We start from the raw sequence: 121,896 nt of genomic DNA on the forward strand, positions 1-121,896 counted from the left end.
AACATTCCTAGTTACTTATTGACATAGACATAGACATAGACTTTATTTATTAGTAATAAGGCATTACAAGCCATAATTTTCAAACATATTTCTATACATCTTACATCTATTATTTACACCATATTATTGTATTACACTATACCTATGTATTACACTTGTGTATTACACTACTCTTTATAATCTAAAAAATCTTTAAAACTATAAAAGCTTTGCTTGACTAGCCAGTTTTTAAGCCTTGTTTTAAAGGAACTTAGCGTTACCGCGTCTGTGTTGGAGACTGGCAGCTTGTTGTCTACCGGACCAGCAACATGCATAGTCTTTCCGTTTTTTTTTTTAATTTATGGGAAATTGTTTTTAACAAGTGCGCGTTTCGGGTGGCCCAAGCAGATCCATCGCCTCGCCTGCCGTACTGCGACATGTTTCTCTAGCAAATACTAATACTGCAAAAGACTCTTCACGCTTGTTTCTTTGTAGATACACCCGTGTTCCTGAACCTTGATGACTTTAACCTTATCTAACCCGGCAAAACAAAAACGCCTCCAAAAATAGCATTCGTATTAGCGATATCGAAAACAAAGGTCATTATGAAGGTCTAGACCAATAGCCTTTAACATTATTTTTAAAAACAAAGTCTTAAGTACACCTAGATTAGAGCTACATAATGCGTTTTACCTTTAAGAGTTTATAGTTTCCGTATTTATTTTTAATACTTTCCTCAAACGAAGGTTAATGTATGGGTAGATAGGGTAATGTGGATGTCACTGTTAAAGAGGCATGTGGCAATAAATAATGGTGCTACTTTATTTTATTACTTTATTTAAATAAGGCACGGCTGAGATAACATAGTAAAGGCATCCATTTGATGACTTTCAGGCTTAGCGTCCCCCTGGTCTATTACACTGGTAAAGTAACAGGTGTAAAAATACTAATGGTAACAAAATGGATGTACTATTAATTTAAATTTATTCCAATTGCTAGGCACATTTACACCGTTTACACGGGTACCTGTCGACCCTAGTCTGTAAATTTCTATAATATTACTTTCCAATTTTATCACTGCACGTCAAGTTGTAACGTATTATCATTATATTTCAAAGGTTCCCAAATTGTAGTTAGGGAGGCGAGGTAGCTAAATGGCGTAATTCAACGGCGCCGTCGAGACCTATCAAAATCGAAAGATAAAATAATTTCGAAAAGAAAAGCTCGTATGGCAAAAACCATTTTAGCGGTGGGTTTGGCGTGTACGGTTTTTCAAAAATGTTAAAAAAAACAGTTACTTGGGCATTCTCGAGCGCGTCAGATATTCATACTACGTATGCCCCGAGTGCCTCTGATAACAACGGTATACTAATCTGCCGGTTTGCGTGGTGGGGGTAGGCATATAAAGTAGTCAAAAATGCAAAAAAAAAAAAATTTACTCGAGCGCGTCAGATTTTTGGAAGGGGTGTTAAGTAGGCCCCAAGGAAGCTTCCTTTAAAAAAACTGACGATTTCGGCGTGACGATAAGTTACGATGAATTTTTGAAAATGCAAAAAAAAAAAGTTTTTTTGAAATACTCGAGCGCGTCAGATTTTCATAGGGGAGGTTTATCTCGGTATCCTGAAAGCATATTTTTTTAATCTGACAAAAATGTTGGTGGGTTCTCTTAATCTGACCGAAAAAGGTTTTTTGGTTTCTTTTTTTTCCTTTCTTTCTCCTTGATAAAACGGGGAATTTAAGAATGACAATAAAATTACCTTTTTTGTTTATTTAAACTTTTTTTTTGTAAAATGTATCGTTCGCGACTTATATGCCGCAACGCGTTCTTAGGAAGACGAAATGGCTCCTCCACACTTCCGGTCATGCGGAAACCGGCAGATTTTGTATTTTTAGTAAGTTTTAGATTATATTCTTCAAAATAAAAAATAAAAAAATCGCGCTCGAGAATGCCGGATTAACGTTTTTTTTTTACAAGTTCGCGACCCTATAACTCGGCGGCGTCAAGGACTTATCGTCAGATTAGTTAAATTTAGTCTTTAAACACTAAAATCAACCCCCAATATCTTAATCTGAGGCGCTCGAGTATTTCAGACTATCCATTTTTTTTTACTAATCTGATCGTCTATCCTAGGCGCGCGTCACTACATATAGAGCTAAATACTTTACAAGGTTGTTCTATTAGGTCTAAGGTATCTCTCATATCTTAAACTGCCACGCTCGAGTATTGCCGAAAATTCCCCTATTCGCCTCCCTAACTATTGTGCGTAGCTAATAGGCCAATTCGAATTTTACTTATTCAATCTGTTTCCGTAATACTGATCTGTCAGTGCCAAAAGTGACATTTCTTCAACCAAAAACGTTAATATCGGAAACACATCGAATAACTAAAACTCGAATTGGCCTGTAAGACGATTGGGAAGTTAAATAGGCCCCCAGGCTATGTGATATATAATAGGTGGTGTATGTACATAAAAGGAGATACGTGTCAAAAAACCCGTCAGTTGAATCATGAGCATAACAAAGTATTTTAGCCGATGTCCTACGGATCGCATGGCCATTATCCTCAAAACCACAAATGCATAGGTCATAGAACACAGCGGAATACGAGTAGTCACGCACAGTGCATCCGACATTGTCCCAATTCCTCGCCCTTAGCCGTGACAGTGTAACACATCGTGTCCGCAGCACAATTATTGTAAACAATACACTGACTTGAAAAAGACGCCTGTGCACGTGCCATCTCGTAGTCATCTCTCTCTATTACCTACTCTTCCACACTAGTGCGACAGTGACAGTTGCGTTTCGTACGTTAAGGAGCGTAACAATTGCACGTTGGCTATTGGATACGCACCCAGTCTATATCCATCCTATCTTATAGCGGAATAGTCACTGTGCGTTCTATGTTATTACAACGTAAGTACCTACCCTGAAGTGAATCGACTTTATTACCGGCTTGGTAAAAATAGTGCACTGCGTATTTATAGACACATAGGTACTTGAAATGTTTTATAGATACAAAAAACATACTTACAAAATTGATAAAAGTTAATTTAATATTGTGCAAAAGTTAAATCAAGATCGATTTACATAGGGACCTACAGTTACATCATGGGTTATTGCCGTCATGGGACACTGTATTGGTTAGTATGAAGTATTAATAATTAAAGGGCTATGTATGATTTTTTGCCAAATAAAGCAAGCATAACAAAACAAGCACGGTTTACATTAAGTCTAAGTACTGACTATATTTTATGTATAGCTATGTAATAACGTTCAGTCTTGTCACGTATTTGTACGTGTGTGTTCTTACTTCTTATATAATCTGTATTGATATGTTATCAATACAATAAGTAGGCTACTAAGCCTACTTATAAATAAATAATATAAGTAATATAAATATAAATATTATAGGACATTGTTTTACGCAAATTGACTAAGCTCCACGGTTAGCTCAAGAAGGCTTGTGTTGTGGGTACTCAGACAATGATGACGATGTGTTATTAATAATAAATTTCATTTCATTTCATTTCATTTCATTGATGTATATAATATATAAATACTTAAATACATAGAAAACAACCATGACTCAGGAACAAATATCTGTATTATCATAGGCATCAGCTTCATAAGCAGGGTCACTACCCACTAGGCCAGACCAGTCGTCTACTTGGTATTATACAGTGTGTCTTACCTGGGATAGCTTACGGGGAATTCGGAAATTATTGACAACACAAGAAAATTACCAACACATTCAAGTTTTTGGTGAAACAAATTTTGGTGTAAGTAAGTATATTACGCTCAAGACATAAAAGTTGATTAAAACAAAGTTTAAAACTTCGAGTTTTTTTTTCGTTGGTAAATAAAGTGAAAAATGCAGCAAAGAAAGAAATATAATAAATTCAATAGAAAATGGAAGAGGAGTACTAATTGGTCATCTGCTACGACACGATATGTTTCTGAAGAACATCATAGAAGGAAAAATAGAGGGAAAGAGAAGAAGAGGAAGACTAAGAATAAATTATTACAACCAAATAAAAGAAAAGGTTCAGGTCGGGTCATACCAGAAGGTTAAGGAGTTGGCAGAGGACCGGACGAGTTAGAGATTTCTCCACCAGTTAAATATAAAGAAGAAGAAAAATGTAATTGGGTGAAAGAACATTTTCTTGTCACTAGTTGCCATGGATACGGTCTCCTAAATCACTCTTAAAATACTAGTTATTTCGTATTTAAATGAACCAAACTTGAATTTTTTGGTATTTATTAAAGGGACATCTACTAAGCACGTTTGTAGAACATGGTACAGCAGCTTTTCTAAGAAACTATGCTACTATTGTCTCCTGGCTGATGGGACAGAATAACAACAAGAAATAGTTGATCGACCCAATTATCAAATCTGTTTGAAAACAGTATCAAAATACATCACCGAGCCTGATCACAAATTTGCGTCATTCCGCCATCTTCTTTCCGGTCACCTCTTACATAAATATCAACGACGTTAGGGCCGTATTCGACGTTGTTGTTGAACAGATCGTGACATTGCAAACAGACATACCGAGTAAAGGATGACTCAAGTTAGACCAGGCCGTGTCCGGGCCGGAGCTTCCGGCGCTTACTTTTCTATGATAATATGACAGGCAATCACGTGATGCTTTCCATAGAAACAATGCGCCGGAAGATCCGGCCTGGTCTAACGTGAGTCATCCTTAACGCGGATGGTGCGAATGATAACTGAATTTTATGAAAATAATTTAATTTGTCCTAATCCTAATACTTCTAATAGTATTTTTTGTTAATTAAATATTTTATAGAATGAGCTTGTTAAATAAAGAATGTTTTATGAAAATACGTAGGAATCATAGAAATCATAATTTTGTCACACGTTGTTTCTAAAAAGCATTTTTGTCAATTATTTTCAGTGAAATATTATGTTAGATCTGTTCGTCATATCACGAACTATAATTAAAAAAAGTCAAATCTACCACCATATCCAAAACGATTGATGTTTTAAAATGTGTGCCTATTATGCGGGATCCACCTGCCAATAATGTTTCTTCGTCATGAATTCGATTCTGAAGAAATGCTCATTTTAACGTACAAATCGGGACAACGATATTACACGCATATCTTTACCGTTTGAAAACCAAAAGCCATCGAATTACAATCCTTATCTCGTAAAAAATATAGCACAAATTTGTTTTTAAAGTGTGTTTTTCAAGTTGGTAAATTTATAACACAGACGGATAACCATCCTCGATTCTGGAAAAGCCGAAACGGAATTAAAATTTCAAATAGCGCTGTTGGCAACGGTGTTTGCAAAAAATGGACCAGGCAATTGGGGGACCTGATTTTAGGGGTCGCGGGACCCACGAGGCAGCGATAGAACCTTCTCACATGGAAGTAAATTTCGGTCAATCACATTAATTTTTCGGTGAACGTGGAAACCTATTTCTAGTGCTCCAGAAGGCGTTAGTTATTCGTATAAATCGGTACGAAATCATAAACTGAAAAATAATCCTTTGAATTTTCGACCGACAAGAAATTGTAGAAAATAAACGAGGGCGCCACTTCCTAACTAACTTACGTAACTGTCACATTTTTGAGGTAAAATGCTTAAACATGGCAACAATTTAGTTTGGTTGTTTTTTTTGAGTTAGACCAAGAAAAGTCTGCAGCGATTTTGATAGCCCACGTAGGGAAAGTGTCATTTATACGTCATAATTTCATTGAAGTTTGACGTTTAAAATGACACTTGCGCTGCGTGGGCTATCAAAATCGATGCATACTTTTCTTGGTCTAACTCTAGTTCCATTCATACTATTTTATGTCGCACAATAAATACCGCACAAGTACTAGTGCTGTAAAGTAGCACCATATTTACCATGGTATAATAATATACTCCGCCTGGTACTCCATTCCGAGATTCGCGTATGACCTAACTGACACGCGCCTACGTCATCATGCTGTTTACAGGTTCTCAAACTTTGAAATGTGGGAGAATTTTAACCAACGGTGAAAATTATTTTAACTGCATTAATTTTAAGTTATTCATGTAGAAACATAGTAAAATAAAACAAATCTAATGTATTAAATTAAACTTTATTTATCTATACAAGACAAACGTTTAAAAAACTAATTCACAGTTAGTTACACATTAATTACCAAGCTTACGACGTGAAAAGTTTGGAAAACACTGCGACTGCTGACACTGAGCGAGAAGGAAATAACAATTAACACGCGTTCGACAAGGATGGCGGTCAGGGCATGAAGTTATCTAGATCCGAATTGTCAAATGTGCACAGCGCTATCCTGTGTTGCCAGTAGTATAAACAGAATTACCCGAAAGTCTGAAATTTCTTTCGTGAATCGGAAGATATTGCTAACGAGTAATTAAAAATGACGTGTTATTGTAAAATTTAAGCTAAAATACATATAAATGAAAATTATAAAATTATAAAGAAATATTTTAACTTATTAACCATAGGTATAATGTACCCATGTAACATGTTATGTTGAAATAAAGTGGCAATGTTATTGTGACGTAGGCCCGTGTCACTCTGGGAATGGAAGACCATGTTTTATTAGACCATGATATTTACTGTAATAGTTCATTACGATACAAGTGCGAAAAATAGGAAATCCGCAAGGGAGTGTTTTAAATCGACACGCGTTGCAAATTACCTATTCGCACATGTATCGTACAATATTTGACAGTAGGGGAGCGGGGGGTTTGTTGTAACAGTTTTAGGAAAAAGGCCTGTATTGTCTAAAATAATGTATAATTTTATGATTCTGAGTATGAGGGTTTGTAATTTAAGCACTAATTCCGATTACAAAATAATTTTAAATGTTTACGCATCTTTTACACCAGACACTTTTTTCAATACCTGGTCGAAACAGAGGTAGTATGCACATCCACAGGCAAATGGCGGTGTTTACGTTATTCCTCGAGTTATAAGATATTCATTCAGCAAAAAAAAATTAAAATGTTTTTAAATCCCCGTCAAAATTGCGCGTTACTACTGTTACATTAAGCCCCCGGCTCCCCTACGTATGGCTCTTTAAATTTTCGACATAGTTACTACATAATGTGCTAATTATCGCACGAGTGCGGTAGGTAGGTAGGTAGGTAGGTAGGTAGGTAGGTAGGTGCGGTAGGTATATGTACCTACTGTAAAGAAAATAAAATTGTGATAATTATTGTACGGAACCAAAGACTTTTACAAAATTAAGGTAAATGCGTAAACAAGCCGTGTACAGTAAAGTAAAAAAAGTAGTAAGTAGTTTTTACTAAAAAGGAGCTACATATTAATACAGTGAAATATAAGCAATTTGATATTTAATTACACAAACGGGTCTACCGCGATATAATTTCATTGTTTTTACCTTTAATTCCGACGTTTCAGCTGAGTTGCACCAGCTGTGGTCACGGAAAGACTGACGTCCCAACAAATGTCAACGGAGATATTAATAAAACACCACTAAACTACCCGAAATTAGCAATTTGATGTAGTTCCCTTTTAGTAAAAAATACTTACTACTTTTTAACTACGATATAAATAATAATTTAAACAATTAAAAAAGTCACGCATGAGGCTAATTGCTTTGTACTCTTTTGCTTTATGTTTTTAATAAAATTGCTTTATGTTTTTAATTCTTGAGTGGGACTGGGCGGGTCACGTCTTCCGAATGCATCCGGATAGGTGGACTAGTATAGCTACCAAGTGGATGCCGCAAAAGAAGCGCGGACGTGGCAGGCCCAGACGGAGATGGCGGGACGACTTAGACACCTTCATCAGTAACTGGCCGGAAAAAGCTCAACAACGGGATTCGTGGAGGTCAAAGGGAGGGCCTTTGCCCAACAGTGGGACACTATACATATATATATATATATGTCGGAGAATGGCTGAAATGTGCCATCTATCGCCTTCAAGAGGCGTTTTGTCATGCAAACCTTGACAAATAGAGCAAACTAGGGTGTTACGTACACTTGAGTGGCGTTCGACGCAGTTCCGCCAAGACGTCATAGAGTGCGCTCTTAAAACAATTGAAGTCCAGAACAATTGAAGTTATGCTGTCAATCATTCTTCAGAAGGAGCACGATGAGAACGAACGGGAGAAGATGACGTCTGTGGCGGCTCCTGGGTCTAATCCACTGGTTTGCTTAAGATAAGAAACGTAACGCGTGCTGTGATTTGTAATGACTGTAATGAGTCTTGTGCAGTAAAGATTGTGAGTTGAACATCGTATTTCATTGAAGGCCCTCGTCATCCACGATTGAAGGTTCTGATGTGCTGCCGATAGTATGATACGCCCACAATTCCCGACATCAGAAGTGTGGCCGAACACACGGAATTCGCTACGGAATTCCTCTTGAAAGCTCAAATTTGCCAAATGAAGGTGGACTGAAGGTCCCAAAAATCTACCCTGATTTTGAAAATCCCTGGCATTCCTTAATTCAAGAGATTTAAAGGCCTTAGAAAATGAAGAAATCTCATGCTATCGCTGGTGGAAAATAAAGAAGTATCGTGATGGAAAATATTTGAAGTGAAATGACAGTTGACATATTTGATATTTTATAAATTGTGATCCAGTTTTTGCACTGCTTTTTATGTTATGTTGTGTGAAATTTTCGTGAATGTTGTTAATGTTGTAACTCTAAGTAATACGTTTACAGTCCTTTGCACCGTGAAGAATGAAGATAGTTGCTGCGAGATCTCCCGTCTCGCACGGGTTGGAGCTGCGGTTGCAGAAACGTGGGTGCCTTAGTTTGTTTACAGAAGCTGAGAGGAGCTGCATATTTACTGGTTGCCAGACTGTCGCTGGAAGTTGGAAATCGCGTGAGTTGCGTCCATTGTTTTATGATTTGTAACTGTGTTGAGTGTACCTCACAAAGCCGGCGTGATGAGTTCTAGTTAGGAAAATATGAGAATAGATACCTACGAGATATCTACTCTAGCCTTTAATGGTCAGAATCAGAATGTATGTAAAAAAACTTTTGGTACGTGGACTTGTAATCTGCTGTTAAGACGATGTAAGGCTGTTTAACGATTTTCTGAGCACTATGGCATGTAATACCGTCACAACTTGAATAGCTTCTAGCAAAATGCACCTTAATTTTTTTGTGTGGAGACGTACTATTTCAAATTGTGTCGTGGACCAAATAATATTATCGTGAGAAGCTTCACGAGTGGTTGATGCCATTTTTCGATCACACTGTGCATATAAAATTCTCACCTTTAAGTATGATTTCTATTTTGCTAGCTTGTGCCTATGATGGTGGTAAGTATGTGCGTGATATTTTTTTTTGATATGAAAAGTAAACCGAGAACTTAGTGGTAAAGTTCATGACCGTTGACGGATAGTTCTGACTTAGTTTGAATCATGTGCAATTGTGCATTCCTTTGATTACTTAAAATGACTTCACATCCAAAATTAACTAGTCAAAACGAAACGTAAACGTAATGAGTGAAAATTGTGTGTTCCTATTTGAAGAACCTAAATGGTGATTATTTTAACCGCATCGAAGCCGAAGGAATCCTTTTGTGGTCATTTTTGCAGTCAGATTTTAGAGTTTACAGTACCTACAGAACAATTTTAAATTTAAACCCGACATTTAATTTTTCAATAATTCTGTGATTCAGTGATATGTTGTTTGCGATGTGTATCTGTCAAAGGGCCATTATGATTATCAAATTGAATTTGATGAACAATGATAAAATAATTTAAAATAAATTGATTAACTTTGGATTCGATTTGACACTTGATTTGACTTACTTATCACTCAATGGGTTAAGATAATTTTGCATATTGCATGAATAATAATAGCTGAGTAAGCAGTTTGAGAAGGATATTATTCATTGATTTATTAAAACACTACCTATTTAAAGGGACACATTTTGGGATTAGATTTCTCTACGTAGGTATACCACTTTCCGCGTTGGTTTTATGACATTGTCGTAAGAAACGAAACGTGAAGTTCATGCCTCTTTGAGGATAGTTTATTTGAGAGGTTCATCACTTGAGTTGGCGGTCGCAACCGGAACCTGAGTTGTCCAGAGGGCGTTTGAGGGCTGGGTGCTGGAGGGCACAGTCCTATTCGTAACTGCAATTCATGGGGGTTTCGGACCGGGCGATGAGGCTAGCTGTGTGTTGGAACCAAGCTGTTGTAAAGCCAAGGTGTTGGCACTGGTATTTGGAAGTTGGTGTTGACTTGTAGGCATTGGTTGATGTATGTGAAAAGAAAGTATTAATGATTAATTATGTGTGTATGCCAAAGAAAAAAAAAACGTGTCAATGATTATGTGCAGATAGACACATTTTTAGTTTTTCGCTCGACACTCAAAGCTGTGCGCAAGTGCGTCCATTAGGGACAAAACACACTCAACGTGATTTAAAACAAATTTTAAAATTCCTCATATTATGGTTAAAATTATTGTTCCCCTTAAATGTGAAGGCAAATGACAGAACGGTTTTGGCATGCTATTTTAGTATTTTTCGGTAGAAGGCAGCAAAAATGAGACTTGAAAAAAAAAGGGAAAATAACGCTTTGTGTATTACACTTATTATCCAAAATTATTAAAGTATGTTACTACGTACGCTATTACGCACGTTATGGAACTAGTACAAAAGTTGTTCGTACTCCTTACAGTAATTATAATGTTCCTTATGATCTTTTACGAAACTAGTTGTCGATGTTTAGCGAATAGAGTCGAACGCATTTATTTTCTGTTTGATCGATAAAGAAGTTAGCAAAATTTGAGTACCTAACAGCGGTTTGATTTAGAATAGAAATTCTGCCACTAATACTTGTTACGCTAGATCGTTCGTTGTAAAACGAGTTGTGAACTTCTTTATTTATTTCATGCATGTTCAACCTTTTTGAACCTCTTTGAGAGCTATTTGGTTTTTGAAGTATTGTGTCAGTCAGCTAAAGACAAGTCGTGTCAGTGTGTAAATATCACATAATGATCAAGTTTTCTTGCCTTTTTCTTAATAAAAATTATGAAAGCGATAAAAAAAATACAATTTGGTTTTCGTAGAAAGTATAATATAATACTGGACTTACCTGATAATATATCAAGTTTTGAAAATTTCTCAAGCTGTCTTGTAAATGTGTTGTCCGTACAGAAGGAATAAAATAGAGAAGTCGGTTTAAACTGAACTGAACGCAATTTTGGTACGTGTTTAAACTATTTAATATGAGAATCGAATAAGTAAACTGTCGTAGTCCTATTCCGAAACTTAAAATTACGTGTCGATTAATTACAATATGCTTCTTTTTGTTTATGGAATTAATGATTGTGTTTAGGAATACACAAATAATTAATGGTGCCAAAATTTAATCAAAATATTCAGGGTATGGTAGAAAGCTGGTTTGAAATCAATTGACCTGGCTCAATCTTTTTATACTTAGGCGGGTGATCGAACGAGCGAGCGAAGCGAAGTGAAATTCTTACATTCAACTTGGAACACACGGCTGGCTAGGGGCACGTCCCGGCATTTCGATGTTTTTAAGCTGAGCTATCAGAGGATAGTTTGATACACAATAACTTAAGTAAATTTGTTCTAATTTAAATGAAATTGGGTAAACGTGTAGTTGAGGGCATTGTATTTTAGTCATTAAATTATGAGCAGGCTCGATCAAGGTGTTATTGAGTTAGAAGAGCTTAAAAGGCTAGAAAGCTATTTGTGAGGGGTCTTGCTTTTCTGGTCATCTTATTTGTAAGAAAGTATGGTCGAGTTTGGTATCAAATGAAAGTGCTAGGCTTGTATAATATTGTTTTTAAGTTTACCATTTTTAAATAATTAACAAGATAAAAATAAACATAATATAGGTATTTGACATTTGACAAGAAAGATAACGGCTTACCACAGATACAGTTTATTTTAATCTCTATGGTGTTGTGATGGGCTCCGCAGACCTTGCAATAAATCACATGCGGTTTTCGATCCTTTGCCGACTAAGTAGTAGGTTCATTAAATTGATCTAACTTTTTGGCGAACCGCGAGTTCTCAGTTCGGGGCGAACTACTAGTTTAAATCAAACTTACTAAACATTTTAACCATGAGATAACGGAGATGATACACGCGTCTTGGGTGAGAGGCCATTGTGTGCGTGCGGCCAAGTATCTTTCAAACGGATAAACTAATTTCATCGCTGTTTTCTGTGATCCTAGCTAACATTTTGAGGTAATGATTAAAATCTGGATCAAAGTATCAATGAAATCAAATAAGAAAATCTATTAGTGGGAATACTAAACGTTTAAGTAAAGAATAGGTGCGCAGATAATGTTCATAAAATCAGTTAAATATGGAAAACCATTTATTTTCGAGAACTCAATACAAGATGTGTTTCAACTGAGGGGAATCTCTGTGGTGAGGTTCATTTAAAAGCTAGTTTGTATTGTATCTTTATGGTGATATTATTTTCACGCTGTTTGGATTATGGTGATATTATTTTCACGCTGTTGCATTTTAAGTCTCTTAATGAATTGTTCGAAATGTATCTCTACCCCATTTCCGTTGAAATATGGCCTGATTGAATATCGTGACGCTACTGATGCTGAACTTGTTCATTCACAACAATGATCTATGTGCGTGTTATTAAAAGAGTTGAGTTGAGTTGCCTGTCAGTATCCAAAAGTTATGGAGGAACTTACTTTGGTCAGGTAGGCCGAGCAATGAGCTTAGATACCTCAGATTGTTGTATTCTGTCCGCAGATGTATGCAGTGATGCATACAATGTCAGGATGCCGTGGTGGTGCAGATGATCTGCGCTCTACAGTCTCTTTTGGGAGAAGAAGATCTCATCTTCGCTCTAGTCTACCAGTGAAAATCATAAAGGGGGATGGATAACGTACGGAGGGACCCGTACAATGTCAGGTTGGCCGTGTCGGAGAATGGCTGAAATGTGCCATCTATCGCCTTCAAGAGGCGTTTTGTCATGCAAACCTTGACAAATAGAGCAAACTAGGGTGTTACGTACACTTGAGTGGCGTTCGACGCAGTTCCGCCAAGACGTCATAGAGTGCGCTCTTAAAACAATTGAAGTCCAGAACAATTGAAGTTATGCTGTCAATCATTCTTCAGAAGGAGCACGATGAGAACGAACGGGAGAAGATGACGTCTGTGGCGGCTCCTGGGTCTAATCCACTGGTTTGCTTAAGATAAGAAACGTAACGCGTGCTGTGATTTGTAATGACTGTAATGAGTCTTGTGCAGTAAAGATTGTGAGTTGAACATCGTATTTCATTGAAGGCCCTCGTCATCCACGATTGAAGGTTCTGATGTGCTGCCGATAGTATGATACGCCCACAATTCCCGACGGATTGCGGACAGAATACAACAATCTGAGGTATCTAAGCTCATTGCTCGGCCTACCTGACCAAAGTAAGTTCCTCCATAACTTTTGGATACTGACAGGCAACTCAATTGCTATGTCGCAGACCGTCTATAATGAATGTATGACGGCTGCGTTTGATGGAATGTCAAGTATTGAAATAGTCTATGCTTGAGTGTGTTTGACTGCGATACAGTGACTTTTATTTGAATGAGCCGAACAGCTTCTTTAATGGATTGGTTCCTGGCTGATTCTGAGGACAGCCCGAAATGAGATGACATCCTGAGTGGAACCGTCAGTCAGATTTGAATTGGAAAAGTGTCGCAGTCAACCTCGCTGCATTCCTATATGGAGTATCTTTAATTTATGTACTCCCCGTCATATATATACCTACATGGAACTATTTTTTTCATACTATTCTGAACTGTCACCATATACATGAGAATAACAGCGCCCTCTTGACAATGATCATATATTACTGGTCAGGCTTTACTAACATGTGTATTCCCATGTTTATTACTATAATACATACTATTATAATTTAACGACGGACATGACTCGTATGTACCTGAACTACCTATTTACAAAATTATTTCAATTTTTCAACTGACCTAATGATAGTTTAGCTTAAGTCTTAATTAATGATGATCTTGCCGACCTTAATGATACAGCTACAGATGATTATTTCAATGATCATTATTTTGTTTGCTCAACTGGAGTAAACGACGTTTTAAATATAGTTGCAACAAAGTTGCAACACATTTACATTAATTTAAATTGAGTATAATGATGTAGAGTTAATAGCTTTGCCTGTAGGGGAGAGTGGGATACTTTGGATCATAGGCCACAGTGGATCTTTTGCAATAACTTTGCTCGTTTTACGTGTATGCTGATAAGCGCTCGTGAAGTTACCACTTTTATGCCCCCCCCACGGACCAAAGTAATTCCGGCTTCAGAATAAAATGCAGTAGTGAGTAATAATATTAATGTACCATCGGCGGCGACCATGTACCTAGCTGTGCCTATCTTTTTTATTAATAAAAAAGCTCATTTAGTTATGGCTTGTATTTTAGTGATTCTTACATTTTTCATTATTTTAAGTAGGTATTTAAAAAATCTTTATTATAAGTGTTTATTGTTTATTGTTTATTGTCATTTATTGCATACATGTACATTGATGCATAGAAATACATGATGTTAAATACAATGTTAGGAAGCGTACATGTTACCCTGTGAGGGTGTCACAATATGATTGTAGCTGTCTTACATTTACTTAAACACTTAATTTTTACTTAATTCTCTAATATCTTAATTTAATTACATTTATAATAGTTTATTCGAATAAAATACATTTATGTCCTTACATCGATAAAACTAGTGCTACTTACTACTCTATCTTACGCTTTTAAACTTAATTACATATACATTTTGTGTATTTTTTTAACGACTCCTATCAATGGGGAAGAGTGGGTCAATGAAAATCGCTCTTGAGTCATGACATGGCTATTTGCTTAACAATTAACAGTAAAACATTTTTTTTACTCTATCCTATCTCAATTCTTAACTGCCTCACACCTATTTTTGTAAATAATATACACAGGTACTCTATTAGAACACCATACAAATTGAAGTGGCAATGGCAGCACTTACAATTAGTGATCCATTCTACCCCACTCTCCTCTACTCACTCTTAATGTTACTTTTAATGCTTACAATATAAGTATGACTCAAAAGCGACCTCCTGTCTACTATACGATAGGGATTTATAGTTGTAAAGTTTTAAGGCAAGTGCGTCTTCTTTAAAAGACATTTTTAAACCCCATTTTAAATAGGTAAAGTTTTATCACTTTCGCCTTTTTTTGCCTATTTTATTACATTAAAAAAGTTAAATCTTATCTACTTATCCGCCATTTGCTTATCGGCAAAGATAAAACATGTATCAACCTGACACTTATTGACTGTGTAAGTGTAAGCGAGAAGGCAATAAATGTGGCGATAAAAAAGACAATCATAGGCAAACAAACACGTAAAGAGATTTAATTTTATAAGAACTCTTTATGTCGGGATGCAAAGATGGCCGATGCTAATATTTATCTTAATGCGCGGGCCCAATAAAACAACAAGTTGGTTAGTGACGGGACATTCAGAGCGTGGGAATATTGCCAGGTAATATTGCTGGCAATAAAAAAGGTTATCTTTACATTGTGTTTTTTATCAATTTTACCTTTTTATTTAACGCTCATAATATGCCTGTTGAGTTGACAACGCAATTGTACCGAAAGCCGACTAATAAAAATCAGTACTAAACGTCTAAATTGCCAATAAAATGTCCATGCACCGTAGTGGCAAATTATTAATAGAATTGCGTAAAAATAGCTACTTATAAACTTTAAAAATTCAATATTCTAAAATAACCTAACTTCGCCACCCGTCCCCAACTTCGGACAAAAGTTTTTTACTAAAACTTATTCCTAAAAGTTAAATGAGCCTGATACAAGTTATAGTGTAATTAAAGAGAATCCTTGTTAAGGCGAAGTTATACATATACCTAATTACCTACATACTGAAAACGAATACAGGGTACGTATTTTTGCCAACCCTTATTTTCAATGAACTTCAACATTGATACTATTCACTATTCACTATTCACTATTGATAACGGGGTTGGATTATAATACATTATGTGTTAAGCTAGTGTAACGGTTTACCGTTATTTCCAATTAAAATTCTACAAAATAAGAAATAAACTTAAACCTAAATATAACTATAAACTACTATAATACACATTTCATACTTATTATCTAAAAAAATATACACAAAAACCTTGAAAACTAATATATACAAAATAAATCTACGAACAAACAGAATTGACGACTGCATTTGCTATTAGGTAAAACTAGATGCGAATACAAAGGACTACGTCACCCGGCTCGCGATAAGCGATGTGAACCGGCCAGCTAATGAGACACATACGCGTCCGAGACATTGCTACCACGGCTTTGACAGCGAGAGGTCAAATCGACTAAATTCAAAGATACAATTTTACAGTCATGATGTGACAAATTTTTAATATGGTGTAAAATTTATTCTAATATTAAATGTGTTAAGTTCCAGTATTTCCCCAAATAGGGTGAGTGTTTTGAATATTTTGTAGTTTTAAGAGAAAGGTAACTTTCATAGTAGTAAATTAAGGAATCATTTTCTTCTTGCCATCACATTTTCATTTAGTTCTTTCTGGGTACATTTGGCTATCACTATCTGCTTATTAACTGTAATTTTCCTATAAAAATAACGCTGGAAATAACAAGCTTCTCGAACCTTCTGGAAATATGAGTCTACCCACTTTATAAAAATCTTGTAGATTATAATCAAAGTTAGGCTTAATTCTAATTAAAATGTATAAAATTACATGCCAAATTGTAGTTGACATGCATTAATAAAGCTTTTAGTTGTAGAAGTACATTTAGTAAATTTAACTTCACTTTCTTCTTTGTTTTAAATTTAAAATGATGATTCTACTTGTGACTGCCACATCATTGATCACCTTTTAATTCTTTGGGGTTCACTACACCAGCCTACTTTCTCATTAGCGCATTAATTTGGCCTAAAATCCGGATGTCGCAGTCACTTGTACAAAATTGGACTTTTCTTGAAATGGCCATTTTTACCGGAATTCCAGGGACCAAGTCTGGGGTTGGAGTCGGAACCTACCAACCTGAATTCGCATGCTCCGCTTCGTTCCGGAAGGTTGCCGTGCTGGATCCGGAACCCTTTTTTTTGAAGACGGCCACCTCCAAGTTCGACGTTCTGCGACGTAGTGCAGGGAAGTGACCCCTATCAAGGACTCGTTTCACCACTGTTAATTGCCAGCTCAGAAAAGATCCACGACCTTGTCTTTCCTTTAGTTTTTTTTATTTTTTTAAAATTATATTTCGTAAAATTTACTCTGGTTAGTTTTCTTTCGTCTCATTTTGCAATCTACCTACTTCATGCGACGCTAAACGTCACACTAGGACAGCGCGAATGTATTTGTGTATGGCCATATTTCGAGAATTTCACCTGTTTGTAAGTGCTTACCACATCTGTAATTTCTTCATGCAACTGTTTTTAAAGCTTTTTGTTTTTTAACCTTTTGAACGTCACTCCTATCGTGCATGGCACTTCATCGTGAACCTTGTCGGAATGCACGAAGGTTGATATTGTAATGCAGCCGCGCGTCAGTTGACGTATTTGGCGGTCAAAAGGTTAAGTATATTCTGCTACCCTAAGGTTGTCTGGAAGAGATCGCTTACAGCGATAAGACCGCTAATTGTTACTACCTTTTTATCTATTGTTAAATTTTTCTTTTGTGGTGCAATAAAGTATATTTTACTTTTTATTTTACCACATCGGCAATATTGCCGCTGGCATTGCCGGCAATGGGTAACACAGGCGGCCCAGCACTAGCGTTGCGTGAGACGATTTAATGGTATTTCGAATGGCTATCAGATGTCGGAGGCTATAGCCAATATTAAATAAATTCCGGAGCAGATAATAGCGCAGTCTTAGGTAAATGTGTGTTTTTGTCTAGACTTCAATGCGTTCACTTTATTTTGAAATGCGTGGAGGGGTGAGTAAGGAGTCCAGACGGGATGATCAAATCGACCGATCACAATACAATACAATACAAATCTTACAATCTACAATATAATACAATACATCAATACCAATCACCAATTACCAATTAATTATTTAATCACCAATTTTAGATATATGGTGATATTTGAGCACGCTAAGTTAAAAAAAATCCCCCAAACGAAAATACTACTAATACGTCACAAATTGGTATTCTTGCGTCCGCACCGGTATTTTATCGGTAATATCGGTCATAATCGGCGGTCGAAATGCCTGATTTGATCTAACAATTTAGTCAGATTAGCGAAAAATTGTCCCGTCTGGACAGGGCTTAAGAAGTTGTTATGGTTAGCGCTGGTTAAAGAAGCTCATTTGTATTTTGTTAAATAAGTAAAAATTATATATATAAACTAGTTTTAGTCCCAAAACTCAGCTACCAAAGAGCGTACTTCAATGTAGGGTACCTCCTCTACACGTAAAGTTGAATGTTTTTTTTTCGCTTCGACGTATGGTGTGGGGTATCGTTGACACGAAATGCTCTTGGCCGGTTTTTTTTCTAGCCCTATACCCGTTCTTAATCTTTGGATTGTGCTTATTTTCATTCGGTTAAAAATAAACAGATACTTACAAAACGTAAACTCCTGGACCCTAATCGAGTTAGAGACCCCACGCCCTAAGCGTCTCATGCTCATAAAACTTAATGACACGCCGATCGCTCGCGACGCGAACGAAACGCAATTTTTGCGATCCGCGCCTTCGACGCTATATAAGTTTTAGGTGGGGTTTCCGATGGGGCGATTGTCGTGAGGCTATTTAGTCCCCAGACTACTACGAGAAGAAAGTCCCAGACTGACTGCCGTATTCGGACTTCAAGATATTCACAAGAGACAACACGTACTAGATCCATTCTAGATACGTTAAAGTTTAGATATCAACTAGTTCTCTTTTACAGCGCAATTCGGGCAACCAATGTCACTTTTACGTTAGTAAGAGTAAGATATCTATTAGATGTGAATTGGATCTTTAAGTCATATCCTGTGGAAATCGTTCAACAGTATCTCCAGAATCGCGCAAATGTCAAATTTGACAGGTTAGATCTTAAACATATCGTTATCGTATCTTGGTGATGTCTAAATGTCTATTTCAAAATCCGAATTGGGCCCTGATACTAGGCCATCTGGACGGCTACTACGAGAAGAAAGTCTTTGTCCATTATAATCACTCTTGCTAATTTTATCGACAATGCGACAGGGACACAGATAAATAAATAAGTGAACCCGATAGTGCTTATACCTGTGGTGGTGGATTGCGGCACAACACGCGGAATTATCGTTACACCCAGGGTGGCCGGCATCGTTGCCGGGTTGTTTGGACTATCCGGTGTAATGTGTGTGCTTAGAGGCGTCTGTACAATTGTTGGTGCGGGCGGTAAACAACAAAGGGACTCGTCAGTACCTATATCCTCACGTGCCCCCTGAGTTTGGGTAATTATGTCGTCAACACAGTGCATTTTAACGATCGGACGTGGCGTTCTACGAGTACGTGGAGACAAATCCTCACAAGTACGTGGCGTTCTACGAGGAGAAGATTCCCCACAGGTAGCATTCTTATACAGTTCTACCGTTTTTTGACAGATACTCAACTCCCTTTTTAATGTGGTATTTTCCTCTTTTAATTCCTCAATTTCCATATGTGCTCCATCCAGCTCCAGCGTTAACTGGTCCAATTTTAGAGTCGTTTCAATTAACTTTGCATTGAGCTCGTAGAAGGATGAATTTTGGGAGCCATTTGTGGTAGAATAATCACTGGCATTGGCATCACTGCCAGTAGATAAGTTTACATTTGATTCCTGCATCGATTCCGCACTGGATCTGCAAACTGTATCATTTTGTGCCATTTTATTTTTTATATTTTGTCATCTGTTTACACATAAAGATCAGTCTAGGAAATTTGAAAAAACCCGTAACGAATTTTTACTTCACACCGAAAAAACACTTATTTAACCATGTTACCTATCAAAGATAACACTCCATACTGTTCCTTCTAATCACCGTTATCAAAATATATCACTTTATTGAGGTTTTACTGGTTATTTATAATAAAACACGAATATTTTCTATCAGCTGTTTGGGACAACAACAGTTAGCGATGCGCGCCCTCTAGCGTCAATCAAATGAATATGAAATCAATTTAGATAATTTTTTTATAAGAGTCCAGTATTTTGAAACCTTAACTGACAAGATCCCTCTTATGCGGAATGTACACACTCGTCGAGGCAGGCCGAGAACACGCTGTTCCCTTTTCGTCTCGCTCTGTGTGACGTCGAGTGTGTACTGTACAGCCGACATTAAGTTTATGATGATGTGTTTCACTGAAGTTTACACCAGCTACACAATCAACCTCACATCGAAGATGAATGACTTCCCCACACTGTGGGGAGCGACCCGCAACAGCCGTCGCAGCCGGAAGGTGGAAACGGCCTCTCATACCTCCCTTAAGGGAGTTATCGCATGAAACTCAAGCAAGCACTGAAGTCGCGGCAACGGAACCAGACGCTAACTAAATTATCCTGTAATTATTTTAAACGCTTTAACTTAATATTTAAGGCGAAACAGCGGATGTATATTTTTATCGTTATTGCAACTTGTATTATAATATAATAGACCTTAAGTTACGGAAGGTGTAAGATTTAACGGTAATATGATTATAATTAATGGACCAATTTGCTTGTCAGCTGCCTGGCTTGATTGGGTTGCCATATAATAAGGGAAAAAAGGTACTTTATAACATATTAATCAGCGTCGTTTTTATTAAAATTGGCCGTCGTCGAGTCTGGGCTTTTCTTTTTTTTTTAATATTATGCGGTTGGCTTTATTATTCAGACAATTTACGCTCCATAGTTGATATGGTAAACGTATCTCAGGCATCATATTTGAGTACCTACATTTGATTTTTTTTTTTAAGAAAAAATCATTTATTTACATACTTACAAGATATGTACAAGATATATACTACTAAACGAAATTAATAACTAGCTTAAGGGTAACATTCCATTTCTGACCGCAGCTGCACTACTAGTACGAACGCGTCGGTGTTATTGTTAATTTCCATAGTAAAATGAATAGTAGTGCTATCGGTGGAAATGGACTGTCACCTTAAATCTAAAATAGGCTCTTGAGGCATTGTACCAAGGATGCTGGCGGCATTTCCTCGCTGTATCGCAATGCTGATATGTTGTGCGAGGTAGCCGCCAGCTCTTCGGTCACCAGTTACGTCAACCAGACGCTTCGCGATTTCTGCGAACAATTTGTGCGCGCTGGGACCCCATGGACCCATGGAGTTTGAACTCCAAATGGTACAAAATGGTACTCTCTACCGAGGCTCTTATATTTACTACGTTGGTAAAATTGGTTCTAATTTGTACTTGAGTAGGTATATAAATTTGGTCCCAAGCATGTTCAACACATCAAAATTACTAGAATAAGCTTGCCTATTTATAATGATTTACATACTTATTTTATAAATATTTTTTTGTTTTACTCCAAATATATAGGCATCGGAAATGATATTTTTTTAAGTTATAGGATGACTCGGTGACTTATAGAAAACGAAGTGTCGGGCGCCTTGGCCCGGGCCCGGACCGGTCTAGCGTGACTCGTCATTAGGCTGCGTTCCGACAAGAGATGTGCGAGGATGCGTCGTGAGGGATGTTTTTAAAACCAATAGGATCACTGCACGCTGAGCGAGGAAAACAAATCATCATCCTCATCAGCCTACTCTCGTCCACTGCTGGAGGCCTCCCCTATTGCACGCCATTGAGTACGATTTGCGGCAACTCTGATCCAGCTCTTGCCAGCCGCCTTGCGAAGGTCATCGCTCCATTTAGTCTTAGGGCGTCCTACGCTACGTTTGCCGATGCGCGGTCTCCACTCCACTCGAGAACTCGTCTACCCCAAAGGTTATCGGTTCTACGAAAACAAATGAAGTGATTCTATTGGTTCTTAACAAACACATCCCTCGCAATGCATCCTCGCACATCTCTGGTCGAAACGCAGCCAAGGGCTCATTTAGACGATGCGAGAACTCGCATGCGAGTTTCATTACATTGCGGGTTTTGATCGGTCGGTTGAATTGGACGTAACAGTCCGCAATGTAACTAAAATCGCATGCGAGTTCGCCGCGCGCCGTCTAAATCAGCCCTTAAACTTGTCTAAAGATCTTTTTGATTTACTCCAAATATATTATTGGCATCGTAAATTCATTCGGATTCGGAATGTGGAATCAGATCCGTAAAGTTCGAACGCGTCTATCTGCACGCGATTCACCCCGCGTGTAAAGAAGCGCAGGCGCCTTCAATTTGCCGCCTTTTGCGCGCACCGCCAGTTATTACTAACCAACTTAAACAAACACTATTACATCCAACTTTTAGCTTTATTCCCTTGATATACAGTCGACGTGGGCTGCTTAATAACTTGGCAAATTATAACGAGGTACTTGTAAAGTTGAAATGACTACTTGTGCCGATCTTCGTGTGTTTTATCGCTTAGTTGAAATTGTATGGGTGTAGAAATTAAACATTCAAAGTGTTATGCGAATGTTAAGGTATTTACTATGCAGTTTTGTGAGTTTATTTAAGTGTAAAATTGTAAATAGGGGTTGTAAGTTAACTGCTTTTCTGTTTAGCTAACGCTTAAACACAAGATTTATGTCGTAAATGGTCAGGCCAAACTTCTCGTAAAGCCATGGAATAGTTTTTTTTAACATCATTTTGTGTAATTAATTAGTTTAGTTTAATTTAATTGTATACCTAAGTACATTATGTTACATAGGGAAGAGCGGTGTTACCCAACACGGGCATATTTTTACTTACAGGGTAGCTCCATCTCTTGCATCATGAATATGTGTATTTTTTTGAAATATAGAATTTTATATTTTTGTATTTGTAATATTATCTTCATGATCTAGCTGTTTTCGACCACAGCGACTGCTTTCCACCGCTGAGAGTGTCCCTGGTGCGCTCTCAGGTGACTGACGTAGCCAATCTTTGCAGCGAATGTGCGGCCACAGATATAAAAGGCAAACAAACAGACGAATCGCCTGATGGTAAGCAATTCCATCGCTTATGGACACCTGGTGTTGCAAGTATCCAATAGACATCGGTTACACGCTAATTCTGGCGTCAGTTCAGTCCATCAGTCTGGTCAGACTGGCGGGAGAATTATCGTGTAACACGCGGACTGATGGACTGATGGTCTGGACTGATGAAAATTTAAATTATTAGATAATATTCGTCAGTCCATTTTGAATGACAGAAAACTGATAGGAGACTGATCGTGTAACTGTTTCTGTCATTGTGTTGTGTCATTCTCGCGTCAGTCACCATATTAGACAAGACTAAATGACTGTGTTGCGTTCTGTGTCCAAACGGCGACTGTGTCGTAATTTTATCAGTCTGTTGTCAGTCTGGATTGATCGTCTAACCGTGTCCATTTTCCATCATCCTGGCATCAGTCAAAACCCGAATGGACTGATGCACTGAACTGACGCCAGAATTAGCGTGTAACCGATGTCTTAGGGTTGCAAGGTCGTTTATGTAATAAGAAGATAGGGTACGAGAGCCACCTAAGCGCGCACCAGAGAGTGGATCAGCTACACTCTAATAACACTTAAAAATTGCCTACTCCAGAGCACACAGTCGCTGTGGCCGAAATCGAGGAGAGCATCATCATTATCATCATCAAGAAAATTATGTAGGTACCGATTTGTAAATTGATTTCCATTCATGAAACTTCTCGGTAATTTACGTTTTTATAACAAGTGGAAGTCACATCTTTTATTTATTAATCTATCAATTCAATTTCAATTTCAATTTATTTATTTTGCTTGAACATACACAGTTGTCATAACGCCTATAGTTATCTATGAATAGTAGTAGTGTGTGTAGTGTGGTAGTTGTCTATGAATGACTTATCGATGTTTCTTTATCTCGAACACTCGTTTTTGCCACGAAAAGTTCGGTCTGATCATAACAAAAGCGGGCATGCGCTGACCAACGATTAAAAAGGGTTCGACCGGCGCTAATAAAATAATTTCACATATAATTTAACACTGTTTAAGACGTCAAATTTTAAATTGGATGCGTGAAATGGGTCGCTCTTAAAAATAATTGATCGTTTAGTTACACAGTTAAACTTTGGAGGAGTACAGTAACTTTGGGCTTTTGTTGCCTCTGACTTCATGTATTATGTTATGTATGTCTCTCTGTAAATGTTTTATTGAGGTTGTGCAATAAAGAGGATTTGTATTGTATTTGTATTCAATTGTAACTAACTTAGGGAACAATTCAAATTATGTTATTGGATACATAGGTATATTTAAATATAAATGCATATTTACTAATAGGGCATTCAAAAACTAAAATGATTTATTGTTATTCATATTTCATTTAAGTTAAATAAGTTATAAACTGAAAAAGATGTCATATACTTATTACACAGTGGCACAGAATAAATAACCGGGTATTTTTAAATTATTTGTACTTAAAATCACGAGCTCCTTCGATTCTGATAAGATAAAAAAATTACTATAGATTTTTCCATTCCGTTCCCATTTTTAACGGTAACGAAGCGGAAAGAACGAAAAATGTACGGTAATTTTGAGAAACTTTTTTCTCCTTTTAAGTGGATCGAAAGAAAAAAACAGCTCGTGATTCTGAGTAGAAATAACATAAAAGTTTCCAAATAAAAAATGGACTGTATAACTAAAACTTTATAATTATATAATATACGCGATATTGTTATACTATAGGTAATGCATTTTACATCATAGAAGTTAAAATACTGAAGACAATATTCCTGTCATGGTTTCCTTGAAGGTGTCTTCGCGTGCCAATCGATTACTCACTTCTTCAACCTCGCATTTTACACATTATTCAACCATAAAAGCAACTCTATCACAAACAAAATAGGGTCTACATTCCAAAACATTAGTTATCCTGCTAAATGAATGTGTAATAAGCGATCGAAATCGACTCTTTGAGAATCGCATATTGATGTTATGTTGAAATTGGAGTATGAGCTTAAATGTGTTTACATTAAGGTTAATTTTTCAATGTATAATAATATCGATATAAGAGTAATTGGTATAAGTGTTAAATTACCTATTGTTAAACCGTTCTGAGCTTCTTGTTTTCGGATATAACTTTAGTTTTGAAGTTGTGAATGAAATATGACTCTCTTTTGTTTTGATCTTAGGAAGTTCATTTAAACGTGTTGTTAAGTTCCATTTTTATTTATGAGAAAAGTTTTACTGAAAATGTGCTTATTGGTAACTATTTTATTTAAAAAAAAAGCACGACAGTTATTAAATACAGAATAATCATGTTATTTAAAAGTGGAAAAATTACTGTCTTGGGTGAGACTTGAACTCACGGCTCAGATGGCAGGGCTCTTGAGTATCGACCCAGAGGCCGTGAGTTCAAGTCTCACCCAAGACAGTAATTTTTCCACTTTTAAATTTATTCTAAGCTTAGTAGCATCGTTAGCAGACGTTTCTGCTTGTAAAAAATTGTGATTATGTTATGTCTGATTATACTCTGATGGATAAATGTAGGTAGAGTCAGTCCATGAAAAGTCTGCAGCGGATTTGATAGCCCATGCAGTGCACGTGTTATTTTGAACGTCAAACTTCTATGAAACTATGACGTATAAATGACACTTGCACTGCGTGGGCTATCAAATCCGCTGCAGACTTTTCTTGGTCAGACTCTACAAAGGAAACAATGACATTATGATTCGCTGAAAAATTCGGTTTTTCAGGGATGACACACAGTACAATTTGTTCATTTTGACCTGCATATTAACCCCTCAAGGTTTGGCCAGACAATATAACAAATCAGACTTTATTTCATTGGTTGCGAAGGTAAGCAAGGAAGGTTTTGGTTATAGTTCCCAGCTGAATCCTTCTAACTACTGGTTTAATAAATATAATTTAGTCAAATTCATATTTAATATATCTTTATAGGAATTCGATTAAATGATAATAAAGTAACTTTTAAACAGTGAATATATTTCTACACGTTTTTCCCTAGTCATAAATTTGCATGATTCAATGTTACCACAGTAAAACTATAAAGCCAGTAAACTATCACCGATTTTTTTTTTTCACCGTGGATTCAATGACTGCTCTTCTCTACTCCAGTTCTTCCAGGGTTGTTCATGGTTTTTCGGGGGGTATAACATTGTATGTAATACAATATATTTAGTAAGTAACAACTGTCCGTCAAACGTTTAGTAAAGGCTGTAAAAGTCTGAGTAAACGTTTGCTCAGCTGTTATTCAAGCAATTAGAGGCACATTATTAAATATTAGAATGATAGAAATATAATGTCCTAGGCAGGTATATCGACCCTGTCGTTAGGGTTCCGTACCCAAAGGGTAAAACGGGACCCTATTACTAAGACTCCGCTGTACGCCCGTCTGTCACCAGGCTGTATCTCGTGATCTGTGATAACTAGACAGCTGAAATTTTCACAGATAATGTATTTCTTTTGCCGCTATAATAACAAATACTAAAAACAGAATAAAATAAAGATTTAAGTGGGGCTCCCATACAACAAACGTGATTTTTGACCGAAGTTAAGCAAAGTCGGGCGGGATCAGTACTTGGATGGGTGACCGTTTTTATAGATAATGGTACGGAACCCTTCGTGTGCGAGTCCGACTCGCACTTGGCCGGTTTTTTTTATCTGTTGTATTTTTGCGCATGTGCATGCGTGTAACTTTGTTTGAAGATAAACTACTGTATATAAATCTACTCTGATATTACGAAGAAAAATGCACAGATTAAGAATTAGATCCATAAATCAATAATTTATTATATTATTAACTGTCGCCGGTATCTATATATTCATAAAAAAATATAAACAAAGGTCCGTGTTTAAAAAAAAAAACTTTTTTTGAAAACCTACTAAATATTTAGCCCACTGCTCTTTACTGCTTACTTTTTGTAGATTTTAATAAGTGTGTATGTATGTGTTTTCTCTTTTTCTCTCAATCGCATCGGTATTATTACAAGCGCCCAAGCAAGATCTAGATTTTTGCTCTCTTTCTAGAGCCACATATGGCCCGATTCGAACTTAAAGATACGTCAATCTACACACGATATGGATTAGATATGTCAGTGTCAAATATGACGTTTCTTCAAACAAAAACGTCACTTTTGATAAGGGACGTGACGTACGCGTTTTCGTTAAGTGTAATTTTCAACTCAAAATCCCATACAAAATGTCACGGTTCATGAGATACAGCCTGGTGACAGACAGACGGACACTCGAACAGCGAATTCTTAGTAATAGGGTCCGGTTTTGACCCTTTGGGTACGGGTACGGAACCCTAAAAAAGAATATAGAAAAATTTGAAATATCTTAAGAAGATTATCGCCCGTCCGACAATAATAATACAGAAAATGATCTTCAAAACAAATTTTATCGATAATACCATTAATAATAATATAAAAACTTGTCATCTAGCCATCTTAAACCTTATTTCAAAGGTATAAGGTTCTCCGATGGTCAATTAAGAGTTTTATTAATAGGTGGTTACTTCATTAAGTTGTCGTAATGTTCTCGAAGAATTAGCAACATTGTAAGAGCCACCTCGGTGGTACAAAAAAGGCGATTGATAACCTGCTGGAATGGTTCCGTATGACCTAAAAATGCCTGTTCAGTTTATAAAACTATACCGACTTGTTCTATAGAAATTTCTTTTTCGAAAGCGGGTTAATATTAATAAATAAATAAAAAAAATAATATCATGGGACAATCTTGTACAAATCGACATAGCCCCACAGTAAGCTCAATAAGGCTTGTGTTGTGTGTACCAGATGACGATATAATATAATAGATCGATAAAATCCATTACTCATGAACAAATATCTGTAATAAACATACAAATGCCCTTCTCAAGATTTGAACCCAGGACCTCCTTCGTAGGCAATCAGGAGCTATAAATTAAACGGTAGGCTGGATTCCTCAAACTGACCAACATTTGTTCTACAACTTTTAAAACTAACTTGTGTTTTGATTTTAGTACATTAAATCTAAGACGCAATCTAATTGCGAATTTTGTGTTTAAAGCGTGACAAGGAACGTCGAATGATGATAGCGTCCATTGAAGGTAATATTTCTTTTGTATGAAAAATAGGAAGTCTAATGACTTAATATTTTTTAGAAGTTATTGAATAAAGTGTCATAGTTTGAGGAGTACAATCTATGTTTAAATTATTTGCTTGTGTTACAGGCCTCACCCGGTACCTATATAGCAGATTCCATGAAAATTTTAATTGGAGATAATTGTACACGGAACCCTAGAAAACGAGTCCCGTGCGTCTGCGATTGGAACTATTTAAAAGGTATTGATGACTTACAGCAGTTTTATGAGATAGTCGGCATGTATCTTGGGTTGTTTTTATACAGTAATTAATTTTACGGTTATACGGATTAATGTGGGATAGTAAAGACATACTTTTAAGGTTCTGTAATTGAAGGGTGATCATTTGATCATGGATAGCCCATTCCGATCCGTCTATCTGTCAGAGCTTTAAACCTATCAGCTTTTATAAAGGTATTCACTTTTTCATATCAATATGTTTGTGACTCACTTGGCATATTTAGGCCCGAGGCAAATAATATATATATTTGACTCTACATAATGTATTTTAACAACTACACATCCTTAGTTTTCATACAAAGCTTTTCGGTGACTTTGCCCGTCGTTTATTTGGACACTTTATTTAGTTTTAACAGTTAATACTTTTAAAAGAAAAAATATATAACCTTACATATAATAAATTCATTATTTTAATATACAACGCTCCCGCGAGGTTAAGGCATGTTAAATAAATTAAAACATAATTATGTTATTTTCTAAAATTAGGCAAAGCATGGTAAAATAAAGTAGGTAGCTAAAATATTGTGAAAGTAGATTCGCCAAAAATATCCCCATTAAAGTATCAACCATTCACTAGTTTGCTACCAATATGTTTTTAAAACGTGCCCACCACGTATTGCTACACGTCGCTATTCAATTAAATGGTCGTATAAGAGCTATTCTTAATCCCTTCGGCCGCGTACGCAACTGGAGCTTCGTAACCAGTTGCGATCGAAAACTTTTTCGGTCTTGTACGGAACCGGTTGCGATCAAAAACTATTTTCTTCTCATACGTAACCAGTAACGATCGAACATTTTTTGTTTTTGTACGAAACCTCTCGACCGTTCATGAAACCAGCAAAGACTTTCTTATTATAAACTTTAATGTACTAATAATGCACACGTTATACAGGTAATTAAGCCCGTTTAAGCTAACTCTGCACCGTGTTTGATAGCATATATTATGGAAGTATTATTTAAAACGTCATCATTGCATAGAAATTAAAAAAATCGCATCTTTATTATCTTACGTAAGAACTATGAAAACCCCCTCCCTCCCCCTTGTAAGAAAAAATGCGATTTTTCGACCCCCTTCCCCCCTAAATCGTCTTACGTAATAAATGAATGGCGCTCAAGTAGCTACTTCCGAGCCTCGCCCAACAATAACGTACTATTACCGATTTTTGGTCTAGGTAAATGTAAACATAATTGGTTATGTAAATATAAAAAGTTACATATGTCTAAAATTAATCTAGTATAAAGGTTAGTTTATGTGAAACATCGTCAAACACGGTGCAGAGTTAGCTTAAACGGGCTTAATTACCTGTATAACGTGTGCATTATTAGTACATTAAAATTTATAATAAGAAAGTCTTTGCTGGTTTTACGAACGGTCGAGAGGTTTCGTACAAAAACAAAAAATGTTCGATCGTAACTGGTTACGTATGAGAAGAAAATAGTTTTTGATCGCAATCGGTTTCGTACAAGACCGAAAAAGTATTCGATCGCAACTGGTTACGAAGCTCCGGTTGCGTACGCGGCCGAAGGGTTCTTAATTGAGTCAGGTGATGGACTATCCATTATTAACAGATATATTTAAAACGGAACGCATACCTATTATAAGCCAGAAAAAAAACATCTACTCCATAATATAGTACATCAAAAACATATACATATAATACAAAAATATAGGACGCTAAAATAGGATCCGTCAATCCTAGCAATCTGTGTCGCTGATTTTCAGTGCAAAAAAACAGACAACAAAAGAAAAAACCGGGCAAGTGCGAGTCGGACTCGCGCACGAAGGGTTCCGTCCATAATGCAAAAAAAGGCAAAAAAAAACGGTCACCCATCCAAGTACTGACCCCGCCCGACGTTGCTTAACTTCGGTCAAAAATCACGTTTGTTGTATGGGAGCCCCACTTAAATCTTTATTTTATTCTGTTTTTAGTATTTGTTGTTATAGCGACAACAGAAATACATCATCTGTGAAAATTTCAACTGTCTAGCTATCACGGTTCGTGAGATACAGCCTGGTGACAGACGGACGGACGGACGGACGGACGGACGGACGGACGGACGGACGGACGGACAGCGGAGTCTTAGTAATAGGGTCCCGTTTTACCCTTTGGGTACGGAACCCTAAAAATATCAATAATGTAATAAAATATTAAACAATAAAAAAAAACATAAATTTAAATGATTATTTGTTTTTTTCTACTACTGCCCGCGCCTACGTTCCTTTGTTAATTTATCGAATTTAAACTGCACACAACACAACATGTCGCGCGAGTGACTAAAAACAAGTGAGTCTAAACCGTAAAATTATTCAATGTTTGTTAATTTAATTGAGAGGGTATTTGAAATTACCTTAACAGGCTGAGGTTAAAACTTACCATTGGATTTTTTAAACGTGTCTTCTACCTAGTGTAATAAGCCGCTATACAACTAAATGGTCGTATAAAAGCTATCCTTGATTTAGCCCTGTGACGGACTGTGCATAACATTGTCACGGAGTATATGTAAAACCGAATGCATTCCTTTTTCAAATGTCCATAATAGGCTGAGGTTAAAACTTACCAGCAGGTTTTAGAAAATATGTTCTCTACCTAGTGTAATAAGCCGCTATACAGCTTAATGGTCGTATATGAGCTATCCTTGATTTAGCCTGGTGACTGCTTACCATTGTCACCGGCTATATATAAAACTGAACGCATTCCTTTTTCAAATGTGGTTAAAACTTACCAGTGGATTTTAAAACACATGTACTCTACGTAGTGTAATAAGCCGCCATACAGCTTAATGGTCGTATAAGAGCTATCCTTGATTTAGCCCGGTGACGGACTGTCCATTGTCACAGGCTATATTTAAAATCGAACGCATTCTATTTTCAAATGTCCATAATAGGCTGAGGTTAAAACACCAGCGGGTTTTTAAAAACATGTCCTTTACCTAGTGTAATAAGCCGCTATACAGCTTAATGGTCGTATAAGAGCTATCCTTGATTTAGCCCGGTGACGGACTGTCCATTGTCACCGGCTATATATAAAACTGAACGCATTCCGTGCATTCTGCGCGTGCGCCCAACGTTTTAACCGTCGTATTCCATTTACAAACTCAATTTTACTTGACCAACTTTCTACGAACTTTGGTAATTTAAATTAACCTAATAAAAAATATATATATTCACGGATTTCATGAACCGGGTTAGTAAATATTAATTTTAATATCAAACCTTCAACCTGTAAAAAAACCGGTGAATAAGTAGTCTGTTGTTTTAATTATACACCATACTTTTTTATGCAATAAACAAATGAACGTTCCATACTATTTTCAAAGTGTAAAATTAAAAAAACGTAATAACAGACTCTAAGGGTCTGCTGTCGCAATGAAAGTTTCGTGCAAATATTTAAATTTGTACATACATAGTTACAAATCAAACAATAGGTAAGAACATATTTGCTGCGTTTTCTCTCTTTGGCTTACTAACAGAATGAGTTTAATAATTGAAAATGCATAATAATATTAATAATTGAAGATGGTACTAAAAGAAAAAAAGTTATTACGTTTAATTATTTACAATTTTGTTTGAAACCCTTTATCACATGTGTGATATCTCTTAGATAGTTTAAAAATCATAAAGTAGCTGAAGTAGGCAATAACATATTTAATTTATTTCAAAAAAAAATCGTATCATTAAACTAATAAGCGTATACTAGTACATTACCACTACGAAAGTAATTAAAATTGCAATTGCAATTAAAAACAGCTATAAATTTCTCGAAATCCCAATAACATTATCCACTGGTAAATTAAGCATCCCTACAAACAGTTTAATACTGCACTGTAAATTATTTAAGTCTCAATAGTTCGCATTTAATTAATAAGCATATTACCGTTACAGAAACAATTAAAATCGCAATCGCAAAAGCGCAATAAAAAATCGGCTATCAATTTCGTGAAATCACAATAAAATTGCAGTCGAGTTGAGCAGTTGAGCACCCCTTTGCAGTTTTTGTTTATTTGATAGTCGATGCATCGCACAGACTGCATCGCTAGCTTAGCACGCATGAACCAGTCGGTCGGCGCGTGCGACACGCACTCGACTGCACCGCGATTACATCGATTAAACGAGTGTGAAACCGCCTTAACGACGAAAAGTTCCAAATTTGAAAGTGTCATAGTTTGATTCGAATGTGTGACATTTTAAAAATTAGCGGTTTGGGTTTTTGTGTGTTTTGGAATTAGATTAAAAACTAAGCTTAATAAGCTTAAAATACAAATTTACATTGATTTTCTTGATTCTGAAGGTGCTCTATTTAAAAATTTTTGAAATCTTTGTGTGGTTTCCAGTGATTTGCAGTTCAAAGCAAGTTCGAAATTATAACGTTTTCTTAAACAGTATAATTTTTTGGGGTCGGGTTTAATTTGTTCAAATTATTTGAGTAGCTATTGTCAAACTAAGCTTTATAAGTTATAACTGAATGACGTTCTAAGACCGATTGTATTTTTAAGCTGAACGGTTATATTTTTTGTTTGAAGTGATTTGAATAACGATCGATCAAATGCACAGATCCTAGAGGAATATAAAATGTGTTTTTCATTTTAATAAGGCCTTGTATCCACTTGCGGTGCATAATTTTGTTCTACACGAGTCCTCTTGATTCTGTAACAAATACGGATCATTTTTCACTATCACATTGAATTTCAAATATGTCTTTATAAGCGGGGGCTATGTTGTTTTGTGGACTATTTTAAAACTACCGTCTGTGGAAGTGGTTTAGTGCTTTGAAAAAGGAACCTGGAGCCCAAAAATGAGGTAAAATTATTACTAAGTATTTTCTTTTATTTAAGATAAAACATACCTGTATACGTAAGTAATTATTTTTATTATCAAGTTGAGATTTATAAAGATACTAGCGACCCGCCCCGGCTTCGCACGACAAATTATACCTACACCTAAACCTTTCTTAAGCAAAAATCGCTCTATTGATAGGTGAAAACCGCACGAAAATTCGTTCAGTAGTTTTTGAGTTTATCGCGAACAAAAAACAGAAAGACGCGGCTGCGGACTTTGTTTTATAAGGTGTAGTGACTAGTGATCACTAGGGTTAATTTTTAACAAAAAAAATGCAAGTACTTTATGTCACACAATATTAAACAAAAAATATTTTCTGCTAAAAATATAGGTATGCTCAAATATTGCAAAAAATCTTCATACCGTCGGCTCATTTTACCTTACGAAAAAAAAAAGTAACTAACTTGACCAGCAAGTTCGCTCCTTTATCTACACCGTGTTTTTATTGAATACCGTTAACTTCGGGGTATAGTTAAGTACGTTTATAAGAACTAAATGGCATAGTTAATTTTCAAAAAAAAAAGATTTTTTTTGTTTTCTTTTTTGTTTTTTTTTTGTTTAAAAAGTAATTAAATGTAGCATATAGCGTTGTTGTAACACGGGCATTACATTTAACTCAACCAAACAATTGAAATCTGTGACATATCAATGTCATTTCGTACATCAATCGACCGAGATTGTACTTAAGTTTAGTAGCAAATGTATGAACTCATTCTAATCACTAATCAATATGTAAGCCGGCCCTAAGGCAAGTGTACACGCTTGTAGAGGATTTATAGGAAAAAAATAAATTATGGATTATCTCCGAAATGGAGTTAATTAGAACATCGGTGTCTTTGAGAAAGTTACTTGATTTAAGCTCAGGAATGCACCCTTGAAATTAACGGAAATCAAAAAAAACACGGTGTATAACACAATAACTTATATTTTAAAATAATAGATAAATTCATGTTCACCACACCAGCTGGTAAAGGCTCTTTTGATTGTTCAAAAACTGATAAGAAAGTTGCATTTTATTCATATGTGAGGCAAAGTAATCAAATGCAAATTTTGAGTGGTTTTCTTATGTTTTCTGGTAGAATTGACTTTTAAATAATGTTTTTCAATTAAATATTTATTTCAGAATATTAGTATAGAATCGATTTGCTTTGATTTTGTTTGGTATTTTACAGTTACAGTTTATTTTCCTTGTGGTGGTGAAAAATTTTGTATTTCACTCGGTGGCAAAATTTGTTTAACCCCAATTTAAGAGGGCAAAGTTGTAAAAAAATAGTTATATATTTACTCACAACACAACTCTTTCGCTTGCTCGGGTATCAATATTGGCACGAGAAGTTAAACAACAACTTTGCCCCCTTATTAAGCAAATAACTATTTTTTTACAACTATGTCCTCTTAAATTAATAGGTGCTTTAAGGTTTATAATACGGTAAAACTATGCCATGCTTTGCTGAAAGAATCTTGACCATAAAGTACCTACATGTTAAAAGTTATGAAACTTCATGCACTAGAACAGCGGTCGGCAACCTTTTAGCAGCCAAGGGATAGCAGTTAACGAAGTGGACGCGGGCCGCACTTTGTCAATATTTATGACTTTATCAGACATTGTCAATTGTGAATATTACATACAAAATAGACAGGGGAGGCTCGCGGGCCGCCAGTGAGAGGTTCGCGGGCCGCATGCGGCCCGCGGGCCGCTGGTTGCCGACCGCTGCACTAGAATATACCTACTTGTTATATCTTAGGAACCTCGTTTACCAACTAAGCCTTGCTAAACCTGCATGAAACAATAAAAACGTCTTCTAGAATTGAATAAGTAGGGTGTTATTATATCGCGGGTTAGCAAAGAAATATTATTCTATGAATTTATATGGATGTCCACAAGTTATGCCTGACTCAATAAATTTAAATAAAGGTGGGCAAAGTTAACAATTACGGCACTGCCTAAGTATACCTACCTATGTAGTTTTCCCGAAATTAAAAATAAAATTAATTTGTGTCGAAGTAAATTTATTACAATGACCTTCGGCTCGATTCGGAAAATGAATTAGATTTCTACTAGACTTCAACAAGTTACGATACGGATAATTTAAAGATATTTGTAAGATAAATATGTCAAATTTGACATTTCCGCGATTCTGGAGGTCCTCTTGAACGATTTCGACTAGTTATGACTTAGATATCCATGTCACATCTAGTCGATATCTAATGTAGATCTTGTGATTATCTCGAAATCCGAATAGGCCTGCTTATCAAAGGGCGAACATGAAAAGCATACCATTGAAATTCTCTGTTCCTAATTATAATTAGTTCTAGTACTACATCCGCTTAGCTGATCATTGGTAGATCTTATGTCGTAACAATAAGGCGTATTATTGTTTAATGAATTGTGTCCACGGTTACTGTCAATCGTCACCGTTCTACTGGCGGGTGATGATTGACGGATTGAAGGAAGTTTAATTATTTTTAACTGACATTATACATACAGGGTGACCTTAGCCATTGGACAAACCCTGAAATCCCACGTAAGGTTACTTCTCAGAAATGCTCTAACGGTAATATTTTTTAATTAGTACAAAAGATAAAAAAATAAATTATCAAACAAAAGTTATTTCCAATAATCGACAACAAAAAGAAACATACTGTATTATTATTATTTTTTTAAACAAACAGTCATACATGGATTATGAACAATTTTCCTAAGACAATAAGAATAGACCTATATTTTCATAACATAAAAACATATAAATAGGTTCGTGGCTATTAACTACATAAGAGAAAGACTTAATTTGTATTATTACAATTACTATATACTAGAAATTTGTAAATCTATGATTTGATACTACTGTCAAAATTACATTTTAAGTGCGTTAAGCAAGTTATAAATTTAGTTTAATTCAATATTGTACTAATCATTGGCAGTGCTTTTGACAATTTGTTTGAAAATGTGCGGCAATGATGACATTTGTCAAAAGTCAGAATCTTATTAATGTCATAAATAAAAAAGATAAGCATAACGGTCGAAGAAGGTTTCATTATATTTATTACCTCAGGAGCTAGGTTTATACAGATTTCTCCAAAATAAAAAAATCGTAATTTGTTAATTTCTTCGTAACCGCTACACCGGCCGATTGTTATGATATTTTGTATACTGGTTCTAAATACTCTAAAATGCATATTATGTACATTTCGGCTTTGTCCAATGGCTCTAGGGACACCCTGTATATCTGTATTTATATAATTAATAAAAATATATACAGGGTGTCCCAGAAATCGACGTCAAGCCGTAAACGGATGACATACCAAGTCATAACAGTTATCATAAAAATACAAAAAAAAATCCATCTCATGTTCTTTAAAAATTATGGTCACTTTAAAAATTCACAAAAAAATCCACACCCTGTAATGGTTCTTTAAGTCTTGTTACTACAAATTCCATAATTTATTCTAATTTTTTTATTATTATGTAATCTTGAATAATGCTTCTGTAGATTTTTGCCTAAAATTTAAAGCCAACTGCTATTACTTGGAAGAAAATTACACTTTTTCAAAACCAAATTATTTAAATTTACTGTTTCGCCCAACTTTAACTGACTGTACTGAAAAAAAAAGTACTACGCTAGTTTGGCAAATAACGTTAAAAACTGGCGCGTTTAATAAGGATTTCAAAATGGTATAACACTTGCTAGATTACGTTTTAAATAATTGGTAAATTTCTTTTTTGTAAAAATCCCCATTATTTCACAAAATGTCCATACTTCCTTAAAATGTCCATACTTTAGCTTACCTAAAGCTTTGCTCAACGCCGTTTCTTAGTTTGATAGAGACGGGAAGAGTCATTTTGGAGTATGAGCGAGATAAGAAATCAAATTTCCACGTAATTTAAGAGCAAGGTTATGATATTGACTCAATCTTTTTACTTTAATTTAAGACCAGTTTTCTCATAAGAAAAAAATATAAATAAAAAACAAATTATCAGATTTGAATTAATTTTTTTACAATAAATGTTGAAACTGCCTTCCTTCAGCGGCAATGCACGCACGACATCAATTTAATTAAAATTTAATTAAAATTAGAATAAATTATGGAATTTGCAGTAACAAGAGTTAAAGAACCATTACATGGTGTGGATTTTTTAGTGAATTTTTAAAGTGACCATAATTTTTTAAAGAACATGAGTTGGATTTTTTTTTTATGATAACTGTTATGACTTGGTCTATCATCCGTTTACGGCTTGACTTCGATTTCTGGGACACCCTGTATAATTATGACAGTTACTAAATGATTATTCTACGAATGGTAAATATGCGTATCAATGTTCTGATTGACTACTCTCGCAAACGACTATTATGCGTAATGAGATTCGGCCAATCGTTACTCTGCCAAACAACCCGTCTGCGAATCGTTGTCGGCGAAACAAACTTCGGCGTAATTTTTCTCGGAATATCAATAGGGCACCAAGTATTATACGTAAGTACTCGTCCATACAAAAGGTCCACCACCTTAACGTAATTAAACAAACTCATTATCATTGTGATTAGACCCGGGAGATCAAGAGACGCAGCTTAAGTTACAAAAACCCTCGCATTCTTGTTCCGACACTGAGAATCCAAGGGGAAAAAACTGCAGTTCGACTGTCTACAAAATTGGCGAGTTCCTCACATAAAACTATTACCTACTTGACACTAGGGCATACTGCCGGTGCTGATTTTATATGAAAGAATCGGAAATTTCTCGGTTCCGGCCATACGAAATCGGTACGGAGAGCAAGGTGGTGGTTGGTGCTCGACGCGGTCCCAGTACATGTCATCTTGAAACGTAAGTCATTGTCAATAGAGATGACAGCAGGGTGTCATCTATTGGGCATTAGCATGTCGAACACTAGTACCACCACCTTACTGAATACGGGAAGCAAAAATACTCACAGGGAAGATTTTTGTAGCATGGCTTTTTTCAGCACACATATATTAAGTATGATGCAATTTATTACAAACACAAATACAAATTATTTATTGTTTGAATGTGAGTGGTTATAAATGGTGGTAGGGTTAGTATTTGGTTACATCACAATCAGCCAGAATTTGGCGTACAATACTCTGACTCTCAATATGCATGTCATTAAAACCAATTAAAAATAAAATTATAGTAATGTCAGACTAAACAATAACGATTAATAATAATATAAAAATAACAATAACAGGTCAATGTCATGCATATAGAAAAGTGGCAAACACAAGATTTTAACAATAATTCATAATATTTAGATGGCAAAGTAATACAGTAGGTACTTACCTACAAAGTAATTATAATAATAAAATATAATAACAAATTTATTAGGCATTAACTTTTATTAGATACAAAGTGTTCATTAACCGAGTAGAACATTTTTTGTAAACACCACTTAAATAATTTGGTTTTAAAACCTTGACAATCCAAGGATTTTAGGTTATTAAGCAACGATAATGAATGTACCTTTAAACAATGAAAGTCAGAACAAGATTACACCTCAATCAATGTGTTGAAAGATGAATCTAATGAGCGGCCGATGTAAACAAAACAAGCATGAGTAATCGAACTGAGTCAGTCAGTGTAAATTTCATTATATAGCGACGTCAGAACCCCTAGTGTAAATTTCATTCAATAGCGGGACGTGCGTGTTTGCGTTAAGTGTCATTTTGTATGGGATTTTGAGTTTCCATAACGTCCCGCTTGGCGTGCTGTTCAAAATCCCATACAAAAATAGACAACGCAAACGCAAATGCTCGTCACGTTATAGAATGAAATTTACACTAGGAGTTTAGTAGTTTCCTTCGATCTGGATCCATCATGTTAAGCTGTCTTTCCACTGAGGCAGAGATGAGAGAATACGTGCGAGAATCAACCAGTAGCATTGACTCAACTGTACTGTGCGCATGTTGACAACGTCAAATATTGTAATGTCGAGCAAGAGTTTTGCTATTTTACAATAATGTAATTGACTGTATTTAAAATAAATTATTTTACACCATGCATGAAATAAAGCACCAGGAGATTAATAGAGACACGTAGACAGCAGTTCTATTTTGACGTAATTTATATTTTAAAACCCGTATAAAACTATAAAGAGTAGGTAATTTGTTAATGACGTCACATGCTAGTGTTTCATATAAATTCCATAATAGCAAAATCGTTTTGACAGTTCGAAAAAAGAAACTGATTTGACTACATAGTAGTCAAATACCCTATTGCATTTTAGCTAATCACAACTTTTTTTAATAGCGGGAAATGGTGTATTGAGTATTCTGCGGGCGGGGTATATATACCTATTTATGGCGAAGCTTAGAAGGGATAACATTCAGTGATAATGATATACCCCGGCTTCGCACGGGTAAACCTTAACAAACTATACCTGAACCTTCCTCAAGAATCACTCTATTGATAGGTGAAAACCGCATGAAAATCCGTTCAGTAGTTTTTAAGTTTATCGCGAACATACAAACAGATAGACGCGGCGGGGGACTTAGTTTTATAAGATGTAGTGATAAACAGTCATCGTAAATTTTATAGCATCTTTGGTGCACCGGAGTGGTGTTAACGGAATTGGTATATATGTCGTAGTCAGATCGTATAATCCGCCGTATTACATTACGGCTAGCCGTTATCAAAAACAGGGGCGTTTTGAAATGCGGCGGTTCGACGATTAGCCGGATTGTCATTGCGATACGTTCTTCAATAAGGCGGCCAACGTTTAGCCGCATCGTACTACTATTTTAGATTGTAGAGTGACCAGTTCTTTCGGTCGCCTACGTAACCGGAGTTTGACAATGTTTGCAATTTAATTTATTTTTACCATGGTCCCACCGCACTACATGTGTTTATTTTCCAAAACATTTCCTTCGCAACTTAAATAGACGGAGCCCCGCAAGCGGGGCTCCTATTTCTGGGCGGTTTGCCCTTCGGGCATCTGAAGCTACCTAACGAACCTAACCTACTTACCTACCTACGCTTTTTTCCCCAAAGTGTAATGTTTTCACGGACGTCTCACTAAATCAATAAGTAGGTAGGTTAGGTTCGTTAGGTAGCTTCAGATGCCCGAAGGGCAAACCGCTCAGAAATAGGAGCCCCGCGAAGCGGGGCTCCGTCTAGTTAAGTTGCGAAAGAAATGTTTTTTGAAAAGAAACAGTCCGACGAACTCCAGATTTGATGGACACCCCAGCGTTTGTCAGGCAGCGCCACGGGTGTTAAAAATGGGAACTAAAAATTGTCAAAGCGGCGGCTAATGACTCGCTGTATTACATTACGGCTAGCCGTGTTGAAGAACGTATGGCGCCGAATACATTCCGGCGGATTCTCATTCAGCCGCATTCAAGGCGGCTAATCGTTAAACCGCCGCATTTCAAAACGCCCCTGTTTTTGAAAACGGCTAGCCGTAATGTAATACGGCGGATTATACGATCCGACTGCGACATATATAATTCCAACTGAAATGGTAAACTAAGGTTAATAGTAACGTAATTAACGCTAATTAATCATTAGGGTTGAAATTGTTTATACCAATTCCTTTAACACCACTCCGCTGCACTGAAAATGCTATAAAATTTACGATCTTCTTCTTCTTCAAGTGCCATCTCCGTCCAGGAGGTCGGCGACCATATGTCTATATAGGATGACTCACGTTAGACCGGGCCGTGTCCGGGCCGGAGCTTCCGGCGCATCGTTTTCTATGGAAAGCATCACGTGATCGCCTGTCATGTCATAGAAAAGTAAGCGCCGGAAGCTCCGGCCCGGACGCGACCCGGTCTAACATGAGTCATCCTTATGTCTCTCTATGTTCAGTCATGCGAATTAGTCCATCTATGCTCTTCACTTTTAACCAGTCTCTTATATTTTCAGTCCATGATGTGCGCCTTCTACCACGGCCACGCTTCCCTTCAATTTTTCCTTCAATTATTAATTTCAATAGGTTGTATTTATTGTTTCTATATATATGTCCAAAATATGCTGCTTTTTTCTTCTTTATTGTTGATACTACCTCTAAGCCTTTTTTCATGATTTCCAAAACTCTGACATTAGTTATTCTATCAGTCCATTTAATTTTGAGCATCCTTCGATAAATCCACATTTCAAAAGCCCTTAGTTTGTTGACCAAATTCTTTTTCAGGGTCCAGCTTTCGGAACCATACATAAGAATTGGGATGATGTAACATTTAACCATGCGCCACCTCAGTTTTAGGTTTATTTTCCTGTTAGTTAGAAGTTTCCTCATTTTCTGAAAGGTGTTTCTGGCTATTTCAATTCTCGTCCGTATTTCCTTCTCTGATTCCCAGTCCTCATTTAACCAACAACCCAGGTACTTATAACTTTTTACTCTGTCTATTATTTTATTATTTAAGGATAGTGGTCTAAGTGTTTCTGAAAATTTACGATGTATGGTGATAAATCAGTCATATGGACCGTTTATTAGGTATTATTATATTTCGTCGCTACTCTAAACTATCTGAACAGCTAAGAGCCACCCTACACTAGCGGCTCCCGAGCGTCAGGCTCTACTCAACTCTATGGCTACTACTCGACGCAACATTGGCGCAACTGCGCAGCGACGGCATTTTTCATACCGCTGACTAGACTACGACGCTGAAAAGACGCTAGTGTGAGGTGACTTTAAGCTGTTTAGGTACTTGTGTAGGTATGAGTAGGTTAGTACCCTTTTACAAAGCGTTTTGCACTTGGCCCTCGGTAACTTGATGAGTGGAAGCCATCCATCGCGTGTAATGTAACACGTTGGAGTGAACTCGTGGGTTGATGTTATACGGAGCTTTCGTTGCGAAAATATATTTTTAAACATTGAGTAGGCTAAATATAACGGATCAGACTACGTGTCAAAAGTAACTACCATTATCTAATAACTTAACAAAAAGAGATATGTCTCATGTATGTAGCCCAATACACAGTTACAGACATTTTTGAGCGTCCCCGGGACAGTTTTACACAAATCGACCTAGTCCCAAACCAAACAAAGCTTGTACCTACTATGGGTACTAGGCGACGATATACATACGTAGTCGTATATATGTCGTAGTCAGATCGTATAATCCGCCGTATTACATTACGGCTAGCCGTTATCAAAAACAGGGGCGTTTTGAAATGCGGCGGTTCGACGATTAGCCGGATTGTCATTGCGATACGTTCTTCAATAAGGCGGCCAACGTTTAGCCGCATCGTACTACTATTTTAGATTGTAGAGTGACCAGTTCTTTCGGTCGCCCACGTAACCGGAGTTTGACAATGTTTGCAATTTAATTTATTTTTACCATGGTCCCACCGCACTACATGTGTTTCTTTTCCAAAACATTTCCTTCACAACTTAAATAGACGGAGCCCCGCAAGCGGGGCTCCTATTTCTGGGCGGTTTGCCCTTCGGGCATCTGAAGCTACCTAACGAACCTAACCTACTTACCTACCTACGCTTTTTTCCCCAAAGTGTAATGTTTTCACGGACGTCTCACTAAATCAATAGGTAGGTAGGTTAGGTTCGTTAGGTAGCTTCAGATGCCCGAAGGGCAAACCGCTCAGAAATAGGAGCCCCGCGAAGCGGGGCTCCGTCTAGTTAAGTTGCGAAAGAAATGTTTTTTGAAAAGAAACAGTCCGACGAACTCCATTTTTGATGGACACCCCAGCGTTTGTCAGGCAGCGCCACGGGTGTTAAAAATGGGAACTAAAAACTGTCAAAACGGCGGCTAATGACTCGCTGTATTACATTACGGCTAGCCGTGTTGAAGAACGTATGGCGCCGAATACATTCCGGCGGATTCTCATTCAGCCGCATTCAATCCGGCTAATCGTTAAACCGCCGCATTTCAAAACGCCCCTGTTTTTGAAAACGGCTAGCCGTAATGTAATACGGCGGATTATACGATCCGACTGCGACATATACACGGTGGCTAAAAAATAACTGCATTTCCGTTGCCAGGGAGGTTTTACAGAGCAACTTTTACTATGGGATCAACCCCAAAATTGCGAAAAAAAAAGCACTCAGAACACGAGGTAAACTCGCACTTGACTGATTTTATAACAATTCTCTCATAATGCCAATGTTTTACAACTTACGAAACAATACAAAACAATTCCTTCTAAATTAACCTGCTCTCTAAACAATTTCTGAACTAAACTTACTATTATTGGCACATTTACCTACAAAAAGCTTATCACACCAACGCTTTTCATAGCAATACGGACTTTATTTAATACATAGTAAAGTTTATTTTAGTGTATCACAGACCAACATGGGAGAAAACGTTTTGTATGGGGTTCAAACATAAACATGTTTAAAGGATTAGCGGGATTACAACGTCCTGTTTACGAAGCTGGACTAATGTATGATTGTATGGATGTGTAATTATATCCTGAAACAATGTAACGAATGAGTAATCTGAGTCCATTCAAGCGGATACTTTACGCCATACAGGCGGCCTTATTCGAACTTTAAGATACGTCAAAAATTTGCTAAAGATACGATATGGATCGGATATGTTAGTGTCATAAGTGACGTTTTTGTTTGAAGGAACGTCACCTTTTTAATTGGCGACAAGAGTTTCTTGCTGCGTCACCTGTAGCCTTACCACGACATATTCGCTAACGCCTGCGTCACTTACTTTCTATAGGCTTATTATTAACCGGGCAACTAAAATATTTAACAGGATCTTTCACTGGGCATATAACTAGTGGCTCTGTGAGCTGTAGACCTCGCGAGCAGAGCTTGAAATAACATGGTGCTAAGAGCTTTAAATACACCGTGTTTTTTTTGATTTCCGTTAATTTCAAGGGTGCATTCCTGAGCTTAAATCAAGTAACTTTCTCAAAGACACCGATGTTCTAATTAAGTCCATTTCGGAGATAATCCATAATTTATTTTTTTACTATAAGGCCTCTACAAGCGTGTACACTTGCCTTAGGGCCGGCTTACATATTGATTAGTGTTTAGAATGAGTTCATACATTTGCTACTAAACTTAAGTACAATCTCGGTCGATTGATGTACGAAATGACATTGATATGTCACAGATTTCAATTGTTTGGTTGAGTTAAATGTAATGCCCGTGTTACAACAACGCTATATGCTACATTTAATTACTTTTTAAACAAAAAAAAAAAAACAAAAAAGAAAACAAAAAAAATTTTTTTTTTTGAAAATTAACTATGCCATTTAGTTCTTATAAACGTACTTAACTATACCCCGAAGTTAACGGAATTCAATAAAAACACGGTGTATAGTAAATTAAAGAAAAACAATACGAAATTTATGTGTAAAAAAATACAAAAAGTTATAATATCCCAGCATACAATTACTGGGGATCGAACCCAGACCCTCTGTGCAAACAGAAAAAGCGAACGTTTACAAACTGAGCCAAATAGTTCTTAAATGGGTTGACGAAATTTAGCTACTCCTTCTCAAATTTAAATTAGTTAAAATTGAATATCTAAATACCGCCTAAACCAGCGATAATTTTTTTCTGCATTTTTTGCTATTAACTCTGTAAACATGTTTCAAAAAGAAAAAAGTCTTATGATATCGATACGACTATTTGTTTAGGCGCCAGGTATCACGACTCCGCCATTTTTAAAAATTTCCAAAAACCGGATTGACAAAAAAATTTTATTTAGTCATAAAATTCGGTCACAAAATTTCACGAGAATCGGTTAAGAATTGCGACCTGTAGAGGAGAACATCCGGACATACGAAAGCAAAATGCCCGAGTCAAAACGTAGACCTTCGCTTCGCTTCGGTCAATAATATAATTTGGCTGTGCATTAATATTTTAGCGCCAAAAAATATATATTAGCCTCAAATATAAGCATCGTATTATTAAAAAAACTGGCAGCAATATCAAGCCACCCAAAAAATATATAGGGAACATAAAGTGATAGGTTGGCGACTAAAATAATAAATTGGCAACTAATATTGTAAAGCGATCATAAAATTTAGTTGTCATCTAGTTGTTCACATCTAAGTAATCAACTATAGTCATAACTGAGCATGTCGTTTCAGCTAGGTAGTATTTTAACACGAAAGCAGTTAAATTTAATGAATATTGGTCACTTTTTACACAAAACACCTCAAATGAATTTACCAATACGTAATGGTCAGTATATTTATAGTCGAAATACGCCTAATGGCCATTATACTATTAGATCTTAAAAATTTTAATTACTAATTTCAATAGTTACCACTGTGTTCTGCTAGAGTCAACAGATAGGTGCGACGACGAGCAAAGCGAGGAGGAGCGTTTTAGGTTGACCGTGTAATGACCAAACAAAATATTTTAAAAGAACTTCATTTTTGAATTAATAGATAGCCGTTTTCTTTTTAAAATGTGCTTCATAAATGGTCTCCAATATAATAATTCAGTTTCCAAATAAATACTTGGTACCTGCCTAAAAATAATCAAAAGCTGTAACGGCATTAAAATACATCTCATATTGATATATTTTAAGGCTCCGTTTTTGTGGCCAAAATATTAATTTTAGTACCCATTTCAATTTTTTTTAACTACCCAAATTCGATTAATTAGTTCTCCGGTTAAATACGTGCCCTTTCTATACATCTTGCTCGCACTAATATGCGAGTACGAGCGAGATGCATACATGTATAGAAAGTAAGTTACACACACGATAACGTGCTAGTGAATCAGCTGTTCTTAGTGTAGGATTCGGCAGACTCCCACGGAACCACCGATATACCACACCTTACAATTCTCTACAATTTCTTTAAAGGGAGCCCCACGCCAATGACCTTCGATCTGAATCCATTAGTTTTCTAATGTTTTTTGTAGCTTATCATACTAACAGCAAACGGCTTTATTAAGCAGTATCAATATTTACTTCAAAGTTCATTGTCTTCGAGATATTTGGCATCAAATTTGAACAATTTTAGGGCAAACAACTGGTTTTCTGGCCATAACTTTTGTGTTAATCAGTGTAAAATTAAAATCCTAGACACGTTTTTCGAGACGCCAAAGACGAACTTAAATACATATGTAGATTTCGTATATGTAAGATCCTTCACAGCAATCTAGTTACGAAAAAAGTGTTTTTAGTTAATGTTTAAAAAAATCATAAAAAATAAGTATACATTTCTTTCAAAATCCGGTGGACAAAAATAGATATAAAAGATTGAAGAACCGATAGACGTTTGTCTTATAATTCTATCTGTATTAATGTAATGTAATGTAAGTATGTAAGTAATGTGTGTGTGACACTAGAATTGTAAACATCTCTGTGATTGACCCCAGTGTATTTTTATATGAAAAAATAGGAAAATCAAGTGTAAACTTACATAGAACCCGTAAGACGAAGAGCACTATTCACAACCAAATAACGAAGACCAAAAAAGGCACTATGGTGAGCTGATTTTTTATGTAAAACTGATAAAATTGAATCGGTCTCAAACACTTACACACTCACACACGTAAAGATTCAAAATAACAGCCAAATTTGGATTTATAATATACTAAAATAAAGGGTTATCAAACAAACAGCTGTTTGAGCGGTCTGATAGTGACATTGACATTTCAATTTGACAAGCAAACTGTCACTGCGCACGTTTCCGTTCAAAAACGCTTAAAGTGCGTTCCAATTCACGCAGATTGAAATACGAAATTCTCTTTTCATCACAAAACATGACGTCCCGTCAAGTACGAAGCAAGTGTATGAAATGCAGTTTAAAAGTAACGAATAAAGAATTCTTAACCTGTTGTCAGTGTGATTGCACTTACCATCTTAACTGCACTACCAATGTTACTCTAACCAGATTTTTAAGTATGGACAAAAAACATAAAGAATCATGGAAATGCGCCAAGTGCCATAGGCTTGGATCTAAACTTGACAGATCCGGACCCTCTACCTCTGAACAACAACTATTAGTACTCAAAACCCAGAGAGAATCACCCCGTGTAAATGTTAAGGAAAATATTAATAAGCCTGAAGAGAGATGCACCAGTCTCTCTCCCGTTGAGGCAATAGAAACCTCATTCGAATCGGAATCATCAAAACCTAGTACCTCCGCATGTTCAACTCCTGGAAATAGCAGTGTCAAAAGTTTACCAAATATAATTGATACAGCTCAAATTACAGACTTAAAAGATGAGATCACTACACTAACAGTACAACTAAACAGCGCACATGAAGAAATAATAAATCTTAACTCAGAATTAAGCAAGCTAAAAAAAGAATACGCCGAATTAGAGAGGCAAATTATAGTACTTAAAAACTTACTTAAAGAAAACAACTGCGCTTCTGTAAAGAAAGGAACGCCTAAACAAGTCAAACGAAAGAAACTAGGCACCACTCCAAATTATATTGAGATGAAAACGATTACACAGAATATATGTTGCTTAACTGAACAACAACCTAATTCGAATGCCTACGACAGCAGTAAAACAATTAAATCACAACAATGTACTATTCAAGAAGTAAACGATCTAAATGTAAGCGGCCAAACTTACCGAAAACATACTATATTCGTATTCGGCGGCCAGCAGTGCGTGGGACTTGCATCAAAACTAATTTACATGCGTCATAATATTTTTTCCAAGGAATACGACGTCCGATCATTCATAAAGCCGGGAGCATCCACAGAGTATATTCTGGAAGCACTTAGACATTGCTACTTTACGGAAAATGACAAAATTGTTCTTTCGGTTGGGGAACATGACACTAATATCGTAGACATTGTCAATAGTCTAGACTCGGCACTAGGAATTGTTAAAGCTGGTTCAATTATTGTAACAGCTATCAGTGATAATAAAAATATTGATGTTAATGTTCTTAACTATATGCTGCAACAGTATTGTACAAATAAAAATATTAATTTTGTGAACATAGGAAATCCAACATTTTATAGGTATAAGGTGTTCTCAAGAGACTTGTGCAAAAGAGTTAACTTAAAAATAGAACAATTAGACTATAAAACAGAGTATTACAACTTTGGAAAAAATATAAATGGCCAAGATATCCCTAAAACTAAACCCTCAAAAGGCACAATCCCGTATTTGTTCGAGAAAATGAGACGGCAATCAGAGTTCAACAACTTTACCATTCAAGCTCCTCAAGCTCCACAAGCAGAAAATAAAAACACTATAATGTATTATTTTAAAAAAGTTAACAAGCAAAGTAACAATATAATTGACGAAAACTCCAAAAGCGTTTGTGAAGTCACGAATGCAGTCGAAACGTTTAACACTGAACTTAGTACGCCAAGATTAAATACATCTAACATACCCAAGAAATCTCTTTTTCGTCCCCAAAACGAATAAGTCATTCATAGTTTTTCATCAAAATATTGCTGGAGCCCTCCACAAAAAGGATATTCTTGAGTGTGTTTTACAAGAATTTAGAGAGGAACAGAATATTGATATTGATGTTATATGTCTTACTGAAACCTTTCTTATGTCAGGCACTGAACACTATCTAAATCTTGCAAATTATAATGTGGCCGATTTCTACTCACGACAAAACAAAAAAAGGGGAGGAAGTTGTATTCTTATAAAGAATGGCATTGACTACAAAACCATTACAACTAAATCAAAACTGGCCTCTTCATTTAACTTTGAGATGTGTGGTGTAGAAATAATTGAACAAAAACTTATTATTATATGCATATACAGAACCCCTAACTCAGATTTAGATGTTTTCTATGACAACCTCAATAAGCTTTTGTTAGATATTACCAGTAGGCGGAACAAAAAAATAATCATCTGTGGCGATTGGAACATAGACATGCTAAAAATCAATCGGTATTCCAATGAACTAAACGCTATTCTCGATAACTACGGTATGCGTAACCACATTAGTGTACCTACTCGACAGGCATCTTGCCTGGATTTAATTACAAGTAATATTTTGAAAGCAGAATCGGAAGTACATGAGCTTGCTTTATCGGACCATAACACTGGTCAGTTGCTTTATGTTCCGATAAAAAAATCCAATTCAAATAAGATTAAATACTGGCATGAGTACAAAAGAGACATGAGCCAAGAAAATCTGGTAAAGTTCTATAGCTGCATTTCTGCTCTATCCTTTTCTGACGTCTACCTGGAAAGCGATACTGATCGAGCATTTGATTCATTTCACGACACTCTTGTTTTGTTTTTTAATTTATGTTTCCCAGTAATAAGAATTAAAGTCACAAATAAACCCGTTAAAAATCGATGGCTCACAAAAGGGTTAAAAAAAAGCCTTAAACAAAAACGAAACCTATTCTTGCGATGCAATATGAGTACAGATAGTAAAACCAGCAATAGATTAATATATAAACAATATAGTAAAATTTTAAAGAAATGCATGTTGAGTGCTCAGAAACTTAACAATAGGCGCTATATACAGAAATCGGAAAATAAGTGTAAAGCAACATGGGAAGTTATTAAAGAAACGATTAAATCAAAAAGCAGTATTAGCTGTACGGACACAATTATTGTTAATGATATGATTTATGATAATCCAAGTGACATATGCAACATATTTAATGATTTCTTCGTGGATGTTGCAGGAAAAAAGACAGATACTCAAGTCGCTAGTAGCAATGATGTGAATATGGGAAGCTCAATAAAAAATATCACAAATAGTATGTACTTGACACCCATCTCTGAAGAATTCACCAGAAAGATTATACTAAATCTCAGAAACACAAAATCAGCTGGTTACGATGAAATTAATACTCAAATAATTAAAATGTGCGTTGATGCTCTAACGCCCTCGCTTACTTTCATTATAAATTTATCTATGGAACAGGGAAAATTTCCAGACAAATTGAAGTTTTCTGTAGTGAAACCTTTATTGAAGAAGGGACCCAAAACTAGTTTAGATAATTATAGACCTATCACGTTAATACCAGTTTTATCAAAAGTTTTTGAAAAGGTGATGCTGATAAAAATAAATGACTTCTTCAATAAATATAATGTACTAAGCACTGCTCAGTATGGTTTTCGAAAGAACAGCTCTACTTCCTTAGCAGCATTTTCACTTATAAAATTAATAACCGAGAGCCTGAATGATAAAATCCCCATAGCAGTATTATTTTTAGACATGACTAAGGCTTTCGACCTTGTTTGTCATGAAAACCTTCTATACAAATTAGAAAAATATGGAATTAGAGGCAATGCATATACTTGGATAGAAAGTTATTTAAAAAATAGGGAGCAATGCACAGAAATTACTTCACTGAATAAAGGTGAAAAAAAGGTTTATAGGTCACATTTCCGTACAAACATCAGTGGGGTACCTCAAGGGAGTATATTAGGCCCAATTCTATTTCTAGCTTATATTAACGATCTTCCACAATGCATCAGCCATCCATGCTTACTATTTGCTGACGATACAACAATTGCAATACAATGTCAAAAGTGTATTCGAATATTGAGTCAAGTTGGATACCTAGAACCATGTAAGCCATTATTTATTAGATTAAGAATATTACCATTGCCATGTATATATATTAAGGAATGTTGTCTATTAGTAAAACAGCACCCTCAATTCTTTAAAACCAGAGAGGAGGCCTATGGTTCAAATTCCAGATGGAAGCACAAGTTAACTCTGCCAAAATCCAACTTGGTATTATTTCAAAAAAATGTTTACTTTATGGCAATAAAGGTATATAATAAGTTACCTGATGATCTAAAAAACAAACCAACCACATTGTTCAAACATTATTTAGATTCTTACCTACTTAAGCATTGTTTTTATAGTGTAAAAGAGTTTCTGGATCAAACTGATTAGCTTCATAGTTTAGCTGTTTGATTGTACCTAGTTATATTTTAATATATTGTGTAAACCAAAGATATATATGTAAGAATTAGATATAAGTAAAAATATTTGTACACCGACTTCACGGTAGAATATGATGGAACTTGCATTCATTCTAATTTAAGATCACATCAATGTACCATATTCTGACAAATAAATACATTTCATTTCATTTCATTTCATTTCATTTCATGTAGTGCTAAAGTAGGAGATACGATTCAAGACTTGTCTGCAGAAAATAAGTTTTTAAACAATAAATAAAACAAACACACTGAAAAAAAACCTGGTACTGGTAACCAGAATCTGGTTAGCTGTACTATATTGTCTTGTTGTATATGTGACGACAGGACACTTTGTAAACATAACCAGACCATTCTTGTTAAATTAAATTTAACAAGTTATGTTAAATTAAAGTATAGTAGTGGGTATAAGACTTTTAGTAAACCCAACTAGCCGGTCTGTTAATGGTTACTAAATAATACAGTAACATATACGTTCCTGTCCTGTTGTTATAACAAGGTATTCAGTATATGTAACTGAACGATTTGTGCGGTGTACTGGTTTTATATTGTTCACGTTACCAGAACGCACTGTGCTAATGGGGCTTCTAAGCGAGCCATATGTTCACTGCAATATGTGGCCGGCAACTATTGGTGTCCTCTTACTCACATGTTAGAGAGGGACACTAATAGTTGCCGGCCACATATTGCAGTGAACATATGGCCCGTTTAGAAGTCCCTTCAGCACAGTGGGTTCTGGTTACGTGAACAATATATAACCAGTACACTGCTCTTCTAGTAAATACAGACAAGTGTTTAAGCACACTTATTTTATTTTATTTTATTGATCAAATAAGTAACACAGCATTACAGTAAAACCAAGGCACTGTGACACTACAAAAGAAAAAAACATTTTGTCTCCACAAAGAAAACAATAGACACAAAAATGACATACAAATTAAACATTGGATTTGGGCGACAACGTAACAGCGTGGCTCCGTAGCGTCGTCTGACTCGGCGTAGGATTCGGCAGGTTGCCCCGGAACCGCCGAAACACCACACCCTTCGGCCAGAAGTCCGCGCTTGCGATGGTGTCCTGCAGAGGCCGCGGCACGCGCACTATAAATGAACTGAAGTGCACATAGTGACGCGACTGTAGCTGGTGCACCCTCAGCGTGTAGCCAGTCTTCCGGCGGACGTACTCCACCACCTCGTCGGCCCCGGCGGAGTAATGCAGGCGAGACACGTAGAGCGCCTTACTCGTTGTCGCAACTCGTAGGCCAGAATTAACCGGCTCCGCAGTGCCACACAGAGTTTTACGAGTGCGCCCTGCGCGCCTTGCGTTTCCTTTCCACCAGTGTGAATCCCTCCTTATCCACATCGGTGCGGGAGGACTTTTCCTTAATCGGAGCCCGCACATTTCACTGTGTCAGCAACACGCAAACAACACGCACTTATACTATACACTTGTACTAGTTTACAATAAAATTATGGACAGGATCTACGTAAATAAAACATCGACCGGCCGGAACGTAAGACGCTGGCGTAATGGCTGCCGTTCTGTGACTTGCGCAATTCCTTTCTCCGCCCCCCGCCACCCGCGCATACACCGTGGTGTTGGCACAACTGTTTGATTCGTTCAGACTACAATGCATTATAGTAACCACAACATAATAACTTGTAACGTGTACACTCGTATCTTTATTTTTACATATCAATAGTTAGTGTTACGATGCATATATTAAACGAGACAAACGTTTAATATTTACAACACTTGCATCTTTACATATACAACGAAATTGTAAGCAGTACTAAATTGCATTTAACTAGAATCAAACAGTGATGTTTAAAAAACAAGTTTTACACGATACAACATTTTTTGTTATTACTACCGGATTTTAGTAGGTATAACTATATTTTTAATTACTATACGTTCTGGTAGTATTGTAGAAAATTATTTTTTTCGGTGCATGTACCCAAACAGCGCTCTCAAAACATCAAACCGACAAGTCCACAGCATGGTAACAGTTTAAGAAAACATTTCCCCTGTGTTGACTTAAAAAATAAATTAATAATGCATGGCCCGGCAATTCCAAAAGAGTTTTTAACCCAAAACTCGTGGAACAAACTTACAGGTCCGTATAAATACATACGGAAGAAGATTTTGTTTTATTTTTATTGCTTTAAATCCCATTGTTTCGAACTCGAAAATAGTAATTTGGAAAGTTGTTCTTCATTTTGGGAGTGTAAAACATGAGGCAGGCTGTTGTCCCGTTATGTTTGCATTTAAAAAAAGATTCATTTTTTGTTTCATTTGCTTGTCGATTTTCGAACTCTTAAATATTGCTATGTAAAATGCGCACAAAATTCGATGTCTTCAATGTTATGTTTTAAGTAAATATAGTTGGTCAAACCAATTTGTCAGTCAGTAAGAACCCGGAAAACTATAGTCATCCTTTGCTTTTGGGTGCTAGTACTATAGTTCGTTTTTTTAGCATTAGAAAAAAGGTAAACAATCTTGATGTGTCTTTTAATTGAAAAACACGTTTTAAAAATAAGTCACGGCAAATATGTAACAATTATGAATCTAATACGATCATTTATATTCTTCTGCTTTCATAAGTAATAGTTATTGATTTTTAAAAGGCGTTTTTCAATTAAAAGACATGTCAAGATCACTTACTTAGTTCTTTCTAATGCTAAAAAAAACGAACTATAGTGTCAGACAAAGATAGTATGATTCTCTATGTCTATGATTGAAATGAGACAGTCCTTTAACAAACTATAATATAAGGAGGGTTGTACAGAAAGTAATGTAGAACCGTATTGCTCAAATATTATTAAAAAACTAAAAGAACTGAAAATAATATAAATTAAATTATTATAGTAAATAGTAATAATGATCCCTAATATTTTGTTACGTTATGTGTCAATATTATAATTATATTTAGAATCCACCAGACAAGCCGACTAGTGTTGTCATTGTGATTCGCTTTTAGATCCATTATTTCAATTTCTTGTTGAACTGCACTAGAGATTTCTTCATTAACAAATTGCGTCTTAAATCTTATTGAAACAAAAGTGATAGACACCCAGACATAATAATCCCCTCTAACGGACCTTGGTTTATTAATACACGAATACGGGAATAAAGTGAAACACGTCAGACGGAAACAAAACATCCAGACGGGCTGGTAGACTTGTTTATTATTAGATTTTTGTCCCGCGTTAAAGACTACTCACTGTACGATTCGCGACGCACTGCTGTCAAATACAACACCCAATAGTGTCATTGGATTAAAAAAAAAGTTATTTAAGTACCTTTTTTTGTGCTGTAAATTTTAATGTCAATCACGAGGTCGGGTTCAAAAATGCTTTCGGAATAAAAGTCAAAGCTTTTTTTTCCATATTGACAAGGTTCCCATATGCAAATCTTTTAAATATCTTTCGTTAACCTAGAATGAAAAAGATCAAAAGGATAAGAAATTGCGTAAAAAAATATCCAAAATATCCAAGTCCATATAAAAAGTGGAGGTACAGTTTTTAAGTCCGATTATGATACGTCGGCTTGCACAAATAAAAGGATAATGAAGAAGTTTAGTGTGACCACTTTATTACCAGCTCGCTCATTTCACTTGCGTTAGGATCTCTCCAAATCATATTTTTCACACAGATGTTAAGAGGCCGTATACTATTTTAGTCGCAAAAATGTAAAACTGATAGATTTTGACGAAGAAATTCTACACTGCTACCAGATAGAAATAACAAGTACTGGTTTCTATTAGCACGTCTTCTTATCTTGTACTTTTTCAGATCATTTTTTTGAAAACAGACTCACTAAATTAGTAATGTTTTTTTTTTCTGATGGACGTTTAGGTAAACGCCCGTAAAACACAGATTTTAAAGCTCTTATTTGTAAATTTCGACTGCCAAAAATGGTAATTTTGTATTACACATATCCTGTACTTGTACTTTATCGGACTACATTTTTGATATTATGACTTTGAGGTAGTGTAAATGAAAGATAGACGAAATCAATTTTCTCCAGAAATTACTTCAAAACAAGTGACAATTTCTTTGAAACTCGACTTCATTTCAACGTAATTTTGATACTTAAACAATCGACAACATTTCCTGAAACTGTTCTTATACATCATTTAGTATAATTTAATTACTACCATAATTTTTTGATGAATTTTTAAAAACTGCCCCTTCTCGTCATGTATTACCGGAGACGCACGCTCGCGACCTCATTATTAAAAGCCAAGATGAGAAGACGTGCTAATAGAAACCAATACTTGCTATTTAGATATTACGTAACAAAGGGTGTACAATTTCAACGACGAAATCCATCAATTTCACATTTCTGCTCTAAAATCGTACACGGCCTCTTAAGCAACTACATAAATATTTTGTTAATGAAATTTGAAGTCACTGACTTTGATGTAGATGACATATAATATAATATAATTAATTATCCAAAAGGGTGATGGGCACTTTTGCGTCGGGGGCAGCCCAGGACGGGCTTCAGTAGGCAATCTATTTTATACTTATTTAGTTTATATTTATATTTAAGTTTAGTTTTTAATTAGTTTTATGTTTAGTTTCTGTATTTTTTTAATTATGAAATAAATTCCATTACCCAAATATATGGGTCAAACAGATCACTGTGTTATGTCTTTCCTGTAGACAACTGTAAACTAGTGTGTTATCGCGAACAGTACATTTTTCTCTCCTGTGGGCAATAGTTAACAGCTTGTGGGCATGTAAGCAATGATTTTATCATAGTTCTCTAAATAAAAGGAGGAGCTTTTCACGTGGATAAGGGTTAAATAAGAAAATTAACCTTTATAGCCCTTAACTCTTGTGTATGTCTACAGGAAAGACATAACACAGTGATCTGTTTGACCCATATTGTATTATCATATCTTTTCGCAAATTCCTAGTAAATTCCGCTTTATTAGCATTTCATTTATGGTGACTGTGTAACCAGTGCCGAGGTCCATCTATAAGTCTATATAACCAAAACAGCTAAACGGAATCTCTTGGGAATTTGCAAATAGGATAGCCAGACCCCTTTTTTCTGTTTATTATATTCCACCTATATTCTACTTATACACTTCCAACTTTTATTTGTGTAACTAAATCTTTTTTTATCTAACTATAAACATGGAAATCAAAGTTCACATAGTGTCAATGTCTTAAAGTTCAGATATACGGTTAGGTATTTATTCTAGTTCCTAGGTCATTATCGATGGCACCTGCTTACCATTGACGTCATCAACTTATTTCCTCTGCTTCACTGTATATTTGTAGCTACCTGTTATTGACTTGATAATGAAAACTTTACTTTATACTGTTTCTAAAAACTACACACATATTTGTTTGTGTTTGCTTATGAATAAAAATGGTATTCTTTTTTAAAAGATACGTTAAGAGAAAACTAAATTTTTTTAGTTTTTCAACACCACAAAGTTTGCAGAAGCGGGGGAGGGATGAGTGAAAAATGATTTCTTATTGATGTACACACTGTTAACTGTACATCGGTGGACGTTATTCCTTTTGTAATAAGGTCCACCGATGTACATTCGACGTCAAAGATATGTTTACACTTTTGCACCTTACTCCTTTGTAATAAGGCGAAAAATGTAAACATATCTTTGACGTCAACTCTACAGTTAGGAGTGTTGCTGTTTGTACAATGCAAATACTAAAATAAATTAATAACTAGCTTAAATCTAAAATAGGCTTGAGGCATTGGACTATAAGGACGCTGACGGCATTTCCTCGCTGTATCGCAATGCTGATACGTTGTGCGAGGAAGCCGCCAGCTCTTCGGTCACCAGTCACATCAACCAAACGCTTCGCGATTTCTGCAAAAAACTTTTGCGCGCTGGACCTAGAGTTTCAACTCCAAATGGTACAAAATGGTACTCTACCGAGGCTTATATATTTACGTTACATAATTTCGGCACTTTCCGCCGCCGCTCCGCCCGCTTGTACATACCACCCTTTAATTTATACCACTATGAAAATTATAATCGACCTGCCAACCCTTTTCCCATGATTAATCTAGTAATTGGCAAAGTTTCGAATTAAATTACAGTCAAATAAGGAAACTCGGATTTCAACGCTAACTTCCTGAAATTGTGATTATTAACGAAGATTGTTCAATTATTCACCCTGAGAAATGCTACCTTTATTAGAGGAGCAGCGGTAATACGTTCTATTGTATATGTATGTACTTTTTTGTACATAGAAATAAAAACACGAGAAACACAGTTACAGGGTGAATTAAATACAACAAAGGCGAACTTATCCCTGTATGGGATCTCTTCCAGTTAACCTTTGAGGAAATGAGTAGGACAGAAGTAACGATGAATGATAAACAAAAGCAAAAATGTACGATCCATAAAATTTATGAAATGCAAGTTTTGAATACACATTACTACAAATATACATAGGTATATATTGTAGTAGGTAACGCCGTTGGTTTTCGATTGGTTCTAATGATCCTTGGCTTAATTTATGTAATCTGAGCTACGACCACAGATTATAATACCTAATAGTTCCAAGAAAATAATGTCACGAAAGCTGAAAATTGCAACTTTGTCTTAATATTTGTGTCTTTTTCAATTTCTTAAAAACCGTAAAGTTAAAGTTAATTAGTGTTAGTTATTGTTTAAGTCCTTAAGGTTGTGAACCGTAGAATGCAGATGTCGCTAGTGACGTTGTCACAGTTGCAATGACTAAATTCACGTTGATTGACGGATGGTCAGCTGGCGGAATTGGTAACGCATTGGATCGGCAATCCAAGGATGTGGGTTCGTTGGCCAGAGTTGATCAGATTTTTTCATTGTGATTGACATCTGTATATACAATTTATAGATTATTAAAATAACTAAAAGTACATGAAACAATATGGTACCAAAAAAAAACAATGTTTCAAATCACGTAACTTCACACACACAAACACTTTCGAGAGTAAAGTTATGGTAATTATGATTAATTGTCAGTTCAATTTGTGTTTTCTTTTTAGTATCCTTTGTTCCAAGGTTCGAAGGATCAATAAGCTCGCATTATTACTAAATGACCGTATGTTTACGCATAAAGGGCGTAAGTTACCTTATTCCCTCGTTAAGGCCAAGTAAAAAAAATTAGGTAGATACGTGAAATTTAATTCACACGAACTTACTATCTGATTCGAACTTTAAGATACGTCAAATATTAAGATTTATAGACCGACCGCTTAACTCAGTCCTCGCCTGAGCGGTACGGGGGCGACGGGGCGGGATGACTACGGGTGGCGGGGAAGGTGCGAGCGGCAGGCTTACGGCGCCCGCACCTTCCCCGCCACCCTTAGTCGTCCCGCCCCGTCGCCCCCGCACCGCGCAGGCGCGGACTGAGTTAAACGGTCGGCCTACAGATACGGTATGGATCGGATATGTCAGTGTCAAAAGTGACGTTTTTGTTTGAAGAAACGTCACTTTTGACACCGACATATCCGATCCAAATCGTAGTCCAAAGTTTCAGCCAATGAAAACTATTGATAAAATATTTAGTTTTCCTAATTAAATATGCCTATAGTATAAATATTATTTTTGGATGAATAAAACCTTATAAATAGCCTTATCTATAACAAAACAGTTCATAAGAAATGCATTTCTCTTCTCAATAACTTAATTATTTTGCGTTCAAGATTGTTTTTTACGGTTCCGTACCAAAGGGTAAAAACGGGACCCTATTACTAAGACTCCACTGTCCGTCTGTCCCTCGGCCTGTCAGTCTGTCCGTTCATTTGTCTGTATGTCACAGTTGAAATTTTCACAGATGATGTATTTCTGTTGCCGCTATAACAACAAATACTAAAAAACCGGGCAAGTACGAGTCGGACTCGCGCACGAAGGGTTCCGTACCATAATGCAAAAAAAAAAAACAAACGAAAAAAATACAAAAAAAAACGGTCACCCATCCAAGTACTGACCACTCCCGACGTTGCTTAACTTTGGTCAAAAATCACGTTTGTTGTATGGGAGCCCCATTTAAATCTTTATTTTATTCTGTTTTTAGTATTTGTTGTTATAGCGGCAACAGAAATACATCATCTGTGAAAATTTCAACTGTCTAGCTATCACGGTTCGTGAGATACAGCCTGGTGACAGACGGACGGACGGACGGACGGACGGACGGACGGACAGCGAAGTCTTAGTAATAGGAATAATGAATATATATGATAAGTAATGGAAATAATGATGATGGATAATAATTATAATATATTGTATATCGAGGACATAAATTAATTAGTATGTGAGTTATTATTGTTCTATAACTTTTTATATGTATATACTTAGTTATAGTACCTAGTTAATAAGGAAAGTTTGCATGCTTCTTTAAGTAAATGTACGCACTTAAATCACCTACTGTCCAACTATGTTTACCACTACATTTTTGCAAATAAATATCTTTATCTTTTATCTTTATCTTTAGGGTCCCGTTTTACCCTTTGGGTACGGAACCCTAAAAACAAAATAAAATAAATATTTAAGATTAAACGTGATATTTTTGCCGTTTTCTGCGTAATGGTACGGAATCCTTAGTCCGTGAGTCCGACTCTTACTTAGCCGGTTTTTTAGTTTCGCGCAGTAAAAACCATCAACATGCAAGTATTTTACGATGTGCCGAATGTGTGATGTGGAGAATTTTCGTGGCGTGGCGAAAGGATCAGTTTCCTCTCCTTATTAAAGGGATTTAGGAATAAACCTGCCCTTAATTGGCGTTTAGCACGAGTTAAACCTAAAGACTGAACTCAACACGGTCTCGTGTTACCGAGCCCATAATCCCATAAATCACGTTTTTATGCCCCAATAATAATAAATTTACAAGATTTACTCCTTAGGCCTTTCAAACGTTCGAGAGTTGTTTTCAGTAATCATATTAACAAGTTTGCGTATTGGGTGCGGTATTCGACCTTATACTTTAATCGCTCGAAATATTGCAAATTCGCTCTTATGTCTTGAAATATATTTAACAACACACAATTTTTTTTTCTAGTTAGCTAAGCTGGAGGGAATTAAAGACCCTAGGGAGTTATAGCTTTTTTTTTTCACAATCCGTAAATCCCTTTGTCCTTTGTCCTTCAGTACACCTGCATGAAATAAGATCTTTTTCAAGCAAGTGTGATGAAAACCAGTTTTCTATCTAATTAAAAATACGTCTTATGATCCATAGCTAACCTATAATGACATTTTATTAATGTCCGAGATATACTCATACAAAAAGCTCGTCATTACATATCATCATTAATTTTTACGCTTATAGTACTTGTAAAATTAGCAATATCGTTTTATAGCTTCACTTTAAGTAACCATTAATACCATAAAAATACCGTCAAAGGAACTGCTTACTTAAGTGTTTACTTTAATCAGACCTCCTTACGGGCTATTAGTTATAGTCCAGGAGTAAACTAGATACAGGAAGAGACCATAGAAATTAATTAATATATGTGTGTTCTTATTAACAACTTTTTATATGTATGTACTTAGTTATAGTACCTAGTTAATGAGGAAAGTTTGCATGCTTCTTTAAGTAAATAAATGTACCTAGGCACTGAAATTACCTACTGTCCAACTATGTTTACCACTACATTTTTGCAAATAAATATTTTTATCTTTATCTCAAATAATAATGAACGCGCGAACGTGCAATGTAGAGGATTTGTGTTATTACAAAGGAAAACTTGTAATAAGAAACCCTTTGGAATTAAATTAAACAAAGTATATAAAAAAGGTATCCCGACAGTTTGTTCACAGTGAGAAATGGTTGCTGGTTCTTAGAACTGAAAAAATATCAAAGAACTCTTAAACTGAGTCCCTATAAATAAAAACCCACTCGACATAGTAATTTTATTTAATATTTTTTTCTTTTTACAAGATTATGATATTGGATGACTTTTAAATTTATTCTAAGCTTAGTTGCATCGTTAACAGACGTTTCTGCTTGTTAAAAATTAAAATCGTTTATTTTATTTTTTATTGTTATGTCTATGTTGATACGCAGAGAATTAAGACACATCGATGGACGTAAAAAACATTCATACGGTCTCTACGGCGTGTTTTTTTGGGTTCCTTTAAATTAATATTTCTATTGCATTTTGTTAGTTAAACATAAAGTTAAGATCAACCAATAAAAATCCCTAAAGTAAGGGACCTTGCGTTACAATTATTAGGGAAATTGTGTTAAATAACGAACATGAATTTACCTGCATGGCTCTCGTACTACAGAAGCGACGGGCAGCTATTTATATGAATGTTTTTTCTCTTTAAGTTTTCATGGCTCTTTACTGATAAAGCCGTTTTCCTCATGAACTGTTTAACTGACATATAATTAGTGGAATAAGACCGTCAACTGGGGTGAATAGGGATAGCTGGGGTGAATAGAGACAAAACTTAAAGTGTGATTTACCTGACAATTTCTTTAAAAAAAGCAAATAAATTGTATCATTCGATTGAAAATAACAGTAGATTTTGTATGATACAATTTGTGTGGGTATTTTTAAAGAAATAGTCAGGTAAATCACACTTTAAGTTTTGTCCTTATTCACCCCAGCTATCCCTATTCACTCCGGTTGACGGTACTTCTTTTACTGCAGGCTATGAGTTCAATAAAGGCATGTCGAAAATAAAATCGGAGGTTTCAAAATAATCGATTAGGAGATTTTATAAAAACCTGTATAAAAAGTCGATATGTTTTGAAAAATATCGATAATTGATTATTGACGCGGTATTATCGTACCGATATGACCTTCAAACCTTCAAGAAAAGAGCGTACCTCTCTGGTGTTGCAAGTGTCCATGGGCTACGGAAATTGCTTACCATCAGACGATTCGTCTGCTCGTTTGCCTTGTATCTTCTTGTATATTTATTTATATATGTTTATATATACTTCGGGGTTCCCGAAACGGCTCTAATGATTTCGATGAAATTTGCTACCTATATGGGGGTCGGGGGCGAAAAATCGATCTAGCTAGGTCTTATCTCTGGAAAAAAGCGCATTTTTGAGTTTTTATACGTTTTCCGAGCAAAGCTCGGTCTCCCAGATATTATCATAAAAATAAAGTAATTTGTTAAAAATTATTAGCAGAAAAATGGTTTAAGAAACAACCAAGTGGATTCCTACTGAAATATTCGCAGTGAGATAGCATAAATTCCTTTCCGTGCATTTTACCTGCTTGTTATTTAAATGCACATACTTAGTTTACCAAAATATTAAATTTATTCCACAAAGCGAGTGCACTATGCAGCTGCTGTATGAATCCAAATCCTTGAGACTTCCCACGGGCCAATTCCAGTTTTAGTTATTATATAGTCTGTATCTTTAGGTATTTAAATAAAAGTAAACAAACAATATGTAAATTTTCGGGTAGTTATAACATTTATTGGTTAACCAACCAAATACAAAACCGCATGGATCAGTCACTGAACGACCTGACTTTAACCTACATTATTTGATCATGTAATGTCCTCGTCTACCCTCAACTGGCTTAAGGAACCATTTGAGGGTAGATTTTGTTTACTCTTTTTAAATACCTAAAGATGCAGAGTATAGATCTGTTTCCGATATGATACTGCCCAACTAACAATTTGAGGCAAAATTTAGGTTTATACGACCAAATTTTATGGTCGTATAAACGTCGTATATACGTTTATACGACGCGATTTGGGCGCAGCTTATTCAACGTAAAGTCGTAAAAAATTTGAATAATGGTCGTTTTAATACCTATTTCGTTGCATAGTCGTCGTATATGCGTCGCCTATTCGACACTTCGTCGTATAAATAGTAACTACTACGACGCTTAATCGACTTAAGGAAGAGTAGTGGTGAGAAATACGATATTTATACGACTTTAAGTTGAGTTATTGCCGCTTGAAGGTCGTATAAATAACTTATTTCATCAACGCAAGTTCCGCTTCGGCTTGTGTCAAAAATGACATCAATATTAACAGCAAGTGGTGTGGAATTGTATCTTTGAAAGAAGATATAAGTAGCCATTTTTTTTAAGTTGGTGGTTTATTATATAGGAGACAAAAGTGTATATTATATCTGTAAACTACTGCGCAGTTAAATTTACTGATGTTTTTGCTATATAAGTTTATAACTAATTGTTGATGCGCTTTTAAAATTCTTACTTATTTAATTATTTTAATTAACTAATTATTAAGCAGATGCCTTATAGGACAGTTATACAACTTGAGGTTGTATAATCTATACGTTTGATTTGGAATAGTCGCCATAGCTTTTCAAAAGTTGTATAAAAGTTTATTTTACCACATCTATTCGACTGTTGATTGAATAGCGGTACTTAGTATAATAGCACTTTTGCTACTTAAATACGGATAGGGGTCGCCATTGTAACAGTTAGTCGACTGTTCTATAAAGAACACTTTTACGACGTGTATGCAACTATTAGTAGTTTAAAAGTCGCATAATGGTTATTCATACCACAAAATTGTCGTGAATACGACATTATTACGACCGTAAAAATGAGGACCTCTATGCGACCAACTGTCGTGTAAGAAAGTTCTATAGGAGTCGTAGTGATACCTACTATACGACTGTCGTATAAAATGGTAGAATAAACGTTTATTCGACCTTGCTATACGACAATAAGTTTACCGACTATTAGTCGTATAAAATGGTAGAATAAACGTTTATTCGACCTTGCTATACGACAATAAGTTTACCGACTATTAGTCGTATAAAATGGTAGATAAACGTTTATTCGACCTTGCTATACGACTACAAGTTTCACCGACTATTTAGTTGTATAAAATGGTAGAATAAACATTTATTCGACCTTGCTACACGACAATAAGTTTATCCGACTATTTAGTTGCATAATGCACCATTAGTCAAAATGACGACCGTTATGCCACCCTTATAATACTTCAAGTCGTATAGCTACTTGATATACGACCAAATTGTTTGTTGGGTGATATGTCAGTGTCAAAAGTGACGTTTCTGGTTGAAGAAATTGCATTTCTTGATTCCATTGACATTGGGAAATAAAAGCAAACTTAAGGTCAGAGCATGGTATAATAATATACTCCGCCTGGTAGTCTCTTCCGACCACGTGACTGATACAAGCCTACGTCATCATGAGACAGCGCTATATGATAATATGCAACAGCGCTATACAAAGTGGCAATGTTATTGTGACGTAGGCTTGTGTCACTCTGGGAAGAGAAGACCATGTTTTATTAGACTATGGGTCAGAGCATGTGCTAAAATGTTGGAGACGTGCACGCACACGTCACGCAAGCGGTGTGCCGTCTCTCACAAGGATCTGTATATTACAACGCGCACATGCACGTCTGCGCACACGCATCCGGTGTGCACAGGCCTTTGGCAGTCACAGCAGACACCATCTATCGTGCTAAATAAAATCTCAACAAAAGCAGGATTACGGGATAAAGCGATATAAGCAGGCTAACCCTGACGAGGGTCGAATACGACGCGTGGCGAATGACGAACGTCACACGGCATCATTTGTTGAAGGATTAAAGTCGCGTGTGGTCATATCATGTATTATACGTATTATGTGACGTTCCACGGGAAAAGATACCATGTGTCGGTCCTATACTAATGAGCTTCGGCGCTTCGTTTTCTATGGAAAGCACCATGTGATCACCGATTAGTCGTTATAGAAAATGACATGTCGGACGCCTCGGCCCGGGCACGGCCCGGTCTAGCGTGATTCGTCCTTTATTATACCTATACTTTTCAAGCCTTGTAATCTCATAGGTAGTATATTATTTCTTTAATATTACTTTCTCGCAAATAAAATCTTCTTCATTGGGAACAAATCAAAAGAACACGCCGCTTTTTAATCATTCACACAGATTTCATACAAACTAGATGAGGAAAACGCGATGCCTCGCCGTCAACATATACACGGTGGCTAAAAAATTACCTGCATTACCGTTGCCAGGGAGGTTTTGGGATTATACTGAGCAACTTTTACAATGGGACCAAAACCGAAATCGCGAAAAAACAATTTGGCTGTTTCATACATTTTGGCTGGTCCATTTTCTATGGGAGGCTAATCCTTTTTGTATTGTATTTATTATAAGAGTTTGCCCAGCAGTGGGATACCGTGGGCTCTGAATAATAATTTAGTAAAATAAATATTGCCTATGAATAGTGACCGCGATACTTCCTAGGTAAATATAATTATTCTTCATAATGAGGAGTAGCTAGGTATGTAAGACGTAGTAGTCTATGTTTCTATCATATTTTATTCACACACCCCAGAAAAGGCTTCCTCATTTGCAATTAAAGCAGGCACAAAAGAAAACCTTTTGTTCTGTATTTTGCAGGAAATTCGTCACGTCCCTAACGCACGATCCGGGTCTTTCCTGCCTCGCGCGAATGTGGCGAATTGAAGCATTGTTAAAATTTGTTTCAATTTTGTATGTAGATTGATTTTTTGGCCAGTATTTGTTTCGTGTTAAGCTGGGTACCTACACACCAGCCTCTTTTTGAAGTGAAAACTTCTTTAGCGGCGCTGGGCACTTTTTGAGGTGGGGAAAAAATTATAAACTCGAGACAGCGTAACGCGTAACGCGATCACGTGACCGTAACGTTTACATGGCCACTCATTTAAATGGCATTTAAATCAATAAAAAAAAACTCAATGATCTTGTACGGGTTGAAATACGAGGATCTCACAGTTACATTCTAACTTTATATCACTCAAATATAATTCAATAAAGCTACATCTTGATGAAATCGCTAATAAAAGTGAACTCTAGTACTAGTAGTACAGGTGAATAAAACTCAAAATATCATGACCAAATATACCGTAAAACGGGGTGAAAAGACACGATTTTCAACTTCAAGGACGATTTTCGCCAATAATCCAAATTATCAAAGTATCTTGTTCTTGTATGTTCTAGTATCTTGGTTAGTTCTTCAATTTTGCATTTGTGAAATAATTTTTTACCGACCCAATTCAGAGAAAATCAAAGAAAACCACCTGTTTTCTCCATATCCTTAAAACGGGGTCGATAGACACAAGAAAGGGGTGAGTAGAAATATTAAGTTTTAGTTGTCATAGGCATTGAATTTGATAATTATTATGCTGATACTCTATTGGCAAATGGTATATATATCTGTTAAACAGCTATTTCACACAAAATATATTTTTCGTGTCTTTTAACCCCCAAGGCGTGTCTTTACACCCCTTTGTTGTATCTAATCACCCCCTATGGCGTAACTATTCACCCCATATGCGTGTCCACTGACCCCTTTATGACGTAAAATTGCTTGTTATTAGTTTTTTGCAAAAAAACGCTTCTTGTAGAGAAAATTAGTAATATTATGAATTATTTAGGTACTACAGATACTTTATTACCAGGTTAGCTAACTTTTACTTAGTTAATGTCAAAACATTTACTGCTGGAACAAAGTTCAGACAGGCTTCATTTCTTACCTCGGCGAGACCTTACTTTAGAGTCAAAAAAATCTAACTTTTAGGCAGTTGTATTAAGTTATTTTGGTATCAATGGAGAGAATAAATAGTCTACTACATTCCAAAAAATCTAATTTTAGAGATGTACGTTTTTAGGGTTCCGTATCCAAAGGGTAAAAACGGGACCCTATTACTAAGACTCCGCTGTCCGTCCGTCCGTCCGTCCGTCCGTCCGTCCGTCCGTCCGTCCGTCCGTCCGTCCGTCCGTCCGTCTGTCTGTCACCAGGCTGTATCTCATGAACCGGGATAGCTAGGCAGTTGAAATTTTCACAGATGATGTATTTCTGTTGCCGCTATAACAACAAATACTAAAAACAGAATAAAATAAAGATTTAAGTGGGGCTCCCATACAACAAACGTGATTTTTGACCGAAGTTAAGCAACGTCGGGCGGGGTCAGTACTTGGATGGGTGGCCGTTTTTATAGATATTGGTACGGACACGGAACCCTTCGTGTGTGTGCGAGTCCGACTCGCACTTGGCCGGTTTTTAAATACAACTTGAAAGAAAAAGTTCAAAATTTCCCTATTCACCCCGCGATTTCTGTTGACCCCGTTTTACGGTAATTATTTAGATGCGAGGTCTGCAAGGTAACTTTACAATTTCTATTCGAATTTTAAACAATTAACGCTACAAATTTGAATTTCGATTTTTAAACAAACTCACTGACCAGCATTCAGCAATTTCGGAACTAAAGTTTTTCAATAGAAAGGAGGATGGGTCAATTATACATAGTGCTGCAGACATTTTGGACTAGTCATTGAGTTTTCACTTCTGTCGGCACTCCCGGAGTGCAACCCGATGTTTTTTTTTCTATATTTGGATGCGATTCCAGGAAGTAGGTAATGCAGAAAACTTTTTTCCACGACTTCTTACTAAGAAGTTTAAGAACAGCAAAAATTGTTTTTATCGTTTTGAACGTTTTTATCATTCTATGACTAAACGACACAAATCTTTTATTTCATAGCTTGAGATTATTTTATTTATCAATAATTAAAAACAAATTTCGGTATCCTTTTTCTATATCTAATACCTTTAAACCTCTAAGGATTTCGATGAAATTTGCTATACTTATGGGGGTTTTCGGGGGCCATAAATTGATCTAGCTAGGTCTTATTTCTGAAAAAAAACGCGCATTTTTGAGTTTGTGTATGTTTTCCGAGCAAAGCTCGGTCTCCCAGATATTTCTTCATTATTCTATATAATATTTCTGCCCTTTTGTATGTACACAGCCTAACGATAATTTTTCCGTCGACAGAATTTATTGTCGTTATCTACCGCTTCGTTGCTTCATAAATAATGTATGTAAGATATCGCACTTGTGAAATCAATATGATTGACAGGAGAAAATATAGACGTCTGGTTTCAATGGCGAAAACTATGTTAGGAAGCTTTAAAAGCGGTCTGACTTCAATAGGTTGTTAACTTGTTACAAGCAATTCTTAGTAGGTATGTAGTTATGTACAGTCACCTGCAATAATATGTGACTCTTCGAAGGCCGCAAAAATATGTGACACGCTCTTAATGGCTCTACAAATACTTATTATATGTGAGAACTTTTATAATATGAATATGAATTTGTTCTAAATGAAACCAGAAATTTGGTACCTGTCAATACCTACATTGGTAGTACCTACTAAATTCTTAAGGTTAAAACGGTGTGATTATAACCAAAGGAATTATTTAATTAAATAATTTGAGTAGAAGTAAAATTAATTAGTTATGTGGTACCTTTTGCTTAAAATTGACACATTTAAACAATCAAATTGCACGATTTTTGTGTTAAGTTTCGGTATCATATTATTATTTTTAATTTACTATATATGCGTTTTTTATTGCAAAATGAAACCAAACCATAGTTACGCTTATTGTTCATTTAAATTATATTTCAATAAATAAGACAAAAATGTTCTCATTTTTCAGCACAATCGGAATTAAAAATTAAATTAATTTGTTCCAGAAACTTCAGTATATTCACAGCGCGGTTGGCAACCCTACTGGTATTACACACGGGAGGCGCAGGGCTGGCCTCACCCACGGTAGTGACCCGGCCTTCAAGTGCACAGTGGCTGCCTACAGATAACCAAACTGTCTATACGTTACCTCCGGGAGAACTTCAAAGGTAAGAGAGAATTTAGTCATTCTCGTATTATGCCCAGACAAATCCTATTAGTATTGCACAAGGGAGGTGCGGGGCTGGCCTCACCCACGGTAGTGACTCGGCCTTGCGAGTGCACAGTGGGTCCCCACAGATAACCAAACTGTCTATTAGTATAGTTGTAAGTAGTCTTACAAAGCTAACAGAGAATACAGAGTTGTTACCCATACTCGTAAAAAGCCCAGAGAAATCTTACTGGTAGTATACAGAGGTGGAGGGATGGCATCGCCCACGGTAGTGACTCCTATACGTGTACTGTGGCTCCCCTTCAGATAACCAAACTGTTTATACTTTGCGTGCTGGAGAATTACAAAGGTTAGAACAGTGCTGTTAACCAGCCCCTACAACTAAATCCTACTGGTAGTATACAGAGGTGTAGGGATGGCATCACCCACGGTAGACTCCTGGTAAGTGTACTGTGGCTCCCCTTCAGATAACCAAACTGTTTATAATTTGCCTGCTAGGAATGACGAAGGTAAGAAAGAAATAATTTTAGAATCTCTTCCCCCAAGTCCGAATGACTGATGATTAATGATTATCTAAGCGCGTGACGAATTAAGCTTAATGGAAGAAGGACTTGGACCTTTATAGTATTTTAAGGCACTTAAAAAGGATAACCTTTGACTAAGAATAATTCTTTTTGTATGACGGTTTAGGTTAAGTAGTTAAAGCTTAAATACAAAATAGTTTTCTCTGCATAGTTTAGCTAAATATTTAGAAACATTAGAATTGCACTATGCATTTGTAGAATCATAATCGTCCTGAACTCCTAGTCAATAAAGTAATATAACCATCGGAATGTCTTAAGCCTTACTAATGTTTTTATTAAATTATGCTATAGTATAGCTATAAAGATTTAATCCCCTAGGCGAGAGCTTAGTACGAAATTGATGTGCACTATAAATTCAGAGGTGCCACAAGTCAGGACCTTTCTGGATAAGGATACACCATTCCATACCCGACATCTCTTGTTGTTATCTAACGACTGGGTAGTTATTATTCTAACCTCCTGAGGCCCCTCGTACAAATTTTGGTACAAATTCCACAATCAATTTTGAACTTTTATTGTTTAACTAAAGGTTCCAAATTCAACAACCAAAAAACTGCTTCCGAGTCTCAGGAGGCTAAATTTGAAAAAAAAATAACCAATTGATTACAGGGAAATTAAGAAAAGTCAAGCGTAAATCGTTTTAAGGAAAAAAAATGTAGATAATTTAGGAAGTAATGTTTCTTATCTTTCCCCTGACGACATTAACAAACGCCAATCAAGTTTGAATAGGTAAAATAATATAAATATTTAAGCGGGGCTCCCATACAACAAACGTTTTTTTTGCCGTTTCGTGCGTAATGGTACGGAACCCTTCGTGCGCGAGTCCGACTCGCACTTGGCCGGTTTTTAAGTATGACACGCAACAAATATTGGTCGACAGATGACAGCATTTTTCGTAGCGAAGTTGTTTTGTTCCCTGATAATGGACCGTAAACATCTTCATTTCCAGCTTTTAGTCAATCCATTAATAATCCGAATCGTTGGCTTGATATAAATAAACCCGTATTGATTCCAAGTTCCAACTCTTATTCTTGCTGTTGAATTTCGGCATGATTAAAACGGCCTGATTCGAACGTCAAATATTACGACTATAGGTATACGATATCGATTAGATATGTCAGTGTCAAAAGTGACGTTTTTGTTTGATGAAACGTCACTTTTGACGCTGACATATTATCTAATCCATATCGTATCTAGATCTAGTCGTAATATTTGACGTAGAAGAAATGTAAAGTTTCGCACGCTTCTATTAAGCTTCGGTAGCTCAGTTGGTTATGAGCGATCAGACTGGTGTTCCGAAATATTACAAGAAGCGGTGAAATTTACGTTTAATATCGTTCATTTTCCTTTTCCAGTTTGGAGTTGAACACCTCATCGATATCAGCCCCCGTGTACGTCACAGTGAGCCCGTGTACGACGGACGTACGCTGGGCCCTTTTTAGGGGCCACATCGGAAATATTGATGGTATGTTTATACAATTTGACCCTAGAACCTGATGGGAGCTCTTCAGTTTGCCGTGTAGATTAGTTGTACTATTAGAAGTATTAGAACAAATTAAATTATTTTCAGAATATATTTTAATTTGTTTTTATTTCAAGTATTAACACTAATACTATATAAATTATAAACTATATTAAATGTCATATACTAAGAAAAAATTACCAAGGCCTCCAGTGCCCCAGGCTGGAATCGAACCAGTGTCCTCTGCTATCATACACAGGCACCTGCCGCGATAGCAGATGACGCTGGTTCGATTCCAGCCTGGGGCACTGGAGGCCTTGGTCACTTTTTCTTAGTATATGACATTTATTTCAGTTTATAGATAAATTGTAGGTAAAAACCCGTAGTAAAATTCTAAAATAGGCTAGTAAATAAACTGTTTACGACTGAAGTGCGTTGGATCCTCGCATTCTCTACTTTTGATGTTAATTCTACCATGTACAGTACATACAGTCACCTGCAATAATAAGTCACCCTTCGAAGGCCTTAAAAATATGTGACACGCTCTTATGACTCTACAAATAAGATCGTGTCAGATATTTTTGCAGCCTTCGAAGAGTACCGTATTATTGCCGGTGACAGTACCATGACAACAGTTTTTTTTTTTCAGATCAACTGACATTTGTGAAAGAATATATTGGTCGACAGATGACGACACTATCAATAAGCGTATCGCAGAACGAGAGATACGTATTACAGGTAAGACATTGTAACTTTGTTTACTTGTTAACCAAAAGTAATATTTGCTGTAATCTTCTTCTGCAACCTAGCGTTTCCCCGTCTTGGGGTCAGGGTCCGCTTTCCTGCTCAATCTTCTCCACTTTGCCCGGTCTTCGCAAAAATCGGTCTGCCGGCGGCCTGGCGGTCTGGTTTATATTTGCTGTTAAGCTGGAATAATAATATAAAATACGAAATCCAATATTATCCTTCTGTTAGAACTTTTTAGTTTGTAGGAACTCGTGGAGGTAAATATCAAGTTTAGTTTAATATTATAATTAATTAAGTCTGCAATCAATTGTAGCTATTAAAAAAAAAAACAAAGTTAAAAAAAAAGGACCGGGGTCAGTGGCGAGCAGTCGTGTTGGAGGCCAAGACACACTTTGGGTCGCTGCGCCAGAGGAGTAAGTAAGTAAGTAAAAAAAGTCCTACCTACTTCCTATTAAACTTGAATTATGAGATTTTAGACAGCCGCAGGCTGGAGGGAGTTAAAGACTCGAGTTTACAATATGCTTACCCCCGGAGTTACACACAATGTTTTTCATCACACTTGCGAAGAAAAAATACAAAAATTATAATTAAAAGAAAATATTTGTAATCGTTACGTACCAATTCTAAACTTGCGAAGTACTCTGAATATATAATGTGGTTGACTGTATCTAAATATCAGACAAGAAAAAATAATTGTCAAAATGTTTGGAAAAGAAAGGAAAGTTTGTTGCTAATGGCTAATTCAAAAGTTTGGTCAATATTGAGTAGTTTTTTGTTCTTGCAAAATTATTTTTTAAGTACCTACTCTTATTTATTTTGAAGAAGGAAATCGTGTTTTTTAAAATTTAACATTGACAGTATTGTGACCCGTGAAAACCTAAAATTATAAATTATGCTGATATTTTACACAGTTTAGCATTTTTTGGGTACATAACCTTAAAAACGGTTGAAATTTTAGGCCGCACACGTCCTTTGTACTCTATATTTTCCAATAACTCTCTACAGCTTGCGAACGTCACTTTTGGATTTTAAAAATAGGATACCAATTTGTTTATCTCAGTGTGTTTCGCTCGCACCAATATATTCTGCCGCACTGCACATAAAAACCGTATAACAGCCATTAGAAATTCAGCTTTAAATATTTTTTAAACTGCTATAATTTTCGATTCGATTGTCGGTCATTAACTAAATGAATTTTCAAAGGACCCCGGAGCAAACATAGGGAAAAAGTGGTTTCAGTCAAATCTCACGAAATTCTAGTGTGATGTAGATTAGATAATGGTTCTTGATTATTTTTTATATGGACACTTTCTCAGAAGTATACTTTCAGAAATAATCAATTTAGTTGTTTCATACAAAATATATGTAGAATCTGGCTAGCCAAATTTTGTTGAGAGATATTTCCTTGTTGTATCACCAATTGTCTGTGATTTAAAAAAAAGTTAAAAGTCATTCATTCAAATTGTTCGCGGTTTATAACGTGTTTATTTCAAATAATATTAATAATGACTATACCGAGTGAGGTCCACAAACTATTATTTAAGCTCGTAAATAATTACGACAATGTGCGAAGTCGAAATGAAGCGTGGTATAATGAAAAACTGCAATGTTTACAAGTCGTAAACAATTTAGTAGGTTGGTGATCTATATATATTTTGATACTTTAAGTACTAGTTCTAACATTTGCCTATAACTTTGATTAAGTAGGTGAATTTATGAATACCTTAATCTCATAAATAGGACAAGTGTGTAAAGAAACGGATAAACTAGAAGTTCTGGAAAATATCAATAATATCAAAACATTGGAACGTAAACATGTGTGTTTGTCCTAGACTGTATTTTACGTAGTGGTAGAAATTATGTGCGCTGACTTTGAGTGCACGTCAACATATGTTTAATTTATTTCCTTAAGTACCTTACGTGTGCACAGAAAATCAAAAATATTTTCTAGTATCAAAACTATAATTCCTACTACACAAAGTGTGACCAGCCCAATTTTTTTTTAAATTCCCGCCAAAACTTTGTGTAATATTTCAGTAGCCAGACTCTAGCATACCTAGTTTTCATAAATCCTAACATCAGCAACTGTTAGTGTGTGTCACAAGGTATCGATTATAGGAAAGACATCACAGAAATAGAGCAATAAAAACCTAATTATTTCTGAAAGTATACTTCTGAGAGAGTTGCGCCCTTATAAAAAATAATCAGGAAACTTTAATCTACATCATACTAAAATTTCGTGAGATTTAACTGAAACCACCTTTTCCCTAAGTTTGCTGCGGGGTGTCGGAAGGAAACATCGAAATCAAGATCGTATTTAAAAAAAATCTGAATAATCCTCTAGGCATCGACACACATGATATAAAACCTTTGGAACATTGTCAAAAGGGATCGCACGAGATTTACATATTATCGTGAGTGTAGTTTCATGTTTGAATACTTTGAATGGTTTGAGGATCATGCCTCGCATATAAACGTTTTAAAAATGAATAGAAAATATCCACTAATGGAGTGCATACATTTATTTTATGAATAGCCTGAACTTTACATCAGAAATATTTGGTTTTAATTTCATTTTGAATAGTTCAAGAACTTAGAACAATGCTCGAAAAGATGGCGCCTTAGCTCGAAAAGATGGCGCCATACCTTTGGCCTGTGCTCGTGTAGATGGCGAAACTTTTAGACATTTAACATATTTAACACATTTGGTGAAAGAACAAGGATCAAAGTCAAATGGCGTTCTAAAAGTTTTAATCATCTGTCGAAAGATGGCCGTAAAAATGGCTACAAAATTATTTGACAATCCGCCTCTTTAGGCCCCGTGCACGAACTATAGGGGGCAGCAAATGTGTCGTTTATGCTTCCGATGTAGCCCACAAGATGGCAGAACCTACCATGCACAAGGAAACATACCGACGAGAACGCTAGATGGTAGCACTTGTTTTAGCAATGCACATGTGCACTTGTTTCCGATTCAGGCCACAAGATGGCAGACCCTCCAACGCGCACGGATACTAAATTATCTTTGGTTTTATATATACGGGGCTAAAACATTACATTGATTGATTGTGGATGGTCAGTGCCTACAAGCTGGAAAACTGTTTTGGGTACTACGTCGGTGGACAGTGTGGACGAACCATTAGCGAATGACGTAGTGAGTGTTGTGTGCAACCCATCATTTGACAATAATGCCATAAATGAGGGTAGTTTCTCGCCCCCCCTGCCGCCACCGGCGCCTGCGCCGAGTTATCGGGCGCGAAGGGCTGCGGCCCGCAGTCTGCGCCGGTCCGTCACCGTAAACGCAAACTCCTGATGACACTTCTCGGTACGGAGTGAAACATGTCGAGCGTTTATCGACTTAAAATACGTGAGTGACCCGTTTTTAATATATTTAATATAAAACATAACATTGTTTTCAGCTATCTTCAGAGGCCGGAGGAGCGGCGGCGGTCAGCGTGCGTGGTGAGGCGCCGCGCACCGTGCGTTTAAGACTGCGCGTGCGATCCAGACGGAGACTCTCTGCCAACTGGGACCCTAGGTGTGTAGCATTTTTCATATAGGTACTCTGTCAAGTAAAGTATGTCAGTAGCGATGTACTGCAAAGTGACAAAGTGAAGTAGGGCAACACTCAAAGAGCAGGATTATTGTGCTAAGAAAAGCAGCAATGTACGTCACACCAAAACATGTAGGTATTTACTTACGATCAACGAGCTGATTGTACATTGTAGGCACCTTGACTTTGCTTAAGTTCATGCACAATCTTACTCAATATTTAATGGTGACAGCAGAAATTTCTCTTGAAATAGCAACGATTCAGAATGTAAACATAAACAAGATGGCTGTCATTCACGATCCACATTCTACAGATAAAACACAGATGACACGCGATTTTGGAATTATTCGAAAATAATTTTCAAATTTGCCGCCTTTTACTACTGACAAGATTTGCTTGACCAAGTATATTCATCATATCAGCCCTTTATCGCCCACTGCTGAGCATAGGCATCTCTTCTAATACGCCACTTGTCTAGACCTAATCTCATTCAGAAGTGACCCGCAATCTTCTGAACGTTGAAGAATTGGGTTGAGGTTTCTGAAGGTGGACGTAGGTGAGTCGGTGAGGAGAAGTGCCGCGCTTTGTGCGATTAAAAGAACCGGAAAAGTGCGGGTACCGTACTTTTATAGTATTTGTTGCTATAGCGGCAACAGAAATACATCATCTGTGAAAATTTCAAATGTTTCAAATGTTCAAATGTCACGGTTCATGAGACAGCCTGGTGACAGACAGACGGACAGACGGACAGCGGAGTCTTAGTAATTGGGTCCCGTTTTCATCCTTTGGGTACGGAACCCTACAAATCTCTGCTATCTGGGACCATAGAGCTGGTAAGGTATAACCTGATCTATGGTCCCAGACAGCTGGACAGGGAATGCGTATAAAATGTGTATAACCCATTGAACTTTCAACCAACCTTATGATTGAAATACGTCTTAAATGCCAATCTCACAAACCGCGAAAGCCTTAAATCATGCTCTTGCGCACAGAAATCAATAAAAACCTTCACCGTTACCCATACCACCCGACAATAAATCTGGTACGTGTGTCCGATTGCCACTTACAAGTCTAGGAACTAAACAGCCCTAACTCACAGATCTAGAACCATATAGACTTAACACACTTGCAACTTAAGACAGAAGAATTAACCCAAAATGTACCTTATCTTGTTAAAATAACGTACATAATAGAATGCTTTACTAGAACCATGTGTTTAAGAAAGGCATTCTGTGATTGATTTTTCAATAGATTTTCTTTAAGGTTTGTTCAATACAAGTTCTACTTGAAAATGTATTGTAAACTAGCTCATACGCCTTTGAAATAAGATTACTCAGTTATTGCAATAATAACAGTATGAGTGATGTATTAGATGAATTATTATCCAAGCCATATATGGTGCGTGCGTGATATGACCAGGTTTTCTGGAAAAAGGTAGACCGTTACTTTGGACCGTGGTTTTTAAAACTTTATTAAGGTTCTAGACTTAACTGTAAATACAAGGACTTAAAAAAAAAGTGTATGTTGGATTACGCACTGAGTTTAGTATCGAAAAGCGTCAAAACAAAATAAAATATCTTTACGTCACTTGAGTCCTTTCATAAAAAGGAGAAAATAATTTGTACCGGTTGAAAACAGACACACTTTAAATCTTTTGCCTATAAGTAGACTTGACATTTGGCCTTTTTAAGCACCAAACCAATTTTTACCCTTGTACCACTTTAGCTGTATTTTTCTTCCGAAAAAGGCCGAAGAATTGTGCGAACACTTGTGTTTTTTCAACCCTTTCAAGACCCTCAGACTCACTTGGAAAAAAATATTTTCCGTCGTTATATCGTCAAGTGATTATCCGAGCATTTCAAGGAGCAGTTAAATATGCCTGGGGATTCAGGGAAATTATGAATGACTGGCATTTTTGCACTTTTCCAGCTCAGAATTTCTTGTAAATCTCTTTAAAGGGGCCCACTGATTAACAGTCCGCCGGACGGTATCGGCCTGTCAGTTGTTCGGAACTGTCAAAATTTTGTTCTAACTGACAGGCCGATACCGTCCGCCGGACTGTTAAACAGTGGGCCCCTTAAGAATGAAATCGGTGTTAAAACGTCGGCATTGAAGCAGTGACATTTAGTAAGCACATATTAATACTGTCTGTTCACGCTTGAACCGCTGAATTGATTAAGATGAAATTGGAGGTATGGAGTCCCTGGAAGAACATAGAATACATTTTGTCGCAGACGAAGTCGTGTGAAAAAGCTAGTGTTAAATAGTCTGTAGGAGCTATCAAGGTGGGAAGGTAAAATCGAGTAAAAATCCCACCTTAATTTTATAAATGCAAAAATAAATCTGTCTGTTACCTCTTTACTCTTAAACCGCTAAACCGATTTAGATGAAATTTTGGTATGGAGATAGCTTGAGGTCCGGGGATGGACAAATGGACATTAGACTAGGGAACAAATCAAATTATTTTTATGAAATATTTTTTGATTCTATCTTTGAAATGCAAGGCGGTTTTTTCTTTAGTACTTATTACAGTTTATAATTGGACATTAGATAGTTTTTATCATCATTCCACGCAAAATCGCAGACAGATGCCAGTATAATAATAAAAATATTATAGTAGGTAGGTATTAGCATACACGAAAGATTTATGTAAATTTAGGATCCGAAATTCAGGCCACAGGTGTCCGGCGTCCGGTGCAAACAAATTGTAGGCTATTTTTGAAGCTAAAATTCAGCTAAATTAAATTTACGTTTCTGTTCAGATGGCAAACCTAAATTTGTAAAATAAGCTTGTCCTAAAATTTCAGATAGGTACTTATTTCATAAGCATCGAAACAAAGTAACGAGAATATTTCGCGACCCGTGTAAATACTGTTTTCTTAGTTAAAATACTTTATTATTAATTTCACCAACATTATAAAATGTTATAAATAGCCCAAGTATATACCTATACTTGAGGCACGAAAGTGATGGTTTCAGTCACAGTGCTTCGTTTTTATTAGGGGTTCGTCACCTAGAAACCCTTATAGTTTTGCCATGTCTGTCTGTCTGTCTGTCCGAGGCTTTGCTCCGTGATCGTTAGTGCTAACTAAAATGACAGCAGCACGTATATCGTTAATGGGGTTGGCCGGTGGAAGTTTTTAGCAGATGGCGCCATCATAGCTTGCCCTGTCAATCCCTAGAATTGTGTCAAATTTTTGTTTTTTTAATACCCTGGATGCCAGCCCTTTAAGCCAAATCTCATAGAAAAAGGGGCAAGCTATGATGGCGCCATCTATGCAAACCTTTGACAGTTGCCAACCCCATTATGGTGTTACTGAACATAACAACTATCCCATTGTAGGTATTTGGCTGTGTATCCATAGCTATGATAAAAAAAAAACCTGTGGATCAATTACCTTTCGATCAACACATGTTTGTACAAGTTACTAACAATGAAAGGCAAGGTTGTTCCAGCCACTTTTTTTAATAGACCAAGAGACGAACGAATAACCATGTCTATGGTCTAATGATTGTGTAATGTAATGTCATGAATAGAATAATCTTTACTGAATTGTGAAAAAAAAACATTAAATTTACTATAAACTAAATGAATTTAAAGTAATATATTATAAAAAATAAAACTTACAGTACCTATGTTAAGGCCAGGTCTGTCCCCTGCGGAAGGGTACGTAAGTGCCCATAAGGCTGGTCACATTCCTACGCTGATTGGCAATGCCAATTCTTTGGTCTAGGAATTATCCAGCCTTAGGGTCACCAAATTATTTAGACTTCGCTATACAACTACAAAATCACACTGCTATTATTTTGCCCCACTACGCATAACAGACGTAAAAGCTATATGTAAACTCATTTAATTATGTACTGTATTTTGGTGTCCTATTACGGCAGTAGCAAAGCAAAGCAGCATTGTTTTATAGTAAATTTAATCCAACAATTGCGAGTAGTATTTACTAAAAATTAATAATTATTTAACAAAATAATTATATGAATTAACGACGTAAAAATGATAATTTGGGTTTTAATGTAGACATAAAAAACGTTACGTTACGTTACGTTGATATAGCATCTGCAATCGTAAATTACGTTCGTTTTAATTTGAATGAAACACCTGTCAGGGCCAGTTCCGAAATTAATCGAGTTGCTATCTACATTTACTCAATTTATGATCTAATTATACATCATGCTGGAGTATCTACAATATTCTTTACGTACAAACTTTCTAGTAATACTGGTAAGTCAGCATTAAAGATCTTTGAACAACCGATGATTTTGTGGTCACCTCTCAGCCTACACCGCCTTTCTTGATTACGAAAGAATTTGTGTTTTTGTCACACAGCTATGCATAAAGAATCCTTTTATGTTTACGCGTGTGTAAACGTGTTATGCTTTCTTGTAGGACTCTACGGCATGCATGACAGTACTGGTGACTTTATTATGCGCAAACATATTTAGAATCATTTTTGTTTATGAATTTAGTAAATAATTTTATCATTTAAGCCAATTTATATACATATTTGAATATATATGATCTGTAAGACGATTAGATAAACTTTTTTTGCCAATTATTTTCTTTTATCTTCACTTTATGGCGTTATAGAAGTCAAGTGCAACATATTGATTGGGCCCCTCTTTTTGCATATATTAGGTTTATTTACAGGTACCTATATACGTACAGGTCTTATCACATCACTTTCATTCCTTCGCATCATATTACGCCCCTGCCAAGCAAAGCAATTCATTGTAACTTCTTCAATTATGGATGTAACGCTTCCTTTTAAATACTTGTTTTATTTATAAACCTATTTAAAGTTTATTGCACAAAATTTATAAAATAATCTGCAAGTTCAAAAAAAAAACAAATTTATCATAAATTGGTATGACGGATTTAATGCCAAATTGCATTCTCTACCTGTCAATAGTCCAATCAGAGATATAAGATTAGTGCAGAGAAAACATGCAATTTAATTTAACCACCACATTCGTCCAACATTCAGTGTTTTTCTTTTTTTCGTATTGGATTTGTATTTGTATATATTATGTTTTTTGTATTTGTATTGTGTTGTTTTTGCATATTGAGCGCAATTTAATTCAAATTGTTGTGTGATCATCTCATGTTTCTTTGCAAATTTTTGTGATGTCTTACTGGGAATAGACAGGGTGTCGCCATCAATGGATACGTTTATTATAGCAGACCATACAATTATGATTTCTATTATTTTGCTAGTAGAAAAACGTTGTTATTATCTCCTTTAATTTTGCGTTTAGGTTAAGTATTAAACCTAAACCATTTCATAATTGCTTAAGTAATGTTTTATTCTATGTTTATTTGTTTTCGAGTCTGATATGATCTGGCTGAGTATGGTATCAACTAAACCGTATTAGAAACTCTACCTTTCTTGTTCTTCTTTCTTTTGTCGCGACCTTTTCCCAACTACTTGGGGTCGGACCTCCTTATTATCCTTCTCTTCCACTGTGCTCGGTCAAGACCGAATCTCAAGAGCTGTGCTGGCGTCCAATCCTAATTGTTTTAGGTCTTTCTCGACTGTCGTAAGCCAAGTGGCGGGTGGCCTTCCACATCCCCGTTTCGCCGTTGGCAAATCTTGGGCTAGCCTTACTATATGGTCCTCTAGCCATCTTTGGAAATGCCCGTACCAGCGGAGGCGGTTTTTTTTAACTTTGTCTGTGATAGGCAGAACCTTAAAGCTTCCCCTGGAAACTCTACCATTGTTATAAAGCGGGCTGGTATGACTCCCCTCAGTGCATGTGTAATGACCCTGAGCAGATAGTCGAAAACATTGTGTTGGAATGCCCTTTCATCAAATTTAAGAGACGGTTTGAAGACCTCGCAAAGGCAAATGAGTATTTGAAGCACACCTCATTAATCAAATCCAGTAAACTGTAATTCATGTCATACGATAAATAAATAAAAGATACCGCTATACCATCTCCACTGAAATGACGGTCTCAAAAGCCCTTATATAGCAAATTTTAACGTCAAATGACATGAGAAGCTTAATTAATATATACTAAAGTAGTGCCGCTAGCAAAAAGCGTTCTTCGAAGAATAGCATTATTATGCAGACGGTGTCCAAGTAAACAACTTTTTCACGCATCTGGGAAACTATGGGCTATGCTATACCATACTGCTATTCAATAGGCTCTAGGGTTCCATAATGATAAATAGATTTTGTTAAATTTTGCAATAAGATTTCGAAAGGAAAGCAAAACAAATAGACGTATGTTTAATCTAGCTGAACAATCTGCATACATTTTTTTATGTCGAAACTTTGCTCGGACTATATCCTAAATACAATCAGCGCGGCTGAAAAGTTCAGCAATTTTTTGGTTCAAACTGAACCTTCGGCTGAAACATAATTTTTATCCCGAAATCTGCCGAAACTGAAACTTTGATTGGTCACTAGTTTAAATACCATTCAAGATATGGCCCTCAGTTTTAGCAAGGTTCTGCGGTATTTGTTATTTTTGTGTCAGTAGATTTTATAAGCAGCAATACTTTCCTGTCAAATCTGCCGTGGACCCCTGAACGCATGTGACAGAATGACCTCCAACCGCACAAAATTGCAAGAAAACGTACGGCAAGCAACATCTGTGCCTGATGTCAGCAGTTGACCACGACACTCAGAGTATAACGACAAAGAAGAAGAGAAGAAAATTTACTATCACTCAAGCAGTCATCAACCAAAGAGAACCCTCCAATGAATAAGGCTGTCGGATCATCGTAAATCTAAACGTTAGCTCCCGCCAATTCATTCCCCTGTCTAATTGATACCTTATAGGTGTCGGCCGTCGCTATTAACATTGCTCGCCGTAGCGTTAAATAGCTGGGCGCTGTCTTTGGCGGTGGAACCGGCTTTTTATGATTTTGATTCTTCTTTATATAAATTCGCTTCGCTGCTACGGTCATCTATTAAGAAGGGGAGAGAATCGGGCAGCCAAGAGGGCGTACCTGGGAAGACCGACTGGTGGCCGCCCGGTAGGTCGGCCTAGATACCGCTGGGGAGACAGTGTGGAACCGGATCTGCGTCAGCTTCAAGCCGATAATTGGCAAGATCGGGAAAAGTGGCGTGCGATTTACCAGTCGCTTTTCGGTGAAGGAAAACATCGTTAGGCAACCGGACTGATCCCATTAAGGCCTAGTTTACCCTCTGGGTTGGAGGGTCAGATGGCAGTCGCTTTCGTAAAAGCTAGTATCTACGCCAATTCTTGGGATTCGTTGTCAAGCGGACCCCAGGCTCCCATGAGCTGTGACAAAATGCCGGGACAACGCGAGGAAGAAGGGAAAAGTGGCGTGCTCTCGTTTCGGAGGACAAGACCCTCTTTGGGTCGCTGAACCATATTAGTTAGTTAGTTAGTTTATATAAATTACTCGTATATACTGTGATAAGTTGCATTGTACCATCGCCCACACTGTTAACTGTACATCGGTGGACCTTATTACAAAAGGCATAAGGTCCACCGATGTTAGGAGTGTAGCTGTTTGTACTGTGCACTGGAATTCCTCTTCAAATTATATTGTATTTGCTGTACGTGGTTATCGAATGTGTCCCATCCATATCCTGTGGGCGCAGCACGGTTCCATTTTTATCGTCTATCACTATGCGCGTCCCTTTCGCACTTACGTACTTGTTAGAACGTGACAGGCATGGTGACAAGGGATAAAAACACGACCGCGCTAAGCCGCCTGGACACATTAGATATCTGACGGGGTGAAACTGCAGGGACTACACAGGGGACTACGAATTTATTTACTGCGGCATATTGTTAATATTTATAACAAAGGTTTGTGTATCAAAGCTAGAAAAGTCAAATATTTTGAAGAAATTTTAACTAAATTAAAGCGAGTTTACATACAAAACCTTTCCGAGTTTTCCTCGTTCTATTTTCTACACATAGGTACCTATAACAATTTTTACCGACGAAAACTAGTACCTACCAGACATAGATATATATGTCACGTAAATAGTCAAGCCAACTTTCATGTACCGTAAAACGGGGTGAGTAGGTTTCGCGGGGAGAGGTGGGTTATGAATGGGGAGAGAAGGTTTGAGAGGGGGGTGAGAAGGGATTTTAAGGCTACTGCTACAAAAATAATGTATTCCAATTTAAAATGGAGCTATAGTAATACGCATAAAAAAAATCGTACCAACAATCTTCCCAAATCACCTTTGTATGAAAACCCCTCTCACCCCAAATACGAGGCACTACGGGGTGAGGTGGGTTTTCCTCTTTATCGTCAAAGTTATGAAATGGAACTACCCAAAATAAAATAAAAACTAAAATACAAACGTCCGGAACACTTATTATATACCCCATTCAGTTTTCATATATGTAAAAATAAAATGTTATCGAGGTTTGAATTTCAGTTTTGACCCCACTCACCCCATTTTACGGTACCTAATTTAATCTTTCTGACACCGTGTCAAACACAAAAGCTGTCACTCGGACGCCACGTCACCGAAGTGTTAAAACAGAAATTGAACTTTATTCTGCTCGTGATCTGTGACGGATTAATCCGTCTTTGGCGTTGGAGTTACGGTGCTGATATATCCGTAATTGGCGTCGAAAAGGTTAAGCGTGTCGTTTTAAAATGAGAGCATAATTTCCATTGATGTAATGAATGAACGAATGAATGAGTAAATAAATGATTGAATGAATGAAAAGTGTCGTTTTAAAATGAGAGCGTAACTTCCATTTTAAGGGAGCGGTTTTTTGCCGGCGGGTTCATGTGACTTAAAAAGTAACCCCCTTATTCATAAACGCGCTACAAGCCTCAATTAGCTAATAATCGTTTGTCTTTATCTGTCATTTTGACGTATGTATTTGTAAGAAAGGGACAAAACGTAATTTAACTAAATCAGCCGGCGTATTATGGATGGCTTTATCCATCTTTATCCACGTGATAAAATAACTGTCACCTTTTAACATCGCGGGATAGAAAGTGACGGACACCGTTTTATCACGCTGTCACGTAGAGAAGAACGACAATCATATCCCTACAGGCCCGTAAAGTTTTAGAAATAAGGGGGTAAAAGATTGACAAATATATTTGTAATATTGTCTTCTGTTACCGCGATAGTTACTCATGAAATAAAACTATTGAAACATCGGGATGTAGTATGAATTCAATATACGCGATATAATCTGTTTCAATAGTTTTATTTCATAAATATATTTGTTTTAGCCCAATAGACCCCCAAACCACGAGCTACTGCATCGTGGCATCACATCGCACGAACTACACATCGCTCTGCGCAGCCCAGTACGACTCCAAACCTAGCACGGATTGTAGATTAACGAACAAGAGAAACAGGACTGCAGAAAACAGAATTGAAGATGTCTACAATATTTATGAAGTAAATTTCAAGAGCGTTTACAGACGACGGAAATTCAGTAAGTACACTTAAGCATCTTTTGTACAATTTTTTGAAGTGAAAACTTCTTTAGCGGCGCTGGGCACTTTTTGAGGTGGGGAAAAATGATAAACTCGAGACAGCGTAACGCGTAACGCGATCACGTGACCGTAACGTTTAGATGGTCACTCATTTAAATGGCATTTAAATCAGTAAAGAAAAACTCAATGACATTACATGAAAAAGGTTCTAATCTTGTACGGGTTGAAATACGAGGATCTCATAGTTACATTCTAACTTTATATCACTCAAATATAATTCAATAAAGCTACATCTTGATGAAATCGCTAATAAAAGTGAACTCTAGTACTGGTGAATAAAACTCAAAATATCATGACCAAATATATTTAGATGCGAGGTCTGCAAGGTAACTTTACAATTTCTATTCGAATTTTAAACAATTAACGCTACAAATTTGAATTTCGAATTTTAAACAAACTCACTGACCAGCAATTTCGGAACTAAAGTTTTTCAATAGAAAGGAGGATGGGTCAATTATACATAGTGCTGCAGACATTTTGGACTAGTCATTGAGTTTTCACTTCTGTCGGCACTCCCGGAGTGCAACCCGTTGTTTTTTACTTCCGGCGCTTCGTTTTCTATGGAAAGCACCACGTGATCACCGGTCAGCCGTCCTAGAAAATGACATGTCGGACGCCTCGGCCCGGGCACGGCCGGGTCAAGCGTGAGTCATCCTTTATTCATGCCACTGTCCAGCAATAGACATTTTCTGGTACCTATTATAACAGTATAACTAGTATGAGTGTCTTGGCATAGGTACCTAGCTGTAAACTTATACTTGTTTGAATAAAGAATAACGAAACTATATAAATAAACGCGGGTAGTTGCACAAATCTCTGTTTTGACATTTTGCTGGGACATGTGAGTTAGCCGCGACCATAGTCTAATAAAACATGGTCTTCTCTTCCCAGAGTGACACAAGCCTACGTCACAATAACATGGCCGCTATATATAGCGCTATCGCATATTATCATATAGCGCTGTCGCATGATCAGTCACGTGACCACGAAAAGACGGGAAGAGAGTACCAGGCGGAGTATATTATTATACCATGCTGCCCTCCTAAGCTAAAAGGCAGTTTTTCGACATTTTGCCAAAATTGACTTTTTGTGATATTCGTAATGTAGAGATCGAGATGCATCGACCACTTTGGCCCGTTTTCCGATAAGTGGCTTAGTTTTCGAGAAAAATATCGTAAAAAGACCGTATTTGCACTAATTTTCTAAGCGTTCCTAGTCTAAAAAGCGACTATTTGACAAAGCCAGGCTAAAACAACGTATATGCAGCTATACGTTTTTTTACGCTCTGGTTTGCGTAAAATCTTATCCACCATGTCTAGCCTAAAATAACGTATAAGCCAAAAACTAGGCTAAAAATACGTAAAAGACGCTATACGCGCTTTAAGATTAGGATCTTTAGCAAAATTTTAGATCTGATACTAGTCTAAAAAATCGTATAGTATTTTTTTTTGTTTAAATGTCTCATACGTCATTTAAGCCTAGTATCACTTAACTTTTTTACGTCACCATAATAGTCTTTAGAAACGTATAAATGTTATACGTTCTTCTTATTTTGTATGGACGTCGTATTAAACGCAAACAAACTTTTATAATGGTTGAAAGTGCGTCTAACTAGTCTATAACGCAGTATATGCTCCAACCTTCGTCATGCTCCCCGCGCGCCGAAAGACACCCTTATGCTAAGTAAAAGCCGTCAGCCGCAAGCGCAGGCTTGTGGCTGCCGGTATGCGAGCGGAGGTGGCATTTTGCGCGCGAAATATTGACCGAACGCCAAAGTAAGAAAAATACTTTATTATTACATTACCATCATATGTTATCAATAATATGTAGTGTTTACAATCAGACCTTCGAGTATTATCATTTTTATCATGGTATATACTTTAAAATTGCCTCGCAAATACTTACGCTCGACAGCAAATACGTCTTTCTAGCGTAGTTTGTGATGATGAAATTGTTCATACGTACTTTTCTACAGCAAACGTTGTTTAAGTTTTATTTTTTCATTCGACGGTTTGACTGCTTTTATTTAAATAAAATCAAATTTATATTAGAGCTAATTGTATCGGGTTTAATTCCCTATAAGCCAAGTAGGTATTTGACATTACGATGAGTTTAAATCTTATTCAAAAATGTTTTAAAGGGAAATTTAATGAGAATTCTTATGGACAGAATAACATTTTCCGCCTAAGTATTTAGATAACCAGGACAAAGGACCATGGGCATCTTTGTATGGAACCTGGGTCCATCCAAAAACCAACTGAGAGTTATATATATATTAGGCCATTAAATACCTAAGTGGGTTTTATAAAAAAACAATATGTATCTTAAAATAAGTTGGTATGTTTGTGTATTAGGTAATAGTTGTATGTTAAAATAGTAAAAGCTATGAGTTTGTAATCTAATAGAAAAATAATTTTATTAAAATTTGAATCTGATTTTTAATTAGGTACAACCGCTAAAATGCGTTTTAGAATTAAATAAATGACAGAGTATGTGCAGGAATTAATACGAGTTTAATTTTATTGCTAATGTAGACTACACAACTCGCTAACGTCTTACCGTGCGATGAAACTCTCGATGATTCGATGCCTATTGATAACAAACTAAAATAACTATTAGAGATGCCACGAATTCGGTAAAACATTATGTATTATTGTGAGTTACGTGTATGCGAAAACTGCTCACCTACAAAGATAGATGGTTGCTAAGATTTAAGTCAGCAGCAAGCTGGGATCTCCATACAAACGTAGTTACGCTCTCATTTTAAAACGATTAGGTAGATTGCTCTAAAACTTTGTACTCACTAAAGGATAAGGTATATCTATGCCTGTAATTAATGTGCAGCTTCAGATACCATAATAAAAAAAATACAGCGAATATAAGTTTTTCATACAAAACTTATTTTTCCTCTATTTCATTAGTTTTGTTGGAATATAAACTAATTAGGTACTGGTATAGATATACCTTATGTTATTGTATGTGCAATTTATTACAATACAACACGTTGTTTTAAAATGAGTACGAATCTCCGTTTTTATGGGAAGTAATAATTCGGCTGAGCTTATTGCGGACTCTTTTAAGTTTCGTTGCTCATGCTCATTAGAAGTACATGTAATGTCATTAGTAGAGTCGAGTAAATCTAGCCTATGATACAAATAAAATCAGAAAGACTGTACACATTAAAAATTTGTACATATTATGGGTTATTCCCACCAGTTAGGTATCTACCACCAAGTTGTTACCAGTGGTAACTACTGGGAATTTATTTCCCACCTTTCTTCCCAGTAGCTACCACCAACTCAGTTTTGTGGTTATTACTGGGAAGTTTTTTTCCAGTAGTTACCACTGGTAAATGGTGGGATTTTTTCCCTAGACTTACCATCAACATTTTTTTTACAGTACAATTTAAATGTCTTTTATTATATGAACAAAAAACACTATACTACTAAGCTTTTATTAAAAAAACGAGGTCCAGCGATTATTTTTGGATTATAATCTTAATTACCATACAAAATTAACATATAAATCGGGTTATTCCCACTAGTTACCATCAAGTTGTTATAGTTAAATAGTAATAAAAACAGTATAAGTAGAATACTATAAAAATAGAGGCTTTATTGAACCCTAACAAAATTGTAGTAACTACTGGGGAAAAAATCCAACCTTTTACCAGTGGTAACTGGGAAACAAATCCCATTAGTTACCACTGGTAACAACTTGATGGTAACTAGCGGGAATAACCCAATTTATGTGTTAATTTTGTATGGTAATTAAGATTATAATCCAAAAAGTAATCGCTGGATCTCGTTTTTTTAATAATAGCCTAGTCGTATGGCGTTTTTTGTTCGTATATAAATAAACATTTAAACTACGTGTCTATTTTTTATTCCCATTTCTTCCATAAATACTAATCTATAAAACCGTATATTCGGTGTTTTTGGTGGTATACGTTTTTTTATACTAGCACGCTAGTCGAAAATCTGGACAAAATCTTAATTTTTCCTAGTATACTAACCAAAAAGGCTGAATAGCTGCTATAAGGTCTTTTAACTTAGGATTTCAAGTGGGAATTATTCATTGTTACTAAGCAAAAAGGCAGCATGTGACATATACGGCGTTTTTACCTAGTTTCTACTTCGTAACTAAGTTAGAACGCCGCATAACGCATGTTTACCGCCTTCTTGACTAGTACGACCTACACATTTTTAAGCTTAATACTAATCTAAAGTGTTTTTTATAAAATTAAAAAAAAACTGAGCTGTTTAGAAACATACTATAAATACCTAAAATAAGTACATATATATACCTACCACATACAAAAAGAAAAAACGGAAAAAGTTTTTCCGTTTCGTAGAAATTCAAGAAAGATGTTTGGGTTGGTTTTTTGCGATTATCTCGAAACTAGCTTTTGTCGAAAAACTGCCTTTTAGACTAGGACGGCAGCATGAGCCGCGACCACGACCAGTGAAACCTGTGTTGAAACGTCGTCGGTAAATAAAGGTTATTGAATAAATTTCGCGTTAGACCCGTCTATATAAATGTGAGTTAATATGTGTTCAAAACGCGGAAGTTTTAAATATTACATATAAATAAAGGCAGATAATAATGGCAAAGACGCTCACTTCATATTTTATGATGGCAATTGAAAGCGTTTTAATATGCCGGAAGTAGTGGGAATTAGTTGAAATAAAATGGGTTGTAAAATATATCATCGCGGTTTTGTCGCTTGCATTTTACTACAATTTTATAGACCACAAGACGCTATAATTGAAAGCTCAAGTGTCAGAGCGATTTTAATGGTTTTTTCCGTGTATCTGACAGATTAAATGGAGACTAAATTTTTTAATTTCTGAGGAAAATCCAACATGCTTGAGATTTTTGAGGGTTCGTCCCATTTCCTCTTAACATTTAGGGCTTGTGCACAAATCACGCGAGGTGTTTTCGGCTACTTTTTGATCCCCCCTCCCCCTTGGTGATATTTGGTGAGGTTTTTGGCTATCCCCCACATAACCTCACGTGTATTTTTTTGAAATTTTTCCATCTAACCGGTCAAGGCCACGCGCTCCAAAATTTCGTAAAATGGACTCGCTATTTTGAAGTGCGGAGTGAAGATTTATGTTTGACAAAACCGAGAAAAAGTATCTACGCATGTGGTAGGTATTTTTTCTTAGTTTCGTTCACTGTACGAAAATACACGTGAGGTCTCACCACCAACGTGATCTGTCGTGATTTATTCGTGACCCCACCCGTATCGAACCTCGCGTGATTTGTGCACAAGCCCTTATTTGTATCATGATCATAATACTTAAGAGCCTGGCTCTTTTCGGTGCGGCGGAGAAACCGCCAGTTCTTCTCTCTGCCACTTAGTAGAAGAGCCGGCCGCAAAATTTTTAACCGACTTGATACCACGATGAAATGCACAATGGTTTCCCAGAAAAGTTATGCTAAGTCCGAATTCGATAGTCTGCCACGGCGGAACTTGCCGAAAGTACGAAAAAGAAGGCCACTTCCGGTGCGAAAAAAGGGGCTGATTTAACCCATCTGATACCGAGATAGTAGTTATGGCAGCAGTTAGAAATTTACATGTAGACACAGAAAAGCGAAGTCTGCCACTATTTTTTTTGCCGGAAGTGCTTGGCAGACGCTCTCAAAGGTGACCATCGGGACCCCTAAATTAACCCATCTGATACCACCATGAAACCAATGCCAGTCGGTAGGTATGAACTCTCATGTCAGGAATATATAAGTCTGCCAAGGCTTTTCCTGCCGAAACACCATGGCAGACGAGATTATGTAAGCAAGGTCGCCATCGGTTACCCTACACTAACCCATCTGATACCACCATGAAACCAATTCCATTCGGTAGGTATGAACCCCCATTTTAGGAATATATAAGTCTGCCAAGGTTTTTCCTGCCGAAACACCTTGGCAGACGAGATTATAAGCAAGATGACCATCGGTTACTGTACACTAACCCATCTGATACCGCCATGAAACCAATTCCAATCGGTAGGTATGAGCCCTCATTTCATGAATATATAAGTCTGCCAAGGCCTTTCCTGCCGAAACTCCTTGACAGACGAGATTATGTAAGCAACATCCGCATCCGTGGGACCGGTATACGTGATTACTGTAGGCTTATTTATTACTTTATGCTTTTACATATTTGTATATTATTATGTTATTAATGAAATATATTTATAATTTATTAAACCTATACCTAATACATTGGGAATTCATTACCTGCTTACGGCAGTAGTAGGGAGTAGTGGGTGAGTTCTGGCTCACTTAGCCAGGCCAACAGTCCCTCCCCCTTTTTTCCCTTGTTGAGGCCCTGCAACCTTACCTTGAACCCAACCTAATGTCATTGTAGCTCGAATCTAACCTAATCTTCTCATTTTGATTGCTTTTAGAAAATATTCTAATAACAATTATCTACTTTTGCAAAGTTAAATGTTGAATTCTTTATTTCGCAAAATGGAATTTTAATGTGACTATAATGTATGTGCAATCTACTTAGAAACTGGGTTTAGAAATATAAAAACACACATTTTATATAGGATAATAAGTTTATTCAAGTAATATTCTGAACATATGAGATATAGTAACATCATTACTTATTCTGTGTACAGTGGAGAAAACATGCAAGTTGACATTTTTCGTTTTAAAATAAAGATAAACTAAACAGTATTTGCCACAAACCGATGTTAAAAAACTTTGCAGTTGTTGGTTGGCATAATACCATCTCTTACAATTTCTCTTCATTAACATTTTATGATACCTTCCTGTTTTTATTTACTTATTTAAATTTTTTACTTTTTATGTGATCGGTACTTCATTTATTTTAGATTTTGGGCTAATATTAGTTTGTTAACCGACTTCCAAATCTCAAAGAAGGAGGTTATCAATTCGGTTGTATGTTTTTTTTATTTTTTATTTTTTTTATGTTTGTTACTCTATATCTCCGTCATTCCTGGACCGATTTTGAAAATTAGTTTTTTGATTGTATGTATATGCATACAGATTGGTTTCGTTTTTGTCAAAACCCAGTTCTGATGATGGGATCCATGAGGAATCGAGGGAACTCCTCAAATTTTAAACGCATACATATAGTGATTTTTGGGTTTTTATCATCAAATTAAGCACACACATTCAAAAAAGTGACATTTGATGAAGTGCAACTGCTGATGATGATCAGAACGGAACTCTTCAACGACGCATAGTTCACGTTTGGCGATTTGTCGTCTTCGTTATGTTTGTTAAGCAAGTCAAGTTTTTAAGCCACATTTTTGTCAAGCTCGAGTTCTGATGATGGGATCCATGAGGAATCGAGGGAACTCCTCAAATCTTAAAGGCATGCGTATAGACATTTTTGTATTTTCATCAGAAAATCAAGGATTTTCATTAAAAACTGGCGCATTTGATGAAGTGGAACTGCTGATGATGACCAGAACAGAACTCTTCAACCACGCATAGTTCACGTTTGGCGATTTTTCCTCTTCGTTATGTTTGTTAAGCAAGTCAAGTTTTAAAGCCACATTTTTGTCAAGCTCGAGTTCTAATGATGGGATCCATAAGGAATCGAGGGAACTCCTCAAATATTAAAGTATAGATTTTTTTTGTATTTTCATCATAAAATCAAGCATTTACATTAAAAACTGTCGCATTTGATGAAGTGGAACTGCTGATGATGACCAGAACAAAACTCTTCAACGACGCATAGTACACGTTTGGTGATTTCTAATTTCGATTTTGACTTGGACTGCGACCCGGACTCGGACCCAGAACCGGACTCATACCCGGATCCGGTTCGGACCCGGACTCGGACCCGGACTTGGAATCGAACTCGGACCCGGACTCGGACTCGGACACGGACTCGGACTAGGACCCGGACTCGGACTCGGACCCGGACTCGGAACCGGACTCGGAACCGGACTCGGACTCGGACCCGGACACGGACACGGATTCGGACCCGGACTCGGACTCAGACTCGGACCCGGACTCGGACCCGGACCTTGACCCGGAAAACCACTATAATATATATTATATTATAATTATTTTTATTACACGTAAATTTGTTCACGAAGAAACCGTGTACCGACTCTTCATGCCATTATATTTTTAATTTGCTGTTATTCTCTACAAATCGACACTAAAAGTATCAAAATATCAAAATATGGAGTTCCGTTTGAGAAAGAAGCAAAACAATTTTGTCTTTGACAGTAATTGAATTATTGTGTGATTTTGAAAGCTAGACAATTCAAGATTTATATTTTTACTCACAAAGACAACACAGAAATTCAATCTCAAATGTAAACCTTCGAACAATTTCCATACATTGACGACATCACTCAAAATTCTTCTTCAAGTCAGATGCCCGCTGGGGCTGCACCGGAGCACACGTATAATTCTTCAAATAAAAATGACAGCTTGATTTGACATTAAATCATATACGCACACGAGAAAGTATACCAGTAGATAAATTGTATTTCAAAAAATAGGGTACATAAATATCAGCTCGCGTCTCCTTTAAATTTGATTTGCTGTTATTTACGGGTCATAATGGTTGAAAACCTCAGTAAACTATCTTAAAACAATACGATTACAGTCGAATTTAAGTATTATGTTCCTTCAAATCAAAACTCGCTTAAAATGAAAAAAGTTTAAAGACTCATCCTTTACTGATTGGGATTGATTTTCATTTTGCGTCATTTTAAAAACGTATTTGACTTCTGTACGTCAATTAATTTTGATGACAATTGTAATCTTGTAATATATTATAGAACTTTTATCTTAAAATATTGCCTATTAACAGGAAGCGTTATGTAATTCGTATAAGTAATACCTGAAAGTCTTGTACCTAGATCTGTAATACCATGGATTGCGACGAATAAATGATTATGATTATGCCATTCGTTCCGTCTATATGTATAATGCGTGTACGTGCTGTTCTCTGAAAATCTTCAAGAAAAAATAACGGCTAGACCAGCACGAAGTACTAGCGAGTTTTTGCGGCTTTGGAGACCGAGATAAAGCTTACAGGCCAATACCGCTGTGGCCTGGTTATTGTTATGTATACCTCTATGTATCGAATGTTTTTAAAAAAAATTTACTATAAAAAGCAATGTTTTATTTCGATTAGGTCTACATTTTGTGCATATTGTATATCTGAAGTATTTTCGTACTAAACTTGAAACTTTCGTTGAAACTAAATAAAATAATTATTCCTAATATACAGTCACCTGCAATTTATGTTACACAACACACAACGAAGGCCGCAAAAATATCTGACACGATCTTATTTGTAGAACCATAAGAGCATGACATATATTTTTGCGGCCTTCGAAGAGTAGGTACCGGTCATTATCACCAACTTTGCCCGCATTTAAAAAAAAAAACACGAATTTCTCAAAAAAAAAACAAATCGTAATTACTTTTTTTGCTCAGCACGTCCATTGTGATCAAACGCATCAGTTTATTTGAAGAAAAAATATTTTTATCGTGTTTTTACCCATTTTTTTGCGTTTTAGAGGGTGGGCAAAGATATCCGGAGTTTTCGCCAACATTGCCCACGTCAATTTGGTATTCAAATACAGCTCGTATGATGATGATGTCTAAGGATCACTGGTTTTGGGCAATCCTACCATTCCCTGTTAATAACTTAGCGATAAGTGTAAAAACTTTTAAATAAATTTGCTGGGCAATGTTGCCTACCCGTTTTTGCTCATTTCCATATAAGGCTCGCCTAAGCATTTTACAAAGGCTAGGGTTGTCACTTTTGAGAAAATCTGTTACAATAGTTTAATGGCCAAAAATATGATTTTTGCTGTGTTTTCATTAGTTAACGGGATAAAACATCTAAGTAAAGGATAATAAGACAAATTAAATACAGTATATATTTATAAACTTACTTTAGTGTACAAACATAACCTTATTTTACATGCGAAGTTGGGTAAATTAGATGAAAGTGACAACCCTAATCCGTTTTTGGTGGTGGGCAATGTTGGAATGGATGCCAAATCACCGGATTACTTTGCCCACCGCTAAAACTCGCTAAAAATTACAAACTAAAGATATCTTATTGATACTGTTTTAAGTTAAAACTTTTAACACCCCCTGGCACTGATTAAAATAACCGACTTGGTTTCACATTACATCTCAAAACTTTTTGAAGTGAAAATTTCTTTAGCGGCGTGTAATAGTGCCCTTGCGGCCTATTTGCTGAATAAATGTTGAAGTTTGCATGCCAAGTTTCGTGCTTTCTGCCGGATGGGACAGGATTTAGGATGGGTCAGACCAGGACCGCATTTTTGCAGGTTCATCTTTTATTAGCCAGACTCTACCTCCATACTAAATCGAGCTAAGGAGTCGCACTATAAAGAAATATTGAACATTTTCTTTCAAGTTGATATACAGGGTGTCCATGCATTAGGGTATTTATATTCAATATTCAATAATTTATTCATAAAATCAATACAATTTTACACGTCAATGGTATTTAGAACCAGTATACAAAGTATCATAACAAATTACGATTTTTTTACTTTGGAGCAACCTGTATGTGTTAGTAGCTCCTGAGGTAATAAATAGTATGACTAGATTTTGCCCTGTGCGCGGGGCCCGAGGGCCCCGCGGTCTTCTTGTAGTTTGTTGTTGGTGCTGTTGTTTTTGTTGTAGTAGTAGTAGTAGTAGTAGTAGTTTGTTTTCCAAAGGGAAAAAGAAATAAAGTTGTACTTTTGCTAGGACGAAAAGATCCGCGTGAAAGCACTACATTCCCGCAGCTCGGCCTGGCCTCGCGTGCTTGGGAACTCGTAAGGGACGCTCCGGGCCTTCGTCCTTCGCTGGGTTTCGAAGCTCAGCGTCGGGCCTTCGGCCCGCCGCTTCGCTTATTAAAACAGTTGGGAGGGTTGGTTTTGCTTCGGGGCTTAAGCGGGAAGTTGGAGCTTAAACACGACCCAATAGGAAAAGTGTCTTAGACAAGCGAAACGGCGGGCCGAAGGCCGAAGGCCGTAGGCCAACTTCCCCCTCTCGTGTGACGCTTCGGGCCTTCGGCCCTACGCGGAGCTCGGCCCTCGGCCTTCGCGAGCCTCGACGCTTCGCCGTCGGGCCTTCGGCCTGCCGGCTTCGCTTATCAAGACAGTTGACTTTGTAGAACGCTTGGGGGAACTGCATTCACGCAGCTCGGCCTTCGGCCTCGCGTTTTGGGAGTCGGGGTGGAGGCTCCGGGCCTTCGGCCCTCCGCCGGGGTCGGCCTTCGGCCTCCCGGCCTGAAGCTCGCCCTTCGGGCTCGCTTAACACACTTTTTGTATAGGATTTTGCTTTGTTCGTCATTCCCGCAGCTCGGCCTTCGGCCTCGCCCAAAATTACTGGGGGCGGGGCACGCTTGGATATTCGGGGTGAAGCTCCGGGCCTGACGGCCCTACGCGGGGTCGGCCTTCGGCCTCCCGGCCTGAAGCTCGCCCTTCGGGCTCGCTTAACCTACTTGGAAATTTGAATTTTGCCCTTGTCGCCCGCCATTTTGGATTTTTCCAAAAATTTTTTTTACATGGTAATGCTGGGCCCCCTAGCTCGCCGCATGCCAAATCTCAGCGCACTCGGACCAACTTGAAAAATTAAAAAAAAAGTCGGCAATTTTTTAAATGCAGTTTGCTGTGTTTCGGGGCCCTCTATGACATTTGGTCGAGCACCCCCCACCTACCTCGCACCGTTTAAAAGTTGCCATACAAAATTAAAATGACCATTATTTCCGCCATCTTGGACTTTTTCCAAAAATTTTTTTTTCATAGGAATCTAGAGGCTTCTATCTCTCGCCATGCCAATCTCAGCGCGCTCGGACCAACTTGAAAAAAAAAAAAAAAAAAGTCGGCCGTTTGAAAATTTTTAAATGCAGTTTATTTTGTCTCGGGGCCCTCTATGACATTTGGTCGAGCACCCCCCACCTATCTCGCACCGTTTAAAAGTTGCCATACAAAATAAAAGGGGCCATTTTTTCCGTCATCTTGGATTTTTTCGAAAATTTTTTTCCCATACGAATCTAGAGGACCCCGAGATTCCGTGACCAAAATTTCAGCGCGCTAGGACAAACTTGAAAAAATAAAAAAAAAAGTCAGCCATTTTGAAAAAAAATGGCGGCGTCAAAAACTGCCAGGGACCCTCTATGACATTTGGTCGAGCACCCCCCACCTACCTCCCACCGTTTGGCCGGGCCGTCGAACATTTTTCTGACCGGAAGCGGTAGGCCAAAAGTCGGAATTTTCTGAAGTCACGAGACCGCCCTCTATACGACCGTACCAAAGTCTAACACCCCACGAACCTCCTTCTGGGAGAACAATCATGTCAATTAATCAGTCGTGTTGCAGCTTTAAATAAGATTAATTATTAATTATTAAATTATTAAATTAAATTAAATTAATTAAAACTTTCTTCGACCGTTTTGATTATCTTTTTTATTTATGACATTAATAAGATTCTGACTTTTGACAAATGTCATCATTGCCGCACATTTTCAAACAAATTGTCAAAAGCACTGCCAATGATTAATACAGTATGTTTCTTTTTGTTGTCGATTATTGGAATTAACTTTTGTTTGATAATTTAATGTTTTATCTTTTGTTCTAATTATCTTTTGAGCATTTCTGAGAAGTAACCCTATGTGGGATTTCAGGGTTTGTCCAATGGCTAAGGTCACCCTGTATTTAAAAACGTAAACGTTAAAGTTTTAGGGATATATGTATAGTAGACTATTTATACTCCACATTGATACCATAAGAAGTTAATAAAACTGCCTGAAAGTTAGAGAGGACTATGGAGGAGATTACTGTTTACTAGCTTTTGACTTAACTCCTGGCCCCTGTTTCACCAACGTGACAGGTGCGACGAATTGTAAAATCACTGTTGCTGACGTCACAGGCATCCATGAACTACGGTTACCGCTTACCATCGGGCGGGCCGTATTCCTGTTTGCCACCATCATTGTATTATTAAAAAAAAACTTTATGATATCGGAAAAAAAACAGATATTTCTCTTGCTAAGTTTATGACAATTGTCACAGAAACACTGCAATTGTCACGAAATTCCGACATATAACTCATTACCTGTCAAGAATTACCTACAATTCTTCTAGATCTTTGACAATTGTCAGAAACTTCACAGGAGAAATATCTGTTTTTTCCGATATAATAAAGTTTTTTTTTAATAATACAATGATGGTGGCAAACAGGAATACGGCCCGCCCGATGGTAAGTGGTAATCGTAGCCCATGGATGCCTGTGACGTCAGCGATAGTGATTTTACAATTCGTCGCACCTGTCACCGATGTGAAATTGGGGCCTGGCCTCTATTTCACTACGGTGGCAGGTGCGACACTTGTCGACATCACAGTTGGTACTGACGTTACAGGCCTCCATAGGCTACGGTAACCGCTTACCATCAGACGGGCGGTGTGCTTGTTTGCCACCAACATGTTAATAAAATAAAAACTCCATTATATCGCCAAATACTAAGTACTTATTTTGCGAAGCTAATGACAATTGTCACAAGAAACACGACAATTGTCGGTAATTCTTGACAGCAAATGAGTTCTGTGTAACACTATATGAGTAAAATGAATATAGGCGTGGAATCGAATGTATTTGCAGCCAACAAAATGCCAATGTTTGTTCAGCTACCTGTTCACCTGTTTAAATTGCTTATTATCAATTTAGATCCGGATTTTAAACCTGGCTGACATCGGATAGCCATTTATATTGATGTCAATGGTGTTGGTGAATATTTTAATTCATTCGGGCGAAAACCGGAAGGTTGGTTGGGTATCATAAAATGTTCATGGAGAGAAATTGTAAAGGCCCCAGTACACAATGGGCCATTGCCGGCCACTCCAAGGGACGCAGCCATGCGGTAGAATGAGATAGCAATATCATTTGCTCCCTCTAACGCATAAATGCGTCCCTTGGAATGGCCGGCGATGGCCCATTGTGTACTGGGGCCTTAAGATATGGTATTGTAATCAACAACTGCAAAGTTTTTTTTACATCGGTTTGTGGCAAATACTGTTTAGTTTATCTTTATTTTAAAACGAAAAATGTCAACTTGCATGTTTTCTCCAATGTACACAGAATAAGTAATGATGTTACTATATCTCATATGTTCAGAATATTACTTGAATAAACTTATTATCCTATATAAAATGTGTGTTTTTATATTTCTAAACCCAGTTTCTAAGTAGATGGCACATACATTATAGTCACATTAAAATTCCATTTTGCGAAATAAAGAATTCAACATTTAACTTTGCAAAAGTAGATAATTGTTATTAGAATATTTTCTAAAAGCAATCAAAATGAGAAGATTAGGTTAGATTCGAGCTACAATGACATTAGGTTGGGTTCAAGGTAAGGTTGCAGGGCCTCAACAAGGGAAAAAAAGGGGGAGGGACTGTTGGCCTGGCTAAGTGAGCCAGAACTCACCCACTACTCCCTACTACTGCCGTAAGCAGGTAATGAATTCCCAATGTATTAGGTATAGGTTTAATAAATTATAAATATATTTCATTAATAACATAATAATATACAAATATGTAAAAGCATAAAGTAATAAATAAGCCTACAGTAATCACGTATACCGGTCCCACGGATGCGGATGTTGCTTACATAATCTCGTCTGTCAAGGAGTTTCGGCAGGAAAGGCCTTGGCAGACTTAAAAATTTCCGAAATGAGGGTTCATACCTACCGACTGGAATTGGTTTCATGGAGGTATCAGATGGGTTAATGTAGGGTAACTGATGTACACCTTGCTAACATAATCTCGTCTGCCAAGGTGTTTCGGCAGGAAAAGCCTTGGCAGACTTATATATTCATGAAATGAGGGTTCATACCTACCGACTGGAATTGGTTTCATGGCGGTATCAGATGGGTTAGTGTACGGTAACCGATGGTCATCTTGCTTATAATCTCGTCTGCCAAGGTGTTTCGGCAGGAAAAACCTTGGCAGACTTATATATTCCTAAAATGGGGGTTCATACCTACCGAATGGAATTGGTTTCATGGTGGTATCAGATGGGTTAGTGTAGGGTAACCGATGGCGACCTTGCTTACATAATCTCGTCTGCCATGGTGTTTCGGCAGGAAAAGCCTTGGCAGACTTATATATTCCTGACATGAGAGTTCATACCTACCGACTGGCATTGGTTTCATGGTGGTATCAGATGGGTTAATTTAGGGGTCCCGATGGTCACCTTTGAGAGCGTCTGCCAAGCACTTCCGGCAAAAAAAATAGTGGCAGACTTCGCTTTTCTGTGTCTACATGTAAATTTCTAACTGCTGCCATAACTACTATCTCGGTATCAGATGGGTTAAATCAGCCCCTTTTTTCGCACCGGAAGTGGCCTTCTTTTTCGTACTTTCGGCAAGTTCCGCCGTGGCAGACTATCGAATTCGGACTTAGCATAACTTTTCTGGGAAACCATTGTGCATTTCATCGTGGTATCAAGTCGGTTAGAAATTTTGCGGCCGGCTCTTCTACCAACTGTTATGAGCTCCTGGTACGTCACTACATTGATTTTCTTTCCTCCTGTCTCTTTTTTTTTCTATTCTTCCTTAAATTATAGCCTTTATGTAAGTATCGTGACGTATCAGGTGCCCCAAGATGTAATTGTATATACATTAATAAATAGTTGTTTAACCAGTACGGTTACCATCAGTTTGTCACTGACATAAACGCCGTCGAGAACGTAATTTACTTTCTATACATCTCGCTCGCACTCGCATATTAGTGCAAACGGGATGTATAGAAAGTAAATTACGTTCTCGACGGCGTTTATGTCAGTGACAAACTGATGGTAACCGTACAGGTCGCAGTACAAAGGTGTCGGATGAAGATCCATTGGTGGCCTGCGTTGGGGACAGAACGCATCATTTGATCGAGAACCTGGACCCTAGTACTGTAAGTATTAAACACAAATTTTATTTTATTAAATTCTTAATAGGGAATATTACGCGAAACTCTGCGTAGGGGGCGCCACTACCACAATCAGCCACAGTCTAAGGGTCTTCAAACGAGAGAGTCGAAATTTTGTTATCTAACCTCTCTATCACTCTTGCATATTCGAGCGATAAAGAGGCAGATAGCGGTAGGCCCTTTGTAAACAAACCGGCTTGATGTATTCTGTCTGTGAACTTGTCAAAAATCAGTTTAAGGCACAGTATGTATAAGTTACTCTATGGTTTACGGTGGGTGCTAGTGCTGCAGTCTGGTGGCAGAACATTGCAGTAATACCCTATTAGATCAGATGATACAGGCGTGTACACACTAGCGTTTCTGCTCAGCGTTTTCTCGGCGTTTCCATACATAATTATACCGGGAAAACACAGAGCGGCCGCCGCTAGTGTGTAAGAGCGCTTAAGCTAACTTTCTACCGACTTGATCAAAACAAAGTGAGGTAGTGTTATTGTAAACGTCATTAATGATGACATCGCCAGACTTTGTCATTGCCAATGCCATGCTAACAGGCCAATTCGAGTTTTAGTTTTTCGGTCTGTTTCCGATAAGAGAGATCAGAAAACTATTGAATCTGGAATTGGCCTGTCAGCTAGCTTGATCCGACTCTAACTCTCTATCTATCGTGTAGGTACTTCTACCACAGTCTATAAAACAATATGTACAGTCATTCGACCACCATTCGACGAAGCAGTCTAGACAGGGCAATCGTGCGGGGTGCGAGGGGCGAGGGGTGGGTCGCGCGCACCCGAGCTGCATACATCGCCATTGTTAGTAATACTACTTACAGGGCTAGCGTGTCTTATTTGAAATGTTTGTGTTTGTGTTGGTGTGTAAAAGTCTGTGACAACCCTACTGTGTTCTTGTGCGGTGTCGGCATTCACGCAAACATCAACGACGTCGGTCCACTGTTACTTTTTCACTGTGCTTCCACCTAAGTGATCTGTGACGTTAACCTAATAAAATAGACGCGAGTACGGAATTGAAGTGAAATGAGACGACCTTTTTTAATTAGATCTTAAATTAGGAGACGAATCTCTATTACCTCCGCCACTTTCCTTAATGTTTACATTTTGAAGGCAATTTTCTCAATTGGTTTGGGCACGTGGAACGAAAGATTAGGTATACATAGGAAGACTAGAATACATATATAGACTTGCTATAGTCAAAGAGTGCATGTATAGAGCGTTATTGTCATAGTACATTTTGTAACCAACGCCATCTATTCTACTTCCTCGAGTTATGCCAGCATTTGCCACGGCTCATGGGAGCCTGGGGTCCGCTTGACAACTAATCCCATGTTTGACGTAGGCACTAGTTTTTACGAAAGCGACTATCTGCCTTCCAACCCAGAGGAGAAACTAGGCCTTATTGGAATTAGTCGGTTTCCTTAAGATGTTTTCGTTCACCGAAAAGCAACTGGTAAATATCAAATGATATTTCGTACATAAGTTCGGAAAAACTCATTGGTACGAGCCGGGGAATTGAATCCGCGACCTCCGGATTGAAAGTCGCACGCTCTTACCGCTCAGTCACCAGCACTAACCAACCAACCAACGCCATCTACACAAGTAATACAAGTATAGGCCAAAGGTATGGCGCCATCTATTCGAGCATATTTTTTTCTTGGTTCCCGATGCACGTTTTTTCCTTAGACTTTACTTATGTTATACGGAGTTACATGTATTTAATATAGTTTTGTGTTCTCCACGTGAACCACAACAATATTAATGTTTATTAGCTCATAATTAATGTTCGAGAAGTTGCTTGCGTTCCAAAATAAGTGAAATTGAGAACTAACCCATCGAAATACGACTTTTCAGTGCCTTACAAGGTGAAAAACTCTATTATGTATTATTTTTTCACCCTTCAAAAATCTTCGTTAAAAATACATTCAATTGAGAAAGGGTAACTGCATTAGTTAAAACCACAGAGGACGTAACAATCCAGAGATACAGCTTCATGTAACTGTACCTACCTACTAAGAGACACTATCATATGCTCGTCGCTCAGAAGTAAAGTAGGAAAATATTTTTCAATAATTTTCATTTCAATAAAATTAAAATCAGATGGTGGTGGTTTTACTTTCACAATTATTTCACATTATGTTGTTATAAAGCACCACCAAGGGGTCAAGTATCTGTTGTAATTCTCGAAACATCGAAAGTAATTTTAAAGTTTGTTTAATTGCATTGAAATAAAAATAGCATTAAAATGTGCTTTCCCGTTTTCGTACTACATCTAAAATAAATAAAAATTATATCTATGGTCTGTGTATTTATTTTACAAGTCCGCTACCACAGTATAAAGTAGCTGTCTTTAAATTTTAGACTCAGACGATAATTATAAATTGTTCGAAGTTGAACGAACAATTTATAATTATCGTTCGAAAATCAAAATCACTACACATTTTCTTGCGCGCGACTGTCTTGCCCGGGAGCCCCCCTTATAAAACCTGCTTAAATCTGTCGCATCGTCGCTTGTTTTTACCCGAGATCTGCTCATTTTATTCGAAGTTGGATTACACTATATAAATCGGTGTACACCGCCGCTACTCTGTTCAGATGAGTACTCTGTGGTGATACTTAATAACTCTCGTTGTTTTGCGTATAAGTAGAGAATTGATTTTAAAGTGGATTGGACGCTCGAGGCTACACTTTATCATTGACATCCAATACTTCACATAAAAAATTGTGGCCATAATTTTATACAAATATAACGATTTGTGATTTTTTGTATTTAAATATATTTTCTTTCTTTTCAATCCTAGACTCAACTAAGTACCTAACTAATCATAATGTTACGTCGACTTACTTGCCAATTGTTTAGAACATACGCTCAACGCCATCTTCTGTAGTATTTTTTACTTTTTACGCATCTTGGTATATATTATTATTTTACTGCTCCGTAAATTCTCAAGGAATTTTAAATCAGTTCGCTACAAAAATGTCAGAGAAAATTCTTCGTGGTAGTAAATCTTCTGTTCAAGTTGTCGGGCGATAACGAAATAATGCATCATCTTGTTTGCTATAAAATACGGTGTCTATGACATAACTACAATAGGGGGTATTACTGCAATGATCTTCCGCCAGAGTGCAGCACTAAGTTAGCTAGTAAACCATAGAGTAACTAATACATACTGTGCCTTAAACAATCTTTTGACAAGTTTTCACTGACAATTAAATATGACATTGATGCATCAAGGCGGTTTGTTAACAAGGGCCGACCGGGAAACGCGAAAATCGAAATTTAGCTATCTACCTCATTATCGCTCGCTCGAATACACAAGAGTGATAGAGAGGTTAGATAACGACATTTTGATTTTCTTGCTTCGTAGTAGACCCCCGAGTGTGATGGATTGTGGTAGTAGCGCCCCCTACGCAGAGTTTCGCGTAATATTCCGTATTACAACATGTGTAGCTAGATAGTGGCACTACTTATTCATCTGCCATGTTATTATTGTTATTGACGTTATTGTATTTCCAGAGGTGAGTAGTCAAACCCGATAAGTCGAGATATTTTTTTTATTCAAATAATAGGACTCCACGCAAGTCACAGAAAGTTCTAATTTAAATGAAAAAATATCTCGACTCGTTGTATTCTAATTTTTCCCGCGGGTCTAGATACGATATGGATTAGATATGTCAGTGTTAATTTATTCTAAGCTTAATAGCATCGTTCTCGACGTTTCTGCTTGTTAAAAATTAAATTAGATATGTCAGTGTCAAAAATGACGTGTTTGTTTGAAGAAACGTCACTTTTGACACTAACATTAGATACCTAATCTATATGTGACGTCCCACGGCAAAAGGTACCTTATGGCGGCTGGCGCTTACGTCGCTTAGCGCCGCAATAATATTGGAGCGGCGTTAATAATAGCGTAAGCGCCAACCGCCATAAGGTACCTTTACCCGTGGGACGTCACATATCGTTTCTAGACGTAATATATGACGTATCTTAAAGTTTGAATCGGGCCGCCGGTCCAAAATCCAATCCATCGATTGCATCATTCTAAGCCCCAATCAATTATTTCCCGTTTCGTCTTGATACCAATACCTATTGAATTTCATTTGCAGACATACTTCGTGAGTGTATTTGCCGTCGCCCGCGACCGAAGGGCGGGATCCCTGCTCGCTACAGGAAGCGTCCGACCAAGGACATCTACAGCGCGGAGGTTACGGGAAAATACACCTTATAGAGCAGACATTAGGGGCAAAAGTGTCTTCTATTTTAAGGTTAGTAACGCCTGCGAGATTGATGATAGAGTTTGCAATTGTTACGATGAGAGAAATTGCTATTTTTAATTAACAGGCGTTCGATTTATTTAACTTTTTTTTCGACATTCGTACCGTGATAATGGTGGCTTTTGCCTTTGGAAGCGGATAAAGGGATTGTGGACGTTTTAAATTCCAAAGATGGCATATGCATGTTGCAAGATATTTTTACATAAAGCAAAGCAAAGGGGTTTGTTTCCATTAACGTTCCCTTTTCCCATTCACTTGAGGTCGGCGCAGCATGTCTTTCTCTTCCACACCTCTCTGTCACCCGTCATCTCATCATTCACTTGCGTTCGTTTCATATCATCTCTCACACAGTCCATCCACCTTTTCCTCGGTTTTGCAATCAATTAGTAAATAATAATAAATAAATATTAGGGGAAATCTTCCACAAATCAACCTAGCCCCAAACTAAGCAAAGCTTGTCTCACACCCACTGACTCAGGAAAAAATATTTGTGTTCATCACACAAATATGGTTACCGGGATTCAATCAGGACCATCGGCTTCACAGGCAGGGTCACTAACCACTAGGCCAGACCGGTCGTTAAAATGATTAAAATATACTTAATATATAGGTAGGTACGTAGGTAAAACTTAGTCAGGTAAGACAGGTACGTACGTAACCTTACACGTACCTATACCTACTAAATTACAAATGGATAATTAGAATTCAGAAATATGATATTTCTTTGATAATATTTGAACTTCTATTTCTAGGTAACCTTTTGACCCCCGTTTGATACCTACAGACTCGATTACACTAAAAGATTTTCAAAGAGCAAGACTCAATTTAATAATGTCAGTACGAAATCAAATAAAGATTTCTTGTAAATTTGATTTGAGACTTGAAACCGAGAAATATTCACATTTTAGGTGGAATCTTTAAATTACTTTTCTTTAATTAATATTTTGACATTATGTTGGAAATCGTAGTTCATTTCTTTCAGATAAATCAAAATTCGAATCATTTTTAGGGTTCCGTGCGCAAAGGGTAAAAACGGGACCCTATTACTAAGACTCCACGGTCGGTCTGTCTGTCTGTCTGTCACCAGGCTGTATCTCATGAACCGTGGTAGACAGTTGAAATTTTCACAGATGATGTATTTTGTTGCCGCTATAACAACAAATATTAAAAAGTACAGAACCCTCGGTGGCCGAGTCCGACTCGCACTTGTCCGATTTTTTTAGTTCTCGTACAGTCAGCAGCAATTAGTAGTTAAATAAAATAAGTCAGGTGGGTTAAAATACTGGGTGGTTTTGGGATTGTGATCCTGAATGAATGAATGTTTATTTGCATCAAACAAGCGTAGGTATATATATGTCGGAACCTGACACCAGAAAGACGTATTGCAGCGTTATAGTTCATTATTTTAGACGCCTGTATAAAATCGATTAGCAATGTTGAGCTACATGTTATTTGGTTGTAACAAAATAAATAAAGTTGTGTAGAGAGTAACTCCGTCTATTGGCGCACTGTTGAAATAAAGTTGCGTAGAGAGTAACGCCATCTATTGGCGTGTTGTTGAACTGAGATGACAGGTAGAAGGCTTTGGAACGTCGAGAGGTTTCTCTCGAGTGAGCGTTAGGGCTTGCAATATCGGATGGTTTTCAATTCCGGAACTGATTTTCGATATTGGAGTCCAATTCCGGAATTCCGGAATTGGTTCCGGAATTAGGGTTTATCATATTTTTATTCGATTTTTTAGTAAAAAAACAACAAAATATGTGAAATTCTGATACTTTACGTTTATTAAAGTTAGTAATGTTTAAGAAAAATTTAATTTGAAGTAGGTACGTTTTTTTACCACCCATTATACCAACTTATTAAAATGGTTACAATTATTCACTTCTATGATACGGGGTATTTATTTGGGGAAACTAGTTGCTAGCAAACCATTCGATGCATAATTTTATAAAATAGTTAAATATAATAGCTTCCTACTCTTCCTAACCTAGTAGGTAGTGGTGTTGTTTAAGAAGTTGAAGGTCTAAGTTTGGCTTTTTCTTTCCTAGTTCCTAATTATGATTCAGGATATCATATATTATATATTATCACTTCTACAGGATTCGAAATCGTTAATAGAGAAAACCTCTTTCTCTCTGAATTCAAGATAAAAAGTCCAAATATTTTTAAATTTCAATTCTACAAATTCGCTTATGTAGGATTCAGACTATTCTGAATATTCTTAGTAAATCGCTCTGAGCCTATATTGTCCCACTGCTTTAGCAAACGGAAAAGTAAAATACATATACCTATACTATAGGTAGTTCACTGAATGATTAAGAAGCACTTAATAACGACAAAAAACACCCGTACAGTGTAGTTTCTTAACAATTTTTAATAATAAATGTATTAAAACGTACAAAAAGTACTTAAATCTAATTCCGGAATTTTCGATATTGAGTGGTATCAATTCCGGAATTGTAATATCGGCAAATTTGTCCGAGATTCCGGAATTTCGAAATTCCGGAATTCCGGAATGCAAGCCCTAGTGAGCGTACACTGAGAGAAAAAACTAACAAAAACACACTTAGAATTACAAAAATAAAACTTAATCCGGGGACAAGGAGAGTCAACTAATAGGAACAAATTGACTTTTGCAATTTCCATTTAGTAGGAAATACAACTTCTATATTTGTAATTTGAAGTATGCTAGAGTAATTTCAGAAATTTGGTTTTGTTATTCCGAGAGGTGCTTTAGCAATATCGGAGGTGATGACGTCATGGGTGAAAACTAACCGTTTTGTAATTCTAAGCGTGCTTTAGCAATATCGGAGACGATGACGTCATAGGTTTTACTAAACTGTACTGCGATTCCAAGCTAGCTGTTGTTATTCTAGAGATAATGACGTCACAGGCAAAAACTAAACTGTTTGCAATTCCTCCGCCCCTAGCAAACGGGCGCCGCGAGAGCATGTCGCGCGCGTGGTAGCTACCCGTCTCTATTTCTGTCTGTATGAATAAAAAAGCATTTGGTAGTATATCTCTGTACTAAAGAGGCACTATAAAAGCCTGTCGAGATATTCTACACTGAGAGAAAAATCACCACCAGGAATTAATAAACAGTTCTGTACTGGGGGAAAAAATGAAGTTTTAGTAGTAATCATGGAAGTTTCACTATTTCTGTAAAATTTATTTATTTCTACAAACAGCTCAGTAATACTAAATCTAATTTCAGCAAACAGACTTTAGTAAATGGAGCATTAAACAAAGTTCAGTATTTGTTACAATCCATTTTTATTACTACTAAAATTCTCCGATTTTTACTAGTAAAGTTTGTGATTTTTGGAAAAAAGCATCTGTGATTTCAAGTTATGATTTTAGTAAATGTCTCACTTACATAGTTTTGTAATATCTAAAAAACGAGTTCGCGGGAATAACATTACCCCATTTAAAATAACAATTCAGTTGTTACTATAGCGACATTACAAAGTTTACTGGTATTTAGTAGATAGACTTGTTGTGTTTATGTTCATTGTTGTACCAATCACTAAACGAGTTTTGTAATACCAACACAGCGAAACGAATGTTAGTGATTTTAGTAACATTTACTACTTGCTACGTTCATTTGGTTAGAGTTAGTATTGTGTCGGATGTCGGACGGGCGTGTCTCGTGTCTTCTTTGTTTAAAACATACTTAAGTTAAATAATAAATTTAGGATATATTGTGGGCCATGGACATATTATACAGGAATATATTGTTCTGCAACTTCGAGCTAGCTGTTGTTATTCTAGTGATAATGACATCAAAGGTAAATCTAAACTGTTTGCAATTCCAACCTCCCTAGCACAGGTGCGCCGCGAGAGCATGTTGCGCGCGTAATAACTACTAGTCTCTTTCTGACTGTATGAATAAGAAAGGAATGGGTAGAATATCTTGACAGGCTTTTATAGTGCCTCTTTAGTACAGAGATATACTACCAAATGCTTTTTTATTCATATAGACAGAAATAGAGACGGGTAGCTACCACGCGCGCGACATGCTCTCGCGGCGCCCGTTTGCTAGGGGCGGAGGAATTGCAAACAGTTTAGTTTTTGCCTGTGACGTCATTATCTCTAGAATAACAACAGCTAGCTTGGAATCGCAGTACAGTTTAGTAAAACCTATGACGTCATCGTCTCCGATATTGCTAAAGCACGCTTAGAATTACAAAACGGTTAGTTTTCACCCATGACGTCATCACCTCCGATATTGCTAAAGCACCTCTCGGAATAACAAAACCAAATTTCTGAAATTACTCTAGCATACTTCAAATTACAAATATAGAAGTTGTATTTCCTACTAAATGGAAATTGCAAAAGTCAATTTGTTCCTATTAGTTGACTCTCCTTGTCCCCGGATTAAGTTTTATTTTTGTAATTCTAAATGTGTTTTTGTTAGTTTTTTCTCTCAGTGTACCCATTCCTTTCTTATTCATACAGTCAGAAAGAGACTAGTAGTTATTACGCGCGCAACATGCTCTCGCGGCGCACCTGTGCTAGGGAGGTTGGAATTGCAAACAGTTTAGATTTACCTTTGATGTCATTATCACTAGAATAACAACAGCTAGCTCGAAGTTGCAGAACAATATATTCCTGTAGACCCCAACTACACAGTAGGTCGCGGGTTAATATGTCCATGGGCCACAATATATCCTAAATTTATTATTTAACTTAAGTATGTTTTAAACAAAGAAGACACGAGACACGCCCACACGGACACAGACACAATACTAACTCTAACCAAATGAACGTAGCAAGTAGCTGTGTTGGTATTACAAAACTCGTTTGGTGATTGGTACAACAATGAACATAAACACAACAAGTCTATCTACTAAATACCAGTAAACTTTGTAATGTCGCTATAGTAACAACTGAATTGTTATTTTAAATGGGGTAATGTTATTCCCGCGAACTCGTTTTTTAGATATTACAAAACTATGTACTAAAATCATTTACTAAAATCGTAACTTGAAATCACAGATGCTTTTTTCCAAAAATCACAAACTTTACTAGTAAAAATCGGAGAATTTTAGTAGTAATAAAAATGGATTGTAACAAATACTGAACTTTGTTTAATGCTCCATTTACTAAAGTCTGTTTGCTGAAATTAGATTTAGTATTACTGAGCTGTTTGTAGAAATAAATAAATTTTACAGAAATAGTGAAACTTCCATGATTACTACTAAAACTTCATTTTTTCCCCCAGTACAGAACTGTTTATTAATTCCTGGTGGTGATTTTTCTCTCAGTGTAGGCACGAGTTGGCGTTTTTGTCGGTATGTTGGTAGACTGGTCGAGCAGGTTTGCCAACTTGACTGAGGCGGGAGCGGAGAGGCTCCGCCGCTGGTAGTTCTTCTTGATCGGACCGCGCTAGAGATCGGACGTACTCGTTAGCCAACCTCGTGCCTAACTCGCTACGTTCCTGAAGGCTTATACCTGAAGGATTATTCTGATAGCTTATAGAATCCCGCGTTCTTTAACCATTTAGTTTTATTTCAAGTGTTATTTTGATTTCTTATGTTTCATTAGAAGCTTACTTGTGTGAAATAAAGAAATGATGTGTTATGTGTTGTTTTAACTTGTTTTGAAAAGATTTATCCCTCTGAGTTTGTTGCCGGTCCCATATAGGGCTAAATCTTCTCAGGTCAGATATGTAGGGTTGAAGCCGGCCTAGTTTGACTTGAATAAAGATTTGAACGGTTTATAGGATCTTTTCATTTTCAAATCAATCCTTTGAAATAAAATTAGCACTTAGTTCTTTTTATCGTTTAGTACTGAAATATATGGTAGGCGCTAGTATGGTTAACGAGTCCTAATGTTTATTTCATGCACTGGTAGCATGGTAGCATACTGGTTTAGCTGTGAAGTAATACATTATCGTACTACCCCACGCGCCCACCGCCTTTTAGGACCATCGGTATTCGATATCAGCAAGTGGGATGGATGCAGAGTTTCATGTATTGCTTGCACAGCCACCTGGGAGCGTGGTGTATTTCCGTGTGTTTTGGTGACCTACATTCCATAATCTGGACACGTGGTAATGGTAAGCTCACGTGTCTAACCTTAATTGAAAGGTGAGTGCAATTCATTATGTTATTTGGTGAGAATTATTGTGAAATTGTGAATTATGATTGAGGCAGTTTAGCATAACGGTTGTGACGTGACGTCATCTCTGGGATCGTTACGTTTCTTTGTAATTAATTTTTGTAATCCATTTAAATCGAAGCGATCTTGAGTTATTTTGATTTGAAATCCATACTGTTAATTAAAACCAAATATCGGCTATCACGATGTGATATTATTTCATCGCTCATTTGTGAATTTACCCTCAATAATTGATTTTTCATGAAAATACAATTAATTTTTATAATCCATTTAAATCTAAGTGATCTTGAATTATTTTGAAGTGAAATCCATGTTGTTAATTACAACCAAATATCGGCTATCACGACGTGATATTATTTCATCACTCACTTGTGGTTCTACCCTCAAAATTATTTTTTTTTTAAAATACAATGCACCGTTAGAAATTGGTCCTGTAATTGCTCCTGTAATCCTGTTTAGTAATTAGTAAAATTGCTACAAATTATTGCCCGTAATGCCGTGATAGATCACATATCGTGCATACTATGAAAGCATGTCTACGCATATGAAAATTAATGTTACAGTGTGCTGCAACCTGAGCAGGGACAACTTACAGACGCCATCACACCTGTAACACAGAAGCAGCTGTGCAGTATCGTCTGTTCTGGAGATTTGGAAATAAAAGGACAGGTTTCGTTCCAATTGTTTATTAGTGAATTTTATTTTCAGTGTAATGGCGAAGCATAACAGTCTAACGTAACTAATTAGCTGTCACTTTTCGTATTGGCCCATTTTACCGTGTTACTTATTTTTGGAACACATGTTTGTTTGTTCATAGAATGAAATAAAACGCACTCATTGAAGTTTAATTTTTATTCTGAGATTTTTGAAGTCCCGTATACATTGGAAACATGTTTTTTTTGTCTGCTACATTGCATTTAATAAACCTTTGAGTTTATCCTGCTTACATGATAAACCTGATGCCGTGCTAATGATGATTTCAGTAACAGCCAGCTATGTTAAACTACATCGTGCATCTCGCCATCTGCCGCAGCAACGGCAACTGCAAGGCGGAAAGCATCAGCCTTCGTGCTTGGGTTGGACTTCACCACCACCTTTGACTGGGACGCGTGCATCGTGCTTTATTAATCTGGTAAGCAGTTCCCATTTTGTTGGGATTATTTTGAGAGGATTTACTTCTGCATAGAAGTTTTGAGCGAGTTTCTGTTGTTAAAGCTAAAGTAGAAAGCTGAGTTTCTGTTGTTAAAGCTAAAGTAGAAAGCTATCTTTAGTGATTTTGATCAGTGATGTTCAGTTTCAGTTGATCAGTTGACGCTGATAGTACCAATGGTTCTGAGTAACATGATTTAAAGAACCGTTTTTATTTTCTTTTTGGAATTCACTCTTAACATTGTTTTTGCTTTCGATGGACTGAAAGCTTGTACTTTCGAAGGACTGAAAGTACGCCCGATGGACTGGGCAATACTGTCATGCTTTCGATGAACTGAAGGCAAGCCCGATGGACTGGGCACTACTGTTTTGCTTTCGATGGACTGAAGGCAAGCCCGATGGACTGGGCACTACTGTTTTGCTTTCGATGGACTGAAGGCAAGCCCGATGGACTGGGCACTACTGTTTTGCTTTCGATGGACTGAAGGCAAGCCCGATGGACTGGGCACTACTGTTTTGCTTTCGATGGACTGAAGGCAAGCCCGATGGACTGGGCACTACTGTTTTGCTTTCGATGGACTGAAGGCAAGCCCGATGGACAGGGCACTACTGTTTTGCTTTCGATGGACTGAAGGCACGCCCGATGGACTGGGCACTACTGTTTTGCTTTAGATGGACTGGGTATTGTTTAGTGACCGCATCAGAAGTGCCGGAGCATGTAAGAGGTGCACGTGGTCTGCTTTTTATGTGCAGAATGCTCTTTGCAAGGAGTAGCACTTACGCGGCTGAGATGGTTACTTCTGACGAGGGTCTGGTATCTGCCGAAGGACTGGCAATGCACCGAAGGACTGGTGTTGTTTTGTTAAAAATGAATTTCCGTTGATGTACTGTGTTCATATGAGTAAAATTGGCATTATTAAGTCAGAGTACTATTTATTTTAAGATGCCCTACAATGATTATTATCACATTTGACCAAAATATTTTTTTTAATGCCAGATAATTTCCCCGTAAATTGATATTGATGACAATAGTAGTGATACTGTCGAGCAATGAATTAGAGCTGTTGTGATTTGTGTTTTTGATGTTTGAGATTGTTCCGTTTTCACATAAATTTGAGAGTATCCGCCAGATGGAGGCGATGATTATTGGAGTGTATCCGCTCGATAGCGGCGATGATTACTGATTATTTTTATTAAGTCGTTGCTCGATGGACTATTTTTGACTAGAGAAATGAGGATTGATTAATGACTTTGAACTATTTTTTTGGTTTGATTGATAATAAAGTTTGATTTTAATAGTAATTTGAGAGAGACCCAAATTGTGGGTCAGGAATGACCGAGCGATGAGATACTGTGCTGAGTATTTTGTTACAGAATCAGATGCATACACCCACACACGAGGACGTGTGTAGCGCAGGACGGCCGTGTCGGAACCTGACACCAGAAAGACGTATTGCAGCGTTATAGTTCATTATTTTAGACGCCTGTATAAAATCGATTAGCAATGTTGAGCTACATGTTATTTGGTTGTAACAAAATAAATAAAGTTGTGTAGAGAGTAACTCCGTCTATTGGCGCACTGTTGAAATAAAGTTGCGTAGAGAGTAACGCCATCTATTGGCGTGTTGTTGAACTGAGATGACAGGTAGAAGGCTTTGGAACGTCGAGAGGTTTCTCTCGAGTGAGCGTAGGCACGAGTTGGCGTTTTTGTCGGTATGTTGGTAGACTGGTCGAGCAGGTTTGCCAACTTGACTGAGGCGGGAGCGGAGAGGCTCCGCCGCTGGTAGTTCTTCTTGATCGGACCGCGCTAGAGATCGGGCGTACTCGTTAGCCAACCTCGTGCCTAACTCGCTACGTTCCTGAAGGCTTATACCTGAAGGATTATTCTGATAGCTTATAGAATCCCGCGTTCTTTAACCATTTAGTTTTATTTCAAGTGTTATTTTGATTTCTTATGTTTCATTAGAAGCTTACTTGTGTGAAATAAAGAAATGATGTGTTATGTGTTGTTTTAACTTGTTTTGAAAAGATTTATCCCTCTGAGTTTGTTGCCGGTCCCATATAGGGCTAAATCTTCTCAGGTCAGATATGTAGGGTTGAAGCCGGCCTAGTTTGACTTGAATAAAGATTTGAACGGTTTATAGGATCTTTTCATTTTCAAATCAATCCTTTGAAATAAAATTAGCACTTAGTTCTTTTTATCGTTTAGTACTGAAATATATGGTAGGCGCTAGTATGGTTAACGAGTCCTAATGTTTATTTCATGCACTGGTAGCATGGTAGCATACTGGTTTAGCTGTGAAGTAATACATTATCGTACTACCCCACGCGCCCACCGCCTTTTAGGACCATCGGTATTCGATATATATATATATATATTTAGGTGTTACATTTTTGTTTTTGAACCTGTGCTCTTAATTCACAACAAAAGTAAATAAGTGGTTTCCCTAAGTTTTTTTACCTATACCCCTGTACCTAAATCTAGTCTGTTCGTAGCCGAGTAGCTCTGAAGCTTTTAGCCACGCTACAGCTTTACCATTAGTCACGCTTTATCTCTGTCACGTGTCTTACCGGTGCACGGTAATTTGTCGCTGCACGGAACTTATCGACAGCGATAAAATGCAGTATTTTCCTATCCAGCCCATTTAGTCCAATCGTGTACTGAATTGAATACAGTGTAAGTCAGACTGTCACTTATACTGCTCGCTCTACGACACTTCATATACAGTGTGGAAAGATAAGTTGGGCCCTGGAGGGAAACTACCTTAAATCCTTAAGCGAGCTCATTTTACTTAAAGGAGACATTCCTTTATTTTTAAAAAGAAACAAAACTGCATTCAAAGATTTTCTAAAACTCGCTTGCCTCGCCCGGGACTCGAACTGACTAAAAATTCCAAAAAATAAACACTCGCAATTTTATTCTACTAGTCGATACAGTTAATGTGAATGATAACATTTCTCCAAGAAACATTAGGTCTTACACTCGTCTGTCATATAAAATATCCATAAAATCTAATATTTAGTAATCAAGATTTTTTTAGACAAGTCAAATTGAAGAGAAAAATCTTTAAATGCAGTTTTATTTCTTTTTAAAAATAAAGGAATGTCTCCTTTAAGTAAAATGAGCCAGCTTAAGGATTTAAAGTAGTTTCCCTTCAGGGCCCGACTTATCTTTCCACACTGTATAGTTTGGGTACCTACCTACGGTCGGTCGTGTTTCAATTTATCACCACTCGTTGCGAATTCCCTACTTTTCGCACTTGTCTCGTAATGTTCTATTTCTTAACTTTTAATGATTATTTATTTAATTTTAATTCACAGTCATCCGTGGGCTCTCCTCTCTGGCTCTCCGTGGCAACGTGCGGCGGTACAGTGGATGTCGAGGTCCTAGTGAGAGGCAAGCAGATATACATCGCCAGGAATATAGGTTAGTTTCTATAGTCTAATTATTAATGAGAATATCCTCAAAGAGTCAATGGGTTCTCCTCTCTAGCTCTCCGAATACAGGCCCCGTAGGCACCATGCCAATCGCTAACACTCCGTACGGAACGAAACGCAACTGCCACTGTCACACTACTATGTCTACTATGGAAGAGTATTAGAGAGACACAAAGCGATTCGATGGCGAAGCGCAAGCGATTGCCATCTTGGCTAGACCACCAGTACCTACGCTATTCTACTCAATATGGCTTACATAGTTTTGTACTATAATATAAAACTGGAAAACCCATCGCTATTCGCAAGTACATATTTTTATTTCTTTTGTAAAACACAAACTACTTCTGCAAATAGCTAAAATTTTAGACACTAATAATTAACTCGTAAGCGTACAGGTAAGCGCAAGGATACCTTGGCTAGGCCGCAGTTTCCATAGTTTCAACACTTTCAACGTTATTTCGCCGCGAGCGCGCAACGAATTCGCTACAATACTGAGAATACTTACTGGGAATTTTTAAACAATACAAGCAAATTAGTTGAAAATTCGTTGCGTGCTAAGAGGCAAGTTATGAATTTATCGCTAAAAGTCTTCCCTTCTTATTTTATTTAAAAGCCTGGCAACCCTTACTTGTGACCGGATTTTCGCAGGCAACCCTATACCATTGTATTTGCAATAAGCTGTAAATGAATCCGAACGGCACCTTTAGCGATCCAAAATGGATATAGGCATGTGTGCTCGCTTAGATATATCTGTGACGCTTAGAGTTTCTGGAGAACGTTCTCCGTTTACTATGGAGAACATTCTCGAGCGAAAACGTTTCCCATACAAAACAGGTAACGTTCTCGAGAACGGCACTGACGTGTGGGAGTGCTGTGAGATGATGGCAGAAACATTAAAGAACGACCGTGTTGTGTAGAATATAAGGTTTATTACGTCGGCCTAAGTCGCACACCTCGTAACTCCATTTCAAGGAAATTAGTAATTGCTACCTTGGACAACAATACTTATAGTCGCAAACCTCGTAACTCCCCCGGAGGAGTTACCAGGTTTGCGACTTAGGCCGACGTAAATAAACCTTGTATTCTACACAACACGGTCGTTCTTTAATGTTCCTGCCATCATCTAAAATTATTTTAGTTACATCACACATTATCTTGATGTATACAATATTGGTTTCTAATCATCTAAAATACGCGTGTAGTTTCCCGGCTTTTTCTCTGTCTGTCAATATGACAGCTTAGTGTCGCCTTGGTCATTTTGTAAAGATGGCTTCACACGAATTAGGTGGTCGCCACAGACCCTACAGTCAGTCAATCACAAAGGATCGGGGCTAACTTTGTTTGCCCGTATACAATCAAAGGGTTCCGTAGTTTAGCCTAGTTCGCTTTGTACAATTAGATGGACATTTCTAATTCTATCTGGACAGAGCCAAACCCACTTCAATCAAACGCAAGTCTTGGATGTCTAGATGTTCTATAAGTAGGTACATATATAATATTAGTAATAAAAATGAGATTAAGTTAGGTATTCTGGTTTTTAGTTACAGAGGTGCTTACAGGTTGGCCCAAAAACACGTTAAAATTTATTTGCACTTAGGGCCACTTGCACCATTCACTAACCTGGGGTTAACCGGTTAAACCTGGAGTTACCATGGTCACAGAATAAATAACAGTACTAGGTACAGAAAACTCACTCTCTAACAAAACGCGTCTGTTACGATCAGGACAGATATGGCCGCTAGGTGGCGACAGCGTGGCGTGTGGCTAGCCACCAAAATTGGTGTGGAACGAATGTACTTTTAGCCACCTGTAGCAAAGCGACGAAATCGCGGAGTGAGCCACGCCTGCTATGGTTACTAGTACAATTAAGGGTTTAACCGCTTAACATCGTGTTAGTGCGTTGGTGCAAGTGACAGTTACATATATAGAATTGATAATTTGAACAAATACAATTAGGGTTTGTGTATCACAAGCTAAAGGAGATTTTTAGTTAAGTAAATGATTGTAGTTTTAATGTTTTATTACATTTTGTAAAAGACTGAATGACCATCCTGATAAGCACACGTGTGCTAACTCGGGGCACAAATACTAAAGTGATGTTTATTATTCAAGTTTATATAAGTTACATGTATTTATGCATTTGCTTTTTTAAAATCCTCTATTACTGAAAACAGGTTCGATATCATGCATGTCTAATAATATCGAGCCTCTTAAGATAATAAACTTTAATAACAAACATCACTTTAGTGTACGTGCCCCAAGTTAGCACACGTATGCTGATAAGACAATGAAGTTATCTTTGCCACAGATTTCAACCATACTAACTTATTGCTCAGATATTAAATTCGAACACGTACCTACGTAAGGTTTGGCATACGATACGACCAACAACGTTTTGGCTGTGCAAAGTACAAGATGTAGTGCATAATTTTTTTCGTATTTTCTCAGCAACGTTCGTATTTGTCATGCTACTTCAATCAACCTCAGTATTTTTTGTACCATGAGTGATTGAAATAGCAAGACACTTCGTACGTTTCCGTGAAAATACGAAGGAAAATAATTATGCACTACAATTTGTGCAAAGCTTTATCCGTGACAAATGTCAGACTGTCAGTCTAGTACTTACCGCGGGGTGAGATTCCAGTCACGGCGGGGTGTAGCGTGTCCGTTCTGTATGATGATCAGACATCGTAAATTTTATAGCATTTTCGGTGCAGCGGAGTGGTGTTAACGGAATTGGTATAAACAATTTCAACCCTAATGATTAATTAGCGTTAATTACGTTAATATTAACCTTAATTTACCATTTCAGTTGGAATTATCTATACCAATTCCGTTAACACCACTTCGCTGCACCAAAAATGCTATAAAATTTACGATGTCTGATGATGATGCTGATGATACCACTGATGATGATGTGAAACGAGACATACTTATAATACTAGTATGTACTAAATTCGTTAACTTGTATTGTACCTATTGTCTACAGAAGTGAGCTTTTTCTAAAATGTATTTGACCCAACTGTATATTTTTTTTACAGATCGTTACCTCAAGTTCTCCGTGGACGGGTCAACATCGATTCAGGACACTAGCGATGAAGGTTCCGTACAGTTCGACTCTAGTTCGGAAGAGGCTAAGATGAGATATATAGTCAGGGTTCTGCCTAGCCGGTGGGACCAAGAGGCTGTTGGGATTGAGGTAAACTCTCTCTCTCTTTCTCTCTCTCTCTCTCTCTCTCTCAGATAATATTGCAGAATAAACTTCGAACCAGGAGACCAGCGATGAAGGTTACGTGCAGTTCGACTCAAGTTCTGAGGAGGCTAAGATGCGATATGTAGTCAGGGTTCTGCCTAGCCGGTGGGACCAAGAGGCTGTTGGGATTGAGGTAAACTCTCTCTCTCTCTCTCTCTCTCTCTCTCTCTCTCTCTCTCTCCCCCAGATAACATTTGCAGAATAAACTTCGAACCAGGAGACCAGCGATGAAGGTTCCGTACAGTTCGACTCTAGTTCGGAAGAGGCTAAGATGAGATATATAGTCAGGGTTCTGCCTAGCCGGTGGGACCAAGAGGCTGTTGGGATTGAGGTAAACTCTCTCTCTCTTTCTCTCTCTCTCTCTCTCTCTCTCTCTCTCTCTCTCTCTCCCCCCCCCCCAGATAACATTTGCAGAATAAACTTCGAACCAGGAGACCAGCGATGAAGGTTACGTGCAGTTCGACTCAAGTTCAGAGGAGGCTAAGATGCGATATGTAGTCAGGGTCTTACCTAGCCGGTGGGACCAAGAGGTTGTTGGGATTGAGGTAAACTTTCTCTTTTCTCTCTCTCTCTAAACCATTGCAGAATAAATAACTTCGAACCAGGAGACCAGCGATGAAGGTTCCGTGCAGTTCGACTCAAGTTCTGAAGAGGCTAAGATGCGATATGTAGTCAGGGTCCTACCAAGCCGGTGGGACCTCCTGGTATTGGGCTATTGGGATTGAGGTAAACTCTCTTTCGCTTTCTCTCTCTCTCTCTCTCTCTCTCTCTCTCTACATCTCGTGATAAAAATAATCAAATTAAAGCAGTTAAAAATGCTCAAATAACCTTTTTCTATTTCTTTTAGCTGACAGCATCTACATCCCGCTGGGGCATCATTGAGCCGGAATTGTCGGACGACAGTGTGACAGTGCGAGAGCTGAGGCCGAAGCGCACCTGCTCGTCCATCGACATCGCCTTCTTGCCAGCTACGCACTACGCCAATGGCGTCATCAGGTATTTATTTAAACTTTATTGCACATCATAAAGACATCAACACATCAATATCCCGCTGGGGCATCATTGAGCCAGAATTGTCGGACGACAGTGCGAGAGCTGAGGCCGAAGCGGGCCTGCTCATCCATCCACATCGCCTTCTTGCCAGCCACGCACTACGCGAATGACGTCATCAGGTATTTGTATATATTTAAACTTAATTGATCATAAAACACATCAATCTCTCCGGGGCACCATAGAACCGGGGTTATCGGACGACAGTGCGACAGCTGAGGCCGAAGCGCCCGGCCTAGCAAGATGACAATCGCTTGCGCTTCGCCATTCAATCGTGTCTCTCTATCACTCTTCCGCATTAGTGTGGCAGTGACAGTTGCGTTTAGTGCGATTTGCATGTTGTCTTCTGGGCCAGCTCGTCCATAAACATCGCATTCTTAGGGACCAGGACCACCTTACTTAAGTAAATTCATCAAATTTGCACTGTTTACAGGTACTGCATAGTTGCTCGAGAGACAAGCAGTGGAGACCTGTACTCTTGCGCATCGAAGCGAGCTTCGAAAACTTGTATCAACCGCGTGCAACGGCCGCCGTAAGTTTTTTTAATGAAAGTGGACACTGCCGCGCTATTTTGCCTGCCCGTACAAACGTGGTCCTCATTTTCCTCTCAGGATATTACATTACATTACATTATTGAGAAACAAAACAATCAACCACAGCTAAGAGCGCTTTATAAGAGCCCCTGGAAAGTAAATTTCATACAATTTTTTAAAAGCCCCTACTTAACACCTAATCATTAAAAAATCGAAAAAATCAAACGAGCGGGCATAGAGTTTGTTTACATCTAAATTAAATTGAAAGGTTTCCGAGCGGTCATCCACTTTCGTCTTAAATACAAAATACATGTATTTGTCAAAAAAGACTATACAATAATAATATACAATCATACTTTATTACAGATCGCGAGTGATAAAGCAGAAAGTGACCGGACTGAAGACTGGAAGAAAATACGCCGTACAAGTGACAGCGTCAAGCAAAGGAATATCTGTGCCATACAAAACTTTGTACATCGACTACGCTTGCGCATAATAAACTTTAGACCATAGATAATTGACCTTTTCGCCGCCATTGACTTGAACACCTTAACCTTTTCGCCGTCATTGACTTGATATAAAGTCATCTTTCGTACCCCACACGCCACGACTTGATATGTCATACGGGTGGTTTCCGTGCAATTTGTGGCTTCGCGTTGATCATACTTTATAGGGACCGTGCGCGTTGGAGGGTCTGCCATCTTGTGGCCTGAATCGGAAACATATGTGCACATGTACATTGCCAAAGGTGGCCAAAGCAAGTGCTACCATCTACCGTTCTCGTCGGTACGTTTCCTTGTGCATAGTAGGTTCTGCCATCTTGTGGGCTAAACGGAAGCATAAATGACACATTTACGCCTCGCGTCAAAAATCTGAAGGCTCCTATGCTGCCCCCTATAGTTCATGCACGGGGCCTATATTTCGTCATTGATGTGGCGGCAAAAAGGTTAACTTAAAATTGAACTTAATTTACAGTAATCCACCCTGTTCTTGGAAAAAATCCTAGAAGATACATAATTTTGAGCATTTTAAGATTTTTTTGCAAATTAAAATTATTGCTCTGTTAGAACTAAACGAGGCTTAAACTTTATAAGATTTTTTATTATGAAATAAGTACAAACCGTTTTTTTTTTCTCCTTAAAATTAATTTGCCTGCCTTTAAGATCTAACCAGGTACCTATGTATGATATGAATATATTATGATATATAATAAAGCATGTAAGAATATACATTTTGATGTAAGTATTTTGTGATTAATTATTAGGTATTGTAAATAATTTCCTGTCTATATTTATTAATGTATAGATCAAGACCATTAATAGAACAACAATCCCTTAATTTTTAAGAAAAACTGTGGCATTTATTTCTGTAGGTAATTTTATTTGAATAATAGCAACTAAATAAGTTCCTAATTATTTTTTTGTAAATAGAGTGTAAAAGACCATTTAAAATATATCCGGTTTTTATATGATTATCTTTCTTTTATTTCTCTTTACTTTTCTTCTATAATTTTAGCTTCACTCATTTAGATAACTTGCAAAGAATTTCAACAATCCAGTAGAAAAGCCAATGCAGCTTAATTTTTCCAGCAAAACATCGTTATCTGCGCGATCGAAAGTCTCTATCTCGATTTTAGGAGATTACAATAC

General features: G+C 37.0%; 1 protein-coding gene across 1 annotated transcript; it reads left to right on the forward strand.

The window, feature by feature from the left end:
* The first annotated feature begins 32,857 nt into the window (after positions 1–32,857).
* LOC134797790 (protein NDNF-like) lies at positions 32,858–121,094 on the forward strand. Its single transcript, XM_063770159.1, has 13 exons — positions 32,858–33,177; positions 68,478–68,639; positions 70,581–70,690; positions 71,337–71,425; positions 74,854–74,972; positions 84,193–84,401; positions 100,312–100,403; positions 104,534–104,692; positions 115,295–115,400; positions 118,453–118,610; positions 119,512–119,660; positions 120,148–120,246; positions 120,614–121,094. Exons 1-13 carry the CDS (start codon positions 33,173–33,175, stop codon positions 120,741–120,743), a joined length of 1,587 nt encoding a protein of 528 aa, XP_063626229.1. The 5' UTR covers positions 32,858–33,172; the 3' UTR covers positions 120,744–121,094.
* Positions 121,095–121,896: the final 802 nt, after the last annotated feature.

Source organism: Cydia splendana, chromosome 15 (assembly GCF_910591565.1).
Source record: "Cydia splendana chromosome 15, ilCydSple1.2, whole genome shotgun sequence".
NCBI lineage: Eukaryota > Metazoa > Arthropoda > Insecta > Lepidoptera > Tortricidae > Cydia > Cydia splendana.

Bases quoted from the DNA above. Each gene is read 5' to 3' on its own strand.
- LOC134797790 (XM_063770159.1), top strand. The intron at 70,691-71,336 runs GTATGTTTATAC...TTTTTTTTTCAG, and splicing joins CCACATCGGAAATATTGATG to ATCAACTGACATTTGTGAAA. The intron at 115,401-118,452 runs GTTAGTTTCTAT...TTTTTTTTACAG, and splicing joins ATACATCGCCAGGAATATAG to ATCGTTACCTCAAGTTCTCC.